Source organism: Schistocerca americana, chromosome 5 (assembly GCF_021461395.2).
Source record: "Schistocerca americana isolate TAMUIC-IGC-003095 chromosome 5, iqSchAmer2.1, whole genome shotgun sequence".
Lineage (NCBI taxonomy): Eukaryota > Metazoa > Arthropoda > Insecta > Orthoptera > Acrididae > Schistocerca > Schistocerca americana.
Genome location: NC_060123.1, coordinates 403,001,865 through 403,146,043, shown reverse-complemented (window position 1 = coordinate 403,146,043; position 144,179 = coordinate 403,001,865).

Sequence of the window (144,179 nt, the reverse complement as noted above, 5' to 3'; positions counted from 1 at the left end):
AATAAGTTATTGGGAAAAAAATCGTACAGTGCAAAACTGTTAACAAAAGTCTCGAAAAGGTCTTATTCGATTTACTTCAAATTTTTACACTACAATCTACTTTAATAAACGTGTGGACAGACATAGGTTACGTCTTATTGTAATGTATGTGGTATGCAAATAAATATGCACATATGTACTGTATAAAGGGAGAACGTTGTTCGCAAAGTACTTGAAAATTTCGTTACCGATGTGCTTGAAATCTTTACACGATAGTGTTACTAAACATTTGGTCAGGCATAAGCTATACTTTTATTTTAACATACTTAATACACCAGGATAAGTGCCTTTTACAACTATATAAACTCGAGGCGTTGTTTAACGTTGCTCACAAAACTCTCGAAAAATTCTTGACCGATTTACTTCAGATTTGTACACAATATACTACTAAATGTCCAGTCAGATATATGTTAAATATCTTTCAAAACTTATGTCGTTTATAAACAACCGTACAAAACATAAAGAGGAACCGTTGTTAACAAAAATCTTGAAAGTTCTCGATCGATTTATTTCAAATTTTTATACGTTACTCTGATAAACATTTGTAGAGGCATAGGCTACGTAGTTTTTAATGTTCATGATAGAGAAATATAAATAAGCTATAACAGACAAAAGTTAAGTTGCTATTTGGTTCTGCTCACGATTTCGTGATCTTATTACCTTATATGTGTCATCATAGAGCTGTAGCTAGTCCAACTGTTGCTGTTTGTTTTTCGTTTGTGCTTTGTTTGTGTTTCTCTGCGTTTTAAAACATATTCTAATTTCAACACTTCACTTTCATTTTGTGTTGATTGTTGTGTCTACATTATACAGTGTTGCCAAATGTTGCCGAGTCTTTTTCATTTGTGTTTTGTTTGTGTTTTTCTGTCTGTGCTTAGTCTGACACAATATAAAAACGAATGTCAAGCTACACACTGACACCAGCGTAATTTCAATCGACTTCCCCTCTCAAGAACTAATCCTTGAAACCTACCTTTTTTTCGGCCATAACCTAGTCTACTCATCTCATCCAAAACTATCATTTGATTCCCACTGGTATCCCTGTCCTCTTCTGACACCTACACCTCATCCGTTTCCTTTCTACATAGATATGCCACGCCCGTTTCCGATAACATCTCCTCCAATACTTCTCACATCCCGGTCCCTTCCCGTAAATACCAGAAGCCCCCATTATTTCATTGTCTTAATGAAGAGAACATATACCACAGCATCATCATCTCTTCATAATTTTCAATAGCCATTTTTAATTGGATAAATTATTTTATATTAATACAGAAATTTTATCCAATCCATTAGCTGCAGAGTGGCAATTAAAAAAAAAACGGAAGGGCACATTTATTTACTGTGAGATACTTTCTACTGAATTCGTAAATATAGACGAGAGTAGTCTTCACTGTTGCAGTAATGAAACTTACGTACAAAGGAGACATCGACAAATATCTTCATCAATGAAAATATGAAGCTCCAAAATGGCTTGAAAGGTCACCTGCTCTAGTAACATGCTGGAGAGCGTTGAATGCATGTGAGTCCTAACATACCAGACAGAGAACATACTAAAGAGAGAACTGTAAACATGAAATAGCGTTTGGGGTGACAAACGGAGAAGTTGCTACCGCTTCTTACCACATGGCGGAAGATGTTGCTTCATGAATACACATCGGTTGTCACACTCGTCGACTGAAAACGATGGTGTATATGTACGAAATTAATCTGCTTTTCTCACAGCAATGAGCAAGTAGGCTCTAACACAAGGCAGCAAGTGCCGAGAGCATAGTCACAGTCGTCTTGCTCAGTTTTTGATCTGAGAAGAAACTATGCTGTCTTTCATCAGCGCGCACCACACATGCACCTTTTGTCTATCTGTGAAAAGTGTCAAATGGTTTAAATGGCTCTGAGCACTATGGGTCTTAACATCTGAGGTCATCAGTCCCCTCGAACTTAGAACTACTTAAACCTAACTAACCTAAGGACATCACACACACCCATGCCCGAGGCAGGATTCGAACGTGCGACCGCAGCGGTCGCTCCCTTCCAGACTGCAGCGCTTAGAACCGCTCGTCCACAACGGCCGGCTGAAAAGTGTCGGGGTCTTCCGAAGCCCGGATGCGAATGTTGTGCCAATTAACCTTCGGATAGGCGTCGAAGACTGCTTCCTCAGAGAATTTTCTACGTAGATGGGGTTTTGCACGATCTGGTACAGCATCTCAATAGCAAATACGTGGCGGAGCTGCAAGCCGTTTCGTTACAATGCTCGCATAATTCGAATGCTTGCATAATGTGTACTCTGTAAACGTGCAAGTGAAGTCGTTTATGCAGAACGGTGTGAGCTGTTGAACGAGGAATGCTAGCCCTAGTGATACACGGCGAACTGATTTTGTTGGACTTCTCTGGAAGGTCTCTCTACCATTTCCTGAGATGTGCGTTTTCTGCCAGACGCTGCCTGTGTGTGTACACTTCTAGTACATGGAAACTTGTCGCGCCCTAGCAACTTTCATATATAGCCATAATCAACCAACCGTTTAGTTCCTCCCTTTGAAATTCATGTCTGTAAGTACTTTGGACAGCAATGGGTGATTTCATTTCCACGTACCACGGATTGCGATCCCTGTTGAGGTGTCGTCATTTCTGGTAATTATTTAGCACCTGAAACCGAAAATCTACATCTAAGTCCACAGGAATACTTTGCAATTCACAATTAAGCGACTGGCACAGGATTCATCAGACCGCCTTCAAGCTATTTTTCTACCGTTCCACTCTCGAACAGCGCGAGGGGAAAACGAACTCTTAAATTTTTCCGTGCAAGCGCTGATTTCTCTTATTTTATTATGATGATCGTTTATCCCTATGTAGGTGGGTACAAAAAAAATATTTTCACTCCATGAGGAGAAAGCTAGTGATTGAAATTTCATGAGAAGATCCTGCCGCAACGAGAAACGCCTTTGTTTTACTGTCTGGCTCGTTAGATCGCGTATCATATCCGTGACACTCTCTCCCTTATTCCGTGATAATACAAAACGAGCTGTCCTTTGAACTTTCTCGATGTCCTCCGTCAATCCTACATTTACATCTTTTTGGATGTACAGGGTCCATCGAACCAGCTTCACAATAATTCTATATTATTCCAATCTCGTACAGCGCATGAGGAGCTCTGATGTCCATTATTTCACTACGTTGATCGTTTCTCCCTATGTAGGTCGGCGTCAACAAAATATTTTCGCATTCGGGGGTGAAAGTTGGTGTCTGAAATTTCGTGAGAAGATTCCGCGGCAACGATAAACACCTTTGTTTTAATGATGTCTATTCCAAATCCTGTATCATTTCAGTGACACTCTGCCCCGTATTTTACGATAATACAAACCGTGCTGCCCTTCTTCGAACTTTCTCGATGTACTCCGTCAGTCCTATCTGGTTAGGATCCCATAGCGCGCAGCAGTGTTCTAAAAAGAGGACGGACAAGCGTAGTGTAGGCAGTCTCTTTAGTAGGTGTGTTGCATTTTCTACGTATCCTGGCAACAAAACGCAGTCATTGATCAGCCTTCCCCACAATATTTTCTGTGTTCGAAACTGTAATTCCTAGGTATTTAGTTGAACTTATGGTCTTTATATTTGACTGATTTATCGTGTAATCGAAGTGTAACGGATTTGTTTTAGCAGTCATGTGGATGACCTCACACCTTTCGTTATTTAGGGTGAACTGCCAATTTTCGCACCATACACATACTTTCCCTAAATCGTTTTGCAATTTGATTTGATCTTCTTATGAATTTACTAGTCGATAAACGACAGTATCATCTACAAAAAACCTAAGACGGCTGCTCAGATTGTCTCCTAAATCGTTTATATAGATAATGAACGGCAAAGGGTCTATAACTGATGCGGATTCCACACGGCAGACCAATACTCCAGAAGAGGGCGGACAAGCCGTTTGGTTAAAAATCTACATAAAACACAAGATACTTTACGCGCTGTCACAATAGCAGTTATCTGTGTCTCATAGGTTTTTTATTGTATCTGGGAATCTGGGAGGTTTCATATCGCAAACCGTATTATGGTCTCCTTTCTGTCTGTATTTCTAATAAGAGATTAGGTGGCATTTAAAGGTTAGTGAACCTAGAAATAAAACTGATAACCAGATAATAATTTCACAAGCGAGTCGGTCATTAAAAATTTGTCGAGAAACTGCAACGATATTTGTCGATTATATCTTATTCGGGGTTCTCTCTTCGCTGCAGGCCTCTCGCGAACTCATGTTACACCTCGTGACACGAGGCGAGATTCGCAATGGTCGCTGCATTACGAGAGTCCAAGAGGTGTTGCGTGCAGGTGGCTGTGAGCTACATTTACGTTTCGCCGTGTTATGTCTCCGTACCGTTTAGCGTTACACCATTTCGTACCTTCGATGCAGATTAAATCAGCAGATGTCGCCAGGCAGGTGATTCCTCTTCGGTAGGTGTGAGAGGGGAATACTAAATGATGGCGATTTATCGCCGTACATTTAAGACCGTGCAGGAACGCGTTCCATCGGCTGTGTCCAGATTCCCACGCAGAGGCCCTGGGTGCTGCGATGAAAGCGCCAAGTGGCACGGTCCTCGCTGCAGCGGTCGGGTCGCATCGCGCCGGTTCGACTCTCGACCTCGACCGGAATCTGCGGCCGCGGCCATTGTATGTAAATGGCGGCCTGCACACCGGTTGGTTAACTCTTTGAACGCCCGCCGCCTCCCAATCAGCTCTGCAGCTCGGCACGAGGCGCCAGCGGGGGAGGGGGAGAGGGAGGGGGGTCTGTGTCGACATGCACCGTGACATCATTACGCGCACCTTTACCTCCCAAAACAAGTGACGCCAGCTTACAGATGGGACGCAGCTCTGAATACAGAATTTTTTCCCAAATGGGACCGTATGTAAAGGTGAATACGTATCCTAGATGAGCACAGGTGTGTAAGGGACATCTAAACACATATTCATCAAGGCTAGGATTCTAACCCAATTCTCCTGTTCTGTAGGCAAACGAGTTAACCACTACACCACACTGGCACAGTGGATTTGCACAACTGCACGCGCCACTGTAGGACACCTCCCAACTCCACTGTAGCACACCTCCCAACTCAATCCAAATTCCCATTCACTCATCAGCCTAGTTGGTATTAACCCTAAGCTCAACCATCGTTTCAGAGCCTTTGCACAGCTGTTTGAATTCAGGAGGAATACCAGTTGGCTTGGGGCTAGAATGGGAACCTGGACTGATGTGGGAGGTGTGCCACAGTAGTGTTTGCATACAAAGCCACTGTTTCAATGTGGTGTAGTAGTTAACTCGTTTGCCTACAGAACAGGAGAATTGGGTTAGAATCCCGACTTGAAAAGTTCTCGGGAACCATACAGTTTCATCTAAAAAAATTTACTGAATGGACCGTTTGTTGAAAACCGTGTGTTGGGTCACATTTTTTAAAAGTGCTACCTAGCGGATGCCCACCGAGAAAGATTTTTTTCCTTTCTATTATCGTTCCTCCTTGGTAATAAAAATAAGTAAATAAAAATATTTTATGTTACTAGTGACTATATGGGGCGAGTCACTAACTATTGCCACCAAGAATAACTCCGAAAGTATGATAGTAGCTGAAAAGTTTGTGGGACAAACGTTGCATGGGACAACCGGGACCATAATATGACGTTGGTTTTTTGTTGCTAGGTGGGGTCGCGTCAGAGATATGAAGGTCAACTTTTTTTTTTTTTCTTTTAAATGGGATGCTATAGTTTGGTACTTATTTTCTAATATCGAGATGAATCCAATGATGTGTAACAGTAAGGTCTTTGTAGGTCAACGAAGGTCAGCCGGTCGGTATGGCCGAGCGGTTCTAGACGCTTCAGTCTGGAACCGCGCGACCGCTACTGTCACAGGTTCGAATCCTGCCTCGGGCATGGATGTGCGTGATGTCCTTAGGTTAGTTAGGTTTAAGTAGTTCTAAGTTCTAGGGGACTGATGACCTTAGAAGTTAAGTCCCATAGTGCTCAGAGCCATTTTTTTCTACCATATCTTCAGGTGTAGTTGGAACGTCTTTACAAACAAAGTCTTTAACGAATCCCCACAAGAAAAAATCCAGAGGCCTCAAGTCTGGCGAACGAGCCGGCCACGACACATATCCTTCGCGTCCTATCCAACGATTTGTGAATTGTTTCTGCAACTCATTTCTAGCCATCAGCCACATTCTGTTCCTTCTTCCTGAACGTATTTCTTCCAATAACAGACCTAATGTTTCTTGCAGGAATGTAGTGTACTTCTTACCATCAAGATTTCCTTCGATTAAATAGGGGCCTATAATTCTGTCCTCCAGAATCCCACACCGTACGTTCACCGACCACGGTTTTTGGTGTGCAACTTGCCGCAGCCAACATGGATTTTCAGTTGCATGTTATGCAAATTAACATTTCCATGGTTCGTGAACGTAGCCTCGTCAGTAAAAAAATCAAATTGATAAATTTGTTACCCCTCCGAATCTGAAGTTGAGCCCATCAAAGGAATTTAATGCGACGCATACAATCTGTACCAGTTAACTCTTGGTGGAGACTGCTCTGGCTCATTCCAGATTCCCTTGCCATTTGACGTGAACTAACGCAATGATCTCGAAATCTCGAAACACAGTGGCAAGAACACCAATTTCCGTTTCCTCGATAGTGACTTTTCTTGCCGGATATGTTTCCGATGCGTTAAAGATCCAGTTGTTTTCAATTTATCACACACATATTTAAATGTACGAGGAGCAGGGTGAGTACGTTGAGGAGATCTTTCAGCGTATAAGTCTCTAATTCCCACTGAATTTAGTTGGCATTCTCCATGAATGAGAAGCATATCGACTTGTTCTTCGAAGGAATACATCATTCAAATTCGCTTGATTCGACGGTACTAGTCCTACAGTTCCTATTAGTGTTGTATTGCGAAACCGTCGAATGGTGTTTACATGTCAATGACACGTTAGATAGATACGCCGTATTCGGCGAATATTTACTGTTTGCACGATACATGAGAGAGAATTGTCACATCATTGGATTTGTCTCGATAGCCGCTATCAGAAATTAAGTACCAAACTATAGCGTCCCATGAGGAAGAACCGACCAAAAAATGGTTCAAATGGCTCTGAGCACTATGGGACTTAACATCTGAGGTCATCAGTCCCCTAGACTTAGTACTACTTAAACCTAACTCACCTAAGGACATCACACACATCCATGCCAGAGGCAGGATTCGAAGAACGGATCAATTAAAGTTTGTGAGCTCTTCTTGGGTGCACGGACTTGTGTGAGGCTTAGTTTTGTCAAGGATAAGGAGAATTTCGGTTGCATTTTTGTGGGGACGAACATTCTGAAGTCCTGTCTTCAACTTCCTGAGGGTAACACAACACACTCCCAAGCTGATCGTTGCATCATGACGGAACACACCAAACAGAAAACTCCCCCAGAGTCTCAGAAAATAGTCGCATGACCTTACCGTCTTAGGGTGGGGCTTCGGACTTTTTCTTCGCAGGAGTGGTGATGCGACGCCAATCCATGGATTGTCGTTTGGTTTCCGGTTCGAGGTGATGAATCCATGGTGGAGGTATGTGCCAGAACTACCAACAAAGACGTCCAGTTGTGCAGCGAGGTGAGGCGCCGATCACCTCGCATGAGAGTGTACGCACGTTTCAACACTACAGGAGTTGCAGCTGTGTGCGGCCTGCCGGCACTAGGGAGATCGGACACTTTAGCGCCACCTTGTTACGATGACGACAGACGTCTCGCCGTGTTTTTGTTCACTACCAGGTCTCCGTAAACATTCTGCAAGCGCCTATGAATGTGTGCGACGCTCTTTGTCGTTCGTCAAAAGAAACTCAACGTCATTTCTCTGCTTGGAAAGCACCTCCCTTACAAATGCCATCTAGAAAGCTACAAAAGCTACGCCACCCATCGTAACTTCATGAAACTATAGGGGCTGAACGGGGCTATTACACGATGTCCAACAGCAAATTTCGCATTTTTTCAACCGAAAGTGGCGGTGAAAAAGTGTCTTACATTACTTACTGAAACCTCCTCTTAGTCTTCACTTATTTTTTTTTGGTTCCTTCACACATGTAACCTTCTACAAACGAGAGAGCTGGCAAAACTATTGGGAAAAATGAACGACGTACTGAGCGTTGTGAGATGCTAGTCGGAGCCGTTGCAAAGTAATAGTCCAAGAGTAGAGCGTGGGTTCGGCGCCGTGGGGACGCGCATCCTGCTCGGACGAGACGCTGGCCAGTTGCGCAAGGCGACGTGTGTTTATTTACCGCTGGCGCTGCCGCTGAAAGTCGTGTTTGCACACGCACGCGCCACGCACACACACCGGCGGGACCGGCGCGCTGCCAGCTTCTAGATTCGCCCGCCCGTCTCACCGGGATTCACACATCAGCGCTGCCTGGCCACACACTAGCCACGGCACATCGTCGCCGCAGTCGCGAGATTAGCTGACAGCCATTACAGCCCACTCTGTTTTGTAGGTGCCGTAGTTATGTGAGAGTAGTCTAAGACCAGATGCGAGTATCCACCCTTGGTGAAGCTGCACGTTTCTGATGAGCGGCAGCGCTGCCCAGTCCCATTAGTATACTACACTGATGTACAAAAATTTAGGACGAAAGAAACTTCCGTATTAAGTGTCACTCCCAAGAAACATAGCTCGCTTATTTCAGAAGATAACCGCAAGAACTACACAACTGGCCATTAAAATAGCCACACCACGAAGACGACGTGCCACAGACGTCAAATTTAACCGACAGGAAGAAGATGCTGTGATATGCAAATGACTAGCTTTTCAGAGCATTCACACAACGTTGGCGCCGGTGGTGACACCTACAACGTGCTGACATGAGGAAAGTTTCCAACTGATTTCTCATACACAAACAGCAGTTGATCGGCGTTACCTGATGAAACGTTGTTGTGATGCCTCGTGTAAGGAGGAGAAATGCGTACCGTCACGTTTCCGACTTTGATAAAGGTTGGATTGTAGCCTATCGCTAGCTGAATGGTCAGCGCGACAGACTGTCAATCATAAGGGCCCGGGTTCGATTCCCGGCTGGGTCGGAAATTTTCTCCGCTCTGGGACTGGGTGTTGTGTTGTCCTAATCATCATCATTTCATCCCCATCGACGCGCAGGTCGCCGAAGTCGCGTCAAATCGAAAGACCTGCACCAGGCGAACGGTCTACCCGACGGGAGGCCCTAGCCACACGACATTTCCATTGCTGCTCGCATTGGTCGAGATCCAATGACTACTAGCAGAATATGGAATCGGTGGGTTCAGGAGGGTAATACGGAACCCTGTGCTGCATCCCAACGGCATCGTATCACTAGCAGTCGAGATGACAGGCATCTTATCCGCATGGCTGTAACGGATCGTGCAGCCGCGTCTCGATCCCTGAGTCAACAGATGGGGACATTTGCAAGACAATAACCATCTACATGAACAGTTCGACGACGTTTACAGCAGCATGGACTGTCAGTTCGGAGACCACTACTGCGGTAACCCTTGACGATGCATCACAGACAGGAGCGCCTGTGATGGTGTACTCATCGACGAACCTGGGTGCACGAATGGCAAAACGTCATTTTTTCGGATGAATCCAGGTTCTGTTTACAGCATCATGATGGTCGCATTCGTGTTTGGCGACATCGCGGTGAACGCACGTTGGAAGCGCGTATTCGTCATCGCCCTACTGGCGTATCATCTGGCGTGATGGTATGGGGTGCCATTGGTTACACGTCTCGGTCAACTCTTGTTCGCATTGAACAGTGGACGTTACATTTCAGATGTGTTACGACCCGTGGCTCTACCCTTCATTCGATCCCTACGAAACCCTACATTTCAGTAGGATAATGCGCGACCGCATGTTGCAGGTCCTGTACGGGCCTTTCTGGATACAGAAAATGTTCGACTGCTGCCCTGGCCAGCACATTCTCCAGATCTCTCACCAACTGAAAACGTCTGGTCAATGGCGGCCGAGCAACTAGCTTGTCACAATGTGCCAGTCACTGCTCTTGATGAACTGTGGTATCGTGTTGAAGCTGCATGGGCAGCTGTACCTGAACACACCATCCAAGCTCTGTTTGACTCAATGCCCAGACGTATCAAGGCCGTTGTTACGGCCAGAGGTGGTTATTCTGGGTACTGATTTCTCAGGATCTATGCACCGAAATTGCGTGAAAAGGTAATCATATATCAGTTCTAGTATAATATGTTTGTCCAATGAATACCCGTTTATCATCTGCATTTCTTCTTGGTGTAGCAATTTTAATGGTCAGAAGTGTACTTAATGAGATGGAGAGTAATGACATTTTTATTCAAAGATAATAATTATCTTGAAGCGTTATTATCCATCTCGGGCCGTACCGAGCGGCTTCTGATTTGTTGTTATCTGTTTTCAGAGAACAGTATCCGTCTAGCGCAGCCATTACGTCGTATATTGCATTGCTGTTTCATGAAGCTGAGTAGTGGCGACCGTAAAGTTGAGGCGCTGTGACTGTGCTGGGGTAGTCTGTGAAACGGATATCCCCTTCATCTGCTACGTGTTACACAGCTTTATCTAATGAGCGTATACCAGTTGCATAGCTCAAGAAATGTTTAATACTTCAGCTGTAACTGAGGTGTATTTATTTAATCATCAAGATCATCAAATGGTTCAAATGGCACTGAGCACTATGGGACTTAACATCTGAGGTCATCAGTCCCCTAGAACTTAGAAGTACTTAAGCCTCACTAACTTAAGGACGTCACACACATCCATGCTTGAGGCAGGATTCGAACCTGCGACCGTAGCGGTCACGCGGTTCCAGACTGAAGCGCCTAGAATCGCTCGGCCACCCGGCCGGCCATCAAGATCATCAGTGACGTCAAAGTTTAATCGTAGCGACTCTGTTCTGTTCAGGATCCAGAAATCGGTCTTTTAATTTTTTTTGTGGTCTTTCTCTGCAATATGTTATTGGACCTTATTTTTAGATATCTCCTAAAACTCATTCTGGGATACAGCCGTCATATCTGATGCGTTTCAGTTACAATGTTTCAAATCTGTTTACACTTAATCTGAGTCTTACGTCTTCTTTTTGGAAGTCATCAGTTCTTGTCTATTCTAATATCGAAAATGGAAAGCTCAGTATTACTGCCTAGATTATTCGTTACTTGTTTTTCTGTCAGGTTCCAACACACTGCCTTACAAGCGATTGCTGGAACTATCTTTTTTCTAGAAACCGTAATTGATGAAATTGTAAACAGGAAAGCCAGCTCGTTAACATTCCTCGTTCGCGTAACGGCTCGTACGCTACTACTCTGCAGGGGACATCTTACTGACCAGTCACCAGGAGGCGCCGTTAAGGGCTGGGATACACGTGAGAGCTCTCAGACAGTTTCCTACTATCAGTAGACGCAGAACCGTTTACACTAGAGGTGAATTTTCCCTGATAGTTACTGCCTGATAGTTCCTTGCGAGCACTTTCTGTAAGTGTCTGAGAGTCTTGCGAGAGCAGATATTGGAAACGTTTATACCAAGGGCGTTCAAAAAGTTTTGCACAGTCGTCTCTAATTGTTTTATTTTCTGCAGGAGGAGAATAAAATTTTTTGTGAACATACTTGGAACATTTAGCTAAAAGTTGGTATATTAAAGTATTTTCTTTTATTCACAGGTGAGCCATAATGGACCGTGAAGTAGATGTCAGGTTGGGACAACGGTCGGTGATGGAGTTCCTCTTCAAGATCGGCGATGACTCTGCCACATCGATTCACAGGAAGTTGCTCCCTGTTTATCGGGAGGACACAGTGCACCGCAGCAGTATCCAGCGGTGGTTGCAGAGGTTTAAAGAAGGTGATTTCTCTCTACTGGACAATTCACGATGCGGTAGGCCATCGATGGTAGTGAGTGATGTGAATAAGGAGACCATTGATCAAATCATCGAAAATGACAGATGTTTGACGACACGACAGCTTGCTGAAATGACTCTTTGTCATTGGGTAGTGTGGTATCACTGCTACAGTCACCAGGGTACAGAAAAATTTGTGCACGTTGGGTGCCTAGATTACTGACAAGAGAAATCAAAACGATGAGGAAGAGTGTGTGCGAGGGTCTCATGAAGACCTTTACTGAAGAGTGGAAACAGTGTTTAAACGGCGTCATTACCCAGAACGAAACATGATTTTTTTTGTCCGAGCCTGAGAGCAAAACCCAATCCATGGATTGGCATCACCTGGGTTCCCCTCAGAAGTTTTGCTATTTAGGGAGTAAAATAACCGATGATGGTCGAAGTAGAGAGGATATAAAATGTAGACTGGCAATGGCAAGGAAAGCGTTTCTGAAGAAGAGAAATTTGTTAACATCGAGTATAGATTTAAGTGTCAGGAAGTCGTTTCTGAAAGTATTTCTATGGAGTATAGCCATGTATGGAAGTGAAACATGGACAATAACTAGTTTGGACAAGAAGAGAATAGAAGCTTTCGAAATGTGGTGCTACAGAAGAATGCTGAAGATAAGGTGGGTAGATCATGTAACTAATGAGGAGGTATTGAATAGGATTGGTGAGAAGAGAAGTTTGTGGCACAACTTGACTAGAAGAAGGGATCGGTTGGTAGGACATGTTTTGAGGCATCGTGGGATCACAAATTTAGCATTGGAGGGCACCGTGGAGGGTAAAAATCGTAGAGGGAAACCAAGAGATGAATACACTAAGCAGATTCAGAAGGATGTAGGTTGCAGTAGGTACTGGGAGATGAAGAAGCTTGCACAGGATAGAGTAGCATGGAGAGCTGCATCAAACCAGTCTCAGGACTGAAGACCACAACAACAACAACATATACTATTGTGTTCAGATCCCTTAGTGTTAAAGACAGACTGCTTGTGACACTAATAGTTCTAGCATCAGCTACATTTATTCTCTTTAATATTACGTAAAGTAACAGTTACGATGAAATAACATTAGACCAATTTCATCTTTTACCAACAGACGTTCAACAGCCAAGTAGGATACCTGATAAACAAAGAACTTATAAATATACATTTATTTGAACTTTTTACTTGTATCGACTCAAGAAAACACTCGTCATTCCTGAAGGGATGTTCTTCAACACCCAATATGATAACATAATCAATAAATACCACGTCACATAAAACAGTAGATACAGTTATATTACTGGAAGCTCCCCACAGCAGTTTCCGCGTTCCCAGTTAGATGCGCAACTTCGTCCTGAGTCCACTTCCCGGCAGCTCTCTTCGATACTTTTTTTGCCGGCACACGGCTGACGCTCACTCACAGCGCCTACCTGCTGCGACAGTAGTCTCAAGTTGTGACAGTGCCAGCTCACGCTTACAGAGCGGCTCGCTGTAGTGTTGATGTGGCGGTGAGTATCGCGCTAGTCTTGCTTTCATTTTGCATTATTTCCATGAGGTTGAGTCTGTAGTGGCAACTTCTTTACTTTTGTTTGTTAATTCTATGTAATATGTCTATGAGGTTTTTGTATGTTACTTGCTGCGTAGGATTGTGGAAGTCTAGAACTTTCAAAACAGGCTGTTCGTTTAGGAGATAAAAAGGAGATTTCTTAGAAACATGCCATGGCTACACATTATGCCATAAAGCATATGGTTTCGTAGGTACTTTCGTTTAATGTGTGCATGAGTACTCCAAAATACAGGTTGTATCAAAAAGGATCATCCGATTTGGCATGTATATATTTCTGAAGCTAATAAACATATACAATGAATTTTGTTTTTTGATGAATGGTAAACACAAAAACTTTTTTTTTTCGTACCTTTTTTAGGTGTCCAGTACGCCCCCTTGAGATACACGGCTTATGTCAATGCGGTACTCATAAATTGTTCCCACATTGCAGCGAGCATGTCTCGAGTTACAGCTCCCACGGCCGCTATTATGCGATGTCTCAGTTCATTCATAGTTGATGATTACGGGGGCACATTAAACAGTCTTTTATAAACCCCCACAAGAAATTATCTCATACAGTCAGGTTCGGTCACTCTCGAGGCCAGTAGTGTAAGCCTGAATCATTTGGTCCAGTGTGACCAATCCATCGTTCAGTAATACTTTGATTTAAAAATTCCCGCACTTCCAGATGCCAGTGTGGCGGTGCCCCATCCTCTTGTTAAATGAAGTCGTTCGAATCAGTCTGTATATGCTTCCTGTAACAATATTCTCGGCAAGGAAAAATGGACTATACACCTTATCCTGTGAAACTGCACAAAACCCATTTTTGGAGAGCCCCTCTCACGTTGTACAACTTCATGTGGTTGTTCTGTATACCATATTGTCACATTATGGTTTTTCACCTAAGTGTGGAAGAACATTGCCGTCCTCCGTCTTTCCAAGAACGAAATTACAGAACTCCACACATTATTGTTTGTTACCTTCACGAAGAGCTTGCAGTAGCTGAATTTTGTGTGGTTTCATGCGTAAACATCGACGCAACACACGCCAGGCGGACATCGGGGGCACGTCGAGCTGTCGAGCTGCACGGCGAACGGATTTTCGTGGACTCCTTGTGAAACTATGCCGGATGCGTTCGACGTCTGTGTCAGACACTCGGGGACGGCCCGGCGATTTGCCTTTGCGCAAACAACCTGTTTAGCCGGCCGGTGTGGCCGAGCGGTTGTAGGCGCTTCAGACTGGAACCGCGCAACCGCTACGGTCTCAGGTTAGAATCCTTCCTCGGCCTTGGAAGTGTGTGATGTCCTTAGGTTATTTATGTTTAAGTAGTTCTAAGTGGTAGGCGAATGATGACCGCAGATCTTAAGTCCCATAGTGCTCAGAGCCAAACAACCTGTTTCTCGGAATTTTTCAAGCCATCTTCTAATGCTCTGTGCTGTAGGAGGATCCACACCATACCTTGTAAGAAAGTCAACGTTGAACAGTCGTTACTGACCCGCACTGCGCAAAATGTAGAAGACAAAACGCCTTCTGATGTCCCGACATCATTTTGACTAGAACTGAAGTGGGCGCACACTGCTGCTACCTAGCAGGAACCTCGCGAGTGTGCTCTTTCCAATTGTACGTTGTTCACGCACGCATCTCAAATAACATAATAGTTATGATTGTCTTTTAAATCGGATGATTCTTTTTGATACACCCTGTACATTACCAAAATGTGGTAGTGCACAAACTGTGAAATATGGCACATGTCTGGGACGCAGTATGACCGCTGAGCATTCTCACAAATAATGGCGGTCAAGAAACTTCCTGGCAGATTAAAACTGTGTGCCGGACCAAGACTCGAACTCGGGACCTTTCCCTTTCGCTGGCAAGTGCTCTACCAACTGAGCTACCCAAGCACTGGAGCCGAGCGACCGCTACGGTCGCAGGTTCGAATCCTGCCTCGGGCATGGATGTGTGTGATGTCCTTAGGTTAGTTAGGTTTAATTACTTCTAAGTTCTAGGCGACTGATGACCTCAGAAGTTGAGTCGCATAGTGCTCAGAGCTATTTGAACCATTTACCCAAGCACCACGTCAAAGCTTTACTTCCACCAGTACATCATCTCCTACCTTCCACACTTCACAGAAGCTCTCCTGCGAACCTTGCAGAACTAACGCTCCTGGAAGAAAGGATATTGCGGGGACATGGCTTAGCCACAGCCTGGGGGACGTTTTCAGAATGAGATTTTCAATCTACAGCGGAGTGTACACTGATATGAAACTTCCTGGCAGATTAAAACTGTGTACCGAACCGAGACTCGAATTCGGGACCTTTGCCTTTCGCGGGCAAGTGCTCTACCTTCTGAGCTACTCAACCACGACTAACACCCCATCCTCACATCTTTACTTCTGCTAGTACCTCATCTCCTACATTTTCGGGAATGCTAGTTCTGCAAGGTTCGCAGGAGACCTTGTGTGAAGTCTAGAATGTAGGAGATGAGGTACTGGTAGAAGTAAAGGTGTGAGGATGGAGCGTGAGTAATGCTTGGGTAGCGCAGATGGCAAGCTGGCACGGTAGCTCAGCGTGTTCGGTCAGAGGGCTGCTCGCCCTCTATAATAAAAAACTGGGTAAAGGAATCAACGATCAACTTGACCGGATGTCTTGTGACGTCCGCCGAGACCAAACGCAACGAACAACGTCGAAAAAGAAATAAATGGTAGAGCACTTGCCCGCGAAAGGCAAAGTTCAAAGTTTTAATCTGCCAGGAAGTTTCATATCAGCGCACACTACGCTGCAGAGTGAAATTCTCACAATGGGGGTCTCGTTTAGGCTCGTTCTGCGCTCCTATGGCATGCATTTCCCGACAGCCAACGAGCGTTGAACAGTGTTCTGAGCGCTCTGCTGTGAATGTCGTACTCAATGCGAACTCTAAACGAGGTTGTTGCGAGTTATTTATTGAATCTATTCCACTTGTTGCGAGTTGCCCTGGTTGATGGTGGTGGTAAGCGACTGTTTCTGCACAAGCAAATGGGACACATAGTTTGCAGTATACACGCTTACATCAAGCGCAAAGCACATGTATGTGCGTACACCGCATCTGTCGCTCGGTACCGGCAACAACGCTATCCAGGTCCATTTCTCGACCTGCGCGAACGGCCATCGTTCGTGGATCGGACTACAGTACTCTCAGCTGTCTCGACAATGTCGGTACAATTTTTTTTGCCTGAGAGCTACGGCGAGCAACTGTCCTGGGATGGTGATTGCCCTCCACACGAGAGATCCAAACTCTCAGCGCGCGACTATCTGAGATCTTGCCCCACTCTAGACCACTGCCGGCGAGCTGACTCCCGGTGCTGTTTACGCGTCACGTATCACTCGTAAAAGCCGCCCGAGAGTGAGGTTAATTCGAAACTTGACTGAGAATGACGACCTGCTGCGGAGGCATTGGCGCGCACTGCTGTATTATTAGCGTCGTGTGAGTAGAGCGACGGTCCGCGGATCCTCGAAGCCGTGGCTAAGTTTTTGCCCCTCTGCTGGTGCCTGGGCTCCACACGACACGCGGTGCGGCGGTCGCTGCTCCCACGAGCTGTCAGCGCGCTGACTCAGGCAGCGGCAGCTGAGCGAGGACGCGCCTCGGTGCGACGCGACGCGACGCGCCGCTTTTTGCGCTGCTGTGGGCCGCGGCCCCGCCCCCGCCCCCGCCCCCGCCCAGCAGCGACGCTCCCACAACTGCTGGAGGCTGCCTGCTGAACGAACCGCGTCCTCCACTAGCAGCCTCATGGAAACGTTGACTCACACACTGGAGAGCCAAAGAAACTGGTACACTTCCCTAATATCGTGTACGACCCCCGTGAGCACGCAGAAGTGCCGCAATAGGACGTGGCATGGACTCGACTAACATCTGAAATGGTTCTGGAGGGAACTTAAACCATGAATACCTCGGGGCTGTCCGTAAATTCGTAAGAGTACGAGGGGTGGAGATCTCTTCGGAACTGCACGTTGCAAGGCATCCCAGATATGCTCAATAATATTCATGTCCGGGGAATTTGGTGGCCAGCGGAAGTGTTTAAATCGAGAAAAGTGTTCCTGTAGCAATTCTGGTCTTGCGGGTGTCACACTATGCTGCTGGAATTACCCAAGTCCGTCGGAATGCACAATGGTCTTGAGTGGATGCAGGTAATCAGACAGGATGCTAACGTACGTGTCACTTTCAGACTCGTATCAAGACGTATCAGGGGTTCCAAATCTCTCCAACTGCAGACGCCCAACACCATTACAGAGCCTCCAGCAGCTTGAACAGTTCCTGCTGATATGCAGGGTCCATGGATTCTTGAGGTTGTCTGCATACCCGTACGCGTCCATCGGCTCGATACAATTTGAACTGGGACTCGTCCGACCTGTCTGTCATCCAGTCATCAACAGTCCAATGTCGGAGTTGACGGGCCTAGGCGAGACATAAAGCTTTGTGTTCTTTGGCGTTTCAGTGACCACGCCGGCCGCTGTGGCCCAGAGGCTCTGGGCGTTTCAGTCCGGAACCGCGCTGCTGCTACGGTCGCAGGTTCGAATCCTGCCTCGGGCACGGATGTGTGTGATGTCCTTAGGTTAGTTAGGTTTAAGTAGCTCTAAGTCTAGGTGACTCATGACCTCAGAAGTCCCATAGTGCTTAGAGTAATTTGAGCCATTCAGTGACCACACCACCAATATAACAAAGAGATACACACTGAAGTGACAGAAGTCATGGGATATGTCCTAATATCGTGCTTGGTATGTCGTCCGAAAGAGACACAGCCAGGACTTAAACACCACAAGCGCAAAGATGCGAGCTGGTGCCAGTGCCATAAACTCTTCACTTGCGCGAGTTCCTCCGGCGCGGAGGATCAAGCTATGAAGATATCGAGTACGACTCAAAGGCCAATTGGCAACTATAATTCGCCAATGACAGGACGACAATGTACAGAAGTCTACTCGGAAGATAGAAGAGCAGCTCTCGCCCACTTTGTTATAGATCATCGTCCGGGAATGACTTAGGCAGGGAATGTCGTTTTGTGAACCGTAGAAGTGAACAGATAGTTGCTGTAAATTGCATTTCCTATGTACTGTGCAGTTTACCTAAGATTGCCGGCCGGAGTGGCCGAGTGGTTCTAGGCGCTACAGTCTGGAACCGCGCGACCGCTACGGTCGCAGGTTCGAATACTGCCTCGGCCATTGATGTGTGTGATGTCCTTAGGTTAGTTAGGTTTGAGTAGTTCTAAGTTCTAGGGGACTGATGACCTCAGAAGTTAAGTCCCATAGTGCTCAGAGCCATTTGAACCATTTTTGTAAGAGGTCCGAGCAGATGTAATTTCGATGTGTTGTTCATGCGCTGCCTGCGATAGGCAAAGTATAAGAGAATCTCTGACCAGAGAGCAGTGTTGACTGCAGTAGGAACTGTGTAGCTGTAGCAGTAAGTTGTTGCTAGTCTGGAGCCTGCTCTGGTCTGGTATGGTGTATCGTGTTGGCTGGCCCGGTCGCGCTGCGGCGATGCCGGAGCCTGAGTGTTGTTGTTTAAGGTAAAAAGCAGCCTCGCGCATATGTAGTAATGTTATCTCAAGTCGCATGTAAATGTTTTAAAACTCTCTTAATAATAATCTTTCTCATAAAAAGTAACTTTTAACAACCATTCATTTCAATTTAAAGAATCTACTAATTTCTCCCACCCATGATCATCCCGATTATTGCAATAGAAAACTCAGTTGCTTCCTTTCATAAATGACAGATAGGTCGGCCACCATTGCACAGAGCTGTGCCGGAAAAATTTATTGTAAGAGGAGATACATCCGGCGACTTGATTGAGGTAAGAATTTTTCCTTTTTTTATTCAGAATGATCTTTCAGGGCCATGACGCAGCACTGCTGTCGTCCAAAATTTACCAGGTTAAATTCACAGTGAATTATTGAAAAGTCATAAGTGAGCGACAATTTAATTGAGAGGTTAGTTACATTGTTTTATTATCAGGTTACTGAATTTATTTTTTATTGGGGCGTTACTCTGAATGTGAACGACATAATTATAATTTTTTACTGTTGAGAGGTTTAGGAATTTTTCTGTTTTGAGGTTACGCTAAATGTGAATGAATTTTGAGCTTAGATTAAATCAGAAAGAATTTTGTGTGGAGGTTAATGTGAAAAGAATTTTGTAGGGAGGTTACAAATGAGAAAGAATTTTGTGGAGAGGTTACACTAAATTAGAATCATACACATATTATTTATTTAAAAATTTTTGTGGGGAGGTTACATTTTTTTACCTACGGTTATTTGCATTTAGCCATTGAGGGCTTTTTTGTGTTATATTACAAGCAGTATTGCATATTTCATGATTCAACTAGTCATAAATATAAGTAAACCTTGTAACCTCCCACAAATAAAAAATATAATTATATCATTCACATTCAGCATAACCTCCCAACAGATAAATTCCGTAACCTACCAATAATACAATGTGACTAACCTCCTAATAAAAAATGTGAGTCATATATAACCTTCCAATAGTGAACTGACTGTGAATCTAAACTGGTAAATTTGGACATCAGCAGTGCTGCGTCATGGCCCTGAAAGATCATACTGAATAAATTGAAATTCTTGCCTCAATGAAGTCGCCGGATAACGCGTATATATCTGCTCCTATAAGAAATTTTTCTGGCACAGCCCAGTGTAGTGCTGGCCGATAGATTTGTCATGTATAAAAAGAAACAACAGATTTTTTTTTAATTACATTAATCGGGATGACCTATGATTGGAGAAATTAGTAAATTCTTTAAATGGAAATGAATGGTTGTCAAAAGTTAATTTTTATAAGAAAGATTATTATGAAGAGATATAACAATAGTACATATGCGCGAGGCTGCTTTTACCTTATACTACATCGCTCAGGCACCGCCATCGCTCCGCACGACCGTGCCAGCCAACTCGATACACACGACTCCTAGCAACAACTTACTCCTGCTGCCACACAGTTCTTACTGCAGCCAACACTGCTCTCTGGTCTGAGATTCTTTTATAGCTTACATATCGCAGGCAACGCGTGAGCAATCCATCGAAATTACATCTGCTCGAGTGCGCTAGCAATGAATTCCTTAGTCATGGACCTCTTACAAGCTTTTAACTCATTTGTGTTATTGGAGTGTTGTAGAACCTTCGTTCTCCTATCCTGTTACCTGATCCCGGGGCACAGTTCCGTAATAGTGGCAGGGAGAAATTGTCTTAGAGGTGTACGGCACCAGAAGCCGTTTCACGAACCCACAAGCTCGGACTGCAGTAAGCACAGAAGCAATTCGACTTCTTCAGCAGTAGCGACGAGGCCTTTACAGAACTAACGACGAAGCTTACAAAAGTGCTGACCTCCTTTCGCCGGCGCGGTGCGGCAACTCGACGTGGCATGGACTCAAGAAGTCGCTGGAAGTCCTCTGCAGAAATATCGAATCATGCTTCATCTATAGCCGCCCATAAGTGTGAAAGTGTTGCCGGTGCAGGATTTTGGGTACACGAACTGGACTCTCGATCGTGTCCGCTGAATGTTCGATGGGATTGTTGTCGGTATCTGGTGGGCAAACCATTAGCTTGAATTGTCCAGAACGTTCTTCAAACCAATCGCGAACAACTGTGGCCCGATGAACTGGCGTATTTTCATCCATAAAAATTCCATTGTTGTTTGACAATATGAAGTCCATGAATGGCTGCAAATGGTCTTTAAATAGACAAAACAAGCATTTCCATTCAGTGATCCATTCAGCCGGACCAGGGGACGCAGTCTATTCCATGTAAACACAGCGCACAAAACTATGTAGCCACCACCAGCTTGCACAGCGCCTTGTTGAAAACTTAGGATCATAGCTTCGTGGCGTCTTCGTCTCACTTGAAATCTATCATCAGCTCTTACCACCTGAAAGAGGGACTCATCTGACCTGGCCATGCTTTTTCAGTTGTCTAGGATGCAACCGATATGGTCATGACCACAGGAGATACGCTGCAGGCATGTCGTGCTGTTAGCAAAGCCACTCGCGTCCGTCGTTGCTGCCGTAGCCCATTAACGCCAAATTTCTTCGCACTTTCCTAGTAGATACGCTCGTCGTACGTCCCACATTGATTTCTGTGGTTATTTCACACAGTGTTGCTTGTCTGTTAGCACTGACAACTCTATGCAAATGCCGTTGTTCTTGGTCATTAAATGAAGGCCGTCGGCCACTCCGTTGACCATGATGAGAGATAATGGTTGAAATTTGGTATTCTCGGCACAGTCTTGACATTGTGGGTCTCGGAATGTTGAATTCCCTAACTCCACTGCCATTCCGCTTTCAAAGTGTGTTAATCCCCCTCCTGCGACCGTAATCACGTCTGACACCTTTTCACGTGAATTACGTGAGTACAAATGACATCTGCTCCAATGCACTGCCCTTTTATACTTTGTGTGCTCGGTACTACTGCCATCTGTATATGTGCATGACTTTTGTCAGCTGAGTGTATATCATCAGAATATCATTGAAATTAAACCTCCTACTTGGCGCAATTGGCTGTTACTTTGCTGGTATCATTCTTTCCTTTGCAGTCAGATGGAGAGTCGTTATTGGGGAGCACGGAACTTTGGTAGCAGCGGGCCGTCATAAAATGATGTATAATGAGCAGAATAACGTGCATTACACAAAGACGAAACAGTAATCGGACTTCCAGACAAGAAACTTAGATTGCAAGGCTCGACTAATAAAAATTGCAAATGTGTATGCAATGGTGCGCAGATGGCACCTAATCGGCACGTCATCAAACCAATCGTTTTCCAACATTATTACAAAATGAAACATAAAAAAGAGGCTTTACAAAGTGTTAGTAAACGATACTAGTGCATTTTCTAACAAATACAAAGACTAGCTTAGGTTAATTACTTCCACAATTAAAGACAGGAGTACAGAGAGCAAGACAATGGCGTGCTTACATTCTATTAGACGTGAGACAAGAGTGACAAGGGGGAGGCTACACTCCTTACTTCGCTTTAAAACAGAGAATAATCGAAAATTAATCACACATACATTGTGTACACACGATACGAGTTGTGTAAAACCTCATAATTTTGACTTGCTGACATTACGAGGCGTATTAATTCATTACAGTTCGGAATTCCAAAGCACAGTTATCACCAATACTGATGCTAGAATCTTATTCGGATTTTTAAAACACTGACAAAATATATAAGACTTACAAATTCGCATTCAAAGAAATTTAAACATGAAAACATGATCTGCAACATAATGCATCAATAACTTAAGTCAGAATAAATGTCATTTTTTTTACCTCAAGATAACGAACCGGCCACTAAATGGCACAGTCCTATTTTGCGTCAAAATTTCTCAGTGTTAATCAAGCAAACACCAAAAGACTAATCCAGCAAGTCAACAGGATAGGTGTCAGTAATGAAACTTGCTGGCGGATTAAAACTGTGTGCCGGATCGAGAATCGAACTCGTGACATTTGACTTTCGCGGGTAAGTGCTCTACCGTCTGAGCTGCCCAAGCAGGATTCAGGACCCCTCCTCACAGCTGTACTTCCGCCAGTACCTCGTCCCCTACCTTCCAAACTTCACAGAAGTTCTCCTGCGAAATTGCAGAACTAGAACTCCAGGAAGAAAGAATACAGCGCCGACGTGACTTTGCCAAAGCCCAGGGGACGTTTCCAGAACGTTTCATTCAGCTATCAGTAATCTTTTCGCACAACTTGTTTATCTTGTGTTTTAACAGTTTCTTGCCAACATAAAAGCAATACCTAATTTTTAGTTTTGCGCCCTTTAGTTTAGGAAGTACTGAACATTTAAAGAGCACTGATTTGGTTTGATCTGTCCGACAGATTGGTACGTTATGCTCCGTAACTACTTTGGTGCTTTTCGGGAGGTGTAGAGCGTGTGGCGGCATGCGATTTCTCCCTTTCCATTTCTCATCATCAACACAGACAAAACACTAAAACTTACATGCACTCACAACTATGATCTTCACTCAGTAGGCGCTGCTATGATATAACACCCGCATTCTGCGAAGGAAGTAAGCTATTCTGCAGTAGAAAGAACGTACCACTATGGGTCTCCCAAGAAACAGTGTCATATGACCTTTTGCTGTTTGCACGATGACTTCTCAACAAACCGGAAATTGATGAGAAGTTAATAAATAGGAATGAAATGAAACTTGTGTGCTTTTCACTTAAATGTGAAATTATTCTACCGTCAAGCGAATATATTTACAGACTCTTTCTATTCTTATTTTCTCCTTTAACATTTTACTTTTTTATTTCATGTGGTCATTCCATCTGGTCTCCAATTTCCTGTGCTACTCGCTCTGCAAAAATTAGTGTGAATACGTTTATCGCTATGAACTTTTCCTAGCCACTTAGACCTCGCACGTGGTGTGAGGTGACGAAGTCTCACATGAGAACGTCCTTTGTTATGCTGGTGTCTGTAGGTCACACGCGCACGAGGAAAACCGCGAACATGTCAGCGCGGACTCCCTCACCCAGTCACGAGTTGTTTGCTGCACCGCGAATCGGATAACACAGGAAACAATTTCCCCTTCTTCTGTAATGCGCCGCAGCTGGACGCCCGTCGTGTTGCATCGTAGCTAGCGGCGAGGAACTGGCAACGACACGGAAAAGCCGTTGGCATGATAGCGACATTGTCCTGCAACGCAGGACGTTCTGCACTTTGTAGTCTATTTAAATGCAAGCCTCATGAGCTGGGCTAGGAGAACCTGTGTAGCAAATTGAAAAACGTAGAATATTCTCCAACGTGAACATTAAGCGTCTAGTAGCGAAAATTGTTTCTGGAATCTAACTGAAAAAGTGTCATGATGATCTCTCCATTGGCAAAAGATTCCGGAATAGTCCCCCATTCGGATCTCCGGGATGGGATTGCCAAGGGGGAGGTGACCACGAGTAAAAGATCAAGTAACCAAAGAAAGAATGTTGTTCTGCAGTTGGGGCGTGGAATTTCAGAAGTTTGAACGTGGTATTGAAGGTAGAAAATCTTAAAAGGGAAATGCAAAGGCTCAATCTAAATGTAATAGGGGTCAGTGAAGTGAAATGGAAAGAAGACAAGGATTTCTGGTTAGATGAGTATAGGGTAATATCAACAGCATCAGAAAATGGTATGACGGGAGTGGGATTCGTTATGAATAGGAAGGTAGGGCAGAGAGTATGTTACTGTGAAGAGTTCAGTGATAGAATTGTTTTTGTCAGCAAACCAACACCGACTACGATAGTTCATGTACACATTCCGACGTCGCAAGCTGAAGATGAAGAGACAGGGAAAGTATATGAGGATACTGAATAGGTAGTACAGCATGTAAAGGGAGGTGAAAATATTATAGCCATGGGGTACTGGAATGCAGTTGTAGGGAAATGAGCAGAATAAGGGTTACGGGAGAATATAGGCTTTGTAGTAGGAATGAGAGAAAAGAATGACTGAGATCTGTAATAAATTTCAGCTAATAACCAATACTCTGTCCACGAATCACCAGAGGAGGAGGCGCATTTGGAAAAGATTGGGAGATTACGGGAAGATTTCAGTTATATTACATCATGGTCAGGCAGAGATTCCGAAATCAGATACTGGATTGTAAGGCGGTACCCAGGAGCAGATATGGACGCAGATCTCAATGTAGTAGTGATTTAGAGTAGGCTGAAGTTTAAGAGACTAGTCAGGAAGAAGGAATGTCCAGAGAAGTACTAAGGAATGAAGATATACTCTTGAAGTTCTCTGAGGCTACAGATGCTGCAGTAAGGAACAGTTCAGTAGTCAGTTCAGCTGAAGACGAATGCACATCCTTAAAAAGGGCAATCACAGACATTAGAAAGAAAAACATTGGTACAAAGTTCAAAATGGTTCAAATGGCTCTGAGCACTATGGGACTCAACTGCTGTGGTCATAAGTCCCCTAGAACTTAGAACTACTTAAACCTAACTAACCTAAGGACATCACACACATCCATGCCCGAGGCAGGATTCGAACCTGCGACCGTAGCGGTCGTGCGGTTCCAGACTGTAGCGCCTTTAACCGCTCGGGGTACAAAGAAAGTAAGTGCGAAGAAACCGTTGGTAACAGACGGAATACTTCAGTACAAAAAAGTTCAGGAAAAATCCAGGAATACAGAAATACAAGTCACTTAGGAATGAAATAAACAGAAACTGCTGGGAAGCTAAGGCGAAATGGCTACATAAAAATGGTGAAGAAATCAGAAAGGAAATGATTGACTCAGCACACAGGAAAGTCAAATAATCTTAGGCGAAATTAAAAGCTAGGATGGTAACATTAACATTGGGAATCCCATTATTAGATGCAGAGGAGAAAACGGATAGGTAGGAGTACATTGAAAGCCTCTATGAGGGGGAAGAATTGTCTGATGATGTGACAGAAGAGGACACAGGAATCGGTATAGAAGAGGTATGGCATCTAATAATAAAATCAGAACTTAAAAGAGCTTTGGAAGACTTAAGATAGAGCAACGCAGGAGGGATAGGTAACATTCCATCAAAATTTCTGAATTATTGCGGCAAGTGGCAACAAAACGACGTATGCCGTTGGTGTACAGGATGTACGTGTCTGGCGATATGCCATTTGACTTTCGGAAAAACGTCATTCACGTATTTTACAAGAGTGCAAGATTATGTTGCTAAAAATAATAATATAAAGAGGGACGGAAAAGAAAATTGAGGATCTGTTATATGACGATCAGTTTGGCTTTAGCAAAGATAAAGGCAATACAGAGGAAATTTGACGTTGCACTTGATAATGGGAGGAAGACACGTTCAGTGAATTTATCGATTTGGAAACAGCGTTCGTCAAAGTAGAGTGGGGTCAAGATGCTCGAAATTCTGAGACAAACAGCGGTAAGCTATAGGGAAAGACGGGTAAGAGGAAACAATGAGAATGGAAGACCAAGAACGAAAAGCTCGCGTCAAAAAAAGGGTGTCAGACAAGGATGTAGTCTTCCGCCCCTACTGTTCAGCCTGTACGTCGAAGAAGCAATGACGGAAAGAATAGAAAGGTTCAAGAGTGGAGCTAAAATTCAAAGAGAAAGGATATCAATGATAAGATTCACTGATGATATTGCTATCCTCAGAGAAAGTAAAAGAGAATTACAGGATTTGCTTAATAGTATGAACAGTCCAATGACTACCGCTAGGTTTAATCCATGAACTGAAGGAGTAATGACGGAATTAAAGTAAAGGCTGAGCGAGGGGAGTGCAATTGAGGATGAAAGGATTTCAGTTATGAGATTCGCTGACGACATTGCAATTGTCAGTGAAAGTGACGCAGAAATACACGGTCTGTTAAATGGAATGGACAGTGTAACAAGCATACGTAATGCATTGAGAGTAGATTGAAGAAAGATGAAAGTAACGAAACGCAAAAGAAATTTGACTAACTATAAACTTAGTATCAAGATTGGTGACCACGAAGTAGAGGAGATGAAGAGATTCTGCTGGAAGGAAAATAACATATAACGGACGAAGCAAGGAAAACACAAAAAGCGGTCTACAAACACAGAGGGCATTCTGGCTAAAGGAAGTCCACTAATATGAAACATAGGCTTTAATTTGCGGTAGAAAGTTCAGAAGATGTGCGTTTGGAGTACAGCACCGTGTTATAGTCAAAGACGGACAGTGGGAAAACTGGAGAAGAAGAGAATCGAGGCATTTGAGATGTTATGATACAGAAGAATGTTGAAAATTAGATAGACTGATAAGGAATGAGGAGATTCTCCGGAGAATCGTCGAGGAATGGGATGTATGGAATACACTGACAAGAATAAGGGACAGTATGGTAGGACGCCTATTAATACATCAGGGAATAATTTCTATGGTACTGGAGAGGGAGCTGTAGTGGGTAAAAACCGTAGAGGAAAACAGATTGGAATATACCCAGAAAATAATTGAGGACGTAGGTTGCAAGTGCTGCTCTGAGATGCAGAGTTTGGCACAGGAGAGGAACCGTGGCGGGCCGCATCAAACCAGTCAGAAGAATGATGACTAAAAAAAAACTTCATACATTCGTAACGAACGAAGCTAAACTATATTTGCTTGATACATATTCTTATTTTACTTCTGGAAATGTTATTTGGGACACACTGTAAGTTAGACTTTCTTTTTTATCAGTTACTACAGAATCGTTCTAATTCCTGTAGTGTCGTACTTCTTATCTCAGTGTTTGCTGTCATATTGGTGCCCAAATTATGTATCACCCTTTTTTGTCTATTTTTCCTCTGTTTAAACTTGGCTAGCAGGAAGATCAACAGTTTAAACGTATAATACAAGTTCTTTTCTGAATTTCATAGATATTTATATCATCTGGAAATTACAACAATTTACTTTTTAGCACGAATTTTTATTCCGTTAGTAGGGATTTTGTTTCTGTTGATTATAATCATATTAAACGAAAAGGCTGAATGACGAGAAATTTATGATACACCTGTGCCAGCCTATTTTCAGGAGGCAATATTCAGGTCTTTGCAACAAACCTCACTCCCTTAGAAAGACACCCTGGCCACAGAGGGGCTGTTTAAATGGCGTGAAATTAGCAACAGGCGGTCATGTGAAGCTCCACAGCTGACGTAAGTCATGGCAGGGTGTGTATATGCCAGTCTGTTGTACGGAATTAGCGCTGTAAGATGGTTCGACTTAAGGACGGGAGAGAAAGGCAGGAAGGAGCTATCGTATTTGCATGTCCACATTGTGTATACAAGGAATGCTGTACCACTGACAGCTACATATCAATGTGCGTGCAGTAAGTAATGCAGTACATTTTTTTCTAAAAGCATGTCAGTTTTATTCAGGATTTCAGTGCAGCATACTATTATCCACTCTTTTGGCTACAAAATCGTATTTTTCAATATAATCTCCGAAAACCACCTTACTGGGAGGGCCTGTGCATCCGTATGCTACCACTCTACTGGCCGATTCGGAGTCAACGGCTTGCTGCATCTCAACCCCCCGCCCCCCACAATGTATGCGTCATACATGAGGCCAAACAGTGGAAGCACAAGATCCGGTCTGTAAGGTGGATGAGGAAGAACAGACCAATGAAGTTTTCTGTGCTCCTCTCGGTTGTGCAGACTTGTGTGATATCAAGCGTTGTCATGGATAAGGAGAAGTTCGTTTGAATTTTTGTGGCGACGAACTTGCTAAAGTCGTTTCTTTATTTTCCTGAGGGTAGCACAATACACTTCAGGGTTGATCGTTGCACCATGAGGGGGGACATCAAGAAGAATAACTCCTAAAGAGTCCCAGAAGACCGTCGTCATGGCATTACCGCCTGGGGGTGGGGTTTTGAACTTTTTCTTCGGAGGAGAGGTGGTGTGACGCCACTGGATGGATTGCCGTTTTGTTTCCGATACGAAATGATGAACCTATGCTCCACTGCCCGCTATGATGTTCGACAAAAAAATAATCTTGGTCAGCCTCGTAACGCGCAAGCAGTTCCGCACAGATAGTCCTTCGTTATTCTTTATGGTGTTCTGTTAGGCGGCGAGAACCCCAGCGTCCACACAAGTTTGAGTACCCCAAAGGATTGACGAGTGTATCAGCGCTACCAATATAGACGTCCAGTTGTGCAGCAACGTGTTTTACTGTGAGTCGATCACCTCGAATAAGTGCATCCGAACGTTGCAACATCGCACGACTCACAGCTGTGTGCGACCGTCCGACAAGCGTGAGTTCGGACAGATTTGCGCGACTTGTTGCGATGATGACGAACGTCTCGCCCAACGAGTCGTCATGCTTTTGTTCCCCACCAGGCGTCCGTAGACATTCTGCAAGCTCCTAGGAGTATCCACGGTGCTCTGAGTTTCAGGCAAAAGAAACTCAATGAGGGCTCGCTGCTTGGAAGGCACGTCCGTTACAGACGACATTTTGAAGGCTATGTACTCGTATAGTTCCGTCACCAATCGGATCTTCTACAGGGACTGTAAGGGACTATCCTGGGATATCACCCAGCAAATTTCGCTTTTCTTCAACCGAAAATGGGCGAGAAAGAAAGGTGTTACATTATTTATTGAATGAGTCTCGTAACACAGCATCAGAATAGTGGTCGTAAAGAGAACCTAACCGAAAGGGACTATGGACGACAATCATGTCTTCTCAATAACATCCACTGTGAAACAAGAAAGGAATTGCTGCTGCCAGTAAATTCAGTCCGAATCAAGCATTCTTCTAGCGAACATTGCGAAGGGAACTGCGTGGAGTCGGGAACCTCTCAAAAGGCTATTACCTTAAGCAACATATATATCCAACATAGTCTGCTCCTGGTGTCTGTGTGGTCAGCGCTACAGAATGTCATACCTAACGGCCCGGGTTCGATTTACGGCTGGGTCGGAGATTTTCTCCACTCAGGTACTGGGTGTTGTGTTTTCCTGATCATCATTATTCCATCCCCATCGACACGCAAGTCGTCGGAGTGGCGTCAACTCGAAAGACTTGCACCAGGCGACCGGTCTACCCGACGGGAGGCCCTGGCCACACGACATTTCCATTTTTATCCAACATAGAGATGGAATTCTGTGTGCTGTTCACGTTAGAGTCTGTGCACTGCGATTCATTAAAATTTTGTATTTTAGCAGGCTTCGTGTGTTCGCAAATTCTTTTGCACGAGTAACCTAAATAGTAGATTGTATGTTGTTACCCTCACCTATGTTGTATCTCTGGAACCGATACATGGTCACAATGTTACTGCCCAACCCTGCAAGTAGGATAGAACCGATGCTCTTTAGTCCAGAGTATTTCTGTTTCGATCAGTGTGTGCAGCTGCTCTTCCAGAGAAAACGTTGACTAACATTAATCCGGCAACAGTATTTTACTCAGTTGCCATATTGGCACAAATACACTCTCTGATCAAAAGCCTCTACACACGTTTCAGTGACATTAATATGTGGTATGTCCTCACTTTGCCTGCGTGTCGGCCTGAAATCTTTCAATAAGGTTCCTAAATGTCTGTGGAGATATGGTAGGCCATTCCTTCTCAAGAACCGGAAACAGAGAAGGTAGTAATGTTGGACGCTGCGATATGGAGGGACGCTGGTGTTCGATCTCATCCCAAAAGTGCTCCATTGGGTTCACCTCGGAACTCTGGGCAACTTAGTGGATTTAAAGCATGTTATTGTTGACATACCGCTGCTTCTCTGATACTGTTATATAAAAGAACGCATTGTCATGCTGATAGAAACAGTTGTTGTCTCCTAACTGTTCCTCTATTGTGCGCAGTATACAATTCTGTGAAATATCTTCATTTCTTTCCGCATTTAGCGTTGTGTTAAGTGCAACAAAGACACACACCCTAACCATGAAAAACATATCCATACCGTAACACCAGTTGGTACGCCCTTCGCTATTGGCTCTACACATGATGGCATCTCGCCAAACTCAAACCATTCCTTCACATTCATCACTCCCGTTGTAAGGAATGTGTTAGAACTCTCCATTACATTGATTAAGTATTACATTGAGTATCGAAACGTCGGTTAAAGCGTCTCTTAGCGCTGACAACAGAAATGTGTGGCTGAAGAGGAGTTGCTAGAGCATTGTGTCCCATTCTATTTAACTCCCTGCGCACAGTCATTGTGCTAGCGGGACTGTAAATAGCACTTTGGAACTCAAGAATGATTCCTTCCACTGACTACAACGTAGGCACTGCTCTACGGTCCCTGTAAGTCCGTCAGTATATCAGGACTACCTCGGTGTAGTTGTGGTTGTTCCATAGCGTTTGCACTTCACTGGGCACTGGGCTCTCTGACCGACCCATTCTAATGTAACTGCTTCTCGACTGAAAACACAATGGTCCTCGTCTCCTTTTGCACTGGCGGTTAAGCCTACCGTGACATCTACTAGTCAGTTCGGCATTACGTAGGTTGCCAGGACATTTTTGGTCAGACATGGTAATGGAAAATGGAAATGAGCGTTTGGCGTCATTGACCGGGAGGCCCCTTGCGGGGCAGGTCCGGCCGCCTTGGTGGAGGGCTTGTTACATTCGCCGCCACATTGGGCGACCTGCGCGCCGGATGGGGATGAAATGATGATGAAGAGAACACAACACCCAGTCCGTGAGCGGAGAAAATCTCCGACCCAGCCGGGAATCGAACTCTGGCCTGTAGGACGGCAATCCATCACGCTGACCACTCAGCTATCGGGGCGAACAGACATGCTAATCAATGTAATCAATGAGTCACAATCGGTTCGTTAATGTCACATCGAGATAGGCCGACACAGTGTGTAAAGAGAGCGACCTGATTAAATTTACATTTTTTACTCCGGATCAATGGCGCGGTTTTGCGAAACGAATTCGGTGGGCGTAATCCGCGGGGCGGCGGTCACGTGGACAGCTACGGCAGAGAGGTACGGCTGCTGCCTCTGCGTCTAGCGGCGCGGCTCCACCAGACGGGCCCGCATTCTAATCGATTCCACGAGACGATTTCCCCGCGGCACGGGAGAAACCACGGGAGGCTGCACCGCATCCAGAGATTCGCAGCACCGCTCAACGACGGTGAGCGATGCAGTCAGTGTCGCACGCTCTCACTCTCATCTGGGAGACCACCAATCATTTTTCAGATCACTTCAACAGTAGCGACTTTTTCTTATATCTCGCTTTAAGGCGACTTTAGGAGACCGTAACTCTTACGAAATACAAGCAGCTTCGTTCTGTTACGAATACAAATCTTGCCCACAGTTATTTACTCTTCACTGCTGGCGAATAAAATTGCTACATCATGAGGGCGACGTGCAACAATCGCATTGGCTCAAAGTGTGCTTCGTGCTTTCATAAGCAAACGATTAGCATTTCTATTCATTTTATAAAGTTAATCGTTTGTGTCTCGCTGCAATATATTTCTTTTGCTGTAGGAGTGTTTCACCGATTGTATTATGGCGTCTTCAGTGGCTTTAATCTGGAAGGATACAGTTTTATTTTTATATGCGGTAATTGTAGATTAGAAACCAGTTCACGTCCTCGTTTTTCTGCCTGACGTCTGTTTTACCTCTCATCTGCTCACTGGCTAGAGGTCGCACTATCAGTTCACTTGCGAAACATAGACACATTTTCACGTTACGAACTTTTTGTTTTCATATTTTGTAAGCTAACTGTTGTGGAACACTACTACTAATCTAGCATTAGCTGCAGATACTATAACATGGAACTGATTTTGAGTCGCAACTATGTTCAATTGATGTTTCTTTTCTTATCTGTTTTGTTTACTAAACAAACGTAACGAAGTATATGAAGAAACCTAACGACTGTTTATTTCTGTTTTCTTTCTATCTGTGTGTGAGTGTGTGGTTCAGTGAGTGTGTGAGTAAGTGAGTAAGTGCATATGTGTGTATTTGTGTGAGGTTGTTTTCCGATATTAGGGAGGTTGGGATGTGATAATCAGGGAGGGTGGTGTAGAAAGTTGAATATGGATGAGATAATTGTCAAATAGCGGTTGAAACTTTTAGGTGCTCATATGACTGAATTTTTTGGTTGGAGTCCGATCATCTGAACACCTAGAGGTTTCAACCACTCTCTAACAGCAATTGTATCCAGGCTCAACTTTCTGTAACCCCCTCCCTGACTAACCACATCCCAAACTCCACAATATGTTAAAAAAGAACCTTACATACATTCATACTTACATACATTCCAGGTGCGCACATACACACTCACTTACTCACTCACTCATTCACTCACTCACTCACTCCCACATGGATAAAAAGAGAACAGAAATGACCAGTCGTCAGGTTTCATCATATACTTCGTTAGGTTGGCAACACTTACATAAACAAAACAAAAAGAAAAGACGCCAAGTGAACACAAATAACTGTTCTCGTAAGAAAATCTGCAGATAGTGCCAGACTAATAGAAGTGTTCCGCAAAAAAAAAAAGAAAAAATTTGGAAATTTGTCGTAAGGTCTTATGGGACAAAACTGCTGAGGTCATTGGTCCCTAAGCTTACGAACTACTTAATCTAACTTAGACGAACTTACACTAAGGACAACACACACATCCATGCCCGAGGGAGGACTCGAACGTCCGACGGGGGGAGCCACGCCAGCCGTGACAAGGCGCAATAGACCGCGCGGCTACCCCGCGCGGCTGTTCTGCAAAAATTGACAAACAAAATAGTGAAACAAAAACATCGTAACGTGAAAATGTATCTATGTTTCTTAAATGAACTGACAGTGTGACCTCAAAACTGTGACCAGATGAGAGGTAACACAGAGTTCAGCCAAAAAAACGAACAGCAGTAAGCAGTAACTTACTTACGTAAAAGTTAGCACGTGAACGGGTTTCTAATTCATAAATACGGTATATAATAACAAAACTGGATCATTCCAGATTAAATACATAGAAGAGGCCGAAATGCAAAAGGTGAAACAGGTCTGGACCAAAGAAAATACATTGTAGTGAGATAATAAGTGTTTAAATGTATAAAACGAATATACATGTACTTTTTGCAGATGGTGGCCACGCAACAAACTTGTGATTAGTATTTGAGTGTAACTGCGAAGTAGGAAGTAGCAGCCCAATCAACATCTGTGTGTAATGAAAGATTACGCAGAAATCGGATATGAATGATGGTTGTTTGTGAGCAAATCTTATTTTACCTCGAGTAAGAAGCGGAAAAATCTAATGAGACGTATTGTAATCGACAGCAGTAGGATCGTGTGTAGTCGAGACTAACGATATCGTTCCTCGACATTGCTGCTCGTGTTGGACGAGGTCCCACTATTCCAATAAGAATACGGAGTCAAACGGTTCAGGAGGGCTACACTCAACGCCATGCAGGATCTCAACAGCACCACTCGACTAGCGCCCGAGAGGAAGGACGTATTCTACACTCAGGGTCATACAACAACGTTATGTACCTTTAGTGAGGTAAAGGGCTTGTTTGCAGAAAGACAGATATCCACACGGACAGTGTACCGACGTCTGGATCAATACAGAAAGTCGGTACGGTGACCATTGTTGCGGTTTCTCTTGACAGCCGGCCGGTGTGGCCGAGCGGTTCTAGGCGCTACAGTCTGGAACTGTGCGACCACTACGGTCGCAGGTTCCAATCCGGCCTCGGGCATGGATGTGTGTGATGTCCTTAGGTTAGTTAGGTTTAAGTAGTTCTAAGTTCTAGGGGACTGGTGACATTAGAAGTTAAGTCCCATAGTGCTCAGAGCCATTTGAACCACTTTTCTCTTGACACGGCAGCAGACAAAGGCGAGCGGGCACAGGAGTAGCATGCCACATTTGACTTCTCAGTCGAGCTCCATTTCCGTGTACAGCATCGCCATCGTCATACGGGTCCAGCTCCTGGCGTGATGCTACAGGATGTCATTGCATTCGCATCAACGAATGAAGCCGGTGACACTGACCTTCTTCAGTGACTCCGCAACGTTATCTTTTAACGAGACTATATATACCGGGTGACTGGCACGCCATCACTCACAAAGCACTATGACTGATGAACTTCGGCACAGAGTTGAAGCTGTATGGAATGATGAACCCATATCTGTCAACCAGGTCAGTTCAAGTCGATACGCAGTCGGGTAAGAGTCATTGTTGTCAGAGGTGCAGCTCTATACAATACAAGTCCCACGCTGTACAACTAAAAATCAACTATAAGTATTCTACTGTACCATAATGAAAAAAATTCTGTGTTTGCTATTCTTCCTGCAGGTGCAGAGTAGGAATGCCTTATGTCTCGTCGACAGGGAGATTATTAGAGATGGAGCCCAAGTTCGGATTGTGGAAGGATGGGGAAGGAAATCAGTCATGCCCTTACAAACGGACCATCGCACCATTTGCGTTAAGCGAGTTGGGGAAGTCACGGAAAACCTAAATCAGGATGGCCGGACGCGGGCTTGAAACGTCGTTCAAAAAATGGTTCAAATGGCTCGAAGCACTACGGGACTTAACATCTGAGGTCATCAGTCCCCTAGACTTAGAACTACTTAAACCTAACTAACCTAAGGAGATCACAGACATCCATGCCCGAGGCAGCATTCGAACCTGCGACCGTAGAAGCAGCGCGGTTCCGAACTGAAGCGCCTAGAATCGCTCGGCCACAGCGGCCGGCTGAATCGTCGTCCTCCCGAATGTGAGTCCAGTGTGCTAACCACTGCGCTATCTCCCTCGGTCTGAGCTTAAAGTTCTTATGATCGGCAGGTCGGATAGTTAAAAAATGTAACAATGCCTAAACGGATAACTTTGCAATAGTGGATTCAGTAAAAAAGTTTAACGTGTCAATGAACACCAGAGAGGGAAAATTAAGCAGTCGCTACAGGTTTTGAATATCACAGTCTCGTCCTCAAAAAGGAGAGGCATGAGCGTGGAAAGGTACTACAAAGTATCAAAAGCTGTGGGGGCTATCCATGACAGCCAGGCTGCCGCCTTCTGCCCACGGATATTGGTCAGAGCTCGATCCAAAACGCATACGTGGGTGCCCATAGTGTACCCAATTGGACTAACGTGTGGTGAACTGAGGAAGCGTTCAGGAGTGGGGGAAGTAGGAGGGGGAGAGGGGAGTGAAGTGTTCCTCAACTCATGCTCTCATAGTTCAAAGCCACAGGGCTGACTTCGTAGAGAAGAAAATAGAGATAGCCTTCTGGAAGCTGTTGACGAAGGAACTGATGCACATGATCGGACACTCCGTTGCTCCACTACTTGCTTGAACAAATACAGGGTTATTTAAAGAACTGGTCCCAATTTAACTAATTTGTATTTCACAGTATATAAATAGGACATGAACAGTCTACATACGGAAGGAAAGAGGAAGGTCCAAAGTTTTGTTTTGTTAACCACTAGTTGCATGGTGGAACAATGGCTTTTCCCCCAGCTGACGGAAGATTCACAAGACTTCATTTTCCAACATTATTTGTACAACCTGCGTTTCCTCGTTTTATTGGTATGTTAAGTTGGCAACACCACACAAAACACACTAGGCAAATGTAGGTAGAAATATACAAAAGGCAATAGTGGTGATACACTGCGTGTGTTTCGCACCAAGATATGCATAGTTCTGAAAAGCAAAACGGTGTTGTCCGGAATAATACTGCCAAAATAGCACAAAGGAGTGACTCAGAAACGTGCAAGCAGTCGGCGTTTCCTATTGAGAGCTAAAATCAGGCTTAAAATACCGTAAATAAAATCAACATCGTTTGCAACAAATTGTTTTTCGACATGGGAAGAAAGCAATTTCTCACAGACCACTGAAGATGTTTTGTTTCAAGAAAATGCAGAGCGTTTCTGACAAAAACACGCATCTTCCTGTAGCTCCAAAGATAGCATTTAAATATCTTCCATAATCATCACAATTTTATTATTTAGTTAGACATTTCCAGGGGCAAATGTGAAGTCTGATCACAACTTATTGCTTATGAAATGTAGATTAAAATTGAAGAAACTTCAAAAGGGTGGGAAATTAAGGAGATGGGACCATGATAAGTTGAAAAAACTAGATGTTCTTGAGAGTTTTAGGAGGAGCATTATGCAACTGTTCACTAGAAGAGGGAAAAGAGTAGATTAGAAGGCGAATAGGTAACTTTTAGAGATGAAATAGTGAAGGCAACAGATGATCGAATATGTAAAAAGATAAGCAACAGTAGAAATTCTTAAATAAGGAGAAATAAAAATGAAATACGTGAAGCAGGCGAAAGGGAATACAAATGTCTAAAAATAATATTGACAGGAAATGCAAAATGGCTAAACAGAAATGTAAGAATTTAGAATCGTATTTCACTAGGAAAAAATAGATATCACTTACAGTACAATTAAAGAGACTTTGGGAAAAAAGAGAAGTTGCTGTATGAATATCAAGAGCTCAGGTGGAAACCAGGACGAAGCAAAGAAGGGAAAGCTGAAAGGTGGATGGAGTGTATGGAAGGTCGCCCGCCTGGCTAGCCGATCGATCTAACGCGCTGCTTGCCGAGTGGGGCACGAATCCGCCCGGCGGATTAGTGTCGAGGTCCGGTGTGCTGGCAAGCCTGTGGATGGTTTTTAAGGCGGTTTTCCATCTACCTCGGCGAATGCTTGCTGATTCCCCTTATTTCGCCTCAGTTACACTGTGCCGGCGATAGCTGTGCAAACAATAATTCCATGTACGCGTACACCATAATCACTTTACCATGCAAACATTTGGGGTTAGACTCGTCTGGTATGAGAAGTTCCTGGGGGGATCCACTGGAGGCCGAACCGCTCAATAACCCTGGATTCGGTGTGGGGCGACGGTGGGGTGGGTGGACTGCTGTAGCCAGTTGTAGAGTTGTGAACCACTGAGGGCTATGGCGGGACGAAGCCTCTCCGTCGTTTCTAGGTCCCCAGTTTAATACATACATATACACGTACATACATAAATACATACATATGGAGGGTCCGCTTAAGGGAGGTGAACCTGAAGACAATATTATAGCATTGGAAGATGAGATGGGAGATCTGATCTTGCGAGAAGAATTGGGCAGAGCGCTGAAAGACCCCTAGAGGGGACAACAGTCCATCAAAACTACTGATAGTCCTGGGCGAGCCAGCCAAGAAAGAACTCTACCACCTGGTGTGCAAGATGCATGGGACAGGGGAAACACCTCCAGTCCTCAAGAAGAAGGTAATAATTCAGTCCAAAACAAAGCAGTTCCAGAGAGGTGTGAAAATCGCCGAACTGTCAGTTTAATAAGTCATAGTTTCAAAATACTAACACGAATTCTTTATGAAAGAGTGAAAGAACTGGTCGAAGCCGACCGTGTGGAAGATCGGTTTGGACTACGGAAAAATGTAGACCATGCGAGGCAATAACACCACTACGACTTACCGTAGAAGATAGTTTAAGGAAAGGCAAATCTACGTTTATAGCATTTTAGACTTACAGAAACCTTTTGACAGTGTTGATTGGAATACTCTCTTTGGAAATCCTGAAGATAGTACGGCTAAAATACAGGGCGTGAGAAACTATTTATGATTTGTACAAAAACCAGATGGCATTTATAAGAGTCGTGGTGCATGAAAGGGAAGCAGTGGTCGGCAAGTAGTGGGATACGATTGTAGCTTGTCCGCGATGTTATTTTGTCTGTACATTGATCAAGCAGTAAAGGAAACCAAAGAAAAATTTTGACTAGGAATGAAGGTTCAGGGAGATGAAACAAAAACCATAAGGTTCGCCAATGACACTGTAATTCTGCCAGAGACAGTAAAAGATTTGCAGAAGCAGTTGAACGGAATGTACAGTGTCTTGAAAGGAGGATATTAGACGAACATAAGCGAGAGCAAAACAAGAGCATTTGAATGTAGGTGGATTAAATCAGGTGATGCTGAGAGCATTATGTTAGGAAACGAGACACTTAAAATAGTAGATAGGTTTTGCTATTTGCGCAGCAGAGTAACTGATGATGGTCGAAGTAGGGAGGATATAAAATGTAGACTGGCAATCGCAAGAAAAACATTTCTGAAGAAAAGAAATTATTTGACATCGCTTAAGTGTTAGGAAGTCTTCTTTGAAGGTTGTTTGTCTGGAGTGTGGCCATGTATGGATGTGAAACATGAACGATAAGCAATTTAGACAAGAAGAGAAGAAACTTGTGAAATGTGGAGCTACAGGAGAATGTTGAAGATTAGATGGGCAGATCACGTAACTGATGAGGAGGTACTGAATATAATCGCGGAGACAAGAAATTTGTGTCAGAACTTGGAAGGACACATTCTGACACACCAAGCCATCGCGAATTTAGTATTGGATGGAAGCGTGGGGGCGGAAATTGTAACGGCAGACCAAGAAATGAAAACACTAAGCAGATTCAAAAGAATGTTGATTGCAGTAGTTACTCGGAGTTGAAGGGGCTTGCACAAGATAGGTGGCAATGTGTTTAACATGTTATCCAGCTGTTAAGCAGACAACGCGAACGTGGTTCAAAAATGGTTCAAATGGCTCTGAACACTATGCGACTTAACTTCCGAGGTCATCAGTCCCCTAGAACTTAGAACTAATTAAACCTAACTAACCTAAGGACATCACACACATCCATGCCCGAGGCAGGATTCGAACCTGCGACCGTAGCGGTCGCTCGGCTCCAGACTGTAGCGCCTAGAACCGCACGGGCACTCAGGCCGGCCAACACGAACGTGAGAAAACATGTTACCGTCGTTTAATCTTGTTTTGTATTTGCTCGTGGGCTGTACGGCGTGAAAATGATTTAAACCGACAATCTCTGAGAGGTTGCACGAGTCATCAAAACAAACATTTTTCTCTAACATCAAAATTGCCTGTGAGCAATTCTTAATCCCGTAGAGGCCTTAATCGCTCCCAGCATTCGTGCAATTGCGCGTAACATGCGAATGAATCAGACGAATGTAAGGAACGTCCTTCATGAGCAATTGTTAGCCCATTTGACTTACAGCATGTGCTGCTCCGGATGATTATCCCACTCACAGTTTTCGCAGTAGTACCGGGAAAACTGTCAAATGCAGCCAACACAAAAATGGTTCAAACGGCTCTGAGCACTATGAGACTTAACATCTATGGTCATCAGTCCCCTAGAACTTACAAGGGGGGCCGCCAGTTGTGAAATTCAGATTCGATTCATATTGCGCATAATATATTAGAATTACAAAAAACTAATAAAAAAATTGCATGGCGCGAGATTCGATCCGGCGACCTTCAATATATATATATATATATATATATATATATATATATATATATATATATATATATATATATGAATTGCTTATGCATGTTGGTGAAGGCGGATCGCTCTCCAATTGTACCGCCTCCATTTTTCCGTTTGTTTAACAGGGTGTACCAAAGCTCTCACGTCCGCACTGATTTTCGACGATGTTATAAGTTGCGCTAGGGACCGCACCTACCTTCTTGCGAAGTTAGCAGGCAACTACGCTGTTATGCGGCGGCTCGTTTCGGCCCATTCAACATCTGTCCTTCATGTGTAACGAGCGAGTAACGGAGTTTATATTTCATACCTGCCACAGCAAATTTGTGTTCGCGGGGTCTGTATTCTAATTCGAACTTTTGACTTACACTACACGTATTCGTTTCGGAATATCGTTTCTACGCCTTCCGTTAACTATACGTGGTTAACATTATGAAGACAATTAATAACATTTGTGAAATACAAATTTGTTTGCGGAAAACATAATGATGTTCGAAGTCGCCAGTTTTTCCACGAGAAACGACTTTCAACAATTTATTATATGCATAATTGTCGCAACTGATTGCCGGGAATTATATATATATATATATATATATATATATATATATATATATATGTGTGTGTGTGTACACATTTGAATTACAAAAAACAAATACTAAAAAAAAAAAAAGGTTGCATGGCGCGAGATTCGATCCGGCGAACTTCGGATTACGAACCCGAGCGCTTACCGCTGCACCACGACGCTGTAGAAAATTTTTAATCGTAGAGAGTAGTTCACCGCAACGGTTTCTTTTAACTGTCGATTTTCTCGACAACGGCTGAGAAGTGCATCTTGGTGCTTTGCCACATTACACCTCTGGCCATGAGCTTTTATTATGCGCAGTATGAATCGAATCTGAATTTCACAATTGGCGGCCTCCCCTTGTTAGAACTACTTAAACCTAACTAACCTAAGGACAGCACACAACAACCAGTCATCATGCAGCCTACATTTCTGCCCTGTGTGCTGTTTACAGATGAGGAAACGTTCGGGCGTGATGAGATCTTCAGCATACACAATTAGCATGTTTTGCATGAGGTAAATCCACGTGCGACATTTACTCACGCTCATCAATTGCTGTTCTGCGTGAATGTGTGGGCAGATGTTGTTGGTGTCTGTTTTACTGGGCCGTATCTCCTACCTAGGTCATTAAATGACAGAAATTATTACAATTTCTTCGCCAGAGCATTGCCAGAGTTGGTGTATGACGTGCCACTCGTTACAAGACGGCACATGTTACAGCATGACGGGGCGCCGGCATGTTTCAGTAACATTGTGCGTGGAATCTTCAACCGGCAGTTTCCAGGTCCTGTACTACGCCTTTCTCGGTTCCCTGATTTGATCCCTCTCTCTTCTTTTGTATAGTGAGAGATGTGTAACCTTTTTTACAAAACACCAGTGGAATCAGAAGAGGATCTCGTTGCCCACATAGTAGCGACAACAATAGACATTAAGGACACTCCTGCAGTCTTTGACTGTGTTACACAGAACATGACACACCGGTATAACCTCTGTTTACAAGTCAAAGGATATATTTTTGAACCTCTACTGCAACTGAAGTAGTTTTGTTGCCTTAGTGTTGTGTCTTCGTAATAAAGAATTAGAACTTGTTTTTGTTATTTCTTCTCCTCCCACGAAAACACGTTAGAAAAAGTGTTTTATTGTCCCATGAAACCTCCCAGAATTAATTTTCATCCAGAGAAAACTCCCTCTACCGATTTAAAAGAGCGTCACTGGAAAAGATGAAATTCGAAAAATTATTTGTTTCTGTGTCTCGTGCAATCTCCCGGGGTAGTAGGTTTAAATAATTTTCACCCTGTATAAGATGGATACTGTTCATACTCGTTTTGTGTGTGAATTTACGACTGCATTTACGTCTGTGTGGATATTAGTGATAGAGATTTGTAAGTAATGTGACCCCACAGTCTCTGGTATTTGGTACGGAACACATGCAATTATGTGTGAACCACTGTATGCACTGCAATGTGAAATATTTCCAGCTGTCTGAAGTTGAGCAATACTAGAAGTAGTAGTTACAATAAATAAAAAATGAAATAATTTCCGACAGCAGTAAGCGTAAACAAGCACGTTCAGTAGCTACTTGTCAGCGACTCTCTCGCCATGTCCGGCCTCGCCATGCTCTATGACTCCCTGCGTTTACTGCCCGGCCGCACTAAATGAGAATTGCTTTACAGCTCGCTGGCCTGCTAATAAATCTTGTGTCCGGGAAACTGGCAGTAAAATTTACGACGGTCTCCGTGCGATACTCACGAATGACAAACAGCTCATTTGTGCAACGCCTTCTCGACGCAATCAAGTTAACATCTGTCTTTGTTGTTGTTCTGTAACTTCCTATCATCGAAATGGTGTAGTGACAATGCAATGCCGTTTAACAAGAGAAAGATGACTTCCGGTCTGCTCGAAAATGGTAACAGGGCTATGTGGAACAGAAACGATGTGAGAAATATGCTAGATGGCTGGTCTCTGTTTTATTTTGCAAGTCACCCTCACACTGTATAAAAATTCGTCAGGGTTCAAGTCCAGTCATGTCGGAATAAAAATTCGAGCTTTCGAAGATATTCACTTTCCACTGTACATCTTCTGTGTTTCCTCTTGCTTATGGTACTCTAGGTAACTTCATCAATAGAACGCCGGATCATTGGCATGTAAGAGACACATTGGTTCCAGCAGTCAGCTCCTAAGGATGGAGGTGACGAATGTCGCCGAAAGATGTTTCAATCCAAATATGACTGGGCGCGAATAGCGAGAGAATTTTGTTGCTGCGAAAGACACGGAAGTCGTATACGTATCCTCCCGTAACTACTTCGCTACTTGAGATTATCTGTATTCAGATCGAATAAAACAAAGTGCAATAATGAACTGCTGTTTTGTTGATAGAGCTGAAAGTCTTTACAGCATGCGTCCCACAGTGCATTAGCCATACACTTAAAAAAATAGACGAGGGAACACTAAGCAAAATGCTCTTACATACGTTAAATCAAAGTGGTAATGGTATGTAGTTCACAGTCTCACTTGTACAACAAAATTAATTAAATGACCGGTTTCGGAAGTCAAGCATGAATTTTCGTTGATAAAATCTTATAGAGTTCTCAGCTGAGTCGTGGCATCCTACTATCCAACGTTTAGACGAGTTCAAAAAAAAAGTTCAAATGTGTGTGAAATCTTATGGGACTTGACTGCTAAGGTCATCAGTCCCTAAGCTTACACACTACTTAACCTAAATTATCCTAAGGACAAACATACACAAGCATCCCCGAGGGAGGACTCGAACCTCCGCCGGGACCAGCCGTAGACGAGTTCTTCAGGCGGAGATGACGAGTAGAAAACTCAAAGAAACATTGCAACAACACGACGTCACGAATCGGCTGATAACATGAGACAATTTCGCCAGTAAAATTTGCCGTGAAGGCCTGCGTACTTATACATCAACTTTCATGTTTCCCAAAAGACCCGCCTGGATGTTTATTTATTTATTCTTGACAGTTACAAGCTGTTATCAGAGAAGCTAAAATAAGCCATAGAATTCACATTTACATGGGTAACGATAGATGTAATTATTTATTCTTCATACTTAATTAAAAAAGAAATGCTCACACTAAAATATTCTAATACTATGATTATTTTCTACTACTAAAAAACAACAATAATACACTATATGATCAAAAGTATCCGGACACCTGGCTGAAAATGACTTACAAGTTCGTGGCGCCCTCCATTTGTAATTCTGGAATTCAGTATGATGTTGGCCCATCCTTAGCCTTGATGACAGCTTCCACTTCCGCAGGCATACGTTCAGTCAGGTGCTGGGAGGTTTCTTGGGGAATGGCAGCTACACTGAGGAGAGGTATCGATGTCGGTCGGTGAGGCCTGGCACAAAGTCGGTGTTCCAAAACATCCCAAAGATGTTCTATAGGATTCAGGCCAGGACTCTGTGCAGGCCGGTCTATTATAGGGATGTTATTGTCGTGTAACCACTCCGCCACAGGCCGTACATCATGAACAGGTGCTCGATCGTGTTGAAAGATGCATTCGCCATCCCCGAATTTCTCTTCAACAGTGGGAAGCAAGAAGGTGCTTAAAACATCAATGTAGGCCTGTGCTGTGATAGTGCCACGCAAAACAACAAAGGGTGCAAGCCCCCTCCATGAAAAACACGACCACACCATAACACCACCACCTACGAATTTTACTGTTGGCACTACACCTGCTGGTAGATGGACGTTCCTCAGGCGTTCGCCATACCCACACCCTGCCATCGGATCGCCACATTGTGTACCGCGATTCGTCACTCCACACAACGTTTTTCCACTGTTCAATCGTCCAATGTTTACGCGCCTTACACCAGCCGAAGCGTCGTTTGACATTTACTTTCGTGATATGTGGCTTATGAGCTGCCGTTCGACCACGAAATCCAAGTTTTCTCCTCTCCCGCCTAACTTCATAGTACTTGCAGTGGATCCTAATGCAGATTGGAATTCCTGTGGGATGGTCTGGATAGATGTCTGGCTACTATACATTACGACCCTCTTCAATTGTCGGCCGTCTCTTGTCAGTCAACAGACGAGGTCAGCCTGTACGCTTTTGTGCTGTACATGTCCCTTTACGTTTCCACTTCACTATCACATCGGAAACAGTGGACCTAGGGATGTTCAGGACTGTGGAAATCTCGCCTACAGACATCTGACACAAGTGACATCCTATCACCTGACGACGTTCGAAGTCCGTGAGTTACGCGGAGCGTCCCATTCTACTCTCTCACGATGTCTGACTACTGAGGTCGTTGATACGGAGTACCTGGCAGCAGGTGGCAGCACAGTGCACCTAATATAAAGAACAGGGTGTCCGGATACTTTTGATCACATAGTGTACCTTAAGTGGATGGCTGAAAGAACAGACACTGTTGAACATCCACAGGAGTACGAAATCCTTCTGAAATTAATTAGCTGACTACAAATCCTTGCCAGCAGCTGTATTTGGTGTAGATCTACTATGGGTTCGAATCCCGGCCCGGCACAAATTTTCATGTGTCTTAGTTGGGTAGTGGGGCAACGGCCTTGCCACAGTGGACACACCGGTTCCCGTGAGATCACCGAAGTTAAGCGCTGTCGGGCGTGGCCGGCATTTGGAAGGGTGACCATTCGGCCGCCATGCCCTGTTGCCATTTTTCGGGGCGCACTCAGCCTCGTGATGCCAATTGAGGAGCTACTCGACCGAATAGTAGCGGCTCCGGTCAAAGAAAACCATCGTAACGACCGGGAGAGCGGTATGCTGACCACATGCCCCTCCTATCCGCATCCTCAACAGAGGATGGCCCGGCGGTCGGATGGTCCCGATTGGCCACTTGTGGCCTGAAGATGGAGTGCTTGCTGTGCTGTGCTGTGCTGACCTAATACAGCTGACCTAATACAGCTGACGGCAAGGAATTCGTAGCCAGCGAATACGTTCTTGAACAACAAAACCATTGAATAATTACCCAAATACACTAAAAACGCACCACGAAGAAATTATCCGAATGGGATGGAAACCGGCAGATGTGAGATACGTGTACAGACAAACAAATGATTACAATTCCAGAAAAATTTCGATGATTTATTCAAAGGAAGGAGCTTCACAAACTGGGGCACCCCCATAACGTCCATGTCCACCTTGGCACTTAAGCAAGCGATTATTCGGTTTGGCATTGATAGACAAGGCTGCTGGATATCCTCCTGAGGGATATCTTACAAAATTCTGAATAATTGGCCCGTTAGATCGTCAAAATCCTGAGCTGGTTGGAGGGCCCTGCCCATAATGCTCCAAAAGTTCTCAATTGGGGAGAGATCCGGCGACCTGTCTGGCCAAGGTAGGGTTTGGCCACACGAATAAGAGCAGCAGGACCTCTCGCCGTAAGTGGGCGGGCATTATCTTGACGAAATGTCAAATGGTTCAAATGGCTCTGAGCACTATGAGACTTAACATCTGAGGTCATCAGTCCCCAAGACTTAGAACTACTTAAACCTAACGACATCACACACATCCATGCCCGAGGCAGGATTCGAACCTGCGACTGTAGCAGTAGCGCGGTTCCGGACTGAATCGCCTAGAACCGCTCGGCCACCCGAAATGTCAGCCGAGGAAACGGGGCATAGAATAACGTGCTTAAGGCTGCCGCGAATGACAAACAAAGGGGTCCTCCTAAGAAGAGAACCCACACCATCACCCTTAGAATGAAATTTTCACTCTGCAGCGGAGTGTACGCTGATTTGAAACTTCCTAGCAGATTAAAATTATGTGCCGGACAGAGACTCGATATTTTGCGGGCAAGAGCTCTACCGTCTGAGCTATCCAAGCACGACTCAGGACCCAACCTCACACCTTCACTTCTGCAGTACCTCGTCTCCTACCTTGCGAACTTCACAGAAGCTCTCCTGCGAACGTTTCATAACTAGCACTCCTGAAGGAGAAATGGTGGCTCAGCAGTGCATTCTACCTACAGTTAGACACAGTGGGGGTTCTTTTATAGTCTAGCGGTCTTTTGTAGGAGATAAAGTTGGCAACAATGTGAAAATAGAAGGGTGTGTGACTCAGAAGCACTACCTCGTCATACTTCAGTATCATACAACATGTGTGTTGCCCTTAACAGTGGAAGAGCATACAGTACAACAGGATTATGACCGGGAACATCTTCGGCGTTCTGCAAGAAGTGCATTGCATCAGAGGAAAAATAAAAGGTACTGAAAGATATGGTGTGGTCGTCTCAAAGCCCTGATTGTAATCCATTTGAAATGGTCTAGGATGAAGTGGACAGATGTATCTGCGTAGTTCACAACAAGTAAGGAACATCTCTGGAATGTCGTTAAGGATAAGTGGAACCGTGTGGACTCAGAATGCTACAAAAACTTATTGACCATATTGTTTGAGTTTGTCACTCAATTATTAAGTCCCAGCTATGATACTCTGGTGAAAGTAAAATATAATTTTTCTGTTTGTATTTTATGTGTTTAAGTTTAAATTATTGTATTTTTGGAGAAATAAAGTTCTGGTTGTGTTCGTATTTGAAATATCTGATAACTGTCATGTGTGGTACTGTCTGTCTGCACGAATAGCTTCCATTGTACCATTTTTGTTTTATTTAAACTTAAAACACCGCCCGGACAGCCGCACGCTATAGCATGCCCTTCTTGGATTCTAGAAACCGTTTCGGCTCCGAATCAAATCTTCCCGGGGGAATAACGACGATGAAACATTCTCACGTTTCCACACGATATGACACTAGAAGCAGACATATGTGTAGACAAAACCCCGGGAGGGTGGGTGTAATGGGATGATGAGGCACAGGAAGGGCATCTGGTCAAACCCAGATTAACAGGCTGACCCCATGAGGAAATAGGATAAAGTTGGGAAAAAAAGATGACGTTCCCTGCAACATGAAAAAATTTAAGTTCGGTAACTTTAACGCGCAAACTTTACACCAAATGATTGCGGTTACCAGTAAAGCTACTGCTTTGTCACAGAGGTTTCAGAAAGAGTATAGAAAGCAAGAGCGGAAATATTCATATTGTAAATAAAACCGTCTTTTCTTATTCCCATGTACGAGGGTCGGAACTTCAATAGTGGCAACTATTTATTTACAGCTCGTACAAAATAGATATGTTTCAAAGTTTTACTGACCTTCAAAGTAGTCACCAGCATTATGTATAAACCGTTGCCAGCTGTGTGGAAGAGCCATTTGTGTTGACAGTTCGAGCGGCGCGGTCTATTGCCCGACGAATTTTCAGCAGTTCTGAAGCTAATGCCATGAAGGCTTTGCTACAGCTTAGAAATCGAGTTGAACTCACGACGGCTTAGGTCAGGGGAGTGCAGTAGGTGGTATAGCACTTAGCAGCCCCATTAGTCAGTCAAATCAGTAACAGCTTGCACTGTACGTGCTTGAGCATTGTCCTGCAAAATGATGGTCATGTCCTGCAGAAAGTGTCATCAGTTCTGTCTCTAAGCTTGCCGTAGGTTGTGTTCCAAAAATGAACAGCAGTGAGACAGAAGTGATGACACTTTCTACGAGGCCTGACCATCATTTTGCAGGACATTGCTCAAGCACGCACAGTGCTAGCTGACTGATGGGGCTGCTAAGTGCTATACCACCTACTGCACTCCCCTGACGTGAGTTCAACTCTATTTATAAACTGAAGGAAACGCTTCACGGTATCCGCTTCAGAACTGCTACAAATTCGTCGGACGATAGACCGCACCGTTCGAACCGTCAACACAACTGGCACTGCTAAGAGTATCCTACGACTTCCACATCGCTGGCAACGGGTTATACACAAAGTTGGTTACTACTTTGACGGTCAGTAAAAATTTGAATCACGTATCTAGTTTGTATGAGCTGCAAATAAATAGTTGCCACTGTTAAAGTTCCAACCCTCGTATCTTATTTCCAGAAGCGTTTCTCATTTTATTTTAGGACATCTTAACTTTCTGGATATAATAAAACAATATCTTTGAAATTTTCTGTAAGCCCACAGCAACTGACATTATCATTACCCAATAATCGCACCATCCATTCTAACAAAAGCAAGCAGCACTTCGACATGCTCCACAGACTCAACATAGCACCACTCAGCATAATAATGCAGACAGCCGAAAACAACGGTTATAAGAGCACCATAATGAGAAAGTTAAACAACAAAATTGAAAGTAAAATGTAAGCAGAAAACACGGAACCACAGACAACGACACGACATAACCAAATGCAATCACAAACACGCTGTACCAGAATAGTTACACAGAATAATCAGGAAAATATAAGAGAAAACGTAAGGTGGTACACAATGACCTAAAAACGCACACTCACACATGAAATCACCAACATGTTCAAAAGACAGGACATAAACATAGCACACACAAGAGACAAGTGGTTCAAATGACTATAAACACGATGGGACTTAACATCTGAGGTCATCAGTCCCCTAGACTTAGAACTGCTTATACCTAACTAACCTGAAGACATCAGACACACCCATGCCAGAGGCAGGATGCGAACCTGCGACCGTAGAAGCAGCGCCGTTCCGGACTGAAGCGCTTAGAACCGCTCGGCGACAGCAGCCGGCCACAAGAGACAATTGATGCAAAAATACACCCCAAAGCTGACAAGAGACAGAAACGTATACCAGAAAGCAGGCATATATCGATTACAGTGTTATGCAGATAAGTAGGACAAACAGGCAGAACATTTGGTGTCAGATTCGAAGAACACATGGGAGCCTATAAGTATGGGACAAACCACTCCACATTTGCAGAACATGTAAGAGAAAACAATCACAAACCAACTTCTAGAGAAGATGACATGAAAACAGAATCAACAATAAAAAACACCTCCTAACCCTGCAAGAAAATTGCCTCATTCAGAACAGCAAAGTAGAAAAAAAAACTGTTGATCAAGTACTTATGACAAACAACTCGTTGTTTACGCTAATAGATAAAATAATAGAGTAACACTCCAAAAGAAGATTATTAGCACAATAATAAGAATCCCACTCAACCCCCTTTTCACTCCACAAAACATCTATACTACAAAGCAGCCCAGCTGAACACCAAAACTTCCAACAATTCTCTGACAGTTTTTACATTCATATTCAGCATTCTACAACTGGCACTGAATAACCACAGTCACACCCACCCACCATCCCACCCACTCACACACACAAAACACACACATACACAAAAAAAACGTACATATACTCTCTTTCTCTCTCTTACACGCGCATACACACACACACACACACACACACACACACACACACACACACACACACAGAAGGAGGAATAAGCGTAACAAAAATAAGAAGACTAAGTTTTCGGTATACGAGGTGCGACAACAAAGTAATGAGACTGATGTGAAAAAAAATGTTGCTTAATGTTTTAGTCATGTTTATTGTTCCATCCTTCAAAGTAGTTCCCTTCTGACTGCGCACACTTTTTCCAGCGATTCTGCCATTGATGGTAATATATCTGGAACTCATCTTCTGTATAATATCCTCCAAGACCCTAATCACAGATTTTTGGACATCTTTTGTTGTTTAAAAATGGTGTCCCTTGACCGCCGTTTTGACTCTTGAAAATAGAAAAAAGTCCACAGAGCGATATCTGGTGAATATGGTGGCTGTGATAGTACTGAAATTTGTTTTGAGGTTAAAAATTGCTTTACTGACAGAGTAATATGGGATGGCACATTATCGTGATACAGAATCCAACTATCAGCAATGTTGGAACGGACGTGAAGAACTCTTTTACGAAGTCTTTCTAAAATTTCTTTATAGTAATATTGGTTAACTGTTTATCCGGGAGGCACCCACTCAATATGAACAATTCCCTTGGAACCAAAGAAACACACAAGCATGCATTTCACTTTTGACTTCGACATGCGAGTTTTTTTTGGTGTGGGTGCCCGCATCTCGTGGTCGTGCAGTAGCGTTCTTGCTTCCCACGCTCGGGTTCCCGGGTTCGATTCCCGGCGGGGTCAGGGATTTTCTCTGCCTCGTGATGGCTGGGTGTTGTGTGCTGTCCTTAGGTTAGTTAGGTTTAAGTAGTTCTAAGTTCTAGGGGACTTATGACCACAGCAGTTGAGTCCCATAGTGCTCAGAGCCATTTGAACCATTTTTTTGGTGTGGGTGTTCTCTTTGAGCACCATTGCGAACATTGGCGTTTTGTCTCTGGATCGTACTGAAAAAACCAGTGATAACACGGCTCAACAATTCTGATTTGATTTCTGTTTGCTCTAATAGATCGGCTGCCACATTTTTCCGTGTTCTCGCTGTTGTGGTGTGAGATTTTTGGGGACCATTTTTGCAAAAATCTCTCTCATACCAAGGTCTTCAATTATTATTAGACGAACCGTTTCTCGATTGATGTTCAGTTCTTCTGCAATCATTTTCATGGATAATCTTCCATCAGATCGTACGAGTTCACGCACCCTGGCCAAGTTGGCATCCGTCCGTGGGGTTGATGGTCGTCCACTACGGTCTTCATCTTCAACATTCGTTCTGCCTTCACTAAAGATTTTATGGCAACGAAAAACTTGAGCTCTTGAAATAACCTCCTCTCAAATAGGCTTCTGAAGCTTACCATAAGTTGTCATCGCGTTTTCACCCAATTTAACGCAAAAATAAATGGCATACCATTGCACAATTTTATGCGATTCCATTTCCGTGACGAGAGACACAAACACGTTAACTTATTACAACATAACTCATGACTGAACAGCTGCATCGATGTACTGCTTGGACTAGAAGCAGCTTAGAGACCAATGTCAAAGATATTGTGCCTACGCAAGCCTGCAGGGTTGCCACATCTTGCAAAGAAAATCAGTCTCATTACTTTATTGTCGCACCTCGTATACCTTATTACGTTGGGAACATGTACCTAAACAAACCAAACAGGATGAGGCATGAAGTGAACTCACAGAAGTTACGACTTAGATCACAGTTTCCAATCAAATATCTACAGCTTGTCACAGAAGACAAACAGGGTTCCACTACAATAAGGGCGAACATTATGAAAATTGTGAAGAAAAAAGTTCGGAAAGCTGAGAGGAAACGCAGATGCCGACCAAAAACACGAAGAACTGTAAGTAAGCACTTATTTACGTAAAAAATGAGACGTGAACTGCTTTATAATCTACAAATATCACATATCAAAATAAAACTGTATCATTCCAGATCCCACTGAAGACACCTTAAAGTATAAGGCAAAACGCTTCTGGAAGAAATAAAATTCATGGCAGCAAGAAAAATCGGTTTTTATTTACAAAATGAATAGTATAGAAAGAATTTATCAAGAATTTACAAGGAGTTTACAATGTAAACCAGTATCTAAAGTTATAATAGTCATAAAATAATAATGTAGCCTTAAACAGTATGTAAAGCAACAAATATTATCTTAATCTGTTAATCACCAAAGAAGAGCTGACGCCTTCTTCCTGTGGAGATTGCTGTACTTTTTTTTAGTTTTCAAATTTTATTTATTGCAAATTTAAAGACCTGTTACTTGATGTTTTAAGACAGGTCGTACATCCTACAGTATTCATTTGTCATTTTTCTTGTAGTTTTCTTTTTGTTTTGTTTTTATTTGGAACATTTTTATAAGGAATAATACCTTTTTAAAATAAAAATAATTTGAAGTTTGAATACAATTATTTTTTTTTTGTTTTAAGGAGAATGTAAAAGGATGATAGGACAGAGGAGAGATTTGTTAGTGCAGTCACCAACTGTGGCTGCAGTAGGCAAAGACATCCCTTATCGTGCATGCGTGGAACTAAGGACACTGCAGTTGAATAAACAACTGTGCATTAGCAGGTCACTTGATATCAGACGCCACTCTCCTTACACCAAACTCAATACGGAATATCTTTGAATACCGAAGTTGATACAAAAGAGAGTACCAGCACCTTATTGCTCAGTTGTCTGCTAAGTTTATTTTCCTTGTCTTATATGTTACTTTAGCTCTGTACTTTGTCATTACTAACACAATTTTAGATAGAGTTCTACTAAGTGAGTTACGTAATTGTGTTGTGTTGTCGTTTCAGACCGAAGACAGTCTGGTGCACCTCTGCACGCTAGTAAGTCCGTGAGGGCCTCTTCATATGTGAGTGACTGCTACAAACCATTTTAACCTACTAACGGCAGTCAAGCAATAACCTCCCTTCACAATCATCCCTCAACTGCCAAATGAATTGTTCCTGGAAGCTCCAGCATCGGTGCTGTTAAGATATTCCTTATTTCTATCGAATTGGGCCATAAATAATTTTTTCACCAATCCGATTCAGTACCTCCTCTTTAGCTACCCGATCTATCCATTATTTGAAGTGTTTGTCCACATTTTATTTACGGGCAAGGCTACATTACAAATATATTCAGAAAATACTTCCTCATATTTATATTTATGTTCGATAGTAACAATTTTTTCCATTTTCTTTTTGCCGCTGTAGCCAGTCCGCAATTTATTTCCTCTCTACTTCGTCCATCGTCACTTATTTATCAGCCCAAATAAGAAAACTCATCTACTACTTTTACTGTCGCAACTCATACTTCCAGTTATTGATTACAACGATGTTATACTGCACGGCCTTTGTCAGGAAATCTCAAGGCGCCTGGGACTGGTTATGAATGTCTGTGTTCGTTATATCTGTGATGAGCGACTCTTTGATCACATTTCACCACCATATGCACAGCTATCCTGGCTGCATGCAGACAAGCACAGTGATTTCCATACCCACTGTCTTCTCTGTTGTCTTAACAGCGAACACTGTCCCTCACATCTCTACTCGACCGTAACCCTCTTATTTGAACAACGTGGCAGATACACCCGTTTCCATCAGAGTAAAATCATTTCTGTCGTACTCCATCGTTTAGCCACTTTTTCCAAGTCCTTTTCAGCGTCAGGAACCGGTCTCTGGTATAACCTCCCGCATTATATTTGAGAACTGGAGTAACATCTCAGCTTCAGAAGGCAGCTAATGACACATCTTCTAAAGCAGTCAATAAAGGTCACTACTGTCCCTGTACGTAGTCGTTACCGTCGTACACTCTTCTCCCCAACTATAGCTTCCTCTTTTGCCAGTATAGTTGGATGGTGTAGCCTCCTTAAATTTCCTTTCCTCGGAACTCGCTGTATCAGATAACATCTTTTTTGTACACCTATAAATTCTTTTTATATCTGTCACTATCATTATCGTTATTACTGTCATTATTATTAACACAAGGTGTACAACTTTGCTTTCGTCGTTTTTTCCTCTACATTTGTGGCTTTAATGAAACAAATTGGTAACACATGTATCATTCAAAGTATTTTCCATCGCTGAGCACTACTTTGTCCCATCTTCCGGGCAGTGTACGAATCCCGCGTCAAAAAATTGTTCATCTTTTGAAGCCATACACGAATCGATCCATTTTGTGACTTCTTCATGAGATCGGAAGTGTTGGTGAGCCAGGCCGTGCGCCATTGATCTAAACAGGTGATAGTCAGAGGGAGCAATGGCTGGAGAATACGGTGGAGGAGGACTTTCCATTTTAACGTTGCCAAGTACGTTTTGACCTCTTCTGCAACTTGGGGTCGAGCGTTGTCATGCTGCAAAATCAATTTACCGTGCCTCTCGCTGTATTGCGGCCTTTTGTCTTTAAAAAAGCTCTGCTCAAACGCATTAATTGCGTTTGATAACTAGCGTCTGCGATTGTTTCACTTGGTTTTAACACTTCATAGTACACGACGCCGAGCTGGTCACACTAAATGCAGATCATGACCTTGGAGCCGTGAATTTTCGGTTTCGCCGCCGACGTGGAAGCATGGCCGGGACAACCCTCTGATTATTTGCGTTTAGGGTTATCGTAATGAACCCATTTTTCGTCCCCGGTCACAATGTGATGCATAAATCCCTTCCATTTTTGCCACTGAAGCAACTGTTCACAAACACACAAACGCCGCTCAACGTCTCTTGGTTTAAGCTCACACGGGACTTCTGAATCATGCCCATAGCCTTGAGACGTTTTGATATGGTTTGCTGTGTCATTCCCACTAATCGCGCCAATTCTTCTTGAGTTTGACGCGAGTATTGACTCACCAATGTCTCCAATACTGCATCTTCGAAAACATTCTCTCTTCCACCACTATGCTAGTCTACGACCTTAAAATCACCGTTCTTGGCGCGTTGAAACCATCCACGACACGTTGTTTCACTAATAGCGTCCTTACCATACGTACTTGAGAGCACTCGATGAGACTTAAGCGCTGTTTTCTTCGTACTGAAACAAAACAGTAACACCTCCCGCAAATGACAAGAATTAGGCTCGTAAAGTGACATTTTCAATGAAGAACAACTTTATGATGCAGACACAGATCGACTATTGTTTAAATGAGGTTCTGTTGACCGAGCCCAAGCTAACTGCCTGACGTCTGCGTTCTGTTTCTTTCGACCGCTACTTACCGTTGTCGCCACCTATCGGCAAACGGCGGAAGCAAAGTTGTACACATCATACTAATGCCACTATTAGTGGCAGCAAATACTTTAGTACAGGGTAGGGCAAATGAAAATGGCCCACAGAACAGAGTTCAGAGGTACAAAGAAACACAGCAGAGGAAAGGGAATAAAGTATTAACCTGACTGTAGCAGATGTTGAAAGTGACAATCATTCATCTCTTGGCACGTTTGGGTCCTGGTCAGCAAGTTGCTGAAGGCGGATCGAAGCTGTACTGCTGGGATTGCTGCAGTCTCATTATAAATGTTCTGCTGCAGTTCCTGAAGACTATGAGGGCAGTTGCGATACACATTAGACGTGTGGACTCCCCGCACAAAGCAATCGCACAATGATCAGGTGAGCTGGGTGGCCAGCTAGAGGGGCGACCAGACTGATCTCTGCTAACAGCTCTGTTATGCCTGAAGATGTGTTCCAAGGTTCGGCCGGCAGCAAGGGCAGTTGTTCCATCCCGTTGGAAGTAACTGTAACTGTTTTCCTCCTCCGTTAATGCTGCCAGAAATGGTTTCAAAAAGTTGGCAATGTAACGCGCCGAAGATGGGACCATAATGCGAGATGCAGACACTGCACACCAAACACCAGCCTTCTGATCATGCGGTGGTGTTTCGTGGAAGTTATGCGAACTCTCCGCTCCCCAGAAACTGTGATTCTGTGAGTTGACATAACCACTTAGGTGAAGCGACGCTTCAACAGAGATAAATAACAGATTCCTGTCGAAGCCATTCATTGTTGTCTCAGTGAAGAGCCACGCACGAAACTAAGCCGCCGAGGAGCATTTGCTGGTTTTTATGTATAAGCAACAGACACTCGGTAGGGATTCATATGCAGGTCCAGGTTGAGTATTCGTCCGCATGATCGACGTGATATGGCGGTCTCTTGCGAAGGGCGTCGGATTTATTCCGTGGTACTCTGAAGCATTTTCTGGTGAACTGCAGCCACGTTTTGTGGTCTGCGGGCACGTTTGGAATGTTTTGTGACTTGTTCAAAACAGATCCTTCCTGACGCCTTTTTTCGAACTAAGCGTTGCAAGGCAGTCTTTGCTGGCACTTTGACACCATTAAACGTCGCAGCAGACAACCGACCACACCGTTTCCACGACCTTGTTGTCACGTAACTTTCCACAACGAACACGCACTGTAAGTACAATCGCCCCCTTTGCAGTGCTCCACTCACACTGACACAGCCCGCACTACGCTCTGAACAGGTGTGGATCAAGTGGCGATCGTACACGTGGTGTGTTCGTCACGGGGTGTGGTTATATGCATATCTTCATGTCCAATCATATCCAGTCGTGCGAACCACTATTATTTGCCCTACCCTGTACAAGTGCTACCATTATTAACTAGTAACTTTACTACACTCATGCTCATAAATTAAGGATAATGCTGGTACATGGTGAAACAACGCTCATGGCGAAACCGGCGGTTTGCGGGTTTAAATCACCTCGGGGTATGACCATGCACGGTCGTCGCACGGTGGCGCTGGCAGCAGTCCACATACGCAGAGGTGTGTTGATGCATGTCAGAGTACAGTGCAACGAGTAAGTGTGCAGATGTTTTTAGACGTGCTAATGGTGGCTGTGTGTTAAAATGGCTCAAAGAAGACATATTGATGACGTTATGAGGGGTAGAATACTACGGCGACTGGAGGCTGGTCAAACACAGGTTGTAGCACGGGCCCTCCGTGTGCCACAAAGTGTGATCTCAAGATTATGGCAACGATTCCAGCAGACAGGAAACGTGTCCAGGCGCAACAGTACGGGACGTCTACAGTGTACAACACCACAAGAAGACCAATATTTCACCATCAGTGCCCGCAGACGGCTGTGGAGTACTGCAGGTAGCCTTGCTCGGGACCTTCCCGCAGCCACTGGAACGTTGTCTCAAGACACGCTGTCTACAGACGACTGAACAGATATGGTTTATTCGCCTGGAGACCTGCAAGGTGCATCCCACTAACCCCTGATCATAGGAGAGCCCGTAAAGCCTGGTGCAGAGAACACAGTACATGGTCATTGGACCAGTGGTCCCAGGTTATGTTAGCGGACGAGTTCAGGTATAGTCTGAACAGTGATTCTCGCCGGGTTTTCATCTGGCGTGAACCAGCACCTGTGTGGACGTCGTGGTTTGATGGTGTGGGGTGGGATATTATGATTGGTGCACGTACAACCCTGCCTGTCTTTGGCAGAGGAACTGTAACAGGTCAGGTATATCGGGACGTCATTTTGCACCAGTATGTCCGCCTTTTCAGGGGTGCAGTGGGTCCCACCTTCCTCCTGATGGATGATAAAGCACGATCCCACCGGGCTGCCGTCGTGGAGGAGTACAATGAAACAGAAGACATCAGGCTAATGGAGTGGCCTGCCTGTTCTCCACATCTAAACCCCATCGAGCACGTCTGGGATGCTCTCGGTCGACGTATCGCTGCACGTCTTCAAACCCCTACGACACTTCAGGAGCTCCGACAGGCACTGGTGCAATAATGGGAGACTATACCCCAGGAGCTGCTCGACCACCTGATCCAGAGTATGCCAACCCGTTGCGCGGCCTGTGTACGTGTGCATGGTGTTCATATCCTATATTGATGTCGGGGTACATGCGCAGGAAACAGTGGCGTTTTGTAGCGCATGTATTTGGGGACGGTTTTCTCTACAGATCACCAATACCGTGGACTTGCAGTTCTGTGTCGTGTGTGTTCCCTATGTGCCTATGCTCTTAGCGCCAGTTTTGTGTAGTGCCACGTTGTGTGGCACCACATTCTGCAGTTATCCTTAATTTATGAGCATGAGTGTGGCTCATAGTATTATTTACTCACAATGCCGCTTCAGACACTAAAATTATTATAAAACTACCTGTCATATTAAATTGTTATTCTTAGGAAATTATTATTTAAAAAGGTTCTGTATGAGTAAAACCCTGGAGCCCATTATTTCCGTTCAACTTTTCGTCTTTTACGGGCTGCTTTCTTATATGGAGTTTATTTGAGTATTTTTCTTTGTATATCCAGAAGATACAATGCTGTAGCTCAGAGAAGAAGAGTCATTCAGGTAATTTGCATTAGATTTAGAACGGATTTGTATAAAACAATAATTGAATATATTAACACAAATGATATTTTGAAATAACGCAACAATTTGTATCTTTACTAGTAGTGAAGCAATTTAAATCGCTTAATAAAAGCAAGTCTTCTGATTCAGATTGTATACCAATTAGGTTCCTTTCAGAGTATGCTGATGCAGTAGCTCCATACTTAACAATCATATACATCCGTTCGCTCTATGAAAGATCTGTACCAAAAGACTGGAAAGCTGCACAGGTCGCATCAATATTCAAGAAAGGTAGTAGGAGTAATCCACAAAAGTACAGGCCCGTATCATTAACGTCCGTATGCAGCAGAATTTTGGAACATATATTGCGTTCGAACATTACGAATTACTTCGAAGAAAACGGTCTATTGGCACACAGTCGCCGGCCGCTGTGGCCGAGCGGTTCTAGGCGCTTCAGTCCGGAACCGCTCTGCTGCTACGGTTGCAGGTTCGAATCCTGCCTCGGGCGTGGATGTGTTTGATGTCCTTAGGTTAGTTAGGTTTCTATCTTTCTTGTGAAACACAACTAGCTCTTTACGCGCTTGAAGTGCTGAGTGCTATTGACAAGGGATTTCAAACTGATTCCGTATTTCTGGATTTCCGGAACGATTTTGACACTACAACACAACGGCTTGTAGCGAAATTGCTTGCTTATGGAACGTGGTCTCAGTTATGTGGCTGGATTCGTGGTTTCCTGTCAGAGAGGTCACTGTTCGTAGTAACTGACGGAAAGTCATCGAGTAAAACAGAAGTGATTCCAGGCGTTCCCCAAGGTAGTGTTATACGCCCTTTGCTGTTTCTTATCTATATAAACGATTTGGGAGACAATCTGAGCAGCCGTCTTAGGCTGTTTGCAGACGACACTGTCGTTTATCGACTAGTAAAGTAATCAGAAGATCAAAACAAATTGCAAAACGATTTAGGAAAGATATTGTATGGTGCGAAAATTGGCAATTTACCCTAACTAACGAAAAGTGTAAGGTCACCCACATGAGTGCCAAAAGGAATCCGTTAAACTTCGGTTACACGATAAATCAGTCAAATCTAAAGGCCGTGAATTCAACTAAGTATCTAGGAATTACAATTACGAATAACTTAGATTGGAAGAAACACATAGAAAATGTTGTGGGGAAGGCTAACCAAAGGCTGTGTTTTATTGGCAGGACACTTAGCAAATGTAACAGCTCTACTAAGGAGACTGCCTACAATCCGCTAAATCCGTCCTGTTTTAGAATACTGCTGCGCGGTGTGGGATCCTTACCAGATAGGTTTGACGGAGTACATCTAAAAAATTCAAAGATGGGCAGCACGTTTCGTATTATCGCGAAGTAGGGGAGAGAGTGTCACTGAAATGATACAGGGTGTGGGATGGACATCATTAAAACAAAGGCTTTTCCGTTGCGGAGCAATCTTCTCACGAAATTCTAATCACCAACTTCCTCCTCTGAATGCGAAAATATTTTGTTGACGTCGACCTACATAGGGAGAAGTGATCACCATTATAAAATATGGGAATCAGAGCTAGCACGGAAAGATATAGGTGATCGTTCTTTCCGCGCACTATACGAGATTGGAATAACAGAGAACTGTGAAGGTGGTTCGATGAACCCTCTTGCAGACACTTAAATGTGATTTGCAGAGTATCCAAGGGGTTGTAGATGTAGATGTACCTACTGATGTACAGTACAACACTTTATCTGAGGATTTATATCATCGTACTTATGTAACTAGTCGAAGATTGTCTTTGGCACCTATGTATCCTTGATTTTGATAGCATGGCCTAGTCTGTGTGTATATAACGAAGTGTGAAGAAGCAACTGGGTTAGCGTGCTTACAACTCGGGACTGGTGAATTATCGGCTATGCTCAGTTATGGTTATTTGGGATTACACAGTACAAAGTTTGATTTCGCTGTTATTTTCATAACTATGGAATGTATTGTCTATGTCAAAAGTAGATATTTTTGTTCGATTCAGTGAACAGCCAAAAAGGAAACTGCCTAAGTACACGCAATCATTAGTTAAATTTACTCCCTTTCAAATTAATTCGAAGTGCAAAATTGAAGCTTCCTGCACTAAAATAACTTCATTAACTACCCGTTTTCAAGGGGATTATGAGAGCTGGGCACTTTTCACTCCGTAACAGCTTGTTTGTGAACGAACGTTTAGAAGACACTTTCGTTTCTATTTTCGTACATTTTCGCGTTTGTTACTTTTTGATACTAACTGTGGTGCAACCTGTACGAGTTCTTTTCTTCCACAGTTTTCAAATTAAGAAATAATTTAAACAGTTATCTGCGAGTCAATTTATTTACTCCCACTACACGCTTCAAGGACAACAGCACACAGAGCTAACGACTTATTAGAAAGAGAAATCAAGCCTTCTAAACGCGTCATGGGAGAAAATAAAAAGTCACTGACACAAATAATTGTTTTGTCTTTTATGTCACAAACAATCACATTTTTCAAACCACAGTTCAGCATGAACGACGTGAAGTTTGCAAATAATCTCAGGTTTCGTTTGAAGAAAACTTAAAAACTGAGACTTGACACTCGAAACCAGTCGCTTAATAAATTTTTCATTACATGTGAAAGTGTGAGCTGCATACTACATTCCGACCTCTTACTCCTGCTCCGTGTCATCGTAACTAATATTAACAAGTAGTAGTCGTGCCGTTAAAAGCTGTGTGCGTCTGGACCGTGGGAAGCGTTCCAACTCCAGAGTGCCTCACATTAGTCTGTCCCGGAAATGTAAAAATTAAACAAGTAAGGCAGACCATCGTACTAGGAGGGTAAGCGTGAGCAAGCAGCCAGATCCTGTGTAGAATGATACGTGTGTGAGGAGACGGCAGTACCGGTACACATGGGCCACATCGTTTGTTACAGCGGGGGACAGCTGCACAAGTACTGTAGGCCACTGGCGGCAGCGGACTGGCGCCAGGCGGGCGCCAGCCGGCAGTAAAAAGGAAGCCAGCCGCTCTATTCGGGTCTGGGAAAGCACCGTGACTGGCCACCCGCTTCGGGAGTTGAGCAGGATGGCGCCAGTAGCCGCAGCTGCCGGATCACGAATTTCTCACCGGCGATGAGCAACGCGCGATAATAGTCTGCGCGTTTCAACCTGTCACTCGCTGCGGTGATGAAGTGGCCAGAGCGACACTGGCGCGCCAGTTAATTGGACCGTCGTTTTAAATTATGCCGTGACGCGACCAGGAGAAGTGCTACCTTCGTCGGCTGGCGCAGATCGTAAGCTACGCACAGCCACAGCAGCTGCAAGTGTCACAGAAATAGCTTCTGACCACTTCGTGAGCGATTAATACAAATGATTACTAAATATGACATAATTAATTCAATCGATGCAGGATGATTTAGATTAGAAAATGAGACACTAAAAATATTCGATGAGTGTTGCAATTTCTGCAGTAAAACTACTGACAAAGGTCGTAGTAGAGAGACAACGGATTTGACGGTGACCAATCCAAGTAGTAACGAAACCCTACAGTGCTTAAGTTTGGTGACCTGACGGAAACCGGCGTTACCACTGCTGCAAGGCCCTTGGCTATGGCAAGAAAAGCACCAGGAAAGGGTGATAGGATCGCTCTTTTTCCATATGTTCGTATATGATCTGACGGATAGGATACTGTTTGCTGATGACGCTGTAGTGTATGGAACGTATCGTCGTCGAGTGACTGTGGGAGGATACGTGATGGCTTAGGCGACAAAATTCGTATTTAGTGTGATGAGTGGCAGCTTTCTCTAAACTTAGAACAATGGAAGCTAATGCAGATGATCGGGAAAACCAGTCTTGTAATGTTCAGATATATTTTTAGTGGTGTGGTAGTCGTAACGTTGCAAGGTAATGGGAGACGGACCAAACACGTAAGGTAGGCAGCAGGAAGGACTTTGGTTTATTGGGAGAATAGTAGGAAAGTGTAGCTCACCTATAAAGGTGACCGCGTATAGAAAGAACACTTGTACCTCCCATACCTGAACAATGCTTGAGCATTTGGGATCCCCACCAGGTCGGATTAAAGATAGACGTTGAAGCAATTCACAGGTGCGCTGCGTATTTGTTACAGGTTGTTTCGATTAACACGCGAGATTACGGACATGCTTCGTGAAGTTACATGGGAATCCCTGGAAGGAAGATGACATTCTTTTCGGAAAGTACTACTGAGAAAATTTAAAGAACCAGCATTTGTGGCTGACTGCAGGACGATCCTACTCCCGCCAATGTAAATTTGGCGTAAGAACCGCGAAGATAAGAGAAATTAGGGCACATATGAAGGAATATAGGCAGTCGTTGTTCGTCCGGTCTGTTTGAAACTGGAACAGGAAAGGGTATGACTATTGTGGTACAAGGTACCTGTGCCATGCACTGTATGGTGGCTTGCGGAGTGTGAACGTAGATGGAGATATGAAATGCAGAGCTTTTATGGCAAACAACAACAACAACATCGTCTGGACAGGTCTTGAAGGCCCAACGGTTCCGACCGGCCGCCGTGTCGTCTTCAGACCTTAGGCGTCACCGGATGCAGATATGGAGGGGCATGTAGTCAGCACAACACTCGGCCAGCCGTTAGTTTTTGTGACCGGCGCCGTTACTTCTCAGTCAAGTAGCTCCTCAATTGGCCCAATAAGGGCTGAGTGCACCCCACATGCCAACAGCACTCGGCAACCCAGACGGTGACCCATCCAAGTACTAACGAAACCCGACAGTGCTCAACTTCGGTGACCTGACGGAAACAGGGTTGCCAGTGCTGCAAGGCCTTTGGCTATGGCAAGAAAAGCGTTTCTGAGATAACTGAATTTTGTGAGCATTTGATATGAATTTAAGGACTAGGAAATCTTTCCTGAAAGTACTGGGTGGTTATATTAAATTGCAGCTACTCAGCCATTGTGGGTGAAATTATCGATGATGCGAATCTTGCTGGATATTCTAATGCGTTATTACGGAACCGAATCATGCTGCAAAAAATAAGTTCTAATTTTGGCGCTGTGAACGTAACAATAATGTATAGAAGTGATTCCATATGTGATAGATTAGGAGCAGGACGCGGGCAGCAAAGGGCTAGCATGAAATGGGCAATAATATTGATTTTATTATTAATCGCCTCTTACATATTTTTTTTGAACATGTGTACCGGAGACGTCGACGGGATGCTGCATGTGTAAAACCACGTGATCAATAGTTGCTCGCAGTTGTCCCATTTTGGATGAAAACTGTGGTTTCCCCACAGTTTCACAATCCCAAAGCAGGAGTCACGTGCTGTACAAGGAGGTCTCGGTAACGTTCAGACATCACAGTACACCTGACAAGCCCTCTGGGTGTATTCTCTTCTGCGAAGAACCCTTCGAGAATATAGGTGCTTGTGAATACACCTCGTATACGGAGAGTGGAATGGGTCTTCATGCACAACATGCGGTTTAACAATGCCCCGATTTCTGTAGTTCTGTGTATTCACTGTATACTGTAGTTCTTCGTCACTCAACAGAGTATTCCCTGGCCACATGTCATCTTCTTCTATCCGTATCAGAATCCGAAGAGCAAATTCAGAACGTTGCTGCGGATCATATGGTTCCAGTTACTTCACCGCCTGGATGTTCTAGGTTTCTTTTTCTTTTTTTGAGTCGTCTGTCTTCTGAAGCGGCCCGTCACGAATTCCTCTCCTGTGCCAACCTCTTCATCTCAGAGTAGCACTTGCACCCTCCTTCCTCAATTATTTTCTGGATATATTCCAGTCTCTGTCTTCCTCTACAGTTTTTACCCCCCACATCTCGCTCTGGTACCATGGGAGTCGCTCACAGATGTCTTAAAAGATGTCCTATCATTCTGACGCTTCTCCTTGCCAGTATTTTCCACATGTTCCTTTCCTCTCCGATTCTGTACAGAACCTTCTCACTCCTTACCTTATCAGTACAACCGATTTTCAACATTCGTCTGTAGCACCACATTTCAAATGCTTCGATTCTCTTCTGTTCCGGTTTTCCCATAGTCCGTGTTTCACTACCATGCAGTGATGTGCTGCGAACGTACGTTCTCAGAAATTTCTCCCTGAAGTTAAGGTCCACGTTTGATACTAGTAACTTCTTTTGGCCAGAAATGCGCTTTTTGCCAGTGCTAGTCTGATTCCATTTTTGCTCCATCCGTCGTGGGTTACTCGTATTTTACTGCCTAGATAGCAGAATTCTTTAACTTCATCTACTTCACGGCTTCCCAACCTTTTCAGCTGGCGGACCCCTTCTTCAGTCGGAAATCCATGGCGGACCCATAGTCAGTCAAGAGCACAGTAACTTAAAATTTCAGAGCGAAACCCATGGGAACTGGAAGCTTCTTAATGCAAGTATCATGTTCCCAATGACCCCCCTCCCCCCCCCCCTCCCCTCGAAGTATCGTTAGTCTTTGGTTTAGAGATGAATGAAAACAACTTGAAATTAACGATCCAGTTTGAATTCCCATTGTATCCAGACACTTACTAGTGGATTTACTCACTTTGTTCAAAACACTATAGCCTGATTAAAATTACTTGGTAATTGAATTTTCACACGATGGAGCTGTATTCCTCCAAGAGCAATCAACGTCACATCCAAAGTGCTCGCTGCTGACAAGCTGGCGCTTATGGTCTCTTCACTTCCACTATTTGGCTACTGCTGTGTAAGGAGCATGCATATTTCGTAACAGTCGTGTGTGTGTGTGTGTGTGTGTAGGGGGGGGGGGGAGGGAGGGGGCGGGGGTTCGTGAAATCCGAAGAAAAACGTCCAAATGTATGTAAAGTCTGCCTTTGGTCGTCCTCCCTCCTCATTCATTTTAACTAGAAACTTCCCTTGTTGTGAAGGCGATGGAGAAACTGCACCCTTCTTCAGTGATCCTACCTTCAGCCACCGATCCATGTTAGAAGTAATAAACTGGTCAAAAATCGACTTATGAAATAGGTAGTGCACTGACAAAGCAAGTTTAACATTTAATGATGCCTGGGACAGCACACGTGCCAGCGAGCGCTGTGATTGGTCGACAAAGCTCGCTCCGCGCTTGCAAGGTTTCAGCGCATCTAGCGCCGTGAGCCGGCGCACAAATGACCCCTGTATTGTTACGAAACAGTCAATCAGAGAAGCCGCATTCTCCGGCACTAAACTGTGTATACCTTCTCACTTAGGAACCGCAGAGGCTGCTTGTGGATCACACAAAAAGAAATAGTGATGAATTTGATTTTCACATTTTTATTCAGTAATTTTACTCATTATTTTACATGATTTGGTGAAAGGTGGCCGCGGACCCCCTAGAAAGAGCCGGCGGACCACTAAGGGGTCTGCGGACCACAGGTTGGGAAGCCCTGGTCTACTTCGTGACTATCGAACTTAGTGTTAAGTTTCTTGCTGTTCTCATTTCTGCTACCTCATTACTTTCGTCTTTTTTCAATTTGCTCTCAATCCATAGTCTGTACTCAGTAGACTGTTCACTGGATTCAGCATTTTCCCCAATTGTTCTTCACTTTCTCTGAGGATGGCAGTGTCATTAGAGAATCTTATCATTGATATCCTTTCACCTTGAATTTGAATTCCACTCTTGAAAATTTCTTTTATTTCCATCATTGCTTCTTCGATGTATAGATTGAAGAGTAGGGGCAAAACACTACGTCCCTGTCTTACACCCTTTCTAATCCGAGCACTACGTTCTTGCTCTTCCACTCTTATTGTTCCCTCTTGGATCTTGTACCTGATGTCCATAACCGGCCTCTCCCTATAGCTTACCTCTATTGTTCTTAGAATTTCGAATATCTTGCCCCGTTCTACATTGTCGAACGCTGTTTCCAGGTCGACAAATCCTATGAACATGTCTTGATTCTTCTTTAGTCTTGCTTCCATTATCAAGGGCAGTGTCAGAATTGACTCTCTGTTGCCTTTATCTTTCATAAATCCAAACTGATAATCAATTAACAGATCCTCAATTTTCTTCTCCATTCTACGCTATGTCATTCTTTTCAGTAACTTGGATGCTTGAACTGTTAAACTGATTGTGCGACAATTCTCGCACTTGTCAATTCCTGCAGTCTTCAGAATTGGGTGGATGATATTTTCCCGTCAGTCATAAAGTATATCTGCAGAGTCATACATTCTAAACACCAACGTGAATAGTCGTTTTGTTGCCACTTTCCCCATTGATTTTACAAGTTCTGATGGGATGTTATGTATTCCTTCTGTCTTATTTGATCTCAAGTCTTCCGACGCGGTTTTAAATTCAGATTCTAATACTGGATGCCATATCGCTTCACTGTCGACTCCTGTTTCTTCCATCGCGTCATCAGACAAGTCTTCCCCCTCATAGAGGCCTTCAACGTACTCTTTCCACCTATCCGTTCACTCTTCTGTATTTAACAGTGGAATTCCCATTTCACTCTTAAAATTACCATCCTTGCTTTTAAATTCGCAAAGGGTTATTTGACTTTTCTATATGCTGAGTCAGTTCTTCCGACAATCATTTCTTTTTCGATTTTTTTACATTTTTAATGTAGCCATTTCGCCTTAGCTTCCCTGCACTTCCCTTTCATATCATTTTAAGTGACTACTATATCTGTTTTCCTGAATTTCATTGAACATTTTTGTACTTCCTTCTTTCATAGACAGTCTGAAGTGTTTCTTCTGTTACCCATGGTGCCTTCGCAGTTACCTTGTTTGTATCTGTGTTTTTCTTTACAACTTCTGTGATTGCCCTTTTTAGGGAGATGCATTTCTCTTCAACTGAACTGCCTACTGAGGTATTCCTTATCTATATCTATAGCCTCAGAGAATTTCGACCGTGCTTCTTCGTTCTATAGTACTTCTGTATCCTCCTATTTTGGGTTCTGATTCTTCCTGACTAGCCTCTTAAACTTCAGCTTACTCTTCACCACTACTAAATTGTGATGTGACTTTGTATCTGCTCCTGGGTACGCCTTAAAATCGAATATATGATTTAGAAATCTCTGCCTGTCTATGATGTAAGCCTTCCATGTCTCCCTATCTTTTCCAAGTATACCTCCTCCTCTTGTGATTCTTGAAAAAGACTGTTTGCTACTACTAGCTGCATTTATTGCAGAACTCAATTAATATTTCACCTTTTTCATTCGTAACACCAAGCCCATATTATCCCATAACCCTTTCTTCTACTCTTTCCCCTACAACCGCATTACAGTCCCCCACGACTATTAGATTTTCATCTCCCTTTACGTACTGAATTACCCATTCAATATCCTCATACACTTTATCTCTTCATCTTCAGTTTGTGACATCGTCATGTATACCTGTATTATTGTTGTCCATATTGGTTTGCTGTCGATTCTGATGAGAACAACACTATCACTGAACTGCTCACAGTAATACATTCTGTGTCCTACCTTCCTGTTCATAACGAATCCTACTGCTGGTGATATTACCCTATACTCATTTGACCAAAATCCTTGCCTTCTTTCCATTTTACTTAACTGACTGTTTACTGTATCTAGATTGAGCTCTTGCATTTCTCTTTTCAGATTTTCTGGCTTCCCTATCACGTTCAAACTTCTGATGTTCCACGCTCCGACTCGTTGAAAGTTGTCCTTTTACTGGTTATTCAGTTTTTTCTCACGCCATTTCAACCTTGGCAGTCCCCTCCCGGAGGTCCGAATGTATTTCGGAATCTCTTGCAAATGGAGAGATTATTATGTCACTTTTCAATTACAGGCTACATGTCATGTGGATAAACGTCTGTGTCTTTAATGCAGTAGTTTCCATTGCCTTCTTCATACTCATTCCGTTGATCATTGCTGATTCTTCCACCTTTAGGGGCAGTTTCCCACCCTATAGAACAAGAGAGTGCCCTGAACCTCTGTCCGCTGCTCCGCCCTCTTTGATAAGGCCGTTGTCAGAATGAGGGTGACTTTTTCCACGGGAAGTTTTCGCCCGCCATAGCTAGTTGTTATTATTCAAAATTTAAACGGTGGTGGGGTTCAAACCCGAGACCGATGACGTTTTGATTACTAATCAAAGACGCTATCCTTAAACCACTTATTTTCTTTTTTTTGCCGGTAGTCTACCAGTGTAAAACAGATCGCAACCTTCTCTAAACCATTGAATGACATCAGGCCTCTCCTCAGACCTGTCGGTCGGCGATACTCTCTCAGTGCAGCACTGTAGCTGCCGCTCACTCACGTTATGGGTTATCAAATAACAGCATGCTACTAATATCGTTATATAAATAGCGTACAACGCCAGATTTGCACCTGGTGGCCACAGTTCCAACTAATTCGTTTCGCAGCGTAAATCGGTACGACATTAACTCATTAGCACATCTACCAGTTTCGCGGCCATGCGATAATTACAGCCCACACTGGTCCTCTGGGAATAACTGCACTTAAGTTATAATTATAACCACCTGGTACTTATCTGGGGTATAGCCTTGTACAGAAGTGAAACTTGGACGATAAACAGTTCACACAAGAAGAGCATAGACGCTTTCGAAATGTGATACTACAGACGTTTGCTGAATATTACATGGGTAGATCGAATAACTAATGAGAAGGTACTCAGTCGCACTGGAGAGAAAAGAACTTTATTACAACACAAGGGATATGTTCGTAGGACTCGCCCTGAAGAACGCCGGCCGCTGTGGCCGAGGAGCTCTAGACGCTTCAGTCTGGAACTGCGCGACCGCAACGGTCGCAGGTTCGAATCCTGCCTCGGGCATGGATGTTTGTGATGTCCTTAGGTTATTTAGGTTTAAGTTGTTCTAAGTTCTAGGGGACTGATGACCTCAGATGTTAAGTCCCATAGTGCTCAGACCCATTTTGAACCCTGAAGCATCAAGGAAATGTTAATTTGGTAGTGGAGAGAAGGATTATGGGTAAAATTTCGTAGTGAAAGAACGAGGCTTAAATACAGTAAGCAGGTTCAAACAGCTGTAGTTTATGCGAAAATGAAGAGACTTGCGCAGGGTGGACTAGTGCGAAGAGCTGCATCAAACTTACCACAACAACAAAAACAACAACACCCATAAGAGGGAAATAAACTAAGAGAAAAAAAAACGTCGATAAACCCAAAGACTTCTGCATACATATGTCAACTGTGCTACAGTTTCTTTTCATTTCCTTTTTTTATTCGTATTAATCAAACACTACGCGTAACTAATACAATAAATATTTGTTCCTTGTTGTTACCTGCTTTACCATTAATCCATCATCTTCTCCCCACGTTATTTTCCATTTCTTCTGTCCATGTTTTTCTTGATTTCTTATTTTAACTGTCCAGAATGCTTTCTGAAATTGGTGTTTTAGTCTTAAAAATTTGTTGTTTCTGTTCTTTCCAATTATCTGAGGTTGCTATTATTGACTTCTTCTCCAGAAACAAGGAATATTTCTTCATTAATCTGTTTTCATTTATTCGGGAGAGGTGTTCAAAGATAACTTTCGCTTTGTGTTTACTTTTGGCGTTTTCTGTATATTTTGGTAGATGACCTAACTATTGTTCATTTTCCAAGCATTTCTATTGCACCTTTTATTTTAGATCCTAATTCGTGCATCTCTATGCGTTCCAGCTTGTGAAATTTGAGAATTATATGCACGTAAACCATCCTCTCTCACCATTGTAGTACAATGTTTTAGTTATGTATTTCTAGAGATGCATTTCTTATTGAAGATATTCGTTAAACCATATGCATTCTCTATTTTACTAATTATTATAGACAAATGCTGATGGTGTTGAGACAGCAACCAGCCACAAATTTATTTTCAATTCCTTTATTCAAAAGGTACCGTTACCGGCTTCGAATCATTACGATTGATCTTCAGACGGTTTTCATGCTTTCGTTAGAGCATGTGGTGTGTTTTTTTACGGATTAATTGTCCTAAAATATCAATAATACATAATTATAAGTACGCCACGCAGATGGTTCCGTTACAGATTTGCATTGGATGTGACTTACGTGAAATGTCGGTTTGGAGTGTTTGTTTTCATAGTTTTCGTCCAACAGATGTTAATACATTCCCACTGCATTCTTATCGTTGCACACGTAAATTTTTCTCACTAAGAATTCAGTGGGAATGTATTCACATCTGTTGGAAGAAAACTAAGAAACCAAACACTCCAAACTGACATTTCACGTAAGTCACATACAATGCAAATCTGTAACGCAATCATCTGTGTGGTGTGCTTGTAAATATGTCTTATTTATATTTTAGGACAATTAATCTGTAAAAAAACGCACCACATGCTCTAATGAAAGGAAGGAAACCGTCTGAAGATGAATCACAATGATTCGAAACCGGTATCGGTACGTTTTGAATAAAGGAACTGAAAATAAATTTGTGGCTGCTTGCTGTCTTAACACCATCAACATCTGTCTTCAAATAACACCCACCGTCTCCAACCATGTCATCATATAACCAAATTGCATTAAATTATTATAGATGTTTCAAGTCCAATCTGCTGTAGTGTTTCTCCAAAATATTTAAATCTAATAACTCGTTTTGTTTTATCTGTTCGTTATTCCTTGTATTTTGGTGTATTTTTTATTTGTATTGCTTTTTTTCTTTTTTTCACCTGAAATTCAAAGACCAATTCCCAAATTCCATTGACCATACTTCCCAGAGGAGTTAATTTGAGAAACTGATCTGTCAGCTTTTCTGCTACAAATTGGTTGTGCTAAATATTTGAAAGGAATTATTCGGAATTTGAATTTCGATTTTAACGAATATATAACGTATTTGTACCTTTCTAACCATAATTAAGAACATAGCGAAGGGTACTCATCATTGCCGGCCTTGTGACCGAGCGGTTCTAGGCGCTTCAGTCCGGAATCGCCCTGCAGCTAGGGTCGCAGTTTCGAATCCTGCCTCGGGCATGGATGTGAGTGATGTCCTTAGTTAGGTTGAAGTAGTTCTAAGTCTAGGGGAACTATGACCTCAGATGTTAAGTCCCATAGTGCTTAGAGCCATTTGAACCATTTTACTCATCATTGTGCGATCTACTTTCGCTCCATTGGCGAGCAGAGTATGCGGAAACGACAACGCATTTGTACTAGCTGTATGTAGTTTAATTCTAAACACGTAATAACAAAGAGAACGGCATGTCGAAAATCGAAAAGTATCTGTATGACGTAAAAACTGCTAAAGATGTATAAAGCCAATAGGTGAAACATGTTTGATTAGCAACAAAAATTAAACTTAACTGAAAACCTCGACTAATAGTTAATCATAGCTACGAAATAAACAAAACTTGTAGAGTTCGCCGCGAGAATCCGGCCTGGAAACCTTCTATGTAGGACATTGTAGTAGGATACTACACAAATTTTCGCATCAGCCAGTCCGATTTTCAGCGTTTCCGAAGTACACTCCCACCGGTTAAACAGGCTTGTTGGCTGTTTGTACTGCCGTGCTAGCAGGCTCGTTGGTGAGTAGAGGACTCGCAATCGAGAGGACGGCTGTTCAAGCCCTCACTCGGCCAACGTAATTTAGGGTCTCCGTGTTTATTCTAAACTGCTGAGGACAAGAGTCGGAATGGTTTCCTCGATAAGGACATCGCCTTTCGTAGACATACATTTACCCGAGGAATGAAACCCACATGAGCTTTTGGGGGCTCTTTAGTTCGGTAGAATCATGGTGTCAGCGATGTTTCCCATTCGCTGTTTGTTCGTGGCATGAATGACGTTCAATCCAGTAGATGTTTGCACAAAAAGAGGCAGTCTAGCGATCTGTCGCCACAATGCTTTAAGAATGAGTGAGGATGACAAAAGAAAGAGATTAGAATTCTCAATATCTATTATGCAGTCGCATAAGCGACAAGTACTACAGTTTTTCTATAAACGTCGTTACAATACCATGCAGAAATAATTTGGAAAGTTGGTTGACCATGTTAGAACCAAAAATTACCCAGATCGACAGATGTGATTTATTTTTCATAACGTCAAGAAGAACTTTGCGCTAAATTTGCAGACTTGCAGCACGCAAAGAAATGGTGGTATAAAAAGAAAACTTACTGAAGTCACGACTGTCGATTACAGGTTTCCGATGGAACTGAATAAACAGTATGGAGGCTTTATACATCACTGCAAAGTACTTTGATTAAATCAAAGGGCATACCTGGAACGATTTTTCGACTTAAAACTGTCTATTGTTGAAATTACGAGGGAAAAAGGCGTACAGAACGAAAAGTAGAATATCTGGAATGGATGCTAGACCTCGCATTTTAAGGAGACTTGACTGCACACTGACCACGGAAAGTCATCGCTAGGTGAGAAACTTCTTTCTGATTTACTGGGGATGCACCTAAAAAACAAGTCGTGTTATAGACGGGACACATTCTGACAAACATAATCTAGTTCCTTGTGACCACTGCCCGTTAAAGAGAATCAAAAGTTTGAAGTATTCATTGCGGTTTTGAAAAAGTCACAAGAATACTCTCCTAAATTTTTTTTGGGCACTGTGAATCTTTTCGAGACCGTTTGTTGCTTCATCTGAAAGCGCCCTGTGAATGTGCAGACGTAACTGATTAACCTGCAAGGTAATTGTCGTCATAATGACAAATCCTTTTCCGTTAAAACTGTCCAGGAGATCTACATTGCTTTCCTCAGGTAGAGTTCCCACGTTTCCATAATGAGGTTGCAAAAGCGCTACAATATTTCGACCGAAATGTTTGTGTGAAAGACCTTTTTCCGATTATTAAACTACACTACTGACCATTAAAATTGCTACACCAAGAAGAAATGCAGATGATAAACGGGTATTCATTGGACTAATATATTATACTAGAACTGACATGTGATTACATTTTCACGCAGTTTGGGTGCATAGATCCTGAGAAATCAGTACCCAGAACAACCACCTCTGGCCGTAATAACGGCCTTGATACGCCTGGGCATTGAGTCAAACAGAGCTTGGATGGCGTGTACAGGTATAGCTGCCCATGCAGCTTCAACACGATACCACAGTTCATCAAGAGTAGTGACGGGCGCATTTTGACGAACCAATTGCTCGGCCACCATTGACCAGACGTTTTCAGTTGGTGAGAAATCTGGAGAATGTGATGGCCAGGGCAGCAGTCAAACATTTTCTGTATCCAGAAAGGCCCGTACAGGACGTGCAACATGCGGTCGTGCATTATCCTGCAGAAATGTAAGTTTTCGCAGGGGTCGAAAGAGGGGTAGAGCCACGGGTCGAAACACATCTGAAATGTAACGTCCACTGTACAAAGTGCCGTCACTGCGAACAAGAGGTGACCGAGACGTGTAACCAATGGCACCCCATACCGTCACGCCGGGTGATACGCCAGTATGGCGATGACGAAAACACGCTTCCAATGTGCGTTCACCGCGATATCGCCAAACACGGATGCTAACATCATGATGCAATAAACACAACCTGGATTCATCCGAGAAAATGACGTTTTGCCATTCGTGCACCCAGGTTCGTCGTTGAGTACACCATCGCAGGCGCTCCTGTCTGTGATGCAGCGTCAAGGGTAACCACAGCCATGGTCTGCGAGCTGATAGACCATGCTGCTGCAAACGTCGTCAAACTGTTCGTGCAGATGGTTGCTGTCTTGCAAACGCCCTCAAGGGTCGAGACGTGGCTGCACGATCCGTTACAGCCATGCGGATAAGATGCCTGTCATCTCGACTGCTAGTGATACGAAGCCGTTGGGGTCCAGCACGGCGTTCCGTATTACCCTCCTGAACACACCGATTCCATATTCTGCTAACAGTCAGTGGATCTCGACCAACTCGAGCAGCAATGCCGCGAAACGATAAACCGCAATCGCGATAGGCTACAATCCGACCTTTATCAAAGTCGGAAACGTGATGGTACGCATTTCTCCTCCTTACAACAACGTTTCACCAGGCAACACCGGGCAGCTGCCGTTTGTGTATGAGAAATCGGTTGGAAACTTACCTCATGTCAGCATGTTGTAGGTGTCGCCAACGGAGCAAATCTTGTGTGAATGCTCAGAAAAGCCAATAAATTGCACATCACAGCATCTTCTTTCTGTCGGTTAAATTTCGCGTCTGTAGCACGTCATCTTCGTGGTGTAGCAGTTTTAATGGCCGGTAGTGTAAATAAGTGACAATTACATAGCAACTTGAGTGCAAAAATCTGTTACATTATCTCTTTTTATCCGTATGCTGACAGTCTGTATCGGATATTATACTTCTTATGCCTTCAGTGAGCTAAAAATAATTAAATAAAACTGAAATTTTGTTTTGTTTGGGATCTGCGTTGTTGAGTACTGTGAAATATAACACAAAGTCGTACACAGTGCGACTGTACTGCCATTTAAGTGCAGCACGTTTGCAGTTTTCCCTTCTCCCCCTCCAAGCGTTCAGGCAGCGTGGCACGGCGGTGGGGGAAACGTGCAGAAACGCTGTACGCTATGGCACTCCGGCCAAGGCGCGGCCCGCGAGCCGAAATTTTGGTTGCCCCTTATATATACGCTACTCTTCGATTCTTCACCGTTTTATGACACGTGTTGGGTTTCCGTCGAAACAAGTAGTGGGCAAGTGCTCATGTAATTCATCAATGATTAACTCTTGCTAAAATATTAAAAATACTTTGGACTATGATTTAATTTTAGGCCCAGGTTCTGTGTCGATCTAAATATTGAACACAAATAGTCATCAATGTGGCAAACGGCAGTAATGTCTACTTCAGATCCGACAATTATGTCAAGTTGATGACCGACAGCCTTTTGAACAGTGCCAATAAGATGTCATTCACACATAAGAATATGAGACCAAGGATTGTGCCCTGTGGTGCTCCTCACAGAACGTGCTTCCAAGTAGACATTTCATTCCAACAAACGACACGCTACTGCTGGTTTCTCAAGTAGCTTCTACACTACTTCAGCTGTAATAGTGTAGTTCTTACGGTTAAGGAGAAGAAGAAAACTCCCTTGGCCATGGGTGTGTGTGTTTGTCCTTAGGATAATTTAGGTTAAGTAGTGTGTAAGCTTAGGGACTGATGACCTTCGCAGCTAAGTCCCATAAGATTTCACACACATTTGAACATTTTTGAAGAAGAAAAGGAAAGTACATAAGAGAACTCCATTCATAACGCCAACATAGGAAATTAAAGGTAGAGAATTAAGTAATTTTTTGCGAACTTTGGAACGTCCCCTTTGAACAATTCTACAAGACTGTGCTTAAACTGACACACAATATTTTTAGCGCAACGCAATCTGACTTTCAATAATGCCTAAAAAAGAATGGCCCTGACTAACATTAACCTATACCTTTCACAAATCACTTACCTCACAAAAATCTTCGTTACTCGAACTACTGCAATACAGCGAGCGCCACTACTGCCAGCTAAATAAAAGATTCAAACTACGGAAGGCACTATCTACTGATAGGCATAGTTAGCAAATGAAAGATTTTAATAGAGAACAAACAATGTATTTACCTTAATAGTGTTGAAAACTCATAATATACATAGCAGTTCATGACATCCAGTCTTACAAATTTCAAAACTCCGCCATCTCTCTCCCCACTGAAATCTCATAACATACATAGCAGTTCATGACATCCAGTCTTACAAATTTCAAAACTCCGCCATCTCTCTCCCCACATCCACCACTGCTGGCGGCTCACCTCCAACTGCGCAACGCTATGCGCTGTTAACATCCAGCTGCCCAACACTACAATGGCAGACAACAAAGAAAACTAGCCACAGACTGCACACAGCACAGCCAGTGATTTTCATACAGAGTGCTACGTGGCGTTACCAATAAGAAAACCTAAACAGCCTACTTACATAGCCCCCATGCTCCCCACAAAAAATTTTACAAATTGTTTTGGGCACTGGCCAATACAGATTTGAAAACATTTTTCATAATTACAGTAAGAAAGGTATCAAATGCACACACTTATTAATACAATGTTGGTCAAAAGTTAAAATTTTCTCACAGTCCCTAAAGACAGTCCTGATCATTCATCACAGTAAAATAGCAGTGTTTTTCTCAAAGTCTGAGCAGTAGAAGAAAATGCACATGGAAGTAGTGGATTTCCATGCAGTCTTGAAGAAGTAGTGTTGTCCTTCCAACGAAAAGACAGTGCTGACTCTTGACATGCAGACAGTTAATGGGCCACAACAGAGCAAACCCACCGCAGAGTCAGTCGAAGTTTTGAAGAATATTGGTAGGTAGGTCATCACAGAGTAGACCCACTGTAGTCCTGGTAGAGATTATGGTATTGGTGGGCCACCAGAGGTGCAGACCCACTGTAGTCCTGGTAGAGATTGTGGTATTGGTGGGCCACCAGAGGTGCAGACCCACTGCAGTCCTTGTAGAAATAATGGTACTGGTGAGTCAGCAAAGGTGTAGACCCACTGTAGTCCTTGTAGAGATGGCCAGCAGCCGTCTGCTGCAACTGTGCAGGTGCACAATCACCATCGAAGAGTCTTGCAGACAATATAGCAAGTCCATAACCACCACTTGTGCACTCACAAAGTTTTTGGAATTGTCCTTAGATCCAGCAATGCTGTTATCCAGTCCCTTGCTGAATTTTTAACACACGTGCAAACACTAACAGTCCCTACTTCTCACATATTGTCCATATACTATGACCAACAGAAACGTGTGCAGTGAAATGGAACTTACAAGTTAATAATATGATGAACTGGTGTCAATTACAATTTTATAACATAAGAATACAATAACAACGGTACAAAATACATCATTAAAACATAATAATACAGATAACATTTGTAGTACAGGCTTTACAAAAGAATCGAAATAACATATACGTCAGTGTTACAGGAATTATGACATGAGTGCATACATAAAAGATCAGAATAACTTTCGAAACATCAACTCCACACATGAGCATTAAAAAAGAACAGAATAAATAATGTCTAAACATCTTTACAAAGAAAATAACATATTATCAGAAAAATTCTACAACATAACTCTTATTAGCTAAACAGATTAAGACAGGAAAAACACAAATTCACATAGTGTAATAAGACAAAAATACAGGACAGGGTTTGTTTTCAGTGTGACACTTGGTACTGCAGTCCACCCCAAAACTTCATTCCATATATATCTTTCCTCTTATTTCAACATTTGTTTCCACCAAAGAAGTTCTATCCAAGCATGCTTTCTGTATTTATATGTTCACACATTTCTTACCTCATTATTTATTTTCCATTATCTTACCTCATCATTTATTTCCAAGAAAATCCTACGTAAACCTGTTGTCTCTAAACCCTACTTTTTTGCTCATATCCTCTTTCAAAATACTTTTTTGGCTAAACCATTTTCTTATAGCTTCTCAATGCATTTCTTCCAATTCATCACAACTCGTTCTTTCATATAGCCTACCCCATCTTAAGCTAACTTAAATCTACTGAGCTCAGATGCTAAACTAAGGAACGAGGCAATGCAGCAGCACAAAACAATTAAAACAAACAGCAATGACAAAAAAAATGGAAATTTGCAAAGCAAGCTACAGTAAATCTAAATTACCAAGCAATGCAACATTACAACTAATATGAGCCAATGTGCAGCAACAAGAAAAATAAATCAGTAGTAAAACTAGCTTAACAGAGTAATACAAAGTGAAATTTAATAAAACTATGCCTGGCAAACAGCAGCAGCAAATGGAATAACTTATGTCAAATCATGAAAAAGCTCAAGCAGAAAAAATATTACAGTAAAGATGGCCATGTCTAACACTTATGTCACATCTTAACACTAGAGTGATGCATCACTGTAACTTGCTCTAGCAGACAAGTTACCAAGTCAATGACAAAAATTATGTATGCAATTACTGTGAAGTGGAAATGTCTTTTTGTGCTCCCTAATTTTTTTGGAGTACATCCATCATAAAGTTATTTTTTACTGGATCTGTAGGCATAAAATATTTATATTAGTACATCTATAAAATTTTATTTTAACCAATCCTGCAGTGCAGCTAGGAACTAGATATTAAACAAAATAGGCAAAGCAAGGCGTGAAACGTCATTCACTAGCCATATGGCATTTCATAATGCAGTAAACAATCTTTCAACTGGCAAGACAATAGACATGAAATGTTTCTCATCATTTCATTTCAGTAAATATCATAAATTAAGAGCTCTACAGTGTAATCATGTTTTCAAGTTTGAGGGTGTCGTATTTACAATGCTTTCTACAAAGAAATGTCAATAGCAAGAATAATGGCCTCCTTTTTTTTTTACCTGTGCCTCTGAAAAGGCACACACTAACGGCTTTTTCTCCAGGCGTCTGACACAGCTGACGCATTACGTCAAGGTCACTTGGCATTCTTACCGAAATATTTACGACACCAGTTTGCACTACTGTGACAGTCTCATATAAGAATTTCACGGTTCGAGAATTTGTGTTGCAAATCTGTAGAAACAAAATCCTGTAAGTATAACAGAGTCCAAAAAAAATTTTCGTCGGCATTGTAATACATTCACGCATTTACATACATTTCATAACTCTTAAAGTACGATTCTTGGTTTCCAACAACCTTTTTCACAAGTCAGAGTCCCTAACCACTACTCATTATTCCTTACCTTATTAAACATATAAATATTCGTCGACACGTCAATCTTGCGGCGACACTTCAATATTTCATCATAATAAATACATAGCAAAATCAAATTCCTCATATAGCATCTGCTTATTGATCATAAACATACCTCAACAGCATAATACACATCAACATCGTAATAATAACATCATAAAACCTCAGCCAAATCTCAAAATCGTCGTAGCTTCCTCCAATAGTTTCAAAACCTAAAAAAATTCTCTGATCATGTCAGTAGTGTCATTTACCTCAAACATACTTTAAAAATCATGCTCCCTTACCAAATACATCATTCAAAGCTCTCATAGTATCACAATGGTTCCAAAAAAATATGAACAGTTTACAAAGTACAGACAAAATACAATTTCATAAGTGTGAAGTTACCCAACTGTGTAATTGCATAAACATGTGTCACTGATGTAGTAAAAAAAAAAAATGTTTATCTCTCAGTTAAATGATCAGATAGCTGTGTAATTTGTGTGTTAGAGAAATATGGTACCGATGTGTAAAGTTGTATAAGCAAATACCATATTAGCTAGGGCTCCTTGTGCTTGCCAAACACATGGTACACAAAGTTAACGTGTACCCCTATTGAGGATAAATGTAATTATACCCTCAGGTGTTACAGATTACAGCAATAGAAAGAAATGTATCACGGAAAACCCTTGTATCATTGTACTTCAAATGTGTTGTGGTCTTCAGTCCTGAGACTGGTTTGATGCAGCTCTCCATGCTACTCTATCCTGTGCAAGCTTTTTCATCTCCCAGTACCTACTGCAACCTACATCCTTCTGAATCTGCTTAGTGTATTCATCTCTTGGTCTCCCTCTACAATTTTTACCCTCCACGCTGCCCTCCAATACTAAATTGGTGATCCCTTGATGCCTCAGAACATGTCCTACCAACCGATCCCTTCTTCTGGTCAAGTTGTGCCACAAACTTCTCTTCTCCCCAATCCTATTCAATACTTCCTCATTAGTTATGTGATCTACCCATCTAATCTTCAGCATTCTTCTGTAGCACCACATTTCAAAAGCTTCTATTCTCTTCTTGTCCAAACTATTTATCGTCCATGTTTCACTTCCATACATGGCTACACTCCATACGAATACTTTCAGAAATGACTTCCTGACACTTAAATCAATACTGGATGTTAACAAATTTCTCTTCTTCAGAAACGCTTTCCTTGCCATTGCCAGCCTACATTTTATATCCTCTCTACTTCGACCATCATCAGTTATTTTGCTCCCCAAATAGCAACACTCCTTTACTACTTTAGGTGCCTCATTTCCTAATCTAATTCCCTCAGCATCACCCGACTTAATTAGACTACATTCCATTATCCTTGTTTTGCTTTTGTTGATGTTCATCTTATATCCTCCTTTCAAGACACTGTCCATTCCATTCAACTGCTCTTCCAAGTCCTTTGCTGTCTCTGACAGAATTACAATGTCATCGGCGAACCTAAAAGTTTTTATTTCTTCTCCATGAATTTTAATACCTACTCCTAATTTTTCTTTTGTTTCCTTTACTGCTTGCTCAATATACAGATTGAACAACATCGGGGAGAGGCTACAACCCTGTCTTACTCCCTTCCCAACCACTGCTTCCTTTTCATGTCCCTCGACTCTTATAACTGCCATCTGGTTTCTGTACAAATTGTAAATAGCTTTTGGCTCCCTGTATTTTACCCCTGCCACCTTTAGAATTTGAAAGAGAGTATTCCAGTCAACATTGTCAAAAGCTTTCTCTAAGTCTACAAATGCTAGAAACGTAGGTTTGCCTTTCCTTAATCTTTCTTCTAAGATAAGTCGTAAGGTCAGTATCGCCTCACGTGTTCCAGTGTTTCTACGGAATCCAAACTGATCTTCCCCGAGGTTGGCTTCTACTAGTTTTTCCATTCGTCTGTAAAGAAATCGTGTTAGTATTTTGCAGCTGTGACTTATTAAGCTGATAGTTCGGTAATTTTCACATCTGTCAACACCTGCTTTCTTTGGGATTGGAATTATTATATTCTTCTTGAAGTCTGAGGGTATTTCGTCTGTTTCATACATCTTGCTCACCAGATGGTATAGTTTTGTCAGGACTGGCTCTCCCATGGCCGTCAGTAGTTCCAGTGGAATATTGTCTACTCCGGGGGCCTTGTTTCGACTCAGGTCTTTCAGTGCTCTGTCAAACTCTTCACGCAGTATCATATCTCCCATTTCATCTTCATCTACATCCTCTTCCATTTCCATAATATTGTCCTCAAGTACATCGCCCTTGTACAGACCCTCTATATACTCCTTCCACCTTTCTGCTTTCCCTTCTTTGCTTAGAACCGGGTTGCCATCTGAGCTCTTGATATTCATACAAGTCGTTCTCTTATCTCCAAAGGTCTCTTTAATTTTTCTGTAGGCGGTATCTATCTTACCCCTAGTGAGATAGGCCTCTACATCCTTACATTTGTCCTCTAGCCATCCCTGCTTGGCTATTTTGCACTTCCTGTCGATCTCATTTTTGAGACGTTTGTATTCCTTTTTGCCTGTTTCACTTACTGCATTTTTATATTTTCTCTTTTCATCAATTAAATTCAGTATTTCTTCTGTTACCCAAGGATTTCTACTAGCCCTCGTCTTTTTACCTACTTGATCCTCTGCTGCCTTCACTACTTCATCCCTCAAAGCTACCCATTCTTCTTCTACTGTATTTATTTCCCCCATTCCTGTCAATTGTTCCCTTATGCTCTCCCTGAATCTCTGTACAACCTCTGGTTCTTTTAGTTTATCCAGGTCCCATCTCCTTAAATTCCCACCTTTTTGCAGTTTCTTCAGTTTTAATCTACAGGTCATAACCAATAGATTGTGGTCAGAGTCCACATCTGCCGCTGGAAATGTCTTACAATTTAAAACCTGGTTCCTAAATCTCTGTCTTACCATTATATAATCTATCTGATACCTTTTAGTGTCTCCAGGGTTCTTCCATGTATACAACCTTCTTTCATGATTCTTAAACCAAGTGTTAGTTATGATTATGCTGTGCTCTGTGCAAAATTCTACAAGGCGGCTTCCTCTTTCATTTTTGTCTCCCAATCCATATTCACCTACTATGTTTCCTTCTCTCCCTTTTCCTGCACTCGAATTCCAGTCACCCATGACTATTAAATTTTCGTCTCCCTTCACAATCTGAATAATTTCTTTTATTTCATCATACATTTCTTCAATTTCTTCGTCATCTGCAGAGCTAGTTGGCATATAAACTTGTACTACTGTAGTAGGTGTGGGCTTCGTATCTATCTTGGCCACAATAATGCGTTCACTATGCTGTTTGTAGTAGCTTACCCGCATTCCTATTTTCCTATTCATTATTAAACCTACTCCTGCATTACCCCTATTTGATTTTGTGTTTATAACCCTGTAGTCACTTGACCAGAAGTCTTGTTCCTCCTGCCACCGAACTTCACTAATTCCCACTATATCTAACTTCAACCTATCCATTTCCCTTTTTAAATTTTCTAACCTACCTGCCCGATTAAGGGATCTGACATTCCACGCTCCGATCCGTAGAACGCCAGTTTTCTTTCTCCTGATAACGACATCCTCTTGAGTAGTCCCCGCCCGGAGATCCGAATGGGGGACTATTTTACCTCCGGAATATTTTACCCAAGAGGACGCCATCATCATGTAATCATACAGTAAAGCTGCATGCCCTCGGGAAAAATTACGGCTGTAGTTTCCCCTTGCTTTCAGCCGTTAGCAGTACCAGCACAGCAAGGCCGTTTTGGTTATTGTTACAAGGCCAGATCAGTCAATCATCCAGACTGTTGCCCTTGCAACTACTGAAAAGGCTGCTGCCCCTCTTCAGGAACCACACGTTTGTCTGGCCTCTCAACAGATACCCCTCCGTTGTGGTTGTACCTACGGTACGGCTATCTGTATCGCTGAGGCACGCAAGCCTCCCCACCAACGGCAAGGTCCATGGTTCATGGGGGGGTACTTCAAATATCTTAAAAAAATAAATGTTTTAAGTGCGAAATTAATCACTCAAATACGTGCATCATGTTGTAAGATAATCTCTGTGGAAGTCTCGTAGTTATCGTCCTCCGAAAGCTAAGTTCCGCAGAAGTCAATGTACTTACCTCATGATATTGTTGTTGTTGTGGTCTTCAGTCCTGAGACTGGTTTGATGCAGCTCTCCATGCTACTCTATCCTGTGCAAGCTTTTTCATCTCCCAGTACCTACTGCAACCTACATCCTTCTGAATCTGCTTAGTGTATTCATCTCTTGGTCTCCCTCTACGATTTTTACCCTCCACGCTGCCCTCCAATACTAAATTGGTGATCCCTTGATGCCTCAGAAACCATGATAAACAAAATGATAAACAAAAGTGAAATGCTTTGTGTATAGATATCGTAGTTATTACGCTTATTGTTGTGATGAAGAAAGTACTGTACTGTAACGTATTGTTGTGCTACGGAAAAGACAGTCTCATTGTAGCTATACCCCAAAGTTACTATTAAAACATGTTTTACTTTACAGAAGAATTCGGAAAAACTGTGCAGATATAAAGCAGATACAGCACAAAAGCAACAATGTAAATTGTGTCACACATTAGTAGCGTCGTGATATAATTGTGTAGCTGTCAAAGAAACCAAGTGCTAAGTTATCTTTAATCCCACAGAAAGTACTTCAAATAAAGAATGTCTTTTCAAGTAAACCAAAATGTTGCATGAAAATCTCATTAGCAGTGCCGGTATATGTTCTAAGTATGTGAGCCTTATAGTCGTTACGTGATCGTGCAACTAACAAGCAAGAATGTACACATAACAACACTGTGTCGTCTGTTCACTATAACAATGCATTTGTAATACTCGTCTAAATAAGTTGCCCAGTTTCTTGACTGGATAGTTAACTTTAAATCATTGTTGCATGTTAACAGTTTCTATGTGTGACAAAGCATACTAGTAACGTGAAGTGAAAAATTTTATAGCAAAGATTAAGTTAAAAAACAGATTATCTTTCAATAAACGGTTTTACGTGAGAAATGTGGTGGAAACCTTTACTCTTCCTAGTACGCAATGTTTCAACTTCAACGCTATTATCGTGCGGTATACGTCGGTAAAGAATACTGGAATTTTTCTCAAGGTTAGCGTCTATGTTATTTTTCTCTGAGCCAGCTGGCGCACGCGGCTGCCTGCGGTGTGAGTCATTGTCTGTTTCTTCGTTGACGCATGTCGTTATTGGGATTAGGAGACCTAACTTTTGCAAATTCACCTTGTCGAGAAGGCCCTGCCCTGTTTGAAGCTCGCCAGTTCTGATGGAATTCAGGTCTGTCGTTTTGTCGGTAGTTTATATAGTTTCTTGTTTGTCAGTCATGTGGTGGAGAATTTCTCCCGGAATCGTAACTGTGCACTGAACTGTTGCGTCTTAAGTTATTCTGTCTCCCTTGATAATAATTGTTTTTGTTCTCATATTGTCTGTTTCTATGGTACCCTCTGTCATATTCATTACTACGGAAGTACGATCTTTCTCTGTAACTATTATTACTCTGCCAGAGGTTGTCATATGGGTGGTGTCTGTTTTGGTCACGATTTGCGTTGTAAGAATAGACTTGTCGTGTCCAGTTATTATTTCTTTCATCGCGGAATTGCGACGGATGTGACCTGTAATTGTTGTGTTCCTGTTTTCGCGTTCCGCGATTGTCAGTGTCAATTTCTAATTCTTGTAAGAGTCCCTGAATAGCTTCAATGTCGTCTTTGCAACGTCATGCCAAAATAATATTTCTTAAATGTTTAGGCAATTTCATTAAGCAAATGCGGATGAGTTCTGAAGGGCTGTATGGGTTTGAAAGATATTGATTCTTATGCAACATGTCTTCAAAATATTTGACAAGGCTGAAAAATTCAGATTGTTCAAAGCGTTTCATCATCATGATGCTATGTTTTACTCTGTCTTGTGTAGCTTGAGACCAATACGCTGAGAGGAAGGCATGACGAAATTCTCCTTCACTGCGACAATCGTGAATGATCGATCGCATTCTTACAGCTGGTTCATTCTCTAAATAGCCACACATAAATTCTAATCTGTGCTCTAATGACCAGTTGGGTGGAAAACAATGAGGGAATAGATGGAGCCATGCTTGTGGATAAATGATGTTGCCAGAATTCTTAAATATTTTGAATTTACGTGTAATAAAGAACAGCTTATAGTCAAAATCATCGTGTCGGCGAGTCGCATGTCGGTCATTGTTACGTCGTTTCGGCGGTTCCATCTCAAAATTCGGTGTGCCTTGCCAATTTCTTTCATAATTTCCGAAGTGTCCTGTGTTATTATTCTGTGGTTGTTCCGTATTTCTAAGTCCCTCTTCCCGTGATGGAGCGCGAGTGTCCTCTGAAATATGTAATTTTTGTATTACTTGTGTCACCTGATCTTGTACTTCCCGGATTTCTCTTTGGTGTTGCGTGTTAATTTGATTCTGATTTTGTTTGAATTTCCTAATTTGTTCGCACTCTTCTGTGTCATTAAAGACTACCGGTTTTGTGTCATTCAGATTTACATCTACCTTCGTAGATAAATTATTTAGCTGATCCGAAAGTTCAACTACTTTCTCTGATAATGAACTAATTTCCTCCATGTGTCTTTCTACTGTCTCCTTTAAGTTTTCCTGAGTTTTTGCAAGTTGCGTAACCGGATCGGTAGATACAACTGAGTCAATTTTAGCTTGCAAGGTCTCATGATTTTCATGAACAATAATTTGCAGTTCTTTTATGGCTGCTTCGTGATTCTGTAATGCATTTTCATGCCGCGAAAAAATAGGTTGAAAATGCTCACAAATTTATGTTTTTACGTCGTTACAGACTTTTTGACATTTCGATTCGATTTTATGTAACTCAGTAGTTAAATCTTCATGTGTTTGTTCAAGCGTGGTGTGAAGACTTTGTTCCATTGCGTCTAACTGTTGCTGTGTTTGTCTCTGGTGTTGTTCCATTGTGCCTAAATTTTGAATCTTTTGTTCCATTGTGTCTAACTTTTGAAGCTTTTGCTGTGTTTGTCTCTGATTTTGTTCCATTTGTTGCATTAGCTGTAATAACAATGCATTAGTGTCTGGAATCTGTTCCTCTACGCTTTTCGGCAGTGCATTTGCACCGGCAACATTCACATTTTGACAAGCAGAAAATGTGTCTTGACTTATTTGAGAAAACGGTGAGGACGCAAAACCAGAATCTACAGTATTTGCAAAATTGTGTCCTGTCATTTCGGATTCCTGAGGCGAGCTATTGCCGACCGATCGATCGATAATGCTTCCCTGTTCACTAATTGTTTCACTGCCTACGCCATTGTTTGCCGCCCGCTCCATTTCCCTATGCACAATTACCAAATTACTATGTTGAACATTAGTTAATTCATTACTCGGTGGCGCTAACACACTGCTTTCGTCTTCACTGTCATTTCTCAGTTTACTTTGGAGCCTAGTATTACGTTTTTCACACGCCATTATTGTCACAATATTTCACACGACAGCACAGAAAAACACAATTTGAAGAGCAAAAATAAGAGAACACATAAACATAGCACTGAAAATAATATCTAGTTAATTGCAAGCGCAGCTGCGAAATACTTGCTGCAAATCTACATGCATGCCACAACTGTTTTACTGTACAACAATGAAAAACTACAACTACAAAGGAAATTCTCTCTATAATTATGCGCTAGCAATAAAGAAAAGCTACACTAATTACACAAACTACAAGAAAAAATCAGAAGATTCCAGTGAAGTATTCTTGGCTAAGGGTCGACATATGGAACGTCCCCTTTGAACAATTCTACAAGACTGTGCTTAAACTGACACACAATATTTTTAGCGCAACGCAATCTGACTTTCAATAATCCGTAAAAAAGAATGGCCCTGACTAACATTAACCTATACCTTTCACAAATCACTTACCTCACAAAAATCTTCGTTACTCGAACTACTGCAATACAGCGAGCGCCACTACTGCCAGCTAAATAAAAGATTCAAACTACGGAAGGCACTATCTACTGATAGGCATAGTTAGCAAATGAAAGATTTCAATAGAGAACAAACAATGTATTTACCTTAATAGTGTTGAAATCTCATAATATACATAGCAGTTCATGACATCCAGTCTTACAAATTTCAAAACTCCGCCATCTCTCTCCCCACTGAAATCTCATAACATACATAGCAGTTCATGACATCCAGTCTTACAAATTTCAAAACTCCGCCATCTCTCTCGCCACATCCAACACTGCTGGCGGCTCACCTCCAACTGCGCAACGCTATGCGCTGTTAACATCCAGCTGCCCAGCACTACAATGGCAGACAACAATGCAAACTAGCCACAGACTGCACACAGCACAGCCAGTGATTTTCATACAGAGCGCTACGTGGCGTTACCAATAAGAAAACCTAAACAGCCTACTTACAACTTTTATTTGACAAATTATAACATTTCACGCAATTGCACCACCAAAACAGAAAATGAAACTCAATTTATAAATAATTGCGTACGTTGTAATATATTCTCTCTGCATATGGAAATTATTGCTTTACAGTTTTTGCCACTTATGGAGGTTGTTGGCAGCTGTGTGACTGGAAGCTGAACAGTACTGTTGAGTAAGGATGTGACACTGAATCACTATGCATTCTTAAACCGCTGTCAAAAAGCTATAAGGGCCTTGCTACGGACGGATTAGAAAGGACATAATACTTACGAAAATGTTGAGAATAGAGCAACTACAAGTGACATACTGATAGAGTAGTCTGTTGCTGCGCATCTTGTAGCGTAGTAAGAAACACTGTGCATACAACAGAGCCATTCGTGAAGTTAACTGCGAGCGTAATTCGGACGTGCTGCAATTACACGGTGCTTCTTAAGGTACTCAGGTGTCACAATTGTTGCCGGTTGCCAAGGGCAGCTGCATTGCGCACGTGCTCATCGTTCTGATTCCAGGCGGTTGCTGCATGCAGACCCTCTAGACCATAGCCTAGGACAAATAGTTATTGTTGACCGCATTGTGGCTGCACCACAATTTTGCACGCTGAACGCTGGCAGTGGCCAGTAGGACGCATTTTCTTAAAGCTAGGTGTCGAATTAGCGCGAACTTCTCATAGCTTCTTTTCACATCTCATTATCGACACATGCTGTTTTGGTACCATACAACGTTTTCTGCAAGTGCTGCGACAATCGTAAGAGTGGCATACTAGGCCAGCTCTGGCCATCATGGTGTGCGCCAATAGCCTGTACAAATGCGTGTTATTGAAGACACGCTGAATATCGTGTAGCCCATTCTGTTGCCATTACTGCAGCGTCACCTCGAAATGCTCAGTATCGCGTTAGCCAGTGGATTCTGATGTTATTTTCCAGCATTCTGTCCTACAGTATGACCAGCGTGCCTGCATGTGACATGACAAGACATTGCCTATTCCGACTATTTAATGGCAACATCCATTGTTATTTGCAACAAATGGTAGGATATGACACTTTCCTCACGGATGCCATCCAGCATCTCTACTGCATTACGTACAAGCACTGCCGGAGCACACTGCTGCTGAAGAAGCTTCTGCTATTATTACCCCACACAACTAACCCTTTAACTCTTACCACATAAAGTATGCCACCTAAACAAATGTCGTGTGACTAGGGCCTCCCGTCGTGTAGACCGTTCGCCGGGTGCAAGTCTTTTGATTTGACTCCACTTCGGCGACTTGCGCGTCGATGGGGATGAAATGATGATTATTAGGACAACACAACACCAAGTCCCTGAGCGGAGAAAATCTCCGCCCCGGTCGGGAATCGAACCCGGACCCTTAGGATTACATTCTGTCGGCTGACCACTCAGCTACCGGGGCGGACAGTATACCACCTGATTAATACATGAATAAAGCCCCATTCATATGCGCCCCTTGCTTCGTAGATTTTGTTTGTCTTATTCCGTCGCTGCATAATGTCTATAACAAATAGGAAAAATTCAACACTGTCCGATTACAAAATTAGCAACGTATACAAAACATGTCACAGCATGCATTACAAAAAGAATTGATACGAAATGGGACGAACGCATTTCAGTATCAAGAAAGTATAGTGGAGAGTTTTGTGTGTGACAGTTATGCTTCGCACTGACCGCCTTTCCTTTGGTTCGAATTTAGCTTTATTTTGTGTTTTTCGCTGCTGCGTAGTTTCAGTTGTGTAGCCATTTTCAAGTTCATAACTCTTCAAACACACATACCTGGGGGAAAACTTGCATTAAAATTGCAAAAATTCAGTGGGGATGGCCAGTGGGGCGTATTGTTTTGGCTATCGATCACTTTGTAATTAAAATATTGGTACAGAGGATTTGTTGGAAGAGTTCTGGAAAGGATCAGTGCATTTGCGAAGTAAATCACACACAAGGCTCTTTCGTGCATTTCTAATATATTTCTGCAACGGCCGGACTTCTTATCAAGCAAGGAATGTAACAGTCATGAAACGTAATCAAGGACGCGCTGCTAGAATAGACAGGCTCGTATAGCCCACACGAATTTCTCGGAGAACTTACATGGGAATCTTGGGAAGAAAGACGACTTTGTTCTTGTGAAACAATGTAGGATGAATTTGGTGAACCAGTTATGTTTCCCACTATCGCTTATCTCCCATAATGATCGTGAGAATGAGATGAGAGAGATTAGGGCACGTACAGAGTTTTACCTTTCCCAGTACGCGATAGAACAGAACATAGAATTTGTGGTAATTGTGCTTACAGTGGTTCGAAGAGTGTCTACGTTGATATCAAGAGCGTACCTAGGAGCGGACTTGTGGAGACGGAGGGGACGAAGAAGTGGAGAGAAAAGAGCTCATGCTAGTTTTGCGGACAGTGAAGAAACAGAATTGAGATTTCAAGGCAAATGTTTCTATATATACCTGCTGCGACTGACAAATACACTAGTCCGCCAGAACGTTATGACCACCGATCTACTATCGAAATAAACCCGTCCAGGCGACAGCAGCTTCATCTGGATAGGAATGACTGCTGGTCAGACACATGCAAGGTTAATGTAGTCTCACTGAGCGTGCTGTCCGTGTGTTGAATCGGGCAGGCACGGGATCTGTCTGAGTTTGACTGAGGGCAGACTGTGATGGCCCAGAGGCTGGGCACGAGCATTTAGAAACTGCAAGACTTGTCGGGTGTGCTGTGGCGAGTGTCTGCAGTACGTGGTGAACCCAAGGCGAAAGCGCGTGCGGACGTCGTGGGGTTGGGCGGCCTCCCCTCATTACAGATGTCGCACGTCATAGGCTGGGCAGACTGGTAAAACAGTTCAGGCGGCGAACTGAGGCAGAACTGATATCAGACTTTAATGCTGGACAGTGTACACTTGTGTCTGAACAGACATTGCACCGAACACTCCTAACGATGGGCCTCCGCAGCCAGATACCCATTCTTGTGCCAATGTTAACACAACGACATTGGCAACTACAACTAAAATGGGCACGTGATCGTCAGCAATGGACGTTGGCGCAGTGGCAGAGCGTTGGATGGTCTGATGAATACGGACACCTTCTTCATCATGCCGACAGGAGGGCGCGAATCCTTCGTATTACAGAGCAACGGCCCATTGACACCCAACTAGCGGCAGCTCCATTGTGCTCTGGGGAATATTCACATGGGCATCCATGGGTCCAACGGAGCCCATGCATGGCATCATGACGGACAAGGAGTGTCGTACACTGGTTTCAGACCACAAACACGCGTTTACGACGATCATGTATCCCGACAGCAGTCACGTTTTTCATCAAGATAATGCGCCATGTCGCAGGTCTTGAAGTGTTATCGAGTGGTTCGAGAAACACAGTGGCGAGTTTCCATTCATGTGCTAGACCCCCTCGCCACATCTGAACCCATTCGAATACATCTGGGATGTAATGGAACGTGGCGTCAGAGCTTACTGCCCCCCACCCCCCTGAAATTTACGGGAATTAGGTGACTAGTGTGTGGAGATGCTTTGCCAGCTCCCTCCAGCAACCTACCAGTGCCTCATTCCTTCCATGCCACGACGCGTCGCCACTGTCATCCGCGCTGTTAGGTAGGTGGTTACAATTTTCTGACTGATCACTGTATAAATAAAGCAGGGATCAGCGCTAGTCACTTGTTTCATGCTCCACTACGCGTTCCGGTGATTTAGTGCTTCATCGTCAGGGGGACAATCACTATTTTCATTCTTGATGCATAGCACAATAGCGCAGCTACTTTTTCATAGCATCAACCTTGCAAAATGGGCTATGTATTGCCTATTACTGGTGTTACAAAAGTACTTTTCAGAAACAGTACTGCTAAAATCAAAACAAAAGAACGAGTAATGTGTAGTTACAGACAAAGAAAAACCAAAATGATGCTAAGTAGTGCATACTACAGAGAGCAGTCTCTACGCTTGAAGATGATGGTGTGAACGGCCCAAAAGCGTAATGGTGTAATCAATTGACTGACCTAGAAGTCTGTTTTAAAGACACTGAACAGCTAAAGAAACCAGTAAACGGGCCTAATATCGTGTAAGGCCACGCAAGCACGCAGAGGTGCCACAATACAACGTGGCATGGACTCGGCTAATGTCTGAAGTAGTGCTAGAGCGAATTGACACCATGAATCCGTAAGAGTACGAGCGGCTGGAGATCTCTTCTGAACACCACGTTGCAAAGCATCCCAGATATGCTCAATAATGTTCATGTGTGGGATGTTTGGTGGCCAGCGGAAGTGTTTAAACTCAGAAGCGCGTTTCTAGAGCCACTCTGTTTCAATTCTGGATGTGTGTGTGTGTGTGTTTGTGTGTGTGTGTGTGTGTGTGTGTGTGTGTGTGGGAGGGGGAGGGGGGTAGCATTGTCCTCCTGGAACTGCCTTAGTCTGTCGAAATGCGGAATGGAAATGAGCAGATGGAGGTGATCAGACAGAATGTCCGCTCCTGGTAGGTGAGTGGTCAGCGCGACGGAATGTCATGCCTACCGGCCCGGGTTCGATTCTCGGGTGGGCCGGAGATTTTCTCCGCTCAGGGACTGGGTGCTGTGTTGTCCTTATCATCATCATCATTTCAACCCCATCGACACTCAAGTCGCCGAAATGGCGTCAACTCGAAAGACTTGCTCCAGGCGAACGGTCTACCCGACGGGAGGTCCTAGCCATATGACATTTCCATCAGACAGAATGCTTACGTATGTGTCACCTGTCAGAGTCGTATCTAGATATATCAGGGATTCCATATCACTCCAACTGCACACGCCACGCACGATTTCAGAGGCTCCAAACAGCTTGAACAGTCCCTTGGTGACATGCAGGGTCCATTGATTCATGAGGTATTCTCCATACCGTCCGTCCGTTCGATACAATTTGAAACGAGACTCTTGTGACCAGGCAACATGTTTCTAGTCATCAACAGTCCAGGGTCGCTATTGAGGTCCCAGGCGAGGCGTAAAGCTTTGTGTCGTGCAGTCGTCAAGGGCACACGAGTGGGCCTTCGGCTCCGAAAGCCCGTATCGATGATGTTTCGTTGAATGGTTCGCACGCTGACACTTGGCCCAGCATTGAAATCTGCAGCAGTTTGCTGAAGGTTGAACCTCTGTCACCTTGAACGATTCTCTTCAGTCGTCGTTGGTCCCAGTCTAAATGGTTCAAATGGCTCTGAGCACTATGGGACTCAACTACTGTGGTCATCAGTCCCCTAGAACTTAGAACTACTTAAACCTAACTAACCTAAGGACATCACACACATCCATGCCCGAGACAGGATTCGAACCTGCGACCGTAGCAGTCGCACGGTTCCGGACTGCGCGCCTAGAACCGCGAGACCACCGCGGCCGGCAGGTCCCAGTCTAGCAGGATCTTTTCCCAGCTGCAGCGATGTCGGCGATCTGATATTTTACCGTGTTCCTGATATTCACAGCACACTCGTGGAATGGTAGTACGGGAAAGTCCCGCCCCTGGTAGCTGAATGATCAGCGTGACGGATTGTCAATCCTCTGGGCCCGGGTTCGATTCCCGGCTGGGTCGGGGAATTTTCTCCCCCCAGGGACTGGGTGTTGTGCTGTCCTCATCCTCAAACTGTCATCCTCATGGACTGCAAGTCGCCGAAGTGGCGTCAAATTGAGAGACCGGCACCCGGCGAACAGTCTGCCCGTCAGGGGACCCTAGCCATACGATTAAATAATTAAGTACGGGAAAATCCCCATTTCGTCGCTACTTCGGAGATGCTGTGTCTCATCGCGCGTACGCCGACTGTAATACGACGTTCATACTTACTTACATCTTGATAACCTGCCATTCTAGCAGCAGTAACCAATCTAACAACTGTGCGAGACACTTGTCGTCTTATATAGGCCTTGCCGATCGCAGCGCCATATTCTGCGTGTTTACATATCTCTGTATTTGAATACACATGCCTACACCAGATTCTTTGGCGCTTCTGTGTATGTTCCACCTTTTTGTAGGAACTGATTGTGAATTGACAAGTCTTTCTTTCTACGGCAGGTCGGAAGAGTGGTCTGCTTGTCTCCGTCGCCACTGCTGGGTGTCCGCTCTCGGTACATATAAATAGGCCACCGCGTCCCCTTCCGACGCTAGCCAGTATTAATCGGTTGCAGCGGGCGACGGCAGCGGCGGGCGCCGCGGGCTGCGTGTGGCGCCACCGTCGGGCCCCCGGGGCGCCGCGGCGCCTGCCGCTGTGCGCCGCCAGGCAGTCTGGCGTCGGCGTCGCAGAGACGTCGGCCCGTCTGCCGCCGCCGCCTTCGATCGGCGCGCCTCGGCGCGTCGCGATGCGTCGCCAGCGTGGCTCACCGCCGTCTGCCCGCTAACACGCCGCCTCTGCCTAGCTGCATAATGATTTGACTGGAGGAGCAGGTTACCCTGTACCGCGGAAACGTGTCATTCGTCCTGGAGATACTCTCCATCCAGTTACCGGTAGACCTGTTATTCACGCTTGCCTAGACAACGACAGTTTATGAATATTTCGTCCATAAAGAACGGCACCTTGAGGGCTGCTACTGTAGAAGAAATACGAAGGCTATTCGGAAAGTAAGGTCCGGTCGGATGTGAAACGAAAACCACAATGAAAATCCCATGAATCTTTGCAAAGAAGTATTGGGTAGTGTCTGTAGTACGCCCGTCCATTGCGTCACGTCGATTTTTTCAGTTCTGAGCGCACAATGAGCACATAAGGATGCTTAGAAAGTAGTGTCTTCTGCCTAGTATGATGGTCTGATGTCATGCATCCCGCACAACATAATTGTCTTGCGTTTGCTTCTGCATACTACACTACTGGCCATTAAAATTGCTAAACCACGAAGAGGACGTGCTACAGACGCGAGATGTAACCGACAGGAAGAAGATGAAGGTCGGCGCCGGTGGCAACACCTGCAACGTGCTGGCATGAGGAAAGTTTCCAACCGATTTCTCATACACAAACAGCAGTTGACCGGCATTGCCTGGTGAAACGTTGTTGTGATGCCTCGTGTAATGAGGAGAAATACGTACCATCACGTTTCCGACTTTGATAAAGATAGTAGCCTATCGCGATTGCTGTTTATCGTATCGCGACATTGCTGCTCGCGTTGGTCGGGATCCAGTGACTGTTAGCAGAATATGGAATCGGTGGTTTCAGGAGGGTAATATGGAACCCTGTGCTGGATCCCAACGGCCTCGTATCACTAGCAGTCGAGATGACAGGCATCTAATCCGCATGGCTGTAACGGATCGTGCAGCCACGTCTCGATCCCTGAGTCAACAGATGGGGACGTTTGCGAGACAACAACCATCTCCACGAACAGTTCGACGAATTTTGCAGCAGTATGGAGTATCAGCTCGGAGACCGTGGCTGCGGTTACCCTTCACGCTGCATCACAGACAGGAGCGCCTGCGATGGTGTACTCAACGACGAACCTGGGTATACGAATGGCAAAACGTAATTTTTTCGGATGAATTCAGGTCCTGTTTACAGCATCATGATGGTCGCATTCGTCTTTGGCTACATCACGGTGAAGGCACATTGGAAGCGTTTATTCGTCATCGCCATACTGGCGTATCACCTGGTGTGATGGTATGGGGTGCTATTGGCTACACGTGTCGGTCACCTCTTGTTCGCATTGACGGCACTTTGAACAGTGGACGTTACATTTCAGATGTGTTATGACCCGTGGCTCTACCCTTCATTCGATCCCTGCGAAACACTACGCTTCTGCAGGATAATGCACGACCGCATGTTGCACGTCCTGTACGGGCCTTTCTGGATACAGAAAACGCTCGACTGCTGCTCTGGCCAGCACATTCTCCAGATCTCTCGCCAATTGAAAACGTCTGGTCAATGGTGGCCGAGCAACTGGCTCATCACAATACGCAAGTCACTACTCTTGATGAACTGTGGCATCGTGTTGAAGCTGCATGGGCAGCTGTACCTGTACGCGCCATCCAAGCTCTGTTTGACTCAATGTCGAGGCGTATCAAGGCCGTTATTACGGCCAGAGGTGGTTGTTCTGGGTATTGATTTCTCAGGATGTATGCACCCAAATTGCGTGAAAATGTAATCACATGTCAGTTCAAGTATAATATATTAGTCCAATGAATACCCGTTTATCATCTGTATTTCTTCTTGGTGTAGCAATTTTAATGGCCAATAGTGTAATTCTGCAGGGGCAATGAAGATGCTCCTGCAGAATGGTGTTTGATCACGCATAGCACAACCCACAATTGGCTCCCACCCTCACCCCCTCCTCTCAGTTTCATTACTGCTCACATGAACATTTTGGCACAGACAACCAGATGTGGATCAGCGTGGAGAATTTGCGAAAAGTACAGCGGCGGCCTTCTATGTTGGGGGTACTACAAAGTTGGTTAAACAATACGACAAATGTCTAAGTCGGAGCGGCGACTATATTGATAGGTAGCTGGATGGTGCAGCTAACTGTCACAGAAAGAACATTTTTAACTTTCACAATGGTTTCCATTTCACGACCGATCGAAGCTCACTTTCCGAATAGCCCACATATAAATAAAACAACTTACCGAGTCAGTCATCACTTTATTTTCCCACTACGTGTTTCGATGGCTCACACCACCACCTATAGGTGAAGAATTGTTACATTCCTGGTGTTTGTGTGAAACGATAGTCCAAACGCAATCTACAGTGAAGGGCGCATGCAACAAGTGTGCAGCATCCTTGCGATTCTTCTTTCCTTGAAAGGCGAAACAACCTGCTCTGCACTTTCCTGCTGCTATTGAGAGGCGTCTGTGCTATACAATAACGTCAGTAATGTGACATCCTAGTTCTCCACCAGATGATATAGTGGTAAAATTGACACGTGACTGACGCGCTAATCAACTTCATTTGCAGCGACACCTAAATCTTGTAAAAACTCATATTCTGTAATTCCAAACACATTAAAATGATTTACGGGGATTAGAGATCAGTGAGTATACATAGGTTGAGACTCCATCTTGCACTCACAATTCTCTTACAGACAGGATTGCATAATTACACTCAATTCTGTCATGTGGAATAGCATTCAGCAGCATTACAGCCAGGGCGAAAAAAAAAGTATTTATTCTCCACAACCGTGCATTAAAAATATTGCGTAAATCTGGTAGTGACCTCTTCAAGTAACTAGGAAATATAAGACTAATCTGCCACCACATACATGTACCTCCTAATGCCATTCACAGTTCAAGTCTGAATTTAGAATGTACTCAGCGATTCACAACACTTTCAGTAGAAATAATTTCTAAATGGACTACGTATCTACATCCATGGTTCAGAACGGAGTTCTATGCTCTTCTGCAAAAGGCTATAAAAGTTTGCTAACGGACATTAGACACGAAATTGTATGTCCTCAATCATTTTTTAATGCAAAAGATTACCTCTTTAACCTTTTCTAAGAATATTTGGTGTCAAGAATGTAAATTTCACGTAAATCTGATATCTGTATTAGACAGATCGTGACCTTGCCAACATATAAAGATCTGATAGTTGTTTGTGTTTACATAAATGCTTTTTTGCAGTATTCTACAATAACGGAGACAGAGCAGTTTGTAATAATTACAGGGGAATCATTATCGTGAGAGCTGGCTATAAAAGGTGTATGTTAAATTAATAAATCAATGCTTGATAACAATTACGGAGACCTAATACCTAAGGAACAATGTTGCTTCAAGTCAGGCGGCTCATGCACTGACAATGTATTCATACTGAATCTAATTATTGAAAAACAATGAGAATTCAATTTAGAAACGCATATAGCATTCATAGACTACGAAAAGGCCTTCGACCTGTGAGAAGGAAGGATTTGTGGGAGATTCTGGATGAGCTTTCCAGTCAATTAATTAGTGTTCTTAAAAGTGTGTGTAATCGCCCAAAGATAATTATAGTAACGAACGAAGAGCTGAATAAATCAATAAATGTCAACAAGGGTCTACGTCAGGGCTTCAGTCTGTCACCGTTACAGTTCGATATTTATATCGACAACATAGTACAGTAATTATCTGGACGTCGATTTTGAGAAAACGGACCCTGCTACATAGACATCTCCAGATTTACAATACAGATAATTTGAAGATTTCCAGAAGCAAGACCAAAGTAATGGCATTCAGTGGAAAACATCCTATAAGAAATAAGACTGTCACTGATGAAAAGTGATAGAGGAAACAAGTCATTTTAAGTTCTAGGTTGTGATATATCCTATATTTGGAGTGCAGAAGTTATGGAACAACTCAGTAAGTACAGATTAATACGTTGAACAATAATACCATTGAAGAATAACGTTAATAAAGAGAAATCAAGGAAGTTTTATAGAACGATGGCAGACCCTGCTTTAACATACGATAGCGACGCATGGGTAAGTGTGAAATGGCCTACTTTGCAACATTTACAAAGGTTTAAGCAATTTTTCTTGAAAATTATGGATACTCTAACTCTTATTATTGTTATTACTTCATATATATAATTATGGCTATTCTAGCTCTTCTTATTGCTATTACTTCATAGCTCCTGGATAAGACAAGAAATATTTCAGGTAGTCTACGAAAGAAGGAAGAACAAAAATGTTTAGGGGAATTCAGAAATAGAGAAATGCAAGTCACTTAGGAACGAAATAAACATGAAGTGTAGGGAAGTTAAGGTGAAATGTGGAATAGCTGCAGGAAAAATATGAAGAAATATATATATATATATATATATATATATATATATATATATATATATCGAGAGAGATATATGCACATTGAGAGAGAGAGAGAGAGATAGTTAAAACCGAAATCAAGCACATTCAATAATAAAATTTGATGAATATTATATTCATACGATTTATACTCACGTTTCGTTGTAAAAATGCAGTGCTCTTGGATTTACTGCGAGCTGAATTGGTCCAGGGCGTTATCCACTGAAAACACTATTTCACGCAGTTTCTTCTTATTTTATTTCAAGTTTTTGTCTTGTCTCGTTAGTAAAGTATTTAATGCATACTTTTACACACGAGAGAGTAATTTGCCCAAAACTTTTTCCACACAAAAGATATACTTTACGCGCAGTACAAGTTCTTACAGGTCACAGTCTGATAAGAGGATGCAGCCTGATCGCAGAACAAAGGCAGACTAATTGACTGACTTGGCGCGCTTTCAGTTATATTTACAAATTCTATTTTTTTCCAGGATGTTTTAGAAGCTACTTATTCCAATTGGAGCCTAACATAACTTTCGGTTGTGTAAACAGTAAAAATTCAAGCAAAAATATATCGTTATGCGGATACAAAAAACTACTAAATAAAAAATAACAATTGTTTTATTTAGTTACGAAAATAAATTTAACGATTTTAACATACACCACATGTAAAAATCTGTATATTTTTACCTTTTGCATCAAGGTAAGCTATTTCTGAAGAAGTTAAGTGCGATTTTGAGATATAATGATGCTCCTTACTTCGATGAAAAATAAAATTTTGTTTACTACTGTCTAAGTTAAATTTGGAAAATAATCAAGTCCATGTGGTATTAGTTATGAATTATATGGAAGAAATATAAGTCAGATAATGTTTTACAGGGTTACATACTCTGTTTCGAATGTAGGTTATTTTAAAGTGAAATCTATAGGACAACTAATTTTCGTAGCACAACATTATCACGCAGAAGAATGCAAATCCGTTACTGTGTTATGGGCAAATTTGGAGGGGTATAAAATTTCGTGCATGCACCAATATATTGCGTAACGTATTTTATAACCGAAAATCGGAATAAAAATTGCTGTTATGAAAATGGAATCGCAACTTTCATTTGACCTAGAAAGTTGACCTAAATCTCATTTTGTTATAAGGGGGAGAAATGAACAATAACAAATAAAAGCGCAAAAATGAGATATTTAACGTCAGTTAAGGGATGCACAAGAAAAGTGAGAATGAGGGATGAATATATTCGTCAGAAGCTAAACATATTTACCCTGAATGACAAGATGAACGACTAAAGAAAAAAATGGGAAGTTAGTATGGATAGGATGGAGGAAAGTCAGCTACCCAGACTGGCAAGATGCTACGTACCAATGGGCAGAAGGAGCGTCGTGCTGCCGAGGGAAAGAAATAAGGAGGCCGGACCGGGTCAAAGGCCCAACCATTCAAGGAAGGAAGGACGAGATAATAACATCAGCGGAGTAATATACGAGAAGAAGCAGTGGCTGTTTCACTTCATAGCAGTTGTTTTTCTCCTAAGATAAAAGAATCTTGAAGCGATTTATTATCAATGTGAGTAGATTAGTGCTAGCCATAATCTGTTGTTAGTAAACTTTACCGCATCTGAGGGATAACGCGTGATTTTTCAGAAAGAAGGAGCAGATTTCAAAAATTTACGTCTCAAAATCTGCAGAGGGTATAAGCACAATCCCAACATTCCTGATCAAAGAAATTAATTAATTTCGCGACTAAAACGGCAAAGCACTCAATGTGACCACCATTCGTCACGCGACAAACATCAAAACAGTAGCTCGTTCAAAACAGTAGTTCGTTTCTTGCGAAACACAAATTATCTGGTCTCGAATTATCAAATTCACAGCTCCTGGATAACACAAGAAATATTTCAGGTGATCTAAGAAAGAAGGAACAACAAAAATGTTCAGGGGAATTCAGAAATAGAGAAATACAAGTCACTTAGGAATGAAATAAACAGGAAGTGTAGGGAAGTTAAGGTGAAATGGCTGCAGGAAAAATATGAAGAAATCGAAAATGAAGTGATTGTCAGAAGCACTGACTCAGCGTACAGAAAAGTCAAAATAGCCTTCTGTAACATTCATAGAGAGGGTGGTAACTATAGGAGCGCAATGGGAATTCTATTCTTAAACGCAGACGAGAGAGACGATGGGTGGAAAGAGTACACTGAAGATCTCTATGGTGTGGGGGGGGGGGGGCTTATCTGATGACTTGATAGAAGAAGTAGCAGGAGTCGATATAGGAGAGATAGAGGATCCAGTGTTAGGATCAGAGTTTAAAAGAGCTTTGGAGACTTATGATCGAATAAGGCAGAAGAGATAGATAACATTTCATCAGAATATCTGAAATCGTTTGGGAAAGTGGCAACAAAACGACTGTTCACGCTGGTGTGTCGAATATCGTTATACCATCTTGTTGTTGTTGTGGTGGTCTTCAGTCCTGAGACTGGATTGATGCAGCTCTCCATGCTACTCTATCCTGTGCAAGCTTCTTCATCTCGCAGTACCTACTGTAGCCTACATCCTTCTGAATGTGCCTAGTGTATTCATCTCTTGGTCTCCCTCTACGATTTTTGCCCTCCACGCTGCCCTCCAATACTAAATTGGTGATCCCTAGATGTCTCAGAACATGTCCTGCCAACCGATCCATTCTTCTAGTAAAGTTGTGCCACAAACTCCTCTTCTCCCCAATTCTATTCAATACCTCCTCATTAGTTATGTGATCTAACCATCTAATCTTCAGCATTCTTCTGTAGCACCACATTTCGAAAGCTTCTATTCTCTTCTTCTCTAAACTATTTATCGTCCACGTTTCACCTCCATACATGGCTACACTCCATACAAATACTTTCAGAAACGACTTCCTGACATTCTATACTCGATGTTAACAAATTTTTCTTCTTCAGAAACGCTTTCCTTGCCATTGCCATTCTACATTTTATATCCTCTCTACTTCGACCATCATCAGATATTTTGCTCCCCAAACAGCAAAACTCCTTTACTACTTTAAATGTCTCATTTACTAATCTATTTCCCTCAGCATCACCCGACTTAATTCGACTACATTCCATTATCCTCGTTTTGCTTTTGTTGATGTTCATCTTATACCCTCCTTTCAAGACACTGGCCATTCCGTTCAACTGCTCTTCCAAGTCCTTTGCTGTCTCTGACTGAATTACAATGTCATCGGCGAACCTCAAGGTTTTTATTTCTTCTCCATGGATTTTAGTACCTACCCCGAACTTTTCTTTTGTTTCCTTTATTGCTTGGTCAATATGCAGATTGAATAACATCGGGGATAGGCTACAACCCTGTCTCACTCCCTTCCCAACCACTGCTTCCCTTTCATGTCCCTCGACTCTTATAACTGCCATCTGGTTTCTGTAGAAATTGTAAATAGCCTTTCGCCCCCTGTATTTTACCCCTGCCACCTTCAGAATTTGAAAGAGAGTATTCCAATCAACATTGTCAAAAGCTTTCTCTAAGTCTACAAATGCTAGAAACGTAGGATTGCCTTTCCTTAATCTTTCTTCTAAGATAAGTCGTAGGGTCCTTTCATCAATTAAATTCAATATTTCTTCTGTTACCCAAGGATTTCTACTAGCCCTCGTCTTTTTACCTACTAGATCCTCTGCTGCCTTCACTATTTCATCCCTCAAAGCTACCAATTCTTCTTCTACTGTATTTCTTTCCCCCATTCCTGTCAATTGTTCCCTTATGCTCTCTCTGAAACTCTGTACAACCGTTGGTTCTTTCAATTTATCCAGGTCCCATCTCCTTAAATTCCCACCTTTTTGCAGTTTCTTGAGTTTTAATCTGCAGTTCATAACCAACAGATTGTGGTCAGAGTCCACATCTTACTATCGCAAAAACATCACCCAGACCATTGCGAAGATTGTAAGAACCGAGAAGTTCGACAATGATCGCACGCTCAGCTACACAGCTTATGCATCCGAGTTGCTGACAAGAATAATACACCGAAGAATGGAAAAGGTCCATTAATGATGTACGAACACTACAGGAAAGCATCATTAGTGTCTGCTAGCGCATCCGTGGTCTACCTGGAGTTTTTCAGAAGAGTGCCTGATTCCATAAGACGTTTGACAGAAGCATTTCTTACTATGAGCGATCACCACATTGAGCACGTCCTTTAGCGATGGCTCGCAAGTCCAGGTTGTGTGTAATACCAAGGAGATTACATTATAAGCTTTCACAGTAACAAATGATGGGCTCTGATTTGTTTACTGCTTTCTGTAGGTAGTTGGTAATGGCAAAGAATTTCACTGGAGAGAAAATGAGCAAGTGCTCATCGCTCTTAAGGCAAGCATTTTAGAGCTTTGTTTGCCGTACTTTTTGTTTGGCCCATAGTGCAACCAATCAAAGTATGGAATACTTTTTAAAGACCTTGTATATAACGACTGTAAAGTATCTGCATCTACATCTACATCTACATGACTACTCTGCAATTCACATCTAAGTTCGTGAAAGAGGATTCTTCGAACCACCTTTAAATTATGCCTCTACCGTTTCACTCTCTTACAGCACGCGGGAAAAATAAACACTTAAATTTTCCTGTACCAGCTCTAATTTCTTTTATCTTATTGTGATAATCACTTCTCACTATGAAGTCGGTGGCAATAAAATGTATTCACATTCATAAAGTAGAGATTTGGAAACTGAAATTTCTCATGATGAGCTCTCCGCAACGAAAAACGCCTTTGTCCTAGTGACTGGCATCCGAACTCACTTCTTTCACACTCTCTCACCCCGTTAATTCTATCTGGTAAGCAGCAATATGCTCGCAGAGGACAGACAAGCGCAGTGCAGGCAGTCTCTTTACTAGACCTGTTGCATCTTATAAGAGTACCGCGAGTAAAATACAGTGTTTGATTTCCCTTTCCCACAACATTATCTACATGATCGCTCCAAATTAAGCTCTTCGTAATTGTAATTCCTAAGTATTTAGTCAAAGTGAGAGTCTTTAAATTTGTGCGATTCATCGTGTAACCGAAATTTAACAGATTTGGTTTTGTACTCATGCGAATGACCTCACGCTTTTCCTTATTCAGAGGCAAGTGCTGTTTGTCGCACCATTTGTTCTTGGTTTTCATCTTCTGATGACTTAACTGTGTGCTAAATGACAGAGCATCATCAGCAAACAATCTGGGAGGACTGCTCATATTGCCTCCTAAATCGTTGGGGAACACTGGATACTACTTCTGTTCTAGTCTATGATTTTCAGTCGTTTAGTACTTACCGTCTGACAGGAAATCAGGAATCCAGTAGCGTAACTGAAGCGATACTTCATAGGCACGCCGTCTGTTTAGAAATGTCTCATGAGAAACGGTGTCAGTAGCCTTCTGGAAATACAGAAATATGGAGTCAGTTCGATATCCCCTGTTGAGAGCATTCATTATGGTCCATCTACCCAGGCAGCAAACTCCTTGGCTCTTTCACCGTATCGTGTTAATATGAAGAGGCCTAAGTATGCAGTTTAGGATACTCTAGCATCCGTATTGTTTAGTTCCGGAACACTCTGTGACATGGATTGTTCAAACCGCCACCGACTGGCTGCCTCATAAGTTACACCTCTACTGGTAGAGCGAAGAAGCGACGAGTTGATTGTCTGGTAAGCTCCATGAAGATTCACTGCAAGAATCCAGACGAGGAAGTAGCGAGCATCATAGGATTGTTACACGGCTTTACTGGCGGCTCTCCAAACCTGACACATACATTCATTAACTGTTGTGAGTGAGTACTAGGAGTACTCTTCAGATTCCACAAGACGGAGGTTTAACGCACTTGACCCTTCTAAGCAACTGTGTTGTCTGACACTCTCGTTCCGAATTCCGTCGGTCGTATCACTGCACAACGTTTGTTCTCCTGCAGGTTCCGCGAGCACATCAGAAACATGTGAACTCCTCTCTCTCTCTCTCTCTCTCTCTCTCTCTAACCGAACAGACGTTCATTGACGTCGGCTGTCCGCAGCAGAAGGGCCTCCAGCTGGTGGGCCCAGGCGTCGCGACGCTGCCGACGCCTGCCATCGATCACGCGGCGCCGGGGCTGTCAGTGGCGGCGCCAGGCCAGCGCATGGGCGGCGGGGGCGGCGGGGGCGGCTGGGGACGGAGACAGGCGAGGCCACCCTACATCCAGCCGCCTATTAGCTGCGGCGCCGTCTCGCCGCCATCAGCCGGCGACCGCTGCGGGATTGTCACGCCGCAGTAGAAGGGCTTTACACTCTCTCTACAAGCCTCCAGCAGCCACATTATTCATTGCACGATATCCAGATTATGTACATACTCGGTGGATATAATTAAAGTGCAGCTCCTCGCTGAAGTCCAGTATGGTTGTAATTATCGTGCGGCAGAGAAACTTGGTAGATACGCTAGTGCGTTAATGCGAAACCCATTTACGCTGGTAAACAAATTAGTTCCATTTGTGACCACTAGGTGCAAACCTGGCGCCGTACCCTGTTTGTATGGCGGTATGACACGCACCCTGTCATTTGAAAAGACACAACGTGAGTGAATAGTATGGCTATATAGCGAGGAGAGTTCGCTCATTGTTAGTGAAACTGTTTCATGTGAACGGCAGCAATTACAGTGCTGCATTGAGAGAGTATCGTCGACTGAAAGATTTGAGGAGAGCCCTGATGTCATGAAATGGTTTAAATAAGATGATAATGAAATTAAATAACACAGATGAGCTTGCACCAGCGCCAGCAAGAGGAAGACGTCCTGACCCGGTGGGAGATAATAACGAGGTTGCTGTTGCTATTAGTGACGGTGCAGCACTTGCCACAGACTCGTCAAGTTGGATCAAATGGTTCAAATGGCTCTGCGCACTATGGGACTCAACTGCTGAGGTCATTAGTCCCCTAGAACTTAGAACTAGTTAAACCTAACTAACCTAAGGACATCACAAACATCCATGCCCGAGGCAGGATTCGAACCTGCGACCGTAGCTGTCTTGCGGTTCCAGACTGCAGCGCCTTTAACCGCACGGCCACTTCGGCCGGCACTCGTCAAGTGCCAGAAGAATTGTCCACCCGATGGTCAACAGTACGGAAAGTTTTGAGGACTATTTTAGGCTGGTACCCGCACATGATCTAGACACTGCAGCACCTGAAACCACAGTATCCCCAGATTCTGAATTTATTATTCAGTTTCCGGCACGGATCGAAGTCGATGACATGTCACCGGTGAATATTTTATGAAGTGACGAGCCATATTTTACACTATAGGGTGTATTGTATGCACAGAACTGCTGGATTCGGGGTTCTGTTAAACCGCGTGTTGTGTGGGAAGAGTCAGTGCGCACGACGTATGTGACTGCGTGGTGTGGATTCACAAGCACCTTTATTCTCGATCTCTTTTTCTTAGAAGATAATACGCCCAGATGTCCTGTCAGGTGTACCGTGAAGTCTGCACGTTATCGAGACCTCCTTGTACAGCTTGTGATTCCTCCTTTGGAAGAGCACAACCGTGCGGAAACTACTTTCGTGCACGGTGGAGCAACACCTCATGTTACTCACCCAGTGAAATATCTGATTAATGCAACCTTCCAAGAACGTTTTATCTCTATAGGTTTTCTAGATGCAAGGCCTGCAAGATCATCTGATATGAATCCATGTGACTTGTGGCTCTAGGGACAACTAGAAAAACGCGTTTACCAAGGACACGTTCGGTCCCTACTTGATCTGAAGGCCAACATACAGAAACACGTTGCTCAGATTCCACCCGAGCTGCTGCGACCAGCTGTTGATCACGTCTCTTTACGGATGCAACATCACGTCGATGTCTCAAGTGCTCATGTTGAGCAAATTGTGCAAGCGGATGTTAGTAATAAAATGAACGTTATGCCTTTCTCACTTATTTGACATTTTGACCTGATTTCGTCCCTAATGTATTACACATGGAAACGATGCTCTATGGCTTTCATTCTCATCTACATCATACTCCGCAAGCCACCTAATGGTGTGTGGTGGAGGGTAATTTCGGTAGCACTACGTGATCCTCCAACTCTGCTCCACTCGCGAATAGTGCGTGGGAAGAATGATTGTCGGTAAGCCTCTGTATTGGCTCTGATTTCTCGAATTTTCTTCTCGTGGTCAGTACGCGAGACGTATTTAGGGGGAAGTAATATGTTGTCTGCCGTCCAATAATTTCAACAGAAAATCTCTCCGTGATGCACAACGCCTCTGTCGTAACGTCAGTCAGTGGAGTTTGTTTAGCATCTCCGTAACGCTCTCAGCCGGCTAAACGATCCCGTGACGAAACGCGCTGCTCTTCGTTGGATCTTCTCTATCTCCTGTATCAGTCCTACTTGAAGGGATCCCAGATGGACGAACAGTGCTCAGGAATCGGTCACACAAGCGCCTCATAAGCCACTTCTTTCATAGATAGTTACATTTCCTTTAAGATTATTGCGATGAATCTGAGTCTCGTGTCTGCTTTTCCCACCGTCTGTTTTATATGGTCATTCCACTTAAGGTCGCTCTGGATAGGTACGCCTAGACATTCTACGGCAGACGCTCTCTCCAGCTGTTTGTCATCAATAAGCTCTACAGTAGTGGATTTCTTTTCCTATCTATGCGTAATATGTTGCGTTCATTTATGTTCAGGGTCAACTTCCAGAGTCTGCACCGTTCGTCAATTCTCTGCAGGTCGTTCTGCAAATTCTCACTACCTTCTGGCGTTGCTACTTTGGTGTAGACAACTGTATCATCTGCGTATAGCCTTAAAGAGCATCCAACGCTTTCTACTAGACGATCTATATATATTGTAAACAGCAACGGTCCTATCTCACTTCCCTGTGGTACTCCGGATCTTGCCGGCCGCTGTGGCCAAGCGGTTGTAGGCGCGTCAGTCTGGAACCGCGCGACCGCTACGCTTGCAGGTTAGAATCCTGCCTCGGGCATGGATGTGTGTGACGTCCATAGGTTAGTTAGGTTTAAGTAGTTCTAAGTTCTAATGGACTGATGACATTAGATGTTAAGTCCCATAGTGCTCAGAGCCATTTGAACCATTTGATGGTTTTGTTACCATTATTCAAATAAAATTACAGTGATATTCTTATTATGCCTGGGTCGCCAGGAGTCTAGACACTCCAATAAAACACATGGTTGCGTACATTAAACTATATTACAGCTACGCTGTAAGCAGAGCATTACCACGAATTCTAAACATCGGATCGCCTAATATTTTTTTGTTAATCACATAAAGATTTCATGATTGTAGTAGGATTATGAATATGTTGTTAGATCTCCGGGCAGAAACAAACTCTAACATCGCTAGCATTTACCAAGACGTCACACCACTCCGTGTGATTAGTTGATTAAGCGCACAGGAGAAGTAAATGCCACCAAGTCTCCACTGTAAATGATCTTTAGTACATCTCCATAGGAAATGACACAGAATCGTGAGCAGATGGCACACACTGCCAAGTAAGCACTCACCCCCTTTTTATGCCAAACAAAGCGCGGCATCTCCTCGCCCCCCCCCCCCCCCCCCAAAAATCCTCACGCACCCTAGTTTTGCTATCACTTCATAATATTTGCTTATGCTAAATTCCTGCTTTGTGTGTCAGTCAACCATGTCAAGATATTAAGCTACTATTTCTCATTTACAAATCTGAATTGTAATTAATGGAGTATTCCTCTAATTGTGTCTGTTTACTGATTTGCTGAAACAGTATTTGGCGCATTCTCTTTGCTAACTGCTGTATCGGCTGCTATCCGGTTGGCCACACTTTCAAATACAAGCGCCATCAATTACTCTGCCGCGTTTCTTACGGCCGCCACGAACGATTACGCCGCTGACGATGACGCGAAAGCATCCCCTGTCTGAAGCTCCATCGACAGGTGAACTTAAATTAGAACACTCATCCACTGTTCCCATTTTGTGTGTTTGCCAGCTTAGTGTACAGTTTTTCATACTGGCTAGGGCTCGACGTCTTCTGAATAGACATTGTATTGAAGAGTGACAGATTTACAAATCTTTTGTATCTGGATGTATTTATACATTCAGATCTACTGTTAGCCACTGACGCCGCAAATACAGCAACGAAGTTATGTATCATTTTTACTATTTGATATTAGATGAAGAATAAATTACTATATCAATTCCCTGTTTATGAACAGCATCCATTCCTCGCTCCAGTATTAACTAAAGAACCACATAGCATGCAAGGGAAGACACAACACTAACCACCCACAGGAGGACTATTAAATGTCTCTGCTGGTCATGGGAGCCCACCTGCATCAACGTTCTGGCTTTATGGCTGTTCACTTCCGAGAATTTGTGGTGTCTCATCTTCAGATCGGTTCCTAGATCATTTAATTTATCTTTAACAGCTGCCCAGGATGATTCTATCTTTTGTAATAGTGCCAGGGATGTGGGTACTATTCGACGCAAGGACGGTCATCTCAGGGCTGTGTGTCGGACGTTGCGTGAGTACTGACAACTGCTCGGTGATCATTAACCACATCTTTATTTAATGAGATGCTTGTATAGAATCTGAAGAAAGCATGTGTTGATTCGCAGACGTGCATGCCTCAGCAATGCATCCAGCCGCATACTCAGCTCAGACCAGAGGAGGATGAAAATGTGGCAGAATGCTGACTCAGCAAAGAAGCAGCAGCAGCAGGCATGCTCTTGCTGACATCAGGCCTACACGTGTCAGCGTCAGTAAGCGTGTGTGTAGCAGAGCCATGACATACTGGCGGTCTGATAGCTCCAAACTCTGGACTCATATAAGACGCCCAGAGCCTGTTCATGTTACCTTGAAGGTGGGCCTCCTCTTGACAGCTGCCACTCAAACCCCAAAAGCATCAGCAGCAGCGGCCTGCAGACCAGCAGCTAGTGGATGATGCAGCTAGATGTGAATGAAGCAGAGTGGCCCACCTGGGACTGTCGGTTGGTGTGGAGCAGGTGGCATTGCAGACAACAGTCAGAGATAAGTGAGCCGTGGTAAAAACTACTGTTTTGAAGAGCGCACTGCACCGCGTAGTGTGAAGCAGTCGCCCTCCGTTTCTGGCGGTGGCGCCGCTGTGGCATTCGCAGCTTTGCTGTCTCCCTCTGGTGGGAAAGGGGAAAGGTTGCCTGTTCACGTGCATTTAAGGGGCACTATGAGTTCGCCAGCTGCGATCTCCGGCGGTAATTCGCTAGAATACCGCCCTTCGATTGTGCCATTCCAGTACTAATCTAAGTGATAGGTTTTGCAGGTGCCAGCAGCAAGCCAGCCAGCCACCCACCCACCCTGCAGCGGTCCAGCCAGCAATCAGCAGCCAGCAGAAGCAGCAGCAGCGTCCCCGCCGGCCAGCGAGCCGGGTTGTCCCCCGCCAGTAGCAGCAGAGTGGGGCTTCAGCCCCAGTCTTCTTCATCGCCTCTCCATCCATTTTCTTCTGTTTTTCGTCTGCTTGCCCGTCACTTGTTTGCCACTGTCCTTTTGTCCTGTCCTGTGTCTTTCTCCTTTTCACAATTTCGACACCCACCACCACTACTACAGCCACCACCACTGCCATCATCGACACATCACCACTATCACGTGGTGTGCCCAATCAACTCCCCCTCAGTCCATCCCCCCACTCCTCACTCTCCCATCTCCCTCTCTTTTTGTCACCCCAGCCCCGGCTCCTCCCTCCTGCGCCTCCTCTGATCCTTTCCCTCCACTCCCTCCCTCTGCTCCTTCCGTTTCCGTGGCCCCCGCTAGGGGAAAGCTCCACTTTCACCTTCGCCCTCTTCATCGTCTTCATCATTGCTGTCGCCTTCGCCTTCGCCCTCACCAACTCCGGCGCCGACTCCAGCACCGGGACCTGCCACTCCACGCCACCTTCCAGTTGCTCCCATCCCCCACACCTCCTCCGCCGCCATCAAAAGCCGCTGTGGCACCCCTGCCTCCTCTGCACCTAAAAAGGCTCTGCCTCATCCCCCTTCCCTTGCCCAGGATGCCATGGATGTCTCCCCACCTGTACCTGCCCTCTCCTTCTCCCCCTCCTCCTACCGCTACCTCCTCTCCCATCCTGATCCCTCACCCTCTTCATTTGCCAGCATTTTCCTGTGTCCCCACTCCCTCCTCCCTCCTCACTCCTCACTGTGACTCAGTCCTCATCTCCTCTACCAGCCCTACCCTTCACACAGATATCCTTTCCCGCATCCCTGTCACCCACTTTGGCCCTAATCCCTGCCTCACCCCTGCCCCTTCCCCACCTCCCTCCCACCAACCCCAACTTCCATGTCGCCCGCTGACCCTCACCGCCGTAATCACTCAGCTTAGTCTGCCGATCACGGAGGAGGAGGTGTTGGCGGATCTCAAGGCGCATCCCCATCTGGAGATGCGTGCAGTTCGCCGCATTCACAACTCCTCCGGCCCAACCCGCCTTATGTGGGTCTTTCCCGAACACGCCCCCTCCATAGACCGTCTCCTGAAGGAGGGTGCCCTCCTCTTTAGCCAACACTATGAAGTTGACCCCTCTCGTTCCCCTCCTAAGTCCGTTCGCTGCCAGAGGTGCTTGCAGTATAACACACACCCAACATCTGAGTGCCACGAGGCCCCCACCTGCCTGCACTGTAAGCAAGCCCACTTCTTACGGCAGTGCCCCAACCTCCATTGCCCCCCTCCTGTAACACCTGTAACCTCCCTCATCCTACGTACTCCCAGAAATGTAAGGCCCGACCCCCTCAGACCACTCCTGAACTCACCGTCCCTGTCTGCCCTCTGGACGCCCCCACCCCTCCAGGCAATTCCCTTCGCCCCCCCCCTACCGCTAAGGACATCATCAGATTCCTTACCATCGTCCTCCAAAATGTTCACCCTTTCCAGCGTCCCCACACCCTCCAACAGATATCCCTCACTGCCTGTTCCATCTTTCATCTAAAAATGTACTCCATCAACCAGGCCCATTTCACCTTCTCCCATCTTAACACCCTCGTCTAAATCCTTGTCATGGTGCGACAGCACCATATCCTGTTCAACAACATCCGCTCCCTTCCCGCCAACAAGAACCTCTTTCTGCACACCCTTGCCACCCACCGTATGGATGCCTTCCTCCTAACTGAAACCTTCCTCCAACCTCACCCCACCATGCCGATTGCGCGTGGTGGAGTTGCCATTGGTCAGCACCGCCAGATCCTGGTTCGGCTCCAACCCCTCCTTCCCGACCCCACTGAACACCTGATCCTTAGTCTCTTCTTCCCCGGCCTTACCGTCACCTGCGCCACTATCTATGTCCACCCTAACGCCCCTATTCCTTTCGACTTCCTCTCCCACATTGACCGTACCTTCTCCTCTTACGTGATCATCGCCAACCTCAACATCCATAGCCGTTCCGCCGCCCAGTTATGGTGGTGGCATCGGTTCCTCTCCTCCCTTCAAGCCGACCTCGTCCCCATTCCCCAGCACACCCGTCCCAAATCCAACTCCACTCCCGATGTCATCCTCCCCTCCCCTATCCTCCTTGGCCGCATAACGGTGGATGTCCTGGAGCCTATTGGTAGCGACCATCTCCCTGTCCTCCTCACCGTTTCAGACGGTCATCGCCCCTGCCCCAACCCTCGTAATGACCCTCCCCCGAAGTACGTCCATGACTATTCCCGTGCCGACTGGAATGCCTACCGGAATACCCTCTCCACCCAGGTCGATAGCCACCCCTTCACCTACCACTACCCTTACGATGTTACCCATGCCGCCTCCTTTCTCCAGCAGACCTTGTCTGAGGCCGTGGAGGCCCATGTCCCTACTGTCGCCATCCACCCCCACCATCCTACCTTACCCCCACAGGCCGTCCTCCTCCTCCGTGAATCCCGCCGTCTCTACCGTGCCTTCCTCCACACATGTGACCCGGACACACTACGATGCCACCGGCAACTCCAACGACACATCTGAAATTTGCTCGCGGCTGAGAATCGCTGGGACTGGCGACAGACATCTACATCTACATCTACATCTATACTCCGCGAGCCACCTTACGGTGTGTGGCGGAGGGTACTTATTGTACCACTATCTGATCCCCCCTTCCCTGTTCCATTCACGAATTGTGCGTGGGAAGAACGACTGCTTGTAAGTCTCCGTATTTGCTCTAATTTCTCGGATCTTTTCGTTGTGATCATTACGCGAGATATATGTGGGCGGTAGTAATATGTTGCCCATCTCTTCCCGGAATGTGCTCTCTCGTAATTTCGATAATAAACCTGTCCGTATTGCGTAACGCCTTTCTTGAAGTGTCCGCCACTGGAGCTTGTTCAGCATCTCCGTAACGCTCTCGCGCTGACTAAATGTCCCCATGACGAATCGCGCTGCTTTTCGCTGGATCATGTCTATCTCTTCTATTAATCCAACCTGGTAAGGGTCCCATACTGATGAGCAATACTCAAGAATCGGACGAACAAGCGTTTTGTAAGCTACTTCTTTCGTCGATGAGTCACATTTTCTTAGAATTCTTCCTATGAATCTCAACCTGGCGCCTGCTTTTCCCACTATTTGTTTTATGTGATCATTCCACTTCAGATCGCTCCGGATAGTAACTCCTAAGTATTTTACGGTCGTTACCGCTTCCAATGATTTACCACCTATGGCATAATCGTACTGGAATGGATTTCTGCCCCTATGTATGCGCATTATATTACATTTATCTACGTTTAGGGAAAGCTGCCAGCTGTCGCACCATGCATTAATCCTCTGCAGGTCCTCCTGGAGTACGTACGAGTCTTCTGATGTTGCTACTTTCTTGTAGACAACCGTGTCATCTGCAAATAGCCTCACGGAGCTACCGATGTTGTCAACTAAGTCATTTATGTATGTTGTAAACAATAAAGATCCTATCACGCTTCCCTGCGGTACTCCCGAAATTACCTCTACATCTGCAGATTTTGAACCGTTAAGAATGACATGTTGTGTTCTTTCTTCTAGGAAATCCTGAATCCAATCACAAACCTGGTCCGATATTCCGTAAGCTCGTATTTTTTTCACTAAACGTAAGTGCGGAACCGTATCAAATGCCTTCCTGAAGTCCAGGAATACGGCATCAATCTGCTCGCCAGTGTCTACGGCACTGTGAATTTCTTGGGTAAATAGGGCGAGCTGAGTTTCACATGATCTCTGTTTGCGGAATCCATGTTGGTTATGATGAAGGAGATTTGTATTATCTAAGAACGTCATAATACGAGAACACAAAACATGTTCCATTATTCTACAACAGATTGACGTAAGCGAAATAGGCCTATAATTATTCGCATCTGATTTATGACCCTTCTTGAAAATGGGAACGACCTGCGCTTTCTTCCAGTCGCTAGGTACTTTACGTTCTTCCAGCGATCTACGATAAATTGCTGATAGAAAGGGGGCAAGTTCTTTAGCATAATCACTGTAGAATCTTAAGGGTATCTCGTCTGGTCCGGATGCTTTTCCGCTACTAAGTGATAGCAGTTGTTTTTCAATTCCGATATCGTTTATTTCAATATTTTCCATTTTGGCGTCCGTGCGACGGCTGAAGTCAGGGACCGTGTTACGATTTTCCGCAGTGAAACAGTTTCGGAACACTGAATTCAGTATTTCTGCCTTTCTTCGGTCGTCCTCTGTTTCGGTGCCATCGTGGTCAACGAGTGACTGAATAGGGGATTTAGATCCGCTTACCGATTTTACATATGACCAAAACTTTTTAGGGTTCTTGTTTAGATTGTTTGCCAATGTTTTATGTTCGAATTCGTTGAATGCTTCTCTCATTGCTCTCTTTACGCTCTTTTTCGCTTCGTTCAGCTTTTCCTTATCAGCTATGATTCGACTACTCTTAAACCTATGATGAAGCTTTCTTTGTTTCCGTAGTACCTTTCGTACATGATTGTTATACCACGGTGGATCTTTCCCCTCGCTTTGGACCTTAGTCGGTACGAACTTATCTAAGGCGTACCCGTTTAAATGCTACCCTACCTATAAACTCGTCCAAGTTCTGGTCAGCCTTCCGTTGCCTTACCGGAACTAAACCCTCACCCTACTACCCTCTTCTCCATGATGATCACCCCTTCCCTGACACCCTTAGTAAGGCCAATTACTTTGCCTCCTACCTCTCCGATGTCTTTTCCATCCCCGACGATCCCCAGTTCGATTACTCCCTCTTCCTGGATGTCCGCGATCGAACTGACACCTCTGTCCCTCCCCTCACACCTGGTGTCCAGTACTTGGACAAAATTGCACACACGTAACTCAATGCCCCTATCACTACACAGGATGTCATTGCTACACTCCGCATGAAACGCAACACCACTCCTGGTCACGATCGTGTCACCTACCACCACCTTCGTGAAGCTCCTGTCTCTTTCCTCTCCACCCTGGCAAGGCTCTACAATGTAGTCCTGTCCACCGGCAACTACCCCGACCTGTGGAAAACCTCCCGTATCCTGATGTTCCTCAAAGCTGGGAAACCGCTGTCCACTGTCTCCTCCTACCGTCCCATCAGCCTTACCTCGGTCTTCAGCAAGGTCCTGGAATCCATCACCCGCCGCATCCACCAGCATCTCCACCAGCACTGCCTCCTTCTCGTTACCCAGTGTGGCTTTTGGCTGTCCTTCACTTCAGATGACCTTCTCCTTCACCTCACTCATCTCCTTTCCGAACAGCTAAATTCGCGTCACTCCGCTATCTTCCTCTCCCTGGACCTCGAACGCGCCTATGACAGTGTATGGCATTCCGGTCTCCTCTTCAAGCTCCAAACCGTCGCCCTTCCCATTAATTACGTCCGTCTGAACGGCTCCTTTCTCTCCCGACGTCCCTCCTACGTCACCATCCATAACACGGATTGGCTCTGAGCACTATGCGACTTAACTGCTGAGGTCATCAGTCGCCTAGAACTTAGAACTAATTAAACCTAACTAAGCTAAGGACATCACACACATCCATGCCCGACGCAGGATTCGAACCTGCTACCGTAGCGGTCGCTCGGTTCCAGACTGTAGCGCCCAGAACGGCACGGCGACTTCGGCCAGCCATAACACGAATTCCTACAGCTTCTTTCCCTCCGCCGGTGCGCCCCAAGGCTCCGTCCTCTCCCCCTTCTGTACCTTTTGTATACAGCGGACATGCCACCGTCGTCACCCCCCGTCCACCTTCTCCAGTTTGCCGATGATACCGCCTTCCTTGCCCTTTCCCCCCACCCTTCAGCGTTCCCAACACCTTCACCAATCCCATCTTGACCGGTTCACCACTTGGTGCAACCAGTTGTTGCTTAAGGTCAATCCCTCCAAAACCCAGGCATTCATTGCAGGCAAAACCACCCCTTCCTTCCGCCTCCTTGATTTCTATCTAACCATCTATGGCCGTCCTATTGCCCTCACCCCCACCCTTAAGTACCTTGGCGTCACCCTCTACCATCGACTCTCCTGGACCCCCCATCTCCGGACAATCCAAGCCAAGACACGCTCCTGACTCCGTCTCCTCAAGCTCCTTTCTGGCCGTACGTAGGGTCTGGACCCCTCCACCATACTCCATACCTATAAATCCCTCATCCGCCCTATCCTCTGTTATGCCCCTCCTGCCTGGATCTCCGCCCCCCCCCCCCTCGTACCTTTTACAAATCCCTTCAGATCCTTGAACGCCACGCTCTCCGCCTCGCCTATCATATCTGTCTCCCCCCCACGTGGATCCTGTATGACGTAATTCCGTTCCCCTGTAAGGTGTCAGGCAAATCCAACACCTTCCATGAAAACCCTGACATGATAAGTAAATCCAGCAGTATGTCACATAGCTCCGAATAAATCGTGACATTAAATTAACCAAAGTAATACGAGAAACGAGTGAGCAAATGGAATACCACAGACTAACACAAGAATGCCTAAATGCATGTCATACCTTCCCACCATGAGACAGACACAGTTCCGAGGGGAGAAACGAGAACAGAAGCCGAGAGCAGAACCGTGTCAAGCTGGAAGGCCCTATGATAAGGGACGGACGGACTCCCACGTCGCCAGCTAACTGCTAGGACCACACCACTCGCAAGTTTTAGCGTGAGATTTTCGTGTCCCTGTTACGTCAGGACCACCCCCCAGCCCATGTTAAAAGATAGAGCCCTCCAGAAGAACAGTATAGATCTTACGATGACACTAAACGGACCACACCACACGCAAGTTTTAGCATGAGACTTTTTCGCGTCTCTATTACATTGCAAACTTTAAAAACATTGCCCCCAAGTATAACGTTTCTCATTGGATGGACAGAATTTTTGTAGGCGGAGCTTAAGGTTAACATTGAGACCCTGATTGGTCAGATGAAAACACAGCCAGATAGTTTTTTTAAACTAACTTCGGTAAATTGTAGTAAGAAGAAGTTAGGTGAGAGTTGCTTCCGAGACGGCGAGGTGAGCGGAGCTGTGCTGCCCGCCGCCCCCTGACGAACACCGACAAGGTAATGAATGCACGCGATGCCACATAACAGAGCATAAAGCTTCACTCAGAACTGCAGAAGTCGCATCTGTTACACCCCCTTTTTGCGTAATACTAGTGTCGATCGTCAATTAAAGCTCATGATGTTCACATTTGCCACTTGAAGTAATAATCTGAAACGCGATGATTTTTCTGTTATGTAGTTATTGAGAAGCCACATCAGCCACTGTAATTTACGACAAGTTAGATAAGTAATTAAAGATAATTGAGGGTCACTGTAGACCATTTTGATAGTTTTCTCTTTTGTGAAACGTAATTTAAACCTAGATTATAGATGTGATATGGCATAGGTTATCCTTCGATTCATTGTAGAACTTGGAAACCCATTCAGGGAATATTTGTTCACATTTTTGTAGAACGCAGTTGGTTTTTACCATCCTGTATTAAAACATTCCCGTTTATCAATAGTGCAATTTATAAACGATGTTTTGTGAGTAGAATAAAATTTCCAATGGTAAACTTAACTACTTTTTCGACGTCATTTTACCAGCTAACTAAAAATAGGAAAGCCTTGAACCCCTTCCACTAAATTTAGTTAGTATTAAGATTCTTTTACAGGGAGTGCAGTGGAGCTGACGCTGAAATCATTAAGTACTTGGTTATATCATCGCTAGTCTCACTGAACTCTTCTGAATTCTATACGCCATGTGTGGTCTGGCGTCTCTTTACCAGCAACAGGTCCCCGGTTCAAACTAGTCAATTCCCTAAAAAACACACTCAGAGCGTCGTTGCACGAAAGTGGTAGGGAGACACGATATAGAACAAACAGACACCACGCAGAATGTTTAGACCCCCTCCTCCTCCTTTTCCTTGAACGGATACGGATCCTCTACACTTCCTGTAAACTCGATCCTCCTCACCCGCTTGTATCACCCATCCTCTCCCACCCCCTCCCGCTGCCGCACCTGTATTCCCACGTCCCACCTGTTCTCCATCTCTCCACCCTCCTTACCCTCTCCCGAGGTGGCTTCCGCCAGCTCCCCCTCCCTGATGATGTCCTCCTGCCCTCCATCTACCCCTCCTACCAACTTTGATCCTCCCCTCCCCCTTCCTGTGTCTTTCCCTTTGGGCACCCTCCCTCCCTTCTCTCTCCTTTTCCCTCCATCCCCCATTCCTCCACCCCTCTTCCCCCAGGCTTCCCACACCCCCCCCTCCTCCCTTCCTTCCTCCCCCTATCTCCTCTGCCCTTGGCATCTCTGCTCTCACCTCTCCCCCTCCCCCCCTCTTCCTCTCTTGGCTGGTCCCCGGACTCGTACACACTCAGTGAACATTTGCGCGCCGGAGATCGTCGCCTCGAGCTTCTCTGTGTGACGTCATTTCTGCTCAAGTGTTCCAGTGTTATTCGTTGTGTGCTCCTCCGTTCGCGTGTGACAATTTTTCGTCTCTGCGTGTGTCCACGTGACTGACCGAATTTTATCTTGGACTCTACGCTCGTGAATGGTTCCATGTATTTTAATAGTGTATGTCTCTGTTTTTATATCCAGTTTGTGTGTTGCAGATTTGCAGCAGTGTAGTTTTTCAGAGGCTGTTGTGAGCGGTCGTAACTACGGCCATGTCAAAAGGGAGCGGCAAGGTTCTCTGCCTGAAAGCTTATACAGCCAAAACTTGTTTCTTTCTGCCATTGAATAAATTGTAACTTTGATATTTAGAGGGTGCTTTGTGATTATATTTTAAATCTGTTTCTTTTAAAAAATGCTTTTAGGCACTATTAAAGTAAATAAAATTCCCATTTGTTCAAAGGAATTTGGTTATAATTTCATCAGTTACTCCCTGGCAACTACTTTATGCTTGCATAGTGTGATTAAATGTGTTAATAAAATAAATTCTTAAGAATATTCTTTGAAAATAAATCACAGTTCAATATGATACTGCTAGGACCAAAATATAATCATTCGGCACGATTTATTGTCACATAGTCGACAAAGATGGCACATCGCTTGATCCCGGCATTGTAGTCGAGGTAACCACTTTAGTGCCTCGTACCATGCTGTAGCAATGATATTCCGGCCTTGGCAACGATATTCTAAATGCAGGTAGCTGACCGGCCTTTTCATGGGTTGTGAAGTCTGGATGGAGAGGTACCGGGGCAACACGCTAAAAGACGCAGATGTAAATGCCAATGATCAGAGACTTGTCTCTGAAATGAGAGTAGTGTGTTATTAGTTCCGTTTCAATGTCGTCTTACGACGTCTTGGTGATATTAATATCGAATGCTACCCCTTGATTAGATTGCATGCTGTGTGTCACTTGGTTAAATTATTTTTCACTTGTGTCAATGTGGATAGCCTATTTGATAACACAGTTTCAGCAGAAGCAAGTTGTAGCAAGGATCTTAGGGCTTCTTTATTCCATGCTCTGTCCTACGTTTAGACACTGTGCTGTTGAAGGCAGGTGTGATGAATACGGTATAAATGGTACAGAGTATATCAATAAAATGTGTACCATCCTTCACATGGCAAGAGAGTCCAGTCCTTTTCACCACATGACAGCATTACACATATTTAATTGAAATTCTTACTACTATTTTCAGTACGTTCACAATGCATATTACTAGAGCTTATACGTCATGATGAAGATTCTAGTAGATTAAATGTCACATCTGAAGATGGCAATAATATGCTGAAACTAGTAATATGAATATTTGCAGTAATTAGGTGATTTTGACAGTCAATTTCTCAGCTATATTGTTCAGAATAAGGCACTAAATACTCCCACTAGGAGCTGCCTTCAGCCGCACCCTAGCTCCAAACCAAATCATTCAGCATATGTAGCCATGAAAGAACAATATATCTCAAACTGCGCTGTTAAATTCTGGGATCTCACCGACTGGATGTGGGTTCCATCCTCCAGTTGTGTTTATCTCACCTTAACGATTTATTCTAAGTATTACTTTGTAAGATCGAATCTACAGCTCAAGATTGTAAACATTTTAATGCCTCTCATCTGAAGATTAATGATTGATTTGCAAATCGAGAGAAATCAGAAGTAGTCTTTTGACATGCTGCCAAGAGTAGGCAGTACGTGGAACTAGTTACGCTAGTGGGATCTGTCCTGTTCTTGTAAAGGATGAACTTCTAATAAGTGACTACTTTTCCTCAGGGGGATACTTCATTGAATTCGTACATATATTTACGCATTTTGGGTGCATTTTACCATGCGAGATAAACAATAATTACCTTACTCAAAATGAGCGTAAAGGGGGTCTTTTCTCTTCTACTTTTTCTGCTGCTGCGTGGTAAGTAAATTGTACAAAGTGTCGTTACATAATCTTATAAGATGATTCTTTTGTAGTATGGCTCGGAGCACTATGGGACTCAACTGCTGAGGTCATTAGTCCCCTAGAACTTAGAACTAGTTAAACCTAACTAACCTAAGGACATCACAAACATCCATGCCCGAGGCAGGATTCGAACCTGCGACCGTAGCGGTCTTGCGGTTCCAGACTGCAGCGCCTTTAACCGCACGGCCACTTCGGCCGGCTACTCTTTTGTAGTACTGGTCAAACATTATGAAGTAATCGCGTGCCAGTTAATATAAAATCCAGATTTGATTGTAGGATTCTTACTTAAAAATGGTTCAGTTCTAGTTTAAAGTGAATAGTTGTCATCTATTCTAAAGTGGTGGAAGACATAGTGGACCTAGTGTTACGAAGTGTATGGAGTCATAGCTCACCAAAGAATCGAACATTCATCAGCCAACGTTTTTGCAAGCAACTCTTCCAGCCTACCCCGCACTCCCTGCCCCGTCCCCTTTTCCATATATGTCGTTCTGAATAACACAGCAGTAGTCAATTACAATTCAGTGGATCAGTTATAGTTCTTAGTTTGATACTGGATGAACACTTAAACCGGAGTGAAATTATTATATCTGTAAGTGGGATGGAATAGTGTACGATTTGTTCCAGTCTTAGAAAAACACAAAGTATTTACGCAGAGGTATTAAAAGAACGATACCACACTGTCCAATATTGACCGTCTTCGACTATTCGGACGTCCTACAAGGAGATATGACAGTGCAAACTGTCATCACTAATTCCTCTGTGTATATTAAACCCATAGACCATTGTGACCATCTCAGTGCTTTCTATAGATAACTATATTGGATACATACAGTCCGGATCCTTACAATCGAAACCACTTTCAGCCAGTACTTCTCCTACACCCCCTTCCCCCACCTCCCCGTCCGTACTACCAACCCTTTTGTTCTGCAAACCCTCGATTGGGGAACGTCCTGCTCGTAACATTAGAGAAGTTTTTTCCAGTTTTAGATATGAAGTAATATGGATAAGCTGAAATAATGTATTTCTGCTCAAGTTGTGGTTAAGTACATCTACTACACCTCAAGCATGTGATCTCAGAGCCCTTACACAAAACCGTTGTCACGTTCTAGTTTCCTGTCTCATATAGCTCTCTTCCTCGCTTCCCCGAAGCACCTATGATTTTGTGTATTTTTCCCCTAATAGATGGTCTTGAACCCCATGACTGTTCCTTTGAAAGGCAATATTGAATAAAATTCGCAAGCAGTCAACAGAAACACTTAGCAGATTTCATTCAACGTTACCCTTTGATTTTATGTTACAATAATGTAAATCAGTTACGTGATCTTACGTAATGGAATTCATTGACTGCGAAAATGGAATCTAAGAGTGTCCTAGAACGGATCTTAAGTAGACTTATGTACTTCCTTTACCTGCTGCTTCACTGATTATTACGACTGTAACAGGTTTGGTTAAGACGGTTTTACCGAAGTTAATGGGGCTTGTAAATCACAGATGTGATCCATGGTACCTCCAATTGTAATTTCCCAATATGAGCAAAACCAATACTCTCCCAACGTCACCTATAGTATATTGCCAACACGAGTCCAGCACAACGCCACAGATACACAGCACGCGACATTGGCTCCCCAACCAAAATTAACTATGTCCCTTTGACCCTGGTGACTTATCCACACATACGAAACTTCCTGGCAGATTAAAACTTTGTGTTGGATCGGGCCTCGTATCCTGGACATCTGGCTTTTACGAGCAAACTCTACCGGCTGGGCTACCCGAGTACGACTCACGAACCGCCCTCAGAGCTTCACTCCTGCCAGTAACTCACCCCATACTTTCCAAACTTCACAGAACCTCTCCTGCTAAACTTGCGGGACTAGGTGCCGGGTTCGAGTCCCGGTCCTACGCACAGTTTTAACCTTCCAGGAAGTGTCTTATGGTTGTCTTCCTGCAATACTTGACTGAGATGAGAAGGACAACGCACTTAAGCTCCCGCTTTCACTCTAAAAGGTAATGATCACTAACAAATACATACATAGACATAATATACAAATAATTATAAAAATCTATTGTAATGATAAGTTCTGAAGTTTGTTTGCTGTTAAAAGCTGATAAGTGGACAAGTAACTCGGTCATATTTGACGAGATGGTTAAGCGAAGACTAAGTGAACAGAGATGATTTACCACGGTCCAGACACATTGTCAAGCCTTCGAATGAAGCACTTGCGAAACGGTTTGAATTCACGAAATACGTTGATATGTGGCACTGTATGGCATTGTCATGTATTTTGAGAGATGCATATGGGGCCTGAAGATGGCATAATGGAATTCCGAAATTGGTAGTCGTCAAAACAAAATAAAATAACATCTTAGTTAAACGATTGTTGGAGAATTTAATTGATATTGACAATAACATTAATGTGACGTCAATAAAGATGGGTCGTTCGCGAACTAACGGGTCCAAAGGAACGGTTTATCAAGATGAACGGAACGAGCGTGGAACGAATTCTAAGGAACGGTCTTTCATAGTTCACTTCGGTCGCAGCTTTCTACTTACAGTTCCCGGGTACGGGAAACAGTCGGTCTCGTTCCCGCAACGGCACGTCGGTCGGTCTCGTTCCCGCAACGGCACGTCGGTCGGTCTCGTTCCCGCAACGGCACGTCGGTCGGTCTCGTTCCAGCCTGGTTCTCGTCTGTCTCGGTCTCGGTCTCGCTCGGCCGGATTCGTCCTTCTTCGTGTGGCCACTCGTCGCAGTTCCACTGCCGACTGCTCATAGTTCAGTATCGAGTTGTTATTCGTTTCGTTCACTGCGCACGCCCGTTCTAGAGGTTTCAAACCTTTTTTGAACTCTGAACTTGTGGTTCTTTTCGTATTCCAGTCAGCGTCCATGACCGATAATTAAAACGTATTTTATATAATTATGTAAATTACATAAAAATTACGTGGTATGTAATACATACATCTTTTCAGGTAACAAAGCGGCATATCAGCTAACGTCACTACTTCGATAAACAGTAGAAGAAATACTTGTAAAAAAAGGCAATTTTTTTTTGTTATTACACAAGCAAAGGAAGTCGGCACGGCACACACTAGTGGCCATTTTCCATCTTTCTTTCATTCAAGGTAAAATAGCATGTTCATTGTTATGGAAGGTAATCGAATGAAGCCCGCGCTCCGTAATAGAGTGTCTGGTGTCACATTTTGCAAAGAGAATATGATAACTTCTACAATATTATTTGAGTGGAACAGGGTGGCGCACGAAAAATCGGCCCCGAATACTAACTAGACTGCTCATTGTGGCCCACCAATCGTCATCTGTTTCGAAGTTGTTGTCTGCATTTGGTTATTTGTCATTTCTTCACTGCCTAATTATTATATGTTTATCTATTCTGCTCGTAGCGGTCAACAAATGGTGCGTAATTGGCGAGCAGTCTGCACTCTGGGCCGGTTTCTCGCGCGCCGCCTTATGTTATTTCACTGCGGTCAGCCACATAACGCTACACTTGGCTAAATGAGAGGTTTTGCAGAATCACAAAAGTTACAAGTGTGTGAGAATTCTGTTATCATTAAAAACTCTGTACTCCAGGGGGAGAGGAAAGTGCTCTCTCTTGGCGCGTTCCATCTTTAGTCACTTATGTTACTAATTTTCAATTTTTCATAAGAACAATATACCAAGCACAAATGAACGGTGAACGAGTAAAGATGAACGATTCCCAAAAACGAGCGATCATCAGTGAACTATTTCCCAAGGATGAACGAGTTTGCCCATCTCTAGACGTCAACGTGCTATAAGCTCGTACAAACGACAGCTGGCAGCTGGCCCGGGATGATATAAAGCGTGCCCGGGAAGACGTGGAGAAAAGTGAGTCGTCCTCTAATGCAGGAACGGAGTGATTTATCTGACTTCCAAAAGGGCTTGATCATTTGCTTTCGGGCCAAGGGTGGGAGCATTTTGTTAACGGCTAAGCTGTAAACTGTTCCTGTGCTGCCGAGTATACGTGCATAGCACAATTGCGCTATCCAAAAACGGCGCCGGTTTAACTGTGGCACACCACGGGCCATAGACAGCAGTAGTGAACGACAGCTGCGAAGATGTGTACGCGTCAATAGACGTGCGACTGTATGGGAACTGACCGCCGACAACCGAGGGGGTGCCAACCAGTGTCTCCTCAAAGACCGTTCAGCGAAGTTGGTGCATATGAACTACCACAGCATGCACCAGTGCTGACTGCGGTTCATCGGCGACGCAGGCTGGAAATTGCATGCCAGTACTGCAACTGGACATTCATCGAAAGGGCCACAGGTGGCCTTTTCAGGTGAATCAGTCGGCCGCTGTGGCCGAGCGGTTCTAGGCGCTTCAGTCCGGAACCGCGCTGCTGCTCCGGTCGCAGGTTCGAATCCTGCCTCGGGCATGGGTGTGTGTGATGTCCTTAAGTTAGTTAGGTTTAAGTAGCTCTAAGTCTAGGGGACTGATGACCTGATATGTTAAGTCCCATAGTGCTTGGAGCCATTTGAACCAGTTGAATCACGTTTTGTGCTCCATCAGACAGAAAGCAAACAGCCTGAAACAATCGTCGGAAGGGTCCAGGCCGGACGAGGGAGCGCTATAGTCGGGGAAGTTTCCGTGGCATTTCGTGTATGATGTGCTTCTAGAATGCACAGTGGATCAACACAAGTAGGCACCTATTCTTGGGCACCGTGTCCACCGCTACATGCAGTTTGTTTTTCCTAGGCACGATGCCATCTACCAGCCCGTAATACAACGTGTAACACGGTTCGGAGTGTACCTGCGTGTTTCAAAAAGCGCCAGTATGAGTCTGTGGGATCACTTCGATCGGGCTGTTTGTACCTTGGATTCTCAACCGAGAAACCAAGCGCAGCTGCTCATGGCGCTGGATCGACAGGGTTCCTCATTCCTGTCTATACCTTCCAGAGCCTCATTGACATTCTTCCTGTAAGACTCGCCCTGCAAGAGGTGGTTATTGAGGCTTTTGACAGGTACTGACACTAACGTGAGTGGACAGTGTAGAATGAGTTATCGGATCAGTGCAGTGTAAGCTCGGATCGAACATAATAGGAAAATGTTGTCTTTTACAAATACCAGTGAAATGAAATGATCGTATGGCATTGTTGGACGGGAGGCCCCATGCGGGGAAGTTCGGCCGCCATGTTATAAGTTCTTTTTAGTTGACGCCACTTCGGCGACTTGCGAGTCAATGATGATGAAGAACATACAACACCCAGTCATCACGAGGCAGAGAAAATCCCTGACCCCGCCGGGAATCGAACCCGGGTCCCCGTGCTCGGGAAGCGAGAACGCTACCGCAACACCACGAGCTGCGGACAGCTTATGGTGATGTGAATCCATACCAGAGCTATTTTATTGCAATACGGATTAATATTTAATTGCTGTGAAAGTTAATAAAACTTTTGTATGAAGATCAAACGTAACACTGCTGTCAGCGAAATAAAATGTTCTGTTAAATTTCGCAACAAGTACTAGATTCAAAATTATATGGTTGAGTAAATCTCGTTTGTAAATCTGTAGAAAATATTCAAGAAACTGAGTAATGACTCCTATTTTAGTTAACCACAAGCGCGTACAGACACTCAGTTTCGTTAGAAGTGTAAGGCCGCCGCAAATTCTAGCTATGAGAGAAGGTGTATTACTGTTAACGTAAGTGATATTTGGTTGAACACTATTAATATTGTTTTTTTAAGCTACTCCATTTAATAGAGTACGCTTTGTTTTAAGTCAGACTAATTTTTATTTTACAGTGTGAAACGAGATCGTTGATGCGCCCGACGTCATATATTCGCTTATCTATCCTCCTGTCACCTCTGCCATACAGAGGTTCTCCAGACCTGTAGCTGAAATGGTCTTCAAAATCGCTGTCAGCTGCATGGTGGCGATGGTGATGTCATTAATTAGTAAAGTTAGTCATCAAAACCGAAATAAAACCTCGTAGCTTCTCCGCCATGTCAGTTATTACCTACATACACTGTACATGAACATTAAACTGTTTCCTAATAGGAATACGGAAACGGATATGTCGAGTTAGTGAACACTGCAGATTCAGCACTTCTAACAATGACGACTCCTTAGCTACGTATTTAAATGGTTAACCATCGGTTTATTATTTCTCATTCAAAATAAATGATCGGATGCTTGGCCATCACAGCGTTAAAATACGCTTTAGAAAACAATTTACAATTCAATGCACAGAATAATATCTGTCAATTATCATTCATCATTCTGTGCAACAGTAAAACTCACAATCTATGTTTTGTCTTCAATGGCGGAAAATAGTTCAGTTTTCTGCTCGAATAAACCATGGTGTAATCTCACTTTCTTAAGGTGACTGTTACTAGCTCTGGAATGTTCAATGTTACTCCGGTATCTTCTTCGGTCCGGCATCTTCTGTGGCGCTCCTCAAGCAAATATCCTTCCTTGAAATTTTGTTCTCTCCTCTCCAATATTTCAAACATTTGCAATTTTCTCTTCTGGGTCCATCATGGAAAATAAAATATTCTTCTCGAAGTATTAGCAAATTACATTAACAACAGTGGCACAATCTTCTTACAGAACGTTCTACGAACTTCTAGCCTCTCTACATATAAATACGGCAAATTTGGTGTAAATAATTTCCCACAAATTTACTCTGCGCTCATATCTTCCTGTCTTAAAAATTCGAGTCCCACTGTTAGTCTGACTCGCTCATCGACTATCCCTTCATCACTCACCTTTTTGCTACGTAGGTAAAATATTCGTTACCGTGTCGAAGCTGCGAGAAATATACATAGTATAAATATTTGTACAATGGAAAATAATATTAAAATTCAACAAAAAAAAATTATTTACATAACAAATTATAATTACATGCTTACACACATAAAATCATAAAGAAAATTAAGAAAATTTAAAGGAAAGGAAAAAAGGATAAATATTTACAATTTTGCAATGCATTACTACAGAACTTTAAATTAGTGGGGAGGCTGTAGGGTATTCGCTGAAGCGAAGTCCGAAGTCCGTAATTTCATACGGAAGCTGTATCTTTTGAAGTACGACTCGCTTCTTGCGTAGAGCATACCAACACCCTCGCGACCATTCAGTGAACCTTAAATCATTGTGGTATAATTTCATAACGTAAGTGTGATGCATTGCACTGTTGAACGTATAAGTAGCGTGCGAGATATTGCAGGCTACCAGATGGAAGCATGCGGTCTAGCAGAAGGTGCTCATATCTTTTGCATTGAGAGCCAGTGGCAGACATATAAAGACACTTCATGACGTGTAAACAATCCCTTCAGAGAACACCTTTACAACCTACCCGAACGGTAACCTGTTGGCAAACACTGTGCATCTCCATCGGAGGTTTTCGATCTCCTTGGGCCTGTATACGGGTTCAACCAACATGCACCGCTACTTACGAACACGAGCGTCTTTTTTCCATACATCTAACATCTAGTGGTGGTTTCCTGCGCCATTGGTAATCTATATGGCTAGTGACGTATGATGAACAGATGCACAAAGTAGCGTGGTGGTTTCTGGACAGCAATGTTGCCCACCGCCTGTTCCTGTCCGAGATTGTATTGACGATTGATTTGCTGTTTTATGGCCAGCCTATCCGCTTTTACAATCTGTGGCAGAGCGAACCCGATCACTGACACGTGGTTACTCTCAACAGTTGAATATCATGGCGGTGGTTCTCTCTCTCTGCTGTGCTGTTAGAGGCGCCATGTCACGGATTGCGCGGCCTCCCTCGGGCATGGGTGTGTCTGTTGTTCTTAGCATAAGTTAGTTTAATTAGTGTGTAGGTCTAGGGACCGATGACCTCAGCAGCCTGACCCTTAGGAATTCACACACATTTGAACATTTGGTTCTGTCTCTCTGATGACACAGTCCATGTACACCGTTTAGACGCTTGCAGGTGAAAAGGTATATTCTTCTACGACCCCAGAGAAGGCGTGTGTCATGCATCGGGCACCGACGACTGACCACATAAACTGCGCTCGCACATCGAGGCAATCATATGGTAGACTTTAGCGCCAACGGGCAGAACACGGTTTGAAGACATCCCATAGACATGAATCACAAACCCATTCCATACCGTCAGGGCCTCTAGAAGGCTCTCACCCAGAAACATTTCTATTTTTTGTTCTTTTGGTTTTTAATAATCAGTTTTCTGACTGCTTTGATGCAGCCTGCCTTGAATTCCTTACACCCTAAGTCCTCAGTTATGTTGGGTATGTTTCCTACCGCCCCTGGATCTCTACCGTGTAATGCTGCACTTCAACCCACATTTTCAGAAACTTCTTCTCAAATTAAGGCCCATGTTGGATACAAGTAACTTTCTTTTGGCTAGGAATGCCCTTTTTGTCTGTGTTAGTCCACGTTTTATGCCCTCCTTGCTTCGTCCATTATGTGTTCTTATGGTTCCAACATAGCAGAATACCGTAATTTCCTTTACTTCACGGTCACCAAATTTGGTGTTAACTTTAGCGCTAATTTGATTTCTGCTACTCCTTCTCACTTTAGTCTTTCTTCGGTTTACTCTCAGTCCATAATGTCAGTATCGCTTAATCTCGATTACGGCGCCGTGGGTTCGAGTCCCGGTCAGAACAGGGATTTTCTCCTCTCGTCACTGTGCCTTGCAGCATTTCATCGTCGTCGACACTCAGGTCGCCAAAGTGGTGTCAAATAAAACGACTTGCGCCAAGCGGCTGAGAAGGGGACCTCGGCCAATTATGCGAAACGCACATTTCACATTTCAATCCATAGTGGTGCTTATTAGCTATTCGTTCCATTCAAGAGTCCCTCTAATTCTTCTTCAGTTTCACTGAAGGCAGCAATTGATATACTTTCATTCCGAACCTTAATCCTTTCTTTTATTTCGGTGATCAGTTCTTCAATGTGTTACTGAACAATATGAGCAAAAGACTGCACCCCTTTCTTATACTGTAAGTAGGCTGTTTAGGTTTTTTTATTGGTAACGCCACCTCTGTATGAAAATCACTGGCTGTGCTGTGTGCAGTCTGTGGCTAGTTTGCATTGTTGTAATACTCGCCATTGTAGTGTTAGGCAGCTGGCTGTGAACAGCGCGTACCGTTGCGCAGTTGGAGGTGAGCCGCCAGCAGTGGTGGATGTGGGGAGAGAGATGGCGGAGTTTTGAAATTTGTCATGAACTGCTATATTTATATATGATGATATCAAGGTAAATACATTGTTTGTTCTCTATTAATATCTTTCATTTGCTAACTATCCCTATCAGTAGTTAGTGCCTTCCATAGTTTGAATCTTTTATTTAGCTGGCAGTAGTGGCACTCGTTGTATTGCAGTAGCTTGAGCAGCGAAGATTTTTGTGAGGTAAGTGATTTGTGAAAGGTATAGTTTAATGTTAGTCAGGGGCATTCTTTTGTAGGGAATTTTGAAAGTCAGATTGCGTTGCGCTAACAAAATATTGTGTGTCAGTTTAAGCACAGTCGTGTATAATTGTTGAAAGGGGACGTTTCATATGGCGACCCTTAGCCGAGGATACCTCACTGGAATCTTCTGATTTTTTCTTGTAGTTTGTGTAATTGGTGTAGCTATTGTTTATTGATAGCGCGTAATCATAGAGAGAATTTCCTTTGTAGTTGTAGTTTTTCATTGTTGTACAGTAAAACAGTTGTGGCATGCATGTAGATTTGCACCAAGTATTTCGCAGCTGCGCTGGCAATTAAGTAGACATTATTTCCATTGCTATGTTATTTTATTTTGCTCTTCAAATTGTGCTTTTCTGTGTTATCGTGTGAAATATTGTGACAATTATGGCGTGTGAAAAACGTAATACTAGGCTCCAAAGTAAACTGAGAAATGACAGTGAAGACGAAGGCACTGTGTTAGCGCCGCAGAGTAATGAATTAACTAATGTTCAAAGTAGTAATTTGGTAATTGCGCATAGGGAAATGGAGCGGGCGGCAAACAATGGTGTAGACAGTGAAACAGGTAGTGAACAGGGAAGCGTTATCGATCGATTGGTCGGCAACAGCTCGCCTCAGGAATCGGGAATGACAGGACACAATATTGCAAATACTGCAGACTCAGGTTTTGGGTTCTCACCGTTTTCTCAAATGAGTCAAGACACATTTTCCGCTTGTCAAAATGTGAATGTTGCCGGTACAACTTCACTGCCGAAAAGCACTGAGGAACATGTTTCAGACACCAGTGCATTGTTATTACAATTAATGCAACAAATGGGACAAAAGCTTGAAAAGTTAGACACAATGGAACAACACCAGAGACAAACACAGCAACAGTTAGACACAGTGGAACAAAATCTCAAAAAGTTAGACACAATGGAACAAAATCAGAGACAAACACAGCAACAGCTTCAAAAGTTAGACTCATTGGAACAAACTCTTGAACAAACACGTGAAGATTTAACTACTGAGTTACATCACATTGAATCGAAATGTCAAAAAGTCTGTAATGACGTAAAAACTCAAATTTGTGAGCATTTTCAACCTATTTTTTCGCGGCATGAAAATGCATTACAGAATCACGAAGCAGCCATAAAAGAACTGCAAATTATTGTTCATGAAAATCATGAGACCTTGCAAGCTAAATTTGACTCAGTTGCATCTACCGATTCGGTTACGCAACTTGCAAAAACTCAGGAAAACTTTAAGGACACAGTAGATACTCTGAAACTTGGTTCAGAAAAATACACTGAGGAAATAAGTACACTATCGGAGAAAGTAGCCGAACTTTTGGATCAGTTCACTAATTTATCTACGAAGGTAGATGATAATCTGATTGACGCAAGACCGGTAGTCTTTAATGACACAGAAGAGTACGAACAAATTAGGAAATTCAAACAAAATCAGAATCAAATTAATACACAACACCAAAGAGAAATCCGGGAAGTACAAGATCAGCTGACACAGGTAATACAAGAATTACGTATTTCAGAGAACACTCGCGCTCCAACACGGGAAGAGGGACTTAGAAACACGGAAAAGCCGCAAAATAATAACACAGGGCATTTCGGAAGTTATGAAAGAAATTGGCAAGGTGCACCGAATTTTGAGATGGAACGGCCGACACGACCTAACAATGACCGATATGCGACTCGCCGACATGATGATTTTGACTATAAGCTGTTCATTACTACACGTAAATTCAAAACATTTAAGAATTCTGGCAATGACATTCATCCACAAGCATGGCTCCAGCAATTCTCTCATTGTTTTCCTCCCAACTGGTCGTTGGAACACAGATTAGAATTTATGTGTGGCTACTTAGAGAATGAACCAGCTGTAAGAATGCGATCGGTAATTCACGATTGCCACAGTGAAGGAGAGTTTACCATGCCTTCCTCTCAGCATATTGGTCTCAAGCTACACAAGACCGTGTAAAACATAGCATCATGATGATGAAACACTTTGAACAATCTGAATTTTCCAGTCTTGTCAAATATTTTGAAGACATGTTGCATAAGAATCAATATCTTTCAAACCCATACAGCCCCTCAGAACTCATCCGCATTTGCTTACTCAAATTGCCTGAACATTTACGACATATTATTTTAGCAGGACGTTGCAAAGACGACATTGAAGCATTTCAGGGACTGTTACAAGAACTGGAAATTGACACATACCGTCGCGGGATGCGAAAACAGGAAAACAATCACTACAGGTCACATGCGTCACAATTCCGTGACGACAGAAATGATAACTGGACGCGACAAGGCTATTATCACAACACAAATCGTGACCAAAACAGACACCACCCGTATGACAACCGTTGGCAGAGTAGTAATAACTACAGGGAAAGATCATCTCTCCGTGGTAATGACTATCACAGAGACAATAAGAGAAACAGACAATATGGGAACCAAAATAAATACACTCCTGGAAATGGAAAAAAGAACACATTGACACCGGTGTGTCAGACCCACCATACTTGCTCCGGACACTGCGAGAGGGCTGTACAAGCAATGATCACACGCACGGCACAGCGGACACACCAGGAACCGCGGTGTTGGCCGTCGAATGGCGCTAGCTGCGCAGCATTTGTGCACCACCGCCGTCAGTGTCAGCCAGTTTGCCGTGGCATACGGAGCTCCATCGCAGTCTTTAACACTGGTAGCATGCCGCGACAGCGTGGATGTGAACCGTATGTGCAGTTGACGGACTTTGAGCGAGGGCGTATAGTGGGCATGCGGGAGGCCGGGTGGACGTACCGCCGAATTGCTCAACACGTGGGGCGTGAGGTCTCCACAGTACATCGATGTTGTCGCCAGTGGTCGGCGGAAGGTGCACGTGCCCGTCGACCTGGGACCGGACCGCAGCGACGCACGGATGCACGCCAAGACCGTAGGATCCTACGCAGTGCTGTAGGGGACCGCACCGCCACTTCCCAGCAAATTAGGGACACTGTTGCTCCTGGGGTATCGGCGAGGACCATTCGCAACCGTCTCCATGAAGCTGGGCTACGGTCCCGCACACCGTTAGGCCGTCTTCCGCTCACGCCCCAACATCGTGCAGCCCGCCTCCAGTGGTGTCGCGAAAGGCGTGAATGGGGGGACGAATGGAGACGTGTCGTCTTCAGCGATGAGAATCGCTTCTGCCTTGGTGCCAATGATGGTCGTATGCGTGTTTGGCGCCGTGCAGGTGAGCGCCACAATCAGGACTGCATACGACCGAGGCATACAGGGCCAACACCCGGCATCATGGTGTGGGGAGCGATCTCCTACACTGGCCGTACACCACTGGTGATCGTCGAGGGGACACTGAATAGTGCACGGTACATCCAAATCGTCATCGAACCCATCGTTCTATCATTCCTAGACCGGCAAGGGAACTTGCTGTTCCAACAGGACAATGCACGTCCGCATGTATCCCGTGCCACCCAACGTGCTCTAGAAGGTGTAAGTCAACTACCCTGGCCAGCAAGATCTCCGGATCTGTCCCCCATTGAGCATGTTTGGGACTGGATGAAGCGTCGTCTCACGCGGTCTGCACGTCCAGCACGAACGCTGGTCCAACTGAGGCGCCAGGTGGAAATGGCATGGCAAGCCGTTCCACAGGACTACATCCAGCATCTCTACGATCGTCTCCATGGGAGAATAGCAGCCTGCATTGCTGCGAAAGGTGGATATACACTGTACTAGTGCCGACATTGTGCATGCTCTGTTGCCTGTGTCTATGTGCCTGTGGTTCTGTCAGTGTGATCATGTGATGTATCTGACCCCAGGAATGTGCCAATAAAGTTTCCCCTTCCTGGGACAATGAATTCATGGTGTTCTTATTTCAATTTCCAGGAGTGTACTATCAAGGGAGACAGAATAACCTTAGACGCAACGGATCAGCGCGCAGTTACGATTCAAGGAGAAATTATCCACCATGTGACCGACAAGAAAGAAACTATGGAATCTACCGACATGACGACAGACGATATGATCGTAACGACAGACCTGAATTGCATCAGAACTGGCGGGATTCAAACAGAGCAGGGCCCTCTCGTCACGGTGAATTTGTAGAAGTTCGGTCTCCTAATCCCAATAACAACGCGCGGCAACAAAGAGACAGACAATGACTCGCGCCGCAGGCATCCGCGTGCGCCGGCTGGCTCAGAGAAAAATAACATTGACGCTAACCCTGTGAAAAATTCCAGTATTCTTTACCGACGTATACTGCATGATAATTGCGTTCAAGCTGAAATTCTGAGTACTTTGAAGAGTAAAAGATTGTATCACATTTCACATGTAAAACCGATTATTGAAAGATAATCTGCTTTTTAACTTTGTCTTTGCCATAAAACGTTTCACTTCACGTTACTAGTATGCTTTAGAAACTGTTAACATGCAACAATGTTTGAAGTTAAATATCCAGTCTAGAACCTAGGGAACATTTTTAAACAGAAATTACGAATGCATTGTTATAGTGAACAGACGTCACAGTGTTATTGTGTGTGTACATTCTTGCTTGTTAGTTGCACGATTACGTAACGACTATAAGGCTCACATACTTAGAACATATACCTGCACTGCTAATGAGATTTTAATGCAACATTTTGGGGTACTTGCAAATACATTATGGATTCAAGGTGCTTTCTGAGAGATACCAGGTGACACAGTGGTTAGTTTATTTGACAGCTACACGACTATATCACGACGCTACTAATGAGTGACAATATACAATGTTGCTTTTGCGGTGTTTCTGTTTTATATCTGCACAGTTTTTCTGTATTATTCTGGAAAGTAAAACGTGTTTTAATAGTAACTTTTGTGGTATAGCTACAATGAGACAGCCTTTTCCGTAGCACAACAATACGTTACAGCACAGTAATTTCTTCATCACAACAATAAGCGTAATAACTAAGATATCTATACGCAAAGCATTTCACTTTTGTTTATCATGAGGTAAGTACATTGGCTTCTGCAGAACTTAGCTTTTGGAGGACGATAACTACGACACTTCCACAGAGATTATCTTACAACAAGATGCACATTTAGCGCTACAGGACACGCATTTCAGTGATTAATGTTGTACTTAAAACATTTACTTTTAAATATTTTTGAATTACAAAGAACGTTTTCCGTGATACATTTCATTCCATTGCTGTAATCTGTAACACCTGAGGGTATAATTACATTAATCCTCAGGGGGGTACACGCTTACTTTGTGTACCATGTGTTTGGCAACCACAAGGAACCCTAGCTAATATGGTATTTGCTTATACAACTTTACACATCGGTACCATATTTCTCTAACACACAAATTACCCAGCTATCTGATCATGTAACTGAGAGATAAACATTTTTTTTACTACATCAGTGGCACATGTTTACACAATTACACAGTTGGATAACTTCACACTTATGAAATTGTATTTTGTCTGTACTTTGTGAACTGTTCATATTTTTTCGGAACCATTGTGATGCTATGAGAATTTTGAATGATGTATTTGGTATGGATTCATGATTTTTAAAGTACGTTTGAGGCAGATGACACTTTTGACATGAGCAGAGAATTTTTTTAATTATTGGAGGAAGCTACGACGATTTTGAGATTTGACTGAGGTGTTATGATGTTATTTTTACGACGACGATGTGTATTATGCTGCTGAGGTATGTTTATGATTAATAGGCTGATGCTATATGAGTTATTTGATTATGATACTTATCTGTTATGATGCAATATTGAAGAAGTGTCGACGAATAAGGTAAGGAGTAATGAATAGTGGTTAGGGACGCTGACTTGTGAAAAAGGATGTTGGAAACCGAGAATCGTACTTTAAGAGTTATGAAATGTGTGTAAATGCGTGACTGTATCACAATGCTGACGAATATTTTATTTGGACACTTATATTTATAGGATTTTCTTTCTACAGATTTGCAACGCTAATTCTTGACCTGTGAAATATTTTTATGTAAGACTGTCACTGTAGCGGAAACTGCTGTCGTAAATATTTCCGTAAGAAAGTTAAGTGACCACCTGCACGTAATGCGTCGCGGGCACCCACCTGGGCGACAGCCGCCCGAAAAAAAGCCATTAGCCTTTCAGCGTCACAGGTAAAAAAAAAAAAAAAAAAAAAAACAAAAGGGGGGGCCATTATACTCGCTATTGACATTTCCTTGTCGAAAGCATACTGTGGAGCTCGCAATTTATGATATTGACTGAAATGCTTATGAATTGATGGGAAATATTCTTACATCTGCAAACCTGATAATGACAAGTGTCTTTCTACGAGAGTTGAGAGCTACTGACTTACGAAATGCCACATAGCTATTAATGATGTTTTTATGCTTTGGTTTGCGTAATTGCTTATTTCATTTGATATCTGGTTTCCAGCTGTGTTGCAGCATTGCTTTTATAAAATGAAATGCATTTGCTAATGTGAACACTTTCTGTCAACAGATCTATTAAATAATTATTTTATGATCCACATTCTTTAAAAAAGGAGCACTTGGAAAGGAAAGAACAATAAGAAGGAACTAGTAACAGTAACACATAATTTTCCTTTCAAGTACATGGTAATATTTATTTTTACAATCAGTTGTTGTGGTGCACCACTTTAATTACATAGACACTAAGATGTGACATAGATATTAGACATGGCCATCTTTACTGTAATATTTTTTTCTGCTTGAGCTTTGTCATGTTTAGATATAAGCTATTGCATTTGCTGCTGCTCTTTGCCAGGCATAATGTTACTGAATTTGACTTTGTATTACTCTGTTAAGTCACTTTTACTACTGATTTATTTTTATTGTTTGCTGCACATTGCCTTATATTAGTTGTAATATTGCAATTGCTTTGCTAATTTCTGTAATGCTGCTTGCTCCTCCAATTTGAATTTTTTTGTCATTGCTGTTTGTGTTAAATTGTCAGGTGCTGCTGCATTGCCTCGTCCCTTGGTATATTTATCTGAGCTCAGTAGATTTAAGTTAGCTTAAGATGGGGTAGGCTATATAAGAGAACGAGTTAGGATGAATTGGAAGAAATGCATTGAGAAGCTATAAGAAAATGGTTTGGCCAAAAAAAGATTTTGAAAGAGAGTGAATAGAATACAGAAAGCGGGCTTAGATAGGACTTTTTGGGAATAATGATGAACGAAGGGAGATCTTCATGCAAAATACTGCAGTAAAACAAACCCTGTCCTTTCCTTTCATGTTATCCCTCTATGTGTTTTTGTACCCTTGTGTATTTGTGTTCTTCCTGTCTTTATGTGTTTAGTTAATAAGATTTTGTGTTGTAGAATTTTTCTAGTACTAAGCTACATTCACTATGATGAGGAATACTGTTATCCTCAAATATAATTTGCATTAATAATATGTTATTTACTTCGTAAAGATGTTTAGACATTATTTTTTCTGATTTGTTTTAATGCTCATGTGTGAAGTTGTTTCAAAAGTTATTCTGATCTTTTATGTATGCAATTATGTCATAATTCCTGTAACACTGATGTATATGTTTATTTCTATTCTTTTGTAAAGCCCCTATTACTACAAATGTTATCTGCATTATTATGTTTTTAATGATGTGTTTTGTACCTTTGTTATTGTATTCTTATGTTATAAAATTGTATAGACACCAGTTCTTCAAATTAAGTTACATTTCACTGCACACGTTTCTGTTGGTCATAGTATATGGACAATATGTGAGAAGTAGGGACTGATAGTGTTTGCACGTGTGTTAATGATTCAGCAAGGGACTGGATAACAGCATTGCTGGTTCTAAGGACAATTTCAAAAACTTTGTGAGTGCACAAGTGGTGGTTATGGACTTGCTATATTATCCGCAAGACTCTTCGATGGTGATTGTGCACCTGCACAGTCGCAACAGATTGCAACAAATGGCTGCTGGCCATTTCTACAAGGACTACATTGGGGCTGCATCTTTGATGGCCCACCAATACCATACTCTCTACCAGGACTACAGTGGGTCTGCTCTGTGATGACCTACCTACCAATACTCTTCAAAATTTCGACTGACTCTGCTGTGGGTTTGCTCTGTTGTGGCCCATTACCTGTATGCATGTCAAGAGTCAGCACTGTCTTTCCGTTGGAAGGACAACACTACTTCTTCAAGACTGCATGGAAATCCACTACTTCTGTGTGCATTTTCTTTTACTGCTCAGACTTTGAGGAAAAACTCTGCATTTTTACTGTGATGAACAATCTGGACTGTCTTTATGGACTGTGAGAAATTTTTAGCTTTTGACCAACATTGTATCAATAAGTGTGTGCATTTGATTTCTTTGTTATTGTAATTATGAAAAATTTTTTTCAAATCTGTATTGGCCACTGCCCAATCCAATTTTAAAAATTTTTGTGGGGAGCATGGGGGCTACGTAAGTAGGCTGTTTAGGTTTTTTTTATTGGTAACGCCACCTCTGTATGAAAATCACTGGCTGTGCTGTGTGCAGTCTGTGGCTAGTTTGCATTGTTGTAATACTCGCCATTGTAGTGTTAGGCAGCTGGCTGTGAACAGCGCGTAGCGTTGCGCAGTTGGAGGTGAGCCGCCAGCAGTGGTGGATGTGGGAAGAGAGATGGCGGAGTTTTGAAATTTGTCATGAACTGCTATATTTATATATGATGATATCAAGGTAAATACATTGTTTGTTCTCTATTAATATCTTTCATTTGCTAACTATCCCTATCAGTAGTTAGTGCCTTCCATAGTTTGAATCTTTTATTTAGCTGGCAGTAGTGGCGCTCGCTGTATTGCAGTAGCTTGAGCAGCGAAGATTTTTGTGAGGTAAGTGATTTGTGAAAGGTATAGTTTAATGTTAGTCAGGGGCATTCTTTTGTAGGGAATTTTGAAAGTCAGATTGCGTTGCGCTAACAAAATATTGTGTGTCAGTCTAAGCACAGTCATTTGTAATTGTTCAAAAGGGGACGTTTCAATACCATTTATAATCTCAGCACTTCGTTCTTGGTCTCCAGTTCTTACTGTTCCCTGTTGGTTTTTGGACACATTGTATACTGTCCGTCTTCCTGTTTCTTTCAGAATTTCGTTCGCATTGCATGATTTTATATTGTCGTACGTTTTATCTGGACCGATAAATCTCATGAACTTGTCTTGAATTTCTTAAGTCTCGCTTCCATTATCAAACGCAACGACAGAATTGTTTCGCTTGCACCCATACATTTCCTAAGGCAAAAACTGACCTTCATGTAACAGATACTCGATTATCCATGCCATTCTCCTGTGTATTAATCTTGTCAGCAGCTTGGACGTGTGGTCTATGAAGCCGATTGTGTTTCATTAACATTGAAGCCATTATTCAAATATTTTCTTAAATCTTTTCGAGAGAGCTACAAAAAAGATTAAAGGCAATAATAATTGACTCACCTCTACATAATAAAATTGAAGAATTTTTGCGAAATGTAACAGAAGATTTTATTTATCTGACAGGAATATTAATCTTACACTTCATACAACAGTTTCACTAACTTTCACAAAATTTAAATACTAATCCGTACTACAACAAATTAACTCTGATTGGAATTCACGTTATCATATGCAGCTGCTACAAAATAGACATCATTTTGCCTTCAGCATCATCACACTGATTCTTTCGCCTATTACGGGTAGTTTATCACCCAGCAAGAGGATGCCTCGAACCTCTGTCCGCTCGTTCGACTTTCATTGACAAGGCTGCTGACAAGACAAAGGTGACTCCTTGTGGCTTCACAAGGTACTCCATTGCAGATTGTCGTCAAAGGTTAGAGCATACGGTTTAGGTATGTGAGTTGCAGAACTCAGTACGTGGTCCTCGATGCAAAGATAAGGCTATCATGACGAGTGCCCGAGGGAAGTGTGGTAGGACAAACAACTCCAGGGGGCCCACAACTCTTTTGTGGATACGCGCGTGGCGAGCACGGGGCCCCGAGCCATTGCAGCCTTCTTTCTCTCCCAGGCTGCATTTCCTTTCCCTTCCCCTCCTTTCCCCTCCATGCTCCTTTCCCCTCGCCCTCTCCTCTCCCTCTATTGGTGTCCTTGCTTATGTTGGCCCCTGCTATCCTCCTGGTTCTCTTGGTTTTACACTCCGGCTTTGTTGCATAATCATCTCCTCCTTTTGGCATTCCTTGGTCCCCCTCTGGGGTTTGACGTCCATTACAAAATTTCTCCTCCGTAGTGTGAGCCATTTGGGGAAGAGCACCTTACCTACTGTCTCCGACGTGCGCCCTCCTAGTACATTCCACCTTTTCTTTCATGTCGTTGTCTGATGCTAGGGTGCATAGCCAGCATGGTAGCCAGCCCATGTGGTGGGGTCGCTATGTACCCTTTTGGTTGAGCCCCCTGAACACACAGGGATCACACTTCTGATACCTGAGCTATGACCTCCTCATGCATGCCTTGGAGTGGTTGCTCGTCATCCTGGAGCATCGGAACTCCCGGCAATGGCCGCCGTGCCAAACGGCCCTTGCTGTGGCTGGGTGGCGCCCGTGAGGAGAACCCCTGATCGGAGTGGGTGGTATCAGGGCGGACGCTATGCAAATGAAACGCATACGGGTCCAGAACTCTGGCCGTTCTTCTGCGGCCGTCTCTCTGCATGGAACTGATTCCTCAAGTGCTGCTTCTCTTGCCCCTTTGGCCTTCCCTTCCATGGCTACCCCCTGGGAAGAGGGTCAGGCCTGTCGTCTAGGGGCAAAACCTTTCCCCCCATTATCTAGTTTGCACTAGGACTGATGGAGATACTTCCACCAGTGTCAAACCTTTATTAAGCAGATTCAGAAGGATTTAGGTTGCAGTAGGTACTGGGAGATGAAGGAGCTTGCACAGGATAGAGTAGCATGGAGAGCTGCATCAAACCAGTCTCAGGACTGAAGACCACAACAACAACACATTGAAGACAAGTTTGGCAAAGTGGACTCCCTGAGCAAGTTGCGGTCGGGTTCGTTGCTGATAAAAACTACTTCAGCTGCCCAATCTGCGGCCCTTCGTGCCTGTACCCATCTTGGCACAATTCCTGTGTCCATTACCCCCCACCAGTCTCTAAATATGGTACAAGGTGTGATTTTTCACAGGGACCTCATCCTTCAAACTGATGAGGAACTTCGGGACAATCTCGGACGGCGGGGTGTTCACTTTGTTCGGCGTGTTCAGAAGGGTCCTAAAGACAATCGTATTGATACTGGTGCCTTTATCCTGGCCTTTGAAGGGGCTACCCTTCCTGAGAAAGTTAAGATTATGGTCTATCGCTGTGATGTGAAGCCGTACATCCCACCTCCTATGAGGTGTTTCAAGTGCTTGCGTTTTGGACACATGTCTTCCCGCTGTTCACAGGCCCCTCTCTGTGGTGACTGTGGACGTCCACTCCATGAGGGGGGTCCCTGTGTTCCCCCTCCTGTCTGTGTAAATTGTCATGGTAGTCATTCTCCACGTTCACCAGATTGCCCAGTATATAAGAAGGAAAAAAAGATACAGGAGTATAAGTCCCTCGATCGTTTAACCTACACAGAGGCCTGTAAGAAATATGCACGACTCCACCCTGTGTCCATGACATCTAGTTACGCCTTGGTTACATCTTCACCCCTTCCTCCCCCTTCCTTACCCCCATCCCGGACCCCTCTCCTCCCCCCCCCCCTCCCCTGCAGCTCCCACACCTTCTCCTATGGGCACTGCTCCCCCTCCCCAGCCGGAGAAGTGTCCCACTCCTTCGGCGTCTGCCAGTCAAGGGTGCCTCTCCCGGGATGCCCCTTCCCGGCACCTTCCCGGCACCTTCCAGGCCAAAGGTCTGCTGCCGCGCGACGACCGCGAGAGCCGCGGTCTGTCGGCCCCCAGGTCGCCCGGTCTCTTTCTGTTCCTGATCTTGCTGCAGCTGGCTCCTTCATGCCACACAGCCCTCCTCGATCTCAGCCTGAAAAGAAGAAGAAACATAAGTCCCGGGACAAAGAGCCTCTGCTGTCACTGGAGGTCCCTTCCCCAACTGGATTCTGACCTGTCGTTCATGGATGTCGCCCACTCCTTGTCGGTGACGGGTGGGGACCCGGCAGTATGACTGGATTTAAAGTGTTCAGCCTCCACTTAAACCATCGTTCTGTGGTTCTCCAATGGAATTGTAACGGATACTATCGTCACCTTCCGGAATTGAAATCCCTTCTTTCGTCCTACTCTGCAGCTTGTGTGGTTCTCCAGGAATCTCATTTTACTGATGCTCACTCACGGACCCTCCGTGGGTTCCGTGTTTTCTGTCGAAATCGGGTTGGACCCCTGTGGGCTTCTGGTGGCGTTTGTACATTGGTCCGTACAGACATTGCTAGCACGTGGATTCCTCTTCAAACTACATTGGAAGCGGTTGCTGTTAGGGTCCACTTCGACTCTGCAATCACAGTTTGCAATCTTTATCTCCTTCCTGACAGGACTCTTACACCTGCTACCTTAACTGCCCTTCTTCAGCAACTTCCTCCACCCTTCCTCCTCCTTGGGGATTTTATGCTCATCATCCGTTGTGGGGCAGTGCCTTTCCATCTAGATGAGGTCTTCTTATAGACCAATTTATTGCAGACCACGACCTGTGCCTTCTTAATGATGGCTCCCCTACTCATTTCAGTGGCGGTCATGGTACCATTTCTGCCATTGACCTTTCTCTTTCTTCTCCCTCTCTCCTCCCTTCATTACACTGGTCGCCACACGACGTCCTTTGTGATAGTGACCATTTCCCGTTGATTATCACGCTCCCTTCCCGCTCCCCGATGGACAGGTTGCCTCATTGGTCTTTCCAACGCGGCGATTGGTCTCTATACACTGCACAGGTCGCGTTTTCTCCCTCTTTGTCGGGTTGTATTGATGACGTCCTACGTGACGTGTCTGACGCGATTGTTCGCGCTGCTAGCCTTGCTGTCCCGCGCTCATCTGGACCCTTTCATCGCCGGCAAGTCCTGTGGTGGAGTACGGCTATTGCCATTGCCATCCGTGATCGCCGTCGAGCTTTGCAACACTTTAAGAGGCACCCATCCGTAGCCAGCCTTACTACCTTTAAACGCCTTCGCGCTAATGCCCGTTATTTAATCAAACAGAGCAAGCGGATATGCTGGGACCGATTTGTTGCTTCCCTTGGTTCTACTGTCCCTCTGTCACGGGTATGGGCTACACTTCGCTCTCTCCGAGTTTGCCATCGGCAGTCCACCCTCCCAGGCCTTCACCTCCCAGATGGCATTTGTATGGACCAATTAGTTCTTGCAGAACATCTAGCGACCCATTTTGCAGTGGCATCAGCGTCAGCCTCTTATCCAGCTGCTTTCCTTCATCAAAAACAGCGGGCTGAAGCTTCCACCTTATGTTTCACCCCTTGTGAGTCAGAATCTTACAATGAACCTTTTACTGAATGGGAATTTCTTTCTGCTCTATCTTCTTCTCATGATACGGCCCCTGGCCCAGATTCCATTCATAACCAACTGCTTCAACATCTCAGTGCTCCACAACAGCAACATCTTCTTCGGGTGTAACCATATTTGGCTCCAGGGTGACTTCCCTTCTCAGTGGAGGGATAGCATTGTCGTTCCTGTCCTTAAGCCTGGTAAGAACCCCCTATCTGTTGACAGCTATCGGCCAATTAGTTTGACCAATGTTGTTTGTAAGTTACTTGAATGGATGGTAGCCCGTCGGCTCAATTGGGTCCTCGAATCTCGGGATCTATTGTCCCCTTACCAGTGTGGCTTTCGAGAGGGACAGTCTCCAATCGATCATTTACTCCGCTTGGAATCTGCAGTCCGGCAGGCTTTTTCCCAGCGCCGCCATTTGGTCACAGTGTTTTTTGACCTTGGCAAGGCCTATGACACGGCCTGGCGCCATCACATCTTACTTACCCTTCATCAGTGGGGTCTTCAGGGCCCACTCCCGATTTTTATCCGCCAATTCCTGATCCATCGGTCATTCAGAGTCCGAGTTGGTACTGCTTTTAGTTCTCCACGGACCCAGGAGACGGGCATCCCACAGGGTTCTGTTTTGAGTGTCCTTCTTTTCCCCATTGCTATCGATGGACTTGTGGCCTCTGTCGGTCCCTTGGTCACCCCTGCCCTGTATGTGGATGATTTCTGCATTTGGGTTAGTTCCTCCTCGATGGCATCTGCAGAACGGCAGCTCCAGGTAGCTATACGGCGTGCCTCTGCATGGACCCTCTCACACGGGTTTCAATTCTCTCCTTTAAAATCGCGAGTGGTCCACTTCTGTCGCCGTACTACGATCCACCCTGATCCAGAGCTCTATCTCGCTGCACAAAGATTGCCTGTGGTCCCACAGTTTCGTTTCCTGGGTCTTCTTTTCGACAACAAGCTCACTTGGCTGCCCCATATCAGACTCCTGAAGGTAGGATGTTTCCGTAAACTCAATGTCCTTCGCTTCCTTGCCCACTCCTCTTGGGGTGCGGACCGTTCCCTCCTCCTCCGTCTTTATCGTGCTCTAGTTCTGTCTCGCTTGGACTATGGTTGTCAAGTTTATGGTTCAGCTGCTCCTTCCACACTGCACGTGCTGGATCCAGTCCACCATCGTGGTATTCGTTTGGTCACCGGTGCCTTCCCTACTAGCCCTGTTGATAGTCCTCTGGTTGAAACTGGGATCCCCCCTTTCTGTTCAGCGGTCCCAGCTTCTGGTGTCTTAAGCCCTCACTATTCGTTCTTCTCCCACTCATCCTTCCTATTCTATCCTGTTCCCATACCATGGACGTCGCGCACCCGGCTCCCGCCCTCGGGCGGGTTTACCAGTTGGGCTGCGCATTGCGTCTCTTTGCCGTGATTTTCAGCTTCCTTCTTTGTCCTGTCTTCCTCGCTCCCTCCCCTTCACCCCTCCTTGGTTAGTTCCTCGGCCTCGAATTCGGATGGATCTCTGCCGAGGTCCGAAAGATTCCACCCCCCCGGTGGTGTTCAGTTTCTTTTTCCGCCAAATTTTAAGGGAGTTTCGGGATGCTGTTGTTTTTTACACTGATGGCTCTAAATCTGCTGATCATGTTGGGTATGCCTTCACGTCCTCTGTTGGAACGGAAAGTCATCTGCTGCCACCTACATG